Here is a 111,625-nt window from a genome sequence, read left to right as displayed (position 1 = left end):
ATAGGGCCTTGAAGACACATTAGACCCGATGGACTTATATGATATATGCAGAATATTCTACCCCAAAGCAGCAGAAATACATATTTTTCTCAAGTGCACATGGAACATTCTCCAGGATAGAGCACATGTTTGGCCACAAAACCACAAAACAAGTCTCAATAAATTCAAGGAGATTGAAATAACGCCAAGCATATTTTCCAACCACATGGTATAAAACTAGAAATCAATTACAAGAAGAAAACTGGAAAAACTACAAAAATGTGGAAATTAAATAATATGCTACCGAACAACCAATATGTCAAAAAAGAAATCAAAGGAGATATCAAAAAATACCTAGCGACAAATGAAAACAGAAATACAACATACTATAATTTATGTGATGCAGCAAGATCACTGCAATACAGGCCTGCCTCGAGAAACAAGAAAAACCCCAAATAAACAATCAGATTTTACACCTAAAAGAACTAGGAAAAGGAGAACAAATGAGGCCCAAAGTTAGTAGAAGGAAGGAAATAATGGTAAGAATGGAAATAAATGAAATAAAGACTAAAAGGACAATAGAAAAGGTCAGTGAAAGTACGGGCTGGTTTTTTGAGGATACACAAAATTAACAAACTTTTAGCTAGGCTCTCCAAGAGGAAAAGAGCGAGAGTTCAGATAAAATCAGGAATGAAAGAGAAGTAGCAGCGGATACAGCAAAAACACAAAGGATCATAAGAGGCTCTTAGGAACAGTTATATGCCAATAAATTGGACAACCTGGGAGAAATAGCTAAACTAGAAACATAAAATCTTATAAGACTGAATCATGGAGAAAAAGAAAAGCTGAGTACATGGATTACTAGCAAGGAACTTTATTGCTATCAGTAATAAAAAGCCTCCCAACAAAAGTTCAGGATCAGATGGCTTCACTGTCAATTCCAGCAAATATTCCAAGATTTAATACCTGTCCTCCTCAAACGCGTCCAAAAAATTGAAGAGGAGGGAAAACTTCCAAACTCATTTTATGAGGTAGCATTACCCTGATATCAAAACCAGATAAAGATACCACACAAAAAGAAAATTGCAACAACATGGATGAATCTCAAAAACATTATGTTGAGTGAAAGAAGCCAGGCACAAAAGAATACATACTGTATAATTCCACTTTCACAGAATTAAGGAATGCACACACGTACTGCCCTGTTTCCTAGTACTTGGTAGCAGTTGCTGATTTCAGAAATCAATAGGAAGACCTGCATTGAAGGAAGGATGAAATCTGAAGCCAAAAAAGAGGCAAGAATACTAAGATATTAACAGATGTGACAGTGAATTCATCATGTGATCAAGGGCACCCTGACAGTTCATAAAATAATAATTTATAAGTGATATTTTAGTGTCTTTGCTCATATAATGTATTTCTTATATGTTTCCCTCATTGAGAATGATGAAATAAACATGACCAGATAAAAGTACCTGCCAGCTGTCAAATGGGGTTTCCAACATCATTATTCAAATTTTATTTATGGCACATCCCCAGGTTGTGGGTTTGGAAAGGGAGGTGGGTTCTTCAGTTTTATTCTTGATCTCTCATTCGCTCTAGCGGAACCCTTCATCATGGGTCCAGCCAATCTTGTACTATGTTACACACTTCTAGAGTGGGGAATCTTGGGGGTACAAATTATGTGCACAGGTAGGAGCATGGACGGAGAACCCAGCTCGGCTTGATGGAATGCCATGCCCAGGTTCCCACCTAACCGCTCTCTACTTCAGCCCCAGGCTGGTCTTGGTCTCCCTCCCTCCCTCCTTCCTTCCTCTTTCTCTATACTTTTTTATGGTCATAAAATATGTATAACAAAACTTGCCATTTTAACCATTTAAATGTACAATTCAGTGGCATTATATTTACAATGTTACACAACCATGATCACTACTTACTTCCAAATATTTCATCACCCCGAACAGAAACTCTGTACCCATTAAGTAATAGCTCCCCATCCTCCAATGTCATCCCCTAGTAACCTCCAGTCTGTCTCTCTCTACAAATTTGCCTACTCTAAGTATTTCATTTCAGTGGAATCATACAGTATTTCTCCTTTTATGTCTGGCTATTTCACTTCGCATAATGTTTTCAGTGTTCCTGTTGTAGTATGTATTGGAACTTCGTTTCTTTTTATGGCTGAATAATATTCCATCGTCTGTATATTCCACTTTTTGTTTATCCATTCTTCTGTTGACAGACACTTGAGTGGTTTCCACCTTTTGGCTCTTGTGAGTAATACTGCTATGAACACTGACATACAGGTATCTGTTTCAGTCCCTGTTTTGAATTACTTGAAGTATATAACCTAAAAGTGGAATTTCTGGGTTACATGTTTATTTTATGTTTAACTTTTTGGGGAAATACCAAAGCGTTTTCTACAGCAGCTGCAGCATTTTGCATTACCACCAGCGATGTACGAGGGTTGTTTTCTTCACATCCTTGCCAACCAACATTTATTTCAATTTTGTTGTTTTAAATATGTCTTTATTGATTTCAGAGAGAGGAAGGGAGAGGGAGAGGGAGATAGAAACATCAGTGATGAGAGTCATTGATCGGCTGCCTCCTGCACGCCCCTGACTGGGGATCAAGTCTGCAACCCGGGCATGTGCCCTGGCTGGGAACAGAACTAGTGACCTCTTGATGCATGGTATTATGCTCAACCACTGAGCCACACTGGCCAGGGCTCTTTGATCCATTTGAGGTAACTTTTGTTTAAGGTTTTGTTTATGGTTTAAGGTAGAGTCGAACTTCATTATTTCACATTAGGATATCCAGTTTTCCCAACACCATTTGTTGGAGAGCTCATTCTTGCCCCATTCAATGGTTTTTCACCCTTGTGGAAAATCAACTGACCAAAAATGTGAGGGTTTATTTCTAGGCTCTCCATTCTATTCCATTGGTCTATATGTCTAACTTTATGCCAGTAGCACTCTGTTTTTATCATTGTAGCATTGTAGTAAGTTTTGAAATCAAGAAGTGTGAATCCCCTGACTGGTCTTCTTTTTTAGGGTTGTTTTGGCCATTCTGGGTCCCTTGAAATTCCATATGAGTTTTCAGATAGGTTTTGCCATTTCTGCAAAAAAAAGGAAAAAAAAAGAAAAGTTATTCTGATTTTGAGAGTGATTGCATTGAATTTGAATATAGCTTTGGGTAATACTGTCATCTTAATAATATTGTTTTCTAATCCATGGATATGACATGTCTTTGCATTTATTTAGGTCTTCTTTAAAATTTTCAGTAATATTTTATGTTTTCAGTGTACAAGTCTTGTGCCTCCTTGGTTTATTTTATTTCTAAGCATTTTATTTACTTTGGTGCTATTGTAAATGGAAATGTTTTCTTTGTGGCTTGTTCATTGCTGGTGTATAGAAATGCAACTGGGTTTTGTGTGTTGATTTGGTATCCTGCAATTTTGCCTCACGGTGTTTTTGAGCATTGCCTGCCAAATACCCACCCTGATCTGGCTATGAGATAGGCAAACTGGAGACAAGCACTTTGCATCAGTCCTTCAGGCAACTCCAGACAGGTCAGAACAAACAATTTGTGAATAAAGTCTACTGTGCTCCCTCCAGAACCAGGGCCCAGGGCCCCACACTAGCTGCTATCTTCAAGACTGCCACCCCACTGAGAAGGGGGGGGGCAAGGACAAGTAAAAATGCCCCAAAGCTTTCCTACTGATTTTAAGTTGTGTTTTTCATGATTGAGCATTCACTTGGTTGCTGTAAACTTTTGACTGTTTTTCAGAGTTTTGACAAAGTTATTCTGACAATTTCTGAGTGTTTTCCTGATGTTTCTGTGAAGGGATGGGCATTTGAAGCAGCCTACTCCGCCATTTTACTGACACCCCCTTTATCTTTTTAATGTAAAGTTTTAATTGCTATACAGCATGTAGAAAGGTGCACAAATCATAAGCGTACAGTTCGATGAATTTTTATGATGTGTGCAAAGCCATGAAACCAGCACTCAGAACAATAAATAGGTATAATCAGAACCCAGAAGCTCCCTTGTGCTCCCTTCCAATTGCTAATCACTGCCTTCCCATCCCAGAGAAACCATGATCTTAACTTCCAGCATCATACACCACTTTCATCTGTTTTTAAACAATATGTAAATGGAATCACGCAGTATGTTGTCCTTTGTGTCTGGTTTCTTTCAGTCAACATTATAATAGTGAGATTTACTCGTGTGTAGTTTCAGTTCATTCCTTCTCATCATTGTATGTAATTCCATTGTATGAATATGTTACAATTTACTATTTATTCTACTGTCATAAGTATTCGAGTGCTTTTTAGGTGGGGACCATCACAAACAGTACTAAGAACATTCTCATTCACATCTTTTGGTGAGCATGTGTATATTTACACATCTCTTGGATTTGTACCCAGGAGTGCAATTACAGTGCCATTGGGTGGGCACCGTCCAGCTTTCATAAACGTGGCTAGATTTCCATAGTACTTGTAGCGGTTAACACGTTACCAGCCGTGTAGGAAGGTCTCGGAGTGGAGCAACACTTGAGTATTTGTAATTTTAGAGTTTCTAATTTTATTCACTTGCCTTTGTAATTTTACTCATTCTGGTGGGAGCATAGGGTCATCTCATTGTGGTTTTACATTGCCTTTCCCTGATGGCTAGTGTGGGAGACTGTTTTTTCCCCAAAGGTGGCTGCAACAGTTTCTTTCAACACACGTGCAGCTCTGCCAGGGACCTTGCCGCTGTTCCATTAGGAAATGGAGTCTGACTTCCCTCCCCTTGGACCTGGGAGAGCATCAGACTAAAGAATACAGCAGAAGTGATGCTGCAGTACTTTTGAAGCCGGGTCATAAAAGATCGTTCCGCTTCTGCCTTATTCTCTGGAACATTTATGTTTGAAGCCCTGGGCTGCTATGTAGTAAGTCATACTGCTCTGAGGCTGCCATGCTATAGGAAGCCAGGTCACAAGGACAGGCCACATGGAGACACTCTGGACAACAATCCTTGTCTCTGAGTCATCAGGTGCTTTCAGATTCTTTCTTCAGCCTTTGAGTCTCTCTAGCTGAGGTCTCTGACATCATTGAACAGAAACAAGTCATCCCCACTGTGCCCATTCCAAATCCTTGGCTCACAGATTTGGACTCTTAATAAAATGATTGTTGTAAGTTGCTGAGTGTTTGCGCAGTTTGTTATGCAGCAATAGCAAAAGTCTAACACAAATGATTGGTTTTACTACATATGTGACTTGGGGCAATTATTCTTATTTAATAGTTGAGAACTGAGGCTCACTCAAGAGGTTATATAACTTGCCCCAAATCTCATAGCTGGTAACAAAGCCAGGACTGGAACTTATGAATGACTGTAAGGCCATGCAGCCTATGTTCTTTACTGTTGTGAACATTTGAGAGAGTGGGGTGGGGGAAAGAGAGAGATCAACTGTTGAAATGGTTTTATAACTTGTTTTGTTTCTTCTTAATGCAACATTGTGAGCATTTTAGTAAAACCCATGCTCTTATCACTATATCATGCTGTACCTTATTTCAATAAATTCCTTTGTTTCAAGATAGAGAGCCCCATTCAGGAGTCTGAGTATAACAACACCCCCAGATGCTCCCTTTTAATTGACTGGCCCTCCCCCATTAAGAAAGTAGTGGTTAGAGTATTTCATCTCATTCCCTTTGGGGAGAGACTGACATATCAGAGAACAAAGCAGTGAATTCCTGGTTGGGATAACAGTGAGCTACTACTCCCAGAGATGCTCAAGTCACTAGGGCTGGAGAGAACTGTCTGGTCTAGGCAGATATTGTGCAGGGCTTGGCAAGAGAACCTTCCTTCCATCACCCGGCCTCTGGTGGACTCCTCTCAGCTTCCCATTTCTGCGGTAGAAATGGTTGTATGACCTAGTCCTTCCCTTCTCACTTCAAATCTAATGGAAAGAGCGTTAAACTCGGTAACTGAAGCCCTGGGCTCAAAGTCTGGCTCTGCCACTTACTGTTGCTTTTACATCTCTGAATTTCATTTTCTTATCTGGAGGAGAAATAATGATTTCTAACTATTCCAGGAATCTGTGTTATTCAAATAAACCTCTGTGAGCAGGGAGTCTTTTTATAAAGAGGCAGTATATTTGTTTGCTAGGACTGCCATAACAAAAAAGGACCACAGACTGGGTGGCTTAATAAACAGGAATGTAGTTTCTCACAGTTCTGGAGGCTGGAAGTCTGCAATTAGGGTGTCAGCAGGGTTGGTTTCTTCTAAGAGCTCTCTCCTTGGCTTGTAGATGGCCCTCCTCCTCAGATGTTTTCACTTGGTCCTCTCTGTATGTGTGCTTTTGTTCAAATCTCTTTTTATAAGGATGCCAGCCATATTTGTTTAGGGCCCACTTGACTTCATTTTACTTTAATTATCTCTTTAAAGGCCATATCTCCAAATACAGTCACATTCTGAGGTACTGGGTTTAGGACTTCAACATATGAATTTTGAGGGCACACAATTCAGCCCAGAAAGAGCAGCATTTCAAACAGGATCGCACTGGCACAGGAACAGGCAGAGAAAAAATTGGAACATAATAAAGCAGAGGCTGAAAACTAGCACACACAGATTTTGTTCGGCCTGATTAATTTTTAAAAGATCTCCAGCTGTTTTCACATAAAAATCCTGATTTTTGGCTTTTCTTAAAAAAATCCAAAGTTCTAGCAACACCAACAACTGGCCAGAGTTGGGTGGTAGCTGCCCTGGGGCTGTCTAATTTACCCCAATTCCCACCACTCCTCTAATCTGGTCTCTGGCCTGGTCTGTTGCATTTCAAACTATTTTGATTTTTGACCTCTGGGACAAAGAGTACAGAAATAGGTCCAAATATATATTAGAACTGATGAAAAGATGTATATGGTATTACAAACCTCTGGGGAAGCATTGTATGGAAAAATGGGCCACACCATCTCACCACCAATCAGAGGATAATTGTTGACCTGAAAGAATTGAATGAAGGCAGGTGCCTTTCCCTGGGTATCAGAGGGTGTAGTCATTAGAGCTAGTGTAGACCTGTGACGCAGCGGGTCTCCTGCACACCCAAGAAAAGCAGAAGAGAAACTAACTGTTTTGTTCTTTAGCAAAATAATTTCTATTCACTGATTCAGTATGGGTTTAGACTGTACAGTTTTAGGGGAAGAAAAGTAATTTATCTAGGATGAAATGCTTACTTTTATAGGTCAACCAATAGAGGAACCAAACCAGCTGCCTTGTCATCTTGCTCATGGGTGCAAATATTGTCAATAAAACAGGAACTGAAGGTCCTTCTTCCCTGTCTCCCAGGTGCTGGGTGCCCACCTGTGCCACAGCTGTGGGACCACTGGCTGAACCCCAGGGTTGGATGAGGCTACCAAAGTAGGACTCAGAACCTTATCTGAAGAAGGGAACCCAGGGTCCCTGGGGAAAGAAGTGAGGCTCTCCTGAGGAAGAGAAGGTGAAGTTTGCCACTTTGAGACTTGAAGAAGAGAATGCAAGAGGGACATGAACAAATGCAGTGCTGGAGAACCCAGTTAGGAAGCTGGTGAGGTCGAAGCTACCAGCTGCCTACCCTTGTGGAGCTCAAGGTAGAAGTGAGGTTTGGCATGTTTGATTTCCTGAGTAGTAAATCCCCTCTGGAAATGTCCTAACCTCTTGCTAAAGGAACATGTGCCTTCTGGTATGTTGGTCTTGTGAAATGCTAAAGAGACAGAGTGGTATGCAGTGGCAGTGTCTGTTCTTGTCATCTCCTCCTGGCCTCTGGTGAAGGTGGAGGGTCATCCTAGGGGAGACTGTGACTCTGAATTCAAGGTGGTCATTGCAGTATCAGAGGATGATGCAGAGCCAGCTCCAGAAAGCTACTTGGCACCAAAGGAATGTACTGGAGTGAAATGGAAGGTCAGATCTGCTAAGTCCTGTAATATAATTTATTATTATTTTTTAAAATCTGCACCCTAGGATATTTTTTCCACTGCTTTTCAGAGAGAATGGAAGAGAGAGAGAGAAACATCAATGTGAGAGAGACACATTGATTGGTTGCCTCCCACACATGCCTAGACCAAGGATGGAGCCTGCAACCGAAGTACGTGCCCTTGGCTGGAATAAAACCCAGGACCCTTCAGTCCGAGGGCCAAAGCTCTAACCACTGAGCAAAACCAGCTAGAGCTAAGTCCTGTAATTTAAAGAATGCCGTTCCCAGATAGATGAGGGCACCCAGAAATCTCCCGAGCTATTATTTAATAAATGATGTTGGAATAATTAGAATATATATTAAGATTTTAGGTCACACCAAAACCAAAAATTAAGTCCACATGGATTAAATTGTTAACTGTGGGGGAAAAAATAGCATGTAAAAATGAAACTATCAAATGTAAGGTAAAATATAGGAGGTTTATTTCCTCTAATAATCTTGGGGCAATCTAAAGCAAGATATGAAACCCAGAAGTTGTAAAAGGACAAAAATGCCAGATTGAACCACACATAAATTAAGAAAAGATACCCTAAACACAGTCAAGAATAGGGGGGACACACTGTCAGGAGAAAATACTTTATCTATATACAAAGTATATATATGTAATCAAAGGTTAATCTCTCTAAATAGAAAAAGAACACCAACAAAACAATCAGAAAAGAAAAACAACCCCACAGAAAAAACTCAAATGATGTGACTAAGGACTTCACAGAGGAAAGAGAAATGGTCAATAAGCATGTTTAAAAAAACCCTAAGCCTTTATAATATTTAAAGGGATTCACATTAAGGTATCAACATGATATTTTTTCACCTACCAGTAAAAAAAAATTATATAAATATAGAACAAAGCCTGAAAGAATATACACCAAACTATGGACAGTGCTTCATTTTGAAGGAGTATAATTGGGGAAGCAGAGCAGGGGTCTTTCATTTTGTTACTTTATATAAATTTTTCAAGTGGTGGGATAATGGGTGATTTTTACTTTGGGGATTTTTTTTGTATAGTTACATTGAAAGCAGTGCAAACATAAATTTTCTACTTTGAGGAGGTTTGGAAATTTTTTGTTTATTTTAATTTTCAAAATCACAAAGTGTATGAGTTAATTAAATAATCAGTTCAGTTTTATCTACTCTCCCATCTCAACCCAAATTTTATGCACACAATTTGTCCTTGTAGTGAATTCATGGATATCTTCAATTATACATTTTCTACATCATACTTCCTTCTGGAGATCCGCCCCCCCCACCCAAAAAAAAAAGAAAGAAAGAAAAATTAAGGTGCTATATATATGTAAGGATTTTATTATTATTATTCTTTAAAAAATATGTTTTTATTGACTTGAGAGAGAGAGAGAGAGAGAGAGAGAGAGAGAGAGAGAAACATCAACCTGTTGCCTTTGGTACGAACCCTGACCAGGGACCGAACTCACCATGACCCAGAATCTAATGGAGAACCTTCAGCGCACAGGTTGATGCCCAATCAACTGAGCCACACCAGTCAGGGCAGGATTTAATGTTTTTAATACATTATTATTACTTTCACTAAAGTTCTTGACTCTAGTGAGCAAGATAATGAACAGCCAGACATCATTTTGGGAAACAAATTTTCAGAAAGTTCAAAAGAAAATGTCCTTGCTGTGTGACTTTTGGATAAGCCAGTTGACACCACAACCCCAAAAGGACACACTTGGAAAACTGCTGGATATTCTCCTGAGACCTTTCCCTGGGACTTCCCCTAAAATCTCCACCCTTAAACCCTTAAGACGGAGGACACAGCATGGTCTCCCTCCTAGGAGCACATCCTGCCTTTCCCCTCCTTCTCCCCCCCTTTACCTTCCTCACTTCTAAGCTCCAGAGGCCCTTCCTTTGCCTCTGTAACTTGTTTCTGTGAGTTTCTAAATAAATGTTCTCTTATAGTTTGAGTCTTGGCTCTGAATTCTTTCTTAGGCAGAGCTCAAGTACAGAGGTTGCTGAACTCAGGTCCCGTCTGACGCCATGGGTCTAACCCCTGGTGCTCTCCCTACTGCCCCCCAAAGTAGCAATGTTTGAACAGATAATGCCCAGAAAAGTTCCCAAACTGATGAAGACATGCAGTCACAGATTCAAGAAACTCTATGACCCCTAAGGGGTAAGTAAAAAGAAATCCACACCCAGTCATATCAGCTGTCAATCTAATTGTCCCTTTGAAGTTAATATGCCCTTTCCCCCCCTCTGGCTGCCTATAAATAATAAACTCTTCCACTGCTCTTAGAACAAGCCTCACTATTTTGCTGGTTGTGTCACTAATGGGTTGAATAATCTTTGATCCTGTGTTTATTTTATATTTGTATAAATCATGTTTTTTATTACTTTTTGAAGAGTATACTTTGAATATATATGAAACAAAGAATTCGTGAAACAATACTTTTGCTTCTTGCAATATTTTCTGTACTATTTTGTTGTTTTTCATCTTACTGAAAAATAATTCCGCTTGCACTCGCTAAGTGGTCTCAGCCTGCAGTGTGAAAAACCCGGCCTTCGCCAACTTGGGGCTGGGTTAGGGGTGAGGAGCGCCAAGGGCATTGGGCAGAATTGCATTTTAAAAGCCTATTTAAATTTGTTTGTTTGACTTTCCCCTCCAGGAATCAGATGACCTCGGACACTGGGCCGTTGCGTTTTATTTTCTCACTTCCCTCAGTGCTGGGACTCCGTGATGTGTGTGTGTGCGCGCGCGCGCGCGCGCGTGTGTGTGTGTGTGTGTAGGATGCCTTAAGAAAAGCCCGTTTAATTTCAGCAGCGGGTCCCCGGTGGCGACCCCGAAGGTGAGGCGAGGGCCGCCGCACTGGGTGGGGCCTCCCGGCCTCCGGAGCCTGCGGGACTTCCGAGAATCTTTTGCACTATTGCTGGGAGTTCGGACCAAGCGAACTTCAAGTTCTAGGAGTTCTCGGAAGTGCGATGCGGGGCGTCACGGAAGAGGCGGCCGCCGTCGGAGCTCTCCGGGTCTCCCCAAGCGCCCCTGCGCATCTTCGGCCATTGTGTTGGCCGGTCCCTTCCCCTTCGGTGCGTTCGCGGAGTCCGGTGGGAGGGAGTGGGCGCCGCGAGCGAAGGGAACGGTAAGGGGCCTGGCCGGCCTTTGCCCGGCCCTCCCCGGGAGCCCGGTGCCCTTGGACCCGCCCCTGCTGCTCCGTCTCCGGGCGGGTTCCCGGGGCTCGGCACTCGCGGCTCAAAGGCGCGGCGGCGTGGTCATGGCTCGCCTTGCTGCGGTGAGCTGCGCGAGGCTGCGGTGGGCGCTGCTGGGGACGCGGGCGGCCCGCCTCGGCCCCGGCCCACGCGGGGCCAGAGCCAAGGCCTCGCTCCCCAACGCCCTCCCCGCGGCCGAGGCTGCCGAGGCTCCGGAAACCGGGCCTGGCCACCGGAGGCTGCGGAGCCCGGAGGAGCTTTCGGGACCAGGGCAGCTGCAGTTCTTGTTCCAGCTGTTGGGGCGCGGCTACATCCTGCACCTGCACCAGCTCCAGGTGAGCGCGCGGGGCTCGCGGTGGGGACAGGGGGCGAGTGAGCGCTGCGACCGAGAGGCTGGGATGGGGAGGTGTTGGACAAAACGTGAAGAGCGTGCCAACTTGGCTGGGCACCCGGCTGGGGCTATGTAGGGTTCAGCACTGGGAACTGAACAGAGCAGGTCGAGGAGTGTTAAGAATTAGGAGGGCACCAGAAAGGAGGTGGCTCGGGAGGCTCGGTTTGAAGTGGTCAGAGCTTGAGAGAGGAGGGAACTGTCTTGGTAACAACGGCAGAAGCAACTGTTTAGGCTGCCAGATGTTATAGAACCACTATTTAATTCTGGGCTTATACTGGCTACCACAGACTTCTTCCAAAGGAAATGGCTTCAAGAGGATTATAGAGATTTAGCAATTAGCCTGGTAAATTGACCCTTAGGGGGGAAAAGGTGTCACTTCTCAGGGAGTGAAAGCAAAATCACAGACATTAAGGAAAAGGCTCCTGTTTTTGTTATTAAGAAATCAATTTCCAGCCCCAGCGGGCTTGGGTCAGTGGTTAGAGAGTGGGCCTGCAGACTGAAGGGTCCAGGGTTCGATTTCAGCCAAGAGCACCTACCTCAGTTGCAGGCTTAATCCCCACCCCACTCTGGGCATGTGCAGGAGGCAACCAATCCATGTGTCTCTCTCACATCAATGTTTCTCTCTCTCTCTCCCTTCCTTTCACTTTCACTTTCACTTTCTCTGAAAAGCAATGGAAGAAATATCCCTGGGCAAGGATGAAATAAATGAATAAATAAGTTTATTTTCAGTAAGAAGGATTATCCAATGGAGCACTGATATGAGACAGGGATGAATGGATAGCCCCCTGTCAATGGACAGAGACTGGGAAACCCAATATTGGTTAAGCTGGAGAAGTTTTTAGGAAATGAATCGAATTAATGCACGCACTCTGCTCCAGGCATTTTTCCAAGTGTTAGGATTCCATAAGATAAAGTCAACACCCTCGTGGGGTTTATATACTCCTTTGGGGGAATGGGGGTGTGTGTGTGTTACATTCCATTGACTTGGCTCCAGCTCCTGGTGACCCTATGAATGAGTGATGCCCACAATGTCCTGTCCTCAACAGCCCTGCTCTGCTCCTGTATTCTCATGCCCATGGCTTCTTTTATGGAGTCATTCCATTACATATTTGACCTTCCCCTTTTCCGGCCTTGGACTGGTTACCGTGTGGCTGTGCTGGGCAGTAGTCAAAAAAGAGGAGGAGCTGTGGGAACTGGCATAGGACAGGCCTTTGAGGAGATTAAGAGCCCTGGTTCCTCTGAATGTCCATGGTGGGCTCTTGAGCAGACATGGGGTGAAGCTGCCTTCTAAGGGATACTGTCCAGGTTATGGTGTGTCCAGTAGGGTGAATTAGACAGGAGAGGGCCTCAGGTGATGGAAACTTGGGTGTAGTAGTGTCTGAGCCATCCTCCAGAGAAAGCTGGAGTGGGAGTTGAGGATGAGGGAGAAAATAGTTCTGAGGGTTTGAAGGCCTAAACTGACTACAGTTTCTCTGCACCTGTCCAGGCTGCTGCTGCCTCCTCTGGGACCTTCCCTGTTGGGCTCATGTTTCTGAGACTTGGTGGGCTGGTCCTAAGTTACTCAGAGATGATTAAAAAATTATTCCCTTTGAGCATAGCTCTCAGGAACTAAATAATCCACGAAACCAGAGTCCTGTATACTTCCTCTGCTTGATTTTACCTCTAGAAATTTGAGAGGCCCAGTGAATGGTCCAGGATGGAGGCTAAGGATTTCATCATTTCTCAAGGGAAGATTACTGGGAGGTTTTGCTGAGGATTTTCTCTAGAACAGTAACTACTAAAGAAATTCTAGATGGCCCTGGGAGGAAGAGGAAGAAGCAGGAGAAAGCCAACTATGTGTGACCTTTTAAAGGAGAGGCCAAGCTAGGATTTAGGATAACCTTTATTCCAGCCTTTATATCCCAAAGATCTGGAGTCATATGAACCTGGGCTGTCCCATGGGAAAGATATTAGCCCTTCCTATACACTACATGTGGCCGGTGTGAGTTAATAAAGGGCAGAGTTCTGCACATCTATAAAACCCAGTTAATAATTCTATTGAGGAATAGCATGCATTCCAGCAACCCATTTTATATCAGTTCAAATTCATGTGGTTGCAACTCACACTGGCTTAAACTATAAAGCAGCTTTATTGGTTCATATAACCACAAAGTCTAATAGTTGGGTGCCCTTCAGGTATAGTTTTCTCTAGAGATTCATTAGATCACCAAAACAATAGCTTTGTTTTTCTGCAGTTCTCTTGGCTCTGCTGTCTTGCAGAAGTTAGTTGACTGGCTTGGGTTAATTGCCCATTCCTGAACACATCATAGTGGCCACAGGAATATTCTAATTAGCTTAGACTCATGCAGGCTCATCCCTAAAGCTGGGGTTGGGGTCTTTCCCTCTAAACCAGGTGTCCATTGTACAAGGAAGAGAAGTGGAATTGATATGGGAGCACCTGACCATAATGTTCCCTGCACCCTCAGCTGTCAAAAACTGAATATCCCACATAAAAGTCAAGTCAGCTTAGGGAGCATTGTAGGACTTAAGGGGGTCGTGTGGGAATTGGGACATGTGTAAATCATGTTAGTCCATAAATGCTACTTCCTTTCTCTTTCCTAACCAAAGTAATGTCAAGAGCATTGGAAAAATGAAATGTGAATATATGTTAAATTTATCTGATTTATATTAGGTTGGTGTCTTTTATAGATGCCACCCCTAAGAATGATGAAATCAGTTATCTATTCTGTAGCTCCTATGGTGGACTTCCTGGATTGTTGACCACCCCCCGCCCCTAATGCCCTGCACACATACTGATGATTTTATGTGTCATGCTTTTTTTATATAGTTACAAAATTTTTCTTGTGATGAGAACTTTTTTTTTAAATTAATCTTTATTGTTGAAAGTATTACAGGTGTCCCATTTCCCCCCCCAATTGACCCCCTCCACTTTGCTCCCACCCCTTCCCCAGGCCTTCACCCTGTTCTTGACTGTGTCCATGGGTTATGCATATAACTTCTTTGGTTATTCTCTTCCTACCCTCCACCCACCTTCCCTCTTTCCTCTGAAATATGGTCGTCTGCTGCATGCATCAATGTCTCTGGATCTATTTAGCTTGTCAGATTCTTTTGTTCATTAGCTTCTTCTTAAAGAAGACCCTTCAACATTTCCTGTAGTGCTGGTCTGGTGGTGATAAACTCCTTTAGCTTTTTCTTATCTGTGAAGCTCTTTACCTGACCTTCAATTTTAAATGATAACTTTGCTGGGTAGAGTAATCTTGGTTGTAGTTCCATGTTTTCCATCACTTTGAATATTTCTTGCCACTCCCTTCTGGCCTGCAAGGTTTCTGTTGAGAAATCAGCTGACAGTTGTATGGGTGCTCCCTTTGTAGGTAACTAACTGCTTTTCTCTTGCTGCTTTTAAGATTCTCTCTTTGTCTTTAACCTTTGGCATTTTAATTATGATGTGTCTTGCTGTGGGCCTCTTGGGGTTCCTCTTGTTTGGGACCCTCTATGCTTCCTGGACTTGTAAGTCTATTTCTTTCCCCAGGTAGAGGAAGTTTTCTGTAATTATTTTTTCAAATAGATTTTCAATTTCTTGCTCTTTCTTCCCCTTCTGGCACCCCAATAATATGAATTTTGGCCTCTTGAAGCTGTCCCAGAGGCTCCTTATACTATCTTCATATTTCTGGATTCTTTTTTCTTTTTTCTCTTCTGGTTGGGTGTTTTTTGTTTCCTCATGTTCCAAATTGCTGATTTGATTCTCAGCGTCCTCTACTCTACTGTTGATTCCATGTAAATTATTCTTCATTTCAGTTTGTGTAGTCTTCATTTCAAATTGGTACTTTATTATGTTATCGATTTTCTCAGTAATTTTTGTAATAGTATGCTTAAGCATACTTATAAACAAAATTTTGAATTCTGTATCTGTTAGCTTGCTTGGATCTACTTTATTTAGTTCCTCTTCTAGAGATTTCTTCTGTTCTTTCCTTTGTGACATGTTTCTTTGCCTCCACATTTTGGCTGCTTCCAGGTGTTTGTTTCTATGTATTTAGGTAGAGGTGCGATGTCTCCTGGAATTTGTAGAGTGGCTTTGTGTAGTAGGTGTCCTATAGGGTCCAGTGGCTCAGCCTCCCCAGTCACCTGAGCTGGGTCTTCTAGGTGCTCCCCTGTGTGGGCTGTGTGCTCTGATCTGTTGTAGTTGAGCCTTGGTTGCTGTTGGCGTCACTGGGAGGAATTGACCCTCAGGCCAGTCAGCTGTGAGGACCAGCTGAAACTACAGCCAAAGAGCTGCTGTGCTGGAGACACCTCTGTGGAGCAGGATTTACTTCAGTGGAGCTTTGGTGTTCATCGAGTGTGCCCCTTGTGTGTGTCACTCGTGGATGTGGTAGGGTTGTAATCCAGCGTGGTCGAGTCTGACCACCAGGTGCACTGTCTCTGGGGCCTCCCGGGAGGGGCAAAGTCAGCCTCTGCCAGTGCCTTGCCCAGGGCCACCCAGCATGAGCTGCACAGCAAACAGTAGTTGGCTGCTACCCAGGAGAGGCCAAGCTATGAGCCAGTGCAGGCTGCCGCTAGTTCCAGGCCTGGGGCCACTTATCAAGCCGTATGGGGCCCGCTGCTGCTTGTTTGAGAGATTTTAGGAAAGTCCTAAGCATAAGGCTCAAGAGGCCACTTGCACAGAAAAGCCACTGAAAATGGCCCGGATGAGCTGCAGGTGGGGAGGGGCGGGGCCTCCGGGAATCACGGGCGGGGCCAAAGGTGTGAGTCAGGTGCTGGTGATTCAAATATAGCGCCTGCCTGCCGGCTGTGTGGGAGGACTCACCACAGGAGCCATGGCCTCTGCCAGCCCTTCTGCCTGGGAGGAAGCTGCCCCTCCACCTCTCGCCCGGATCTCAGGCAGGTTAGTTCCTCCCCAAGTGTCCCAGGTCCTTTCTAGCTGCTTCCCCGCGATGGGCTCAGAGGGGGCGCGTCTGGGTCAGTCCGTGTGTGGGCGCATTGAGAGGAGCTGCTGGGGCTCCTGCAGCCTCCATGTCCCACAGCGACAGTCCCCGCTGTTTTTCAAACCCCGAAATTGTGGGGACTTCTCTTCCCGGCCCTGGAGCCCTGGGCTGGGGGCCTGATGTGGGCCTGGGTCCCCTCGCTCCTCCGGGAAACCTCCGCCGCTGAGATTCCCTCCCGGTTTTACCCCAAGGTGCTGGGTGTGGGCCCGGGGCCTGGTCTCCAGGATCCAGCCCCTGATTTGCCCTCGCCTCCGCCCCTCCTACCGGTCTCCGTGCTTCTTCAGGTCCTTGGTTGTGGGGCTTCTGTGCAGCTAGATTTCCGGGGGTTCTGAGTGATGGTGGTTCTGTATTTTAGTTGTCGTTTTGATGTGGTTGCGGGAGGCGGCGGGTGCAGCTGTTACCTGCGCCGCCATCTTGATTCTTCTCGCGGTGAGAACTTTTAAGCTCTATTCTCTCAGCAACTTTCAAATACATAATACAGCATCATTAATGATAGTTACCATGCTACATTACATCCACAGGCCTTATTTATTTTATAACTGGAAGGTTGTACCTTTTGACCCCCTTCACTCATTTTGCCCACCCTGCCACCCCCTGCCTCTGGCAACCACCCACCTGTTCTCTGTGTCTATGAGTTCGATTCTGTTTTGTTTTAGATACCACATGTGAGTGAGATCATTCAGTATTTGTCTTTCTCTGTGTGACTTATTTCAGTTAGCATAATGCTCTCAGGTCCATCTATGTGGTTGTAGATGGCAAGATTTTCTTCTTTTTATGGCTGAAATATTCCATTATATATATCACATTTGCTTTATCCATTCGTCCATTGATGGACACTTAAGTTGCTTTCATGTCTTGGCTATTGTAAATAATGCTGCATTGAACATAGGGGTACATATATCTTTTCAAGTCAGTGCTTTCATTTACTTTGGGTAAATACCCAGAAGTGGAATTGCTGGATCCTATGATAGTTCTATTTTTAATATATTTAAGGAACTATCATACTGTTTCCGTAGTGGCAGCACCAATTTACAGCCTCACCAGTAGTCCATAAGGATTCCTTTTTTCCACATTCTCACCAACACTTGTTATTTCTTGTCTTTTTTATGATAGCCATTCTAACAGGTGTGAGGTGATATCATTGCGGTTTTTATTTGCATTTCCCTGATGATTAGTGATGTGGAGCGCCTTTTCACGTACCCGTTGGCCATCTGTGTATTTTCTTTGGAAAAATGTTTATTCAAATCCTCTGCCTATTTTTAAATTAGATTTTTTTTTTTGCTGTTGAGTTGTATGAGTACTTTACATATTTTGGATATTAACGTTTATCAGATACATGATTTGCAAACATGTTCCCCATTCAGGAGGTTGCTTTTTCATTTTGTTGATGGTTTCTTTTGCTGAGCAGAAGCTTTTTAGTTTGATGTAGTCCCACTTGTTTATTTTTACTTTTGTTACCCTTGCTTTTGATGTCAAATCTAAAAAAAAATATTGCCAAGAATGATATCAAGGAGCTTACCACTTATGTTTTCTTCTAGAAGTTTTATGATTTCAGGTCTTATGTTCAAATCTTTAATTCACTTTGAGTTAACTTTTGTGTATGGTATATGCTAGTGGTTCAGTTTTATTTTTTTGCATGTGGTTGTCCAGTTTTCCCAACACCATGTATTGAAGAGACTGTCCTTTCCCCCTTGTCTGTTCTTGACTCCTTTATTGTAAATTGATCGATCATATATGCATGGGTTTATTTCTGGGCTCTCTATTCTGTTCCATTGATCTATGTGTCTGTTTTTATGTCATATATGGCCTTTATTATGTTGAGATAGTTTCCCTCTGTACCTACTTCATGAGAGTTTTATCATAAATGGATGTTGAACTCTGTCAAATGCTTTTTATGTGTCTATTGAGATGATCATATGATTTTTATTCTTCATTTTGTTAATGTGGTGTATAATATTTGCAAATGTTCAACTATCCTGGCATCCCTAGGATAAATCCCACGTAATCATGATGTATGGTCCTTTTAATGTATTGTTGCATTTGGTTTGCTAATATGTTGTTGAGGATTTTTGCATCTATATTTGTCAGGGATATTGGCCTGTAATTTTCTTTGCTAGTAGTGTCCTTGTCTGGTTTTAGTATCAGAAAAATGCTGGCCTTATAAAATTCATTTGGAAGTGTTCCCTCTTCTACTTTTTGGTAGAATTTAAGAGGATTGGTATTAATTTTTCTTTAAATGTTTGGTAGCATTCACCAGTGAAGCCATTTGGTCCTCAGCTTTTATTTGTTGGGAGATTTTTGATTACTGCTTATATCTTCTTACTAGTAATTGGTCTATTCAGATTTTCTGCTTCTTCATGATTCAGTCTTGGTAGTTTGTATGTTTCTAGGAATTTATCTATTTCTTCTAGGTTGCCCAGTTTGTTGGTGTGTAAATTGTTCATAGTAGTCTCCTATGATCCTTTGTATTTCTGCAGTATCAGTTATAACATCTCTTCTTTCATTTCTGATTTTATTTGTCTGAGTCCTCTTATCTTTTTTCTTGGTGAGTCTAGCCAAAGGCTTGTCTCTTTTGTTTATCTTAACCCTGCCCCCCCCCCACAAAACAGCTTTTAGTTTCACTGATCTGTTATCTTTTTAGTCTCAATTTCAGTTGTTTCTGCTGTGATCTTTGTTATTTCTTTCCTTCTACTAACTTTTGAGTTAGTTTGCTTTCCTTTTTGCTAGTTCCTTGAGGTGTAAAGTTGGGTTGTTTGTATGAGATCATTCTTGTTTCTTATTGTACCCATTTATTGCTATGATCTTCCCTCTTAGGACTGGTTTGCTGCATCCCTTAAGTTTTGGCTTTTACCACTTTTTGCATCCTTCACCTAAGCAGGGGTGGGGAGCGTCCAGCCCATGGGCAGAAATTATTTGGTCTGACACTGGCAAGGCCTCACCAAAGAGAAGCAGTTCCAGCCATCACGTTAGGGGTAAGTTAATTAAATGTTTGACCAAATATAGAAGACTAATTTTTAAGTTGATAATTTTGTATGGCCTTCGAGTGGTGTTATAAATATCCAAATGGCCCTTTGCAGAAAAAGGTTCCCCACCCCTGTCCTAAAACTTCCAATCCCACTTTCTACTGGACATCAGCATCAAAGGCCAGATGATCTGTGACCTCCCGAACCTGGCAGGCTTTGTCTGCCCAGCACAAAGGATGTTATTTTCAGCTCCAGCAGCTCCAGCAGGTCACCTTCCTTGCTTATCTGTTGCTCAGCTGGCAGCATGAACATCCCTGTCTTGACTCTGGGAAGAAATGGTGTCTGGGCTTGGTCTCCCTTGCTGCTTGATCTGCCCCTGCAATCTGCTCATGCACCTCTGCCACATCAGTGCCTGGAAGAGCATGTTGGTTATATTGCTCCTCTGCTCAGGAATCGCCACAGGTCTGGGGAATCAGCTTTAAACTCCTCACTTGGACATTTGAGGCTCCAGCCTCCTTTTCTCGAGCACCCCTCCCTTTAAGTTTTGGTATATTGTATTTCCATTTTCATTTGTCTTTAAGTATCTTTTTATGTCTCTTGATTTCTTCTTTGACACAGTGTTGTTCAGTAGCATGTTGTTTAATCTCCACATATTTGTGAATTTTCCAGTTTCATACCATTGTGGTGAGAAAAGATGCTTGATATGATTTCTTTTTTTAAATTTATCTTTATTGTTGAAAGTATTACAGATGTCTCCCTTTTTCCCCACATTGATCCCCTCCACCCCGCATCCGCCCCACCCCCAGGCCTTCCCCATATTATTGTTTGTGTCCCTGGGTTATGCATATATGCATATAAGTTCTTTGATTAATCTCTTTCCACCCACTCTCCCACCCCTGCCTTCGTTCTGAGATTCGTCAGTCTGTTACATGCTTCTATGTCTGGATGTATTTTGTTCATTAGTTTATTTTGTTCATTATAGTCCACATAAGAGTGAGATCATGTGATACTTGTCTTTCTCTGACTGGCTTATTTCAATTAGCATAATACTCTCCAGCTCCATCCATGGCTGTCCCAAAGGGTAAGAGATCCTTCTCTTTTACAGCTGCATAATATTCCATGGTGTAAATATAACATAGCTTTTTTATCCACTCATTTACTGATGGGCACTTGGACTGTTTCCAGATCTTAGCTATGGTAAATTGTTTTGCTACGAACATAGGGGTGAATAAGTTCTTTCTGATGGGTGTTTAGGGTTTTTTAGGATATAGTCCTAGAAGTGAGATCACTAGGTCAAATGGCAGTTTCATATTTAATTTTTTGAGGAAACTCCATACTGTTTTCCATAGTGGCTGCACCAGTCTGCATTCCCACCAGGAGTGTTCCAGGGCTCCCCTTTCTCCACATCCTCGCCAGCACTTGTTTGTTGGTTTGTTGATGGAGCCATTCTGACAGGTGTGAAGTGATACCTCATTGTGGTTTTAAATTGCACCTCTTTGATGATTAGCAACGTTGAACATATTTTCATATGTCTCTTGGCCATCCGTATGTCCTCTTTGGAGAAGTGTCTATTTAGGTCCTTTGCCCATTTTTTAATTGGATTGTTTGTCTTCCTTTTGTTAAGTTGTATGAGTTTCTCATGTATTTTGGATATTAACCCTTTATCAGATGTGTCATTGGCAAATACATCCTTCCATACAGTGTGCTCCCTTTTCGTTTTGTTGATGGTTTCTTTTGCTGCGCAGAAGCTTTTTATTTTGATGTAGTCCCATTTGTTTACTTCCTCCTTTGTTTCTCTTGCCCTTGATAGGAGATGTATCAGCAAACATATTGCTTCTAGAGATGTCTGAGATTTTGCTGCCTATGTTTCCTTCTAGGATTTTTATGGTTTCATGTCTTACATTTAAGTCTTTTATCCATTTCGAGTTTATTTTTGTGTATGGTGTAAGTTTGGTGGTCTAGTTTCATTTTTTCTGTCCAATTTTCCCAGTATCATTTATTGAAGAGACTGTCTTTACTCCATTGTATGCTCTTGCTTCCTTTGTCAAATATTAATTGAGTGTAATGGCTTGGGTCAATTTCCGGGGTCTTTGTTCAATTCCACTGATCTGTATGTCTGTTCTTGTGCCAGTACGAGGCTCTTTTGATTACAGTGGCTTTGTAGTATAACTTGATATCTGGTATTGTGATCCTTCCAATTTTGTTCTTCCTTCTCAATATTGCTGTGACTATTTAGAGCCTTTTTTGGTTCCATATAAATTTTTGGAGTATTTGTCCTAGATCTGGGAAATATGCCATTGGTATTTTAATAGGGATTGCATTGAATCTATAGGTTGCTTTGAGTAGTATGGACATTTTAATGATGTTAATTCTTCCAGTCTATGAATACGGTATATTCTTCCACTTGTTTATATCTTCTTCTATCTCTTTTTGCAACATCCTGTAGTTTTCCGAGTACAGTAATAAACTTACCTCCTTGGTTAAGTTTATTCCTAAGTATCTTAATTTTTTGTTGCAATGACAAATGGGATTTTTTTTTAAGTTTCTCTTTCTGAGAGTTCATTATTGCTATGTAAAAATGCCATCAATTTCTGGGGTGTGAATTTTGTATCCTGTTACCTTGCCAAATTCATTTATTAAATCTAGTAGGTTTTTTGGTGGAGTCTTTAGGATTTTCTAGGTACAATATCATGTCATCTGCAAATAATGAGTTATACTTCCTCCTTTCCATTTTGGATGCCTTTTATGTTTTCTTCTTGTCTGTTCTCTGTGGCTAGGACTTCCAGTATTATGTTGAATAAGAGTGGTGAAAGTGGACACTCCTGCCTTGTTCCTGTTCTTAGAGGAAATGCTTTTAGTTTTTGCCCATTGAGTATGATGTTGGCTATAGGTTTGTCATATATGGCCTTTATTATGTTGAGGTATGATCCCTCTAGTCCCACCTTGCTGAGAGTTTTTATCAAAAATGGGTGTTGGATTTTGTCGAATGCTTTTTCTGCATCTATTGATATGATCATGTGGTTTTTGTCTTTCAATTTGTTTGTGATGATGTATCACATTTATTGATTTGTGAATATTGTACCAGCCTTGCATCCCTGGAATAAATCCCACTTGGTCATGTTGTATGATCTTTTTGATATACTGCTGGATCTTATTTTCTAATATTTTGTTGATGATTTTAGCATCTATGTTCATCAGCGATATTGGCCTGTAATTCTCTTTCTTTGTAGTGTCTTTATCTGGTTTTGGAATTAGACTAATGCTAGCCTCGTAAAAAGAGCTTGGAAGTGTTCCTTCCTTTTGAGTTTTCTGGAATAGTTTGAGGGAGGCTAGGTGGTAGTTCTTGAATGCTTGGTAAAGCTCCCCTGTGAAGCCACTAAGGCCAGGGCTTTTGTTTGCTGGGAGTTTTTCTATTACTGCTTCAATTTCATCAGCTGTTATTGGCCCATTCAGGTTCTCTGATTCTTCCCGACTCAACTTTGGAAGATTGTATTTTCCTAGGAATTTGTCCATTTCATCCACATTGTCCAGCTTGTTGGCATATAGTTATTCATAATATTTTCTTACAATACTTTGTATTTCTGTGCTGTCAGTTGTTACTTCACCTCTTTCGTTTCTGATTTTGTTTATTTGGGTCCTCTCTCTTTGCTTCTTAATGAACCTGGCTAAAGGTTCATCAATTTTGTTTATCTTTTCAAAGAACCAACTCTTGATTTCATTGGTCTTTTGTGTTTTTAGTCTCTTTGTCATTTGTTTCTGCTCTGATCTTTATTATTTCCTTCCTTCTGCTTACTCTGGGCTTTTCTTGTTCTCTTTCTAAGTCTTTAAGTTTTAGGGTTAGAGAGTTTATCAGAAGTTTTTTTAATTTTTGTCAGGTATGCTTGTAGTGTTATGAACTTCCCCCTCAGGACTGCTTTCATCATGTCCCATAGATTTTGGGTTTTTGTATGTTCATTTTCATTTGTTTCCAGGGAGTTTTTTATTTTTTCCTTGATCTCATTGGTAACCTATTTATTATTTAATTACATGCTATTTAGCCTCCATGTGTTTAAATGTTTTTGAGTGTTTTTACTGTTGTTGATTTTTAATTTCATGCCATTGTGGTCTGAGAAGAGGCTTGATATGATTTCAGTCTTCTTGAATTTGTAGAAACTTGTTTTGTGTCCCAACATGTGGTCTATCTTTGAGAATGTCCCATGTGCACTTGAGAAGCATGAAGCTTTGGGGTAGAATGTTCTGTAAATGTCAATTAAATCCGTCTGATCTAGTGTGTCATTTAGGGCCACTGTTTCCTTGTTGATTTTTTGTCTGGAAGACCTATCCAGTGAAGTCAGTGGGGTGTTAAAGGCCCCTAGTATAAAGTCCCAACAGTATTGCTGTTGATCTCTCCCTTAAAGTCCTTCAGAAGTTTTTTTTATATATTTAGATGCTCTAATATTGGGTGCATATATGTTTATAAGGCTATATCCTCTTGTTGGATAGATCCCTTTAGTATTATGTAGTCACCTTTCTTGTCTCTTGGTATAGCCTTCATTTTGAAGTCTGTTTTGTCAGATATGAGTATTGCTACCCCAGCTTTTTTTTTCATTTCTGTTTGCATGGAAATTTTTTTCCATCCCTTCACTCTCATCCTGTGTAAGTATTTTGTTCTGAGGTGGGTCTCTTGTATACAGCATATCCTTAGGTCATGTTTTCTTACCCATTCAGCTACCCTATGTCTTTTGATTGGAGCATTTAATCCATTTAGGGCCACTGTTTCCATTTAACACATTTAAGGTTATTATTGATAGGCACTTATCTGTTGCCATTTTAATTCTTTTTTTAAAAGTATTTTTATTGATTTCAGAGAAAGGAAGGGAGAGAGAGATAGAAACTCAATGATGATAGAGTCATTGATTGTCTGTCTCCTGCACACCCCCTGCTTGGGGATCGAACCCGCAACCCAAGCATGTGCCCTAAATGGGAATTGAACTGTGATCTCCTGGATTCTAGGTTGATGCTCAACCACTGAGCCATGCTGGCCAGACGGTATTTTAATTCTTTATGCCTTTGTTTCTCTCTATATATATTTCTACTTCTTATTACAGCAGTCCCTTTAACATTTCTTGCAATGTTGGTTTGGTTGTGATAAACTCCTTTAGCCTTTTTTTTTTTTGTCTTGGAAGCTCTTTATTTCACCATCTATTTTGAATGATTGCCTTACTGGATAGAGTAGTCTTGGTTTCAGATCCTTGCTTTTCATTGCCTTGAATACTTCATGCCATTCCTTTCTGGCCTATAGAGTTTCTGATGAGAAATCACCTGACAGCTTTATGGGAGCTCCTTTTTAGGTAACAGATTGCTTTTCTCTTGCTGCCTTTAAGATTCTCTCCTTGTCTCGAATTTTTAGTATTTTAATTATGATGTGTCTGGGCTGTGCCTCTTAGGGTTCTTCTTGCTTGGTACTCTCTCTGCCTCCTGAACTTATGTGACTTTTTCCTTCACCAGGTTAGGGAAGTCTTCTGCCATTATTTCTTCAATCAGGTTCTCTAACCCTTGTTTACTTTCTAGATCTGGTTCTCCTATGATGCGAATATTGTTATGTTTCATGTTGTCCCACAGCCCCCTTAAACTGTCCTCCTGTTTTTTTAATTGTTTTTTTCTGTTTGGATTGAGTAATTTTTTCTACCCTATCTTCTAATTCACTGATCTGATCCTCAGCTTCCTCTAATCTGCTGTTTATTCCTTCCAATGTATTCTTTATTTCTGCTATGTCATTCTTGATTTCTGTCATAGTTTCCATATCTTTTCTCAGCACCCTTACAATCAGTATTCTGAACTCTATATCTGATAGATTGCTTATCTCCATTTCATTTAGCTCTTCTTCTGGAGAATTATCTTGTTCTTTCATTTTGGGCTTGTTTTTTTGTCTCTCCATTTTGGCTGCCTGTTTGGATTTGTTTCTATGTATTAGGTAGATGTGCTCGGACTCCCAGTCTTTTGGATTGTCTTTGGTGCAGGCCAATGTCAGATGCTGTTTGTGACTGGCCTTGAGTACCCTGTTTGGACGTATCCACAACCCACAGCTTGTGGTTCCCTCTGCTGGAGCTGGGTGCATTTGGACAGGACCAAGATGCACACCAAAGTCTGCTTTTCCAAGGCCCAGGTCCAGAAACAGATCAGGCAAAGACTCAAAGCACCCAGAGGTCTGCCTCTGCCTGCAGGCTAATTAATCTGATCTCTTAAAGAGCCTTAGGCTGTAGACCACAGGAAGGCATAAACTCCACAGGGTGGGTAGAGAGGTTTTTCCAATGGTTGGGGCAATTGCTTCCCCTCCAGGCAAAAGCTGCCTGGCTGGCAAAGGTCTGCCTGAGAAAAATGTCCTCTACAGTATGGGGGAATGACTCAGCATAGGAATCCAGATGGCTGCCCTGTGAGCTCTATCTCCAGAGCCCACAATCCTGGATTCTCCTCACACCGCTCTAGTCCACTCTGCCCTCTCTCTGCTGGAGCCCAAATTGAGTGGCTGCACACAAAACTTTGTGCATTGGCCCTTTAAGAGGGTGCCTGCATTTCTAGCCATCTATCCCTGGCAAACAGAAACCTCACTGCTTCTCACAGTCATATGTTATGTGGGCACCTTTCTTAGTTCTGATGCTCTGGGCTGGGGAGCTCAGCTTGGGGTTTAGACCCCAGAGTTCTCAGTGGGAACCCCCCACAGCTGAGATGTCCCTCTGGGACTTTAGCTGTTGCCAGTGGGAGCCCAGCTAGCCCTCTTGCTCCTTAGCACTTCCTACCAGTCTCTACTTTAGGTCCTTCGTTATAAGGGTGCTCTCCAGCTAGTCTTTAGTTGATTATTCAGGATGGTTTTTCTATATTTTAGTTGTAATTTTAGTTTTCTCCTGGAAGAGTGTCAGTATAGCTTCCACTTAATCCTCTGCCATCTTGGAATCCTCAATATGATTTCAGTCTTCTTAAATTTATTTATGATCTGTTCTGGAGAATGTTCCATGTGTGCTTGAAAAGAATGTGTATTCTGTTAATTTTTTTTAGTAAAGAAAGGTTTATTGATCAAGAAGGCCCCAACCGAGAAGATGGGAGACCTAATAGTGCCTCAAATCCATTTTGCTTGTTGGAGTAAGTTAAGGGTTTCTAAGGGGTTTGGGGGAACAGGTATGCAGAAGTGCTGGTGAAGCAAATTTTAATTGGCGGACCTTGGAACTTGTCTGTTTATGGTAAATGGGCATCAACACTGGATCTTTCTGGACAAGAAAGGGTTCTTCTGAAAGGGTTCTGGTGTTCAAGTTCTAGTTATGTCTTAGTTCTTTGGTTCTATGTATGTGTGTGTCCCAAAACATAGTGTCTTAAAACAACATTTTGTTATACCTATGATTTGTGGGTCAAGAATTTGGGCTGTGCACATCAGAAATGGCTCATCTCTACTTCACAGTGGAGTGGGACTTCAGTTTGAATAGCTGAAGATCACTAGGATAGCTTATTTGGGGCCATATGTCTGAACCTTGGGTCTTGGTTTTGGCTGGCTTCCTCAGTTTTTCTCCGTGTAACATCTGCCAGGGTTGGAATTTCCAAGATGGCTTTTTAAATTGCATGTTTGGTGCCTGGGATGGTTTTGCCAGAACAGCTGAGCATTTCTCTCTCTCTCTCCATGTAGCTAGCTTGGGCTTCCTCACAGTGTGGTGGTCTCTGGATAGTGAGACTTCTTCCATAGTGCTGACTTTCCCCAAAGTGAATGTCCCAAGAGATAAAAGTAGAAGTTGCCATTTTCTTAAGGGCCTGGAAACTGGCACAGAATAATTTCCACTATATTCTGCCCATCAAAGCTGTTACAGAGCCCATCCAGACTCTGGAGAAGATATAGACCTCGCTTCTTAATGGGAGGGATGTCAAAGAAACTGTGGCTATCTTTAACCCACCATATCCTCTTCCTAGGATCCAGGTACCTGGGGAGAGAAATTAGTAGTTACCTTAGTGGACTGCTGGTGTGCAGGGACCCCAGAATTAAAGGAATATATTTGTATGGAAGGAAATTTCAGCTAGGCCTTGGAGAAACCTGAATATGCTTCCCTGGTGTCTGTCCATTACATTAAGTATCTGTCTCTTGAGAGATGAATGCTGCCAAATTCTTGCTATTTGGCTCCCCTCTTCTGGGTTTTGTAATGGCCACTCTTATTCTGTTAACACATTCTTTCTTCAGTTTGGCTAATACCATTGATTAAATGGATTTTCTTCCTCAGAACTCACATTACTCTCAAGCCTTCCAGAGATTAGCCTCCAGTTACCCTGACTTGGCTTAAGTGTTTTTCAGTCTCATCTGGCAGACATTTACAGGTGCCCTTGAGGCTATAGCAGAATTAGGTGTACTGCCTTTAAGTTCGGGGATGGGAAATTTGAAACTAGGTGTTAAGGCCAAAAACATGAATCATACCAACTTATCAACTGCAATGCCAGAATTTTTATCTTACACATAAAGGAATATTCCAGCATATTCAAGGTAGCAATATTTCTGATTGGGAAAGATTAGAATGACTTCCATGTTCCAGTAGGGGGCTAATTAAATAAGTTATAATACATTCATATGATGAAATTTTATGCAACCATTAAAAAGAATAGGGGAGATCTATGGGTATTAACAGGAATTGCTTGCTAAGAGATGGAAAGAAAGTAAGGTGAAAAACTATGTAATTGCCATCGTATGTGAATTTTAAAAAGTGAGGTATATATGCATTTATATATTTGTATGTACATAAAGTATCTCTGGGAAGACACACGAGAAATTGGTAGTGACAATTGCCTCTGTGCAGGGGTCTTGGAGTCTTGAGGTGAGAACTAGAAGAAAGACTTAATTTTTATTGCAGGACTGCTATGGACCTCCACCAGAAGTTCTTCTGGCTTCACCCTGCACGGGCATAGTTCAACAGCAAAAGAATGGAGAGAAGATAAACAGGTGTCTGACCAAGTGCTTCCTTGTCCAACATGTTTTGAGGTCTTCTGATGGCCCTTTCTGTTGTACTTATGTCTAGTTTTGGGTCCTTACTTTCAATGTCCACCTCTGTGTCGACATTATCTCTTCAGTTCTGCATCTGTTGCTGATCATCTATTGCTTGTTCTTGAAATACTTTCATTGCTTCACTCCAGCCCAGCCCAGCTTTTAGGCAAAGGTGTGATCAGCATACTGAGGTTTGCTTCTGGGTGTGTGAGGGCTGCAGGTGGTGGGTGGACAGTGCTTCTTCTTTCCTGACAGCCTCTCTGAGGTCATCCAAGGCAATGCCTTTTCTTGGATCTTCCTCTACCTTCAGCCTATTGTTTCTCTAAATTTCAAAATCAGAAGGAAATTCTTATTGTCCAACTGCCTGGTAACTTATGACAGTTCTGCCTTCTTGCACAGGAACATATTTTTGGTTATTGAAGTAATGGCTGCACACATGCACAAAATTTTTTTTTGCAGCTTTGTTTGTAAAATAAAAAATTGAGAAACATGTTAAATGACCATCCATAGGATAAATAAATTGCAGTATTCATACAATGGAACACTATACAACAGTCAGAATGAATGCACAAGATTTTTATGTATCAATATAGAACTCAAACAAAGTTGAGTATAGAATGATATGTACAGTAGAATAGTGTTTCTATAAAATAAAAACCACACAAAAATATTATAAGCCATCATTGGTTATGTATATGCAGTAAAATTATAGAAACATTGACAGGAAGGCTATGCTTCAAATTCAGGATAGTAATCGCTTTGTGGCGGGAAGGAAAGGGAAGGATAAGAAGGGGAATTTGTATCTGAAATGTTTTCATTTTTAAAAAGATGTGAGGCAAATATGACAAATATAAACAGTTCTTAATTCTGGAGAGTGGGTACGTGGGTGTTTATGTTATTTTCTTTAATTATCCACATTAAAATATTCATAATAAAAAATACAAGTGGTTTTGCTCATCATGAGTCCAAATGGTGCCATTGGCTTGGTCTGATCTTGGAGGAGATCATTCAAGTCAAAATTTGGAGCAAGGGGAACCTGAGTATGCTGTTAATTATTTAGCACCTTCTGTCACTTTGATATGTGAATTTCACTTGTGTGAGGGGGTTGGGGCTAAACCCCTGACAACACTTTGACACCACTGTCCCTGCTGGACTCCTTTTCACCTTTGACCCTGAATGAGCCTTCTTTCTGGCATCAAAAGAGAGGCCTGTGCCTGAAGTTGCATCTGCCTGTTTATCCAACTGATGGCTGCCAGCTTTAGGGTCAGGCTTGTTGACACTGGCAGAACAGTACTTGGTATTTGTGAGCTCACTTTTGTCCTCAGGGCTGTTTACTTGCTGTGTTAGTGTTGTTTTGCTGTGCTGACACTCTCCCTAAGAAGCCCACTATCAGTGCACTAAATAGTTCACCAAGTAGGAGAACAGAACATCGAAATGCAGTATCAGGTTTTTTAGGGGGAAATTTTTAGATGATTTTAATGTTCTTTTTTTTTTTTTTTGTAACAACTTTACTGAGATATAGTTACATACCATACAATTCACCCATTTAACAATTAAATGGTTTTTAGTATATTGACAGAGGTGTGCAACCATCACATCAATTTTAGAATATTTTTATCACCTCGGAAAGAAACCTCTCTCCGTATGTAATGCCTACATTCCCCATGCAGCTGACCTCCCTCATCAGCCCCTGGCGACCACCAATCTGCTTTCTGTCTCTGGCTTTGCCTATTATGAACATTTCACATAAATGGATTCATTCAATATGTGGTCTGTTATGAAAGGCTTCTTTCACTTAGCATGAATTTTCAAGGTTCATCCATGTTGTAGCAAGTATCAAGTATCACTACTTTCTTCCTTTTTATGGCTGAATAATACTCCATTGTAGGGATATACTACAGTTTGTTCCTTCATCTGTTGATGGATATTTGGGTTGTTTCCACTTTTTGGCTTAAGTAGTACTTTTTGAGTTTTCAAAGTACATGCAACTGTCAAAGGTATTAGTTAAAGTGGTGAAAAATTGACTTTATTCAGAAACTACTGACAACAGGAGAAAGAGATGAACTCCATTCTGATGGAACAGAGGGTGTTTTAAAGGGAACATAAAGGAGTGAGGAGGAGGACAGTGGGGACTTGAGGAAAGCCAGGGATGTGAAACATTACAAAAGCAGGAAGGGAGGCTTGGTTCCTGTGAAACTCATCTGGGTTTGCCAAATAGTGCTTATCTTATGAAGTTAAATTCCTATCATCCCACAGAGACTGGGAGGCTGTGGCCCAATCTTCAGGTGTTGGCTGGAACAAACAGCAAATTCTTTTGGCAGCCTTGAGTTTCCTCAGGCAGGCACTTGAAGGGAGTCTTCATCCTAGGAGTGGGCCCTGGAGTTGTTAGAAACTATGGTAGAGTGAGAAAAGTTAATAATGTAGCTTGGGTCTCTTCCAGCCTATCTCGGCCTCTTCCCACCTCCCCAAATTATAATGAAAAATTCTGTTTAAATGCGAGGTACCCTTTTGGTGAACCACCACATTAAAGTCCAAACTTCCTTAAGTGTGTGCTCCACTGGGAGCTGAGTCTTGGTTATCCAGTTATCTTTCAGTTTTTCCTTTAAGAGTCCATTCCATCTTTCAATGGCACCTGCTGCCTGGGGATCACCTAGGGGCATGGAAGGTCCAGCTAATGCCTCAGAGAGCTGCCCACTGCTGGGTACTTTTTACTACAGAGGTGGCACCATTGTCTGATTGGATGCTCTTGGAGTATCTGGATATGTAGCATGTAGCACAGTTCACTTAAGGAAGGGTCTTGGAATAGTGTGCCCCCCCATCAGATAACAATGCTTCCAATGGAATACATTCAGCAGTATCCATTACAACCACTTGAGTATGTATTGGCTCAAAAAGGCTCATCCACTGTGAACCTTTATATATCAACTTGGCTCGGCTATGATCTTGTGAAGGTAGACTTTGAGTAAAGCAGTTTGCCTTTCGTAATGTGGGTGAGCCTCATCCAATCAGTTGAACGCCTTTAAGTGAAAAGACTAAAGTCCCCAGAAGAGGAAGGAATTCTGCCTTTAGGCTGTCTTCAGACTCAAGACAGCAACTATGACTCTTGCTGGAATTTCCAGTCTTCTGGCTTACCCTGCAAATTTCAGACTTGCCAGCCTCCACAATTGCACGAGCCAATTTTTAAATCTCTCTCTATATATATACATATTCAGTAAGTTCCCACTTAACATGTCACTAGGTTCTGCAACTTTAAGCAAAACAACATATAAGGAAACCACTTTTAACCATGGGCTAATTGATACAAACAAGAGTAAAGTTCCTATGGCATCTCATCCTTCTGGATGCCTGTATTCCTGCATTCGGCCCCCGTGTTAGTTTGCCAGGGCTGCCATAACACAGTACCACAAACTGAGTGGCTTAAACACCAGAAATGTATTGTGTCACAGTTTTGGAGGGGTCTCACTGTCTATTTTCCAAAAGGATTTTATGACCTTATCAGCTTTGGGGAGGAAGGGGTTAAAAACCCCATGAAGAGCCCAGGATTGCAACTTTTATTTCAGGAACACTCTGCTTTTCAGTTGGTAAAAGACAGCAGTTTTTCTTTGTCTGCCAGAGGGAGGGATTCAGTGTTGTCATTCCACCAACATTGTTTCCAGAAAACCACTTGACCAGCCCACTCTGAACTTTGTTGGGGACCTTCAGCTGGCCAATCAACAAGACATTATACAGTGAAAACTTTGGAGAGGAATTTTCCTAACACTTTGGGAACACTCACAATTAAACATTTGTTACTGGTTTCACATTTTTGCAACCGTCTGTAGGAGGAGATGGGCTCACAGGCTTCTCACTCACAGAATCACTTTCTTTTGTTCTCTTTCCTGCAATCCTTGCCCCAAACTATTAGTTGCTTTTTTATAGAAACAGAGACTAAAGATTTCACACAGGCACTCCAGGAATCATGCAGTGGCTGGAGCTCAGGAAATCGGGGATGGGGAGGGGAGTGGGGGGGTGTTCTAACGGAAAGCGCAGTTTTACACTTTCAGTTTTCAGTGGCCACTTATTGACAAAATAGACAGGCCTGTGGGGAGACCCTACTCCTCTGCACTGCTAGTCTTATCTGTCCTAACCTGAACTGCAGGTCCCCTAGTGGGAATATCCTCCCCTGGCCACACCCTCTTCCCACACACATACACTTAGCCAGACCATGTGCTACTAGATAGCAGAAATCGGTTTATCTCCTCCTTGGCCAGGTCTTAAAAGAGCATTGTAACTTTACTAGCCCCGTGTTGGACACCAAACGTGTCAAGTGCACGCACTAGACAAGGTAAGGCCAAGGCCTAACAGATTGTTCTGGGAAAGATACAATGGAGCATGTTTAGATTTAGACAGTTTATTGCTTACATAGAGAGTGAAAAGAAAAAGCCAAACGTCCCAGTTCCCCAAGATCATTGTCCCACACATGCAAAAGGACAACCCGGAAACACAAGGGGCCAGATGACTACAATGCAAGTTATGGGGTACCCTTTTGTTGAGGAGCCCCCTTTTGTGAGGGATGTAAGGCAGAAAACCCATACCCCATCAGAACCCACAGAGCATGAGAAACTGTCTCATGACAGCCTCCTAGGGGACATAGGGAGTTAAGTGCCAGGTGGCCTCCAGTCAGCTCCTTGCAGGCATCCAGGCCTCTGGCATTCCTGGAGGATGGCAGGGCTTTTCAGCCTGAAAATTCAGAGAAGGCTGGGTCCAAGCCTTTGTGTATATGGACACAAGGGTGCCATGGCGGAGCTATTACCCAACAAAGTAACAAAGGTTGTTAGTGTTGGGGCTGGAGCTAGAACAAAATCTACTGCCAAGTAGTCCCTGACTCCCCAACGCCTACTGCCAGCTGTGGCTGACTGAGCTGAGATGAAAACACATGACCATGAGACCGGAACTTTTTTTTCCTATAAAAATTACCCTTGGTTTTTAAAAATCACATAAATATGAATTACATACGAATTATTTGTGATTTCATACCACATTTAAGAGAGTGTCGTTTTCACTTAGTTGAAATTATTTGCAGAAATTGAGGAACCAGGAAATACAAAGACACAAAAAGAAGAAAATCCAAATCTTCCATAATCCTAACATCCTGCACATGCCAGAGTGCCTTGTACACATAGGAGCTTAATAAGCATTTGTGAAATGAATCCATAAATACACACATGATCCCGGGGTAAATAAGAATTGTCCCTGCTTATCAGTAAGCATTTTTGTTTTAATGAATGAATTCAGCACTCTCCTTCTTTGGAATGTCCCCTGGCAGAGACCAGCCCTGCCATTCACCCTGGAGAGGATCCCTCAGGAGGTTCTGTTCTGCTAAGTGGTACTTAGACAGGACCTATCTGAGAACCTGGGTTTTTCTAACTGGCTCAGGTTACAGTCCAATGGTTGGCACACAGACACAGCACACATCTCTCAGCAAGTATTCTGGTGTCTTTCTAAAATAAGTTCTTATATAAATAGATCCTCATTAAGTTCCACTGAATAAACTAACTGAGAAGAAGATGAAGGACGGGGGAGGAAAGCAGGGCCTGGCAAGGAGGAAATGTCCCAGAAACCTCCAAACTGATAGCTGGGAAGTGATTGTCAGGGTCTTTAGATTCCAGGGAAGAAGCTGATACCCAAGTAAATGGTAATTGGTCTAGTCTTTTAAAATATGACATATTCCCCCCTGATGCCAAGAGCATGGTAGAAATTTTGAAAAACGAATCAGGGTATAAAGAAGAAAGTAAACTACCTAAAAACTGTGACTCGGAGATAACCTCTGTTTGCATTTTCATAAAAATGTGACATGTAATTTGATTTGAACTTAACAGAAGGAAAAGAAACCAAACTTCAGATAAATATTTCTTCACAATGAGATGTATTTCTTGAAAAGAATCCTCTAAAATTAAATAATTAAGAGACATATTAAGGGGTTGGGGTTATGGCAGAGGTTCTCAACCTGGGTGATTTTACCCCTTTGGGGACATTTTGGCAATGTCTAGACATTTTTGGTTATAACCTGGGAGGGTGCTAGTGGGTAAAGACCGGGGATGCTGCTAAACATCCTACAATGCACAAGACAGTCCCCACAACAAAGAATTATCCAGCCCCAGATGTTACCAATGCTGTGAGAAACCCTGGGTTATTGCATAGTAAATAGCACATCATTTTAAAGGGCTCAAGTTTGTTTCTAGTTAGTAAGACAGTTTTCTCAGGGATCAGCAGAGTAAGTGGTTGAGAGCACTGCCTCCAGTCAGGCCGTTGAGCTTGAACTCTGACTCACCAGTAAAGTGACCTTGAGTAACCTCTTTGGGCCTTAGTTTTCTCATCTACAAAGCTGTGGTCATGTTAAACCTATACCATACAGCTGTAGCGAGGACTGACTGAGCTAATATAATTAAAATGCTTGGGACAGCCCAGCCGGGGGTGGCTCAGCAGTTGAGCATCGACCTAGGATCCAGGAGATAGGGGTTCGATTCCCAGTCAGGGCACATGCCCTGGTTGTGGGCTAGGCAGCCGATCAATGACTCTCTTATCATTGATGTTTCTATCTCTCTCTCCCTCTTTTCCTCTCTCTGAAATCAATAAAGATATGTTTAAAAAAAAAAAATGCTTGGGACAGCGTCTGGTTTATGCTAAGCTCCATGGAAATATTTGCTATTATTATTACTACTACTAATATTAAGTGGTTAATATCTTAAATAAACCAAACAGAAAACACAAATTAAGCTTACTTTTAGGATAATTCTCCTATGGAATTTAGTAGACAAAATAGATATATAAGTAAAGTATTTTTTTAATGGAAACTTTGAAAAAAGTAAACAATATGAATATCTAGGGCCCACTTCTAAATGTAAGGAGTGTGTACATGAATTCAGGGCCCAGCAAGGCTTTCCTGTTTTCTTGAATTACCTGATCAGTGGTGGGTGACTTACTGTTTCAAGAAACACTTTCTTTTTTTCCCACCTTTAGATCTAAAAAATATGAATGTGTCCTCATAGTTCAAAACTCAAAACCATAAAACAAGATTTACATCTCAGTCTTACTCCCACTGCTGTCCCTTCTACCCTCCCACAGGTAATCACTTTAATTAGTTTGTGATGTATTAATCCAGTGTTTCTCTACAAAAACAAATGCAAATGCTGTGTACTCTTATTTAGTCCCTCTTTCTTAGACAAAATAGATCATACTTTTCCATTTAACAATCTGTCTCGGTTATCTGTCTTTCCATATTAGTGCACAAGGAGCTGCTTTATTCTCTTTTAAAGTGATATAGTATTCAATTATGTAGATGTCCCATACTTCATTTATAAATGTGTTTGTAATTTTTAGAGATATTAACAAATTGTCCTCCATGTAGGGTTGTGTCATTTTAGACTCCCACTGGTAACTTATAAATATGCTGTTTCTCTCCAAGAATCACTAGTTTACAATCAACTGTTCAAAATCATACCACACTGGCAGGCATTACTGGGAGACAGAAATGGAAACAGACTAAATGGATGTTAGGGGTTTGTTGAAGCTGCCATCCTAGGACCTGGCAGAATGGACTGTTAGTTTGGGGTGAATTCTGGGCAATTGGATAATATATTGAGGGGAATTGTGTTGCCTTGGTCCTAAGAAAATCCAATTTTTAATGACAGTAGTAAGACCCAATAAGACTGGTGTTTTTCTAGACTATGAGTTAGGTGAAGTTCCTTCTATAATTTGAATGATAGATCTTTATAATTTTGATATATCTTTTACAGAATCCCTTTGGCCTAATTTCTATACTGGAAAAGATTCTGATTCTCTTAAAATCTCTTTAGTAACAGATTGTGAAAGATGAAGTACTTGGGAAACCACAAGGTTTCATTTGCTTTCAGTTTGTAAGTGTAAATTAATCAGTAAATTTAGTCTCAATATTTGTGAATTCTTTTAAAATTTTACCCACCCCCAAACCAAAGTATATATATTTTTTCTCCCTCATTTTTCAGCAGGTATAAAGACATCATAGAAATGTCAATTTCATGGATGCTATGGGTACTGTCAAGTGCTTTAGAAATTCTAAGATAAAATATTTGAGAATTACATTACTTAACACAACTAATAATTATTTTATCAAAAAAACTTCACACCACATAGTTTACTTCATATTTGAATTCTTTCTCGTTCAGCTTCTTGTTTTTCCTGGAGTTTCTAATTGTGTTTCTTTTTTCTTGTTGATTACATGAGATATTTATCTTCACTTCTTTGACAATAAGCTGCAGTAGATTTAAATGCTTCTATGGAAGAACCATAGAAGGGCTCAGTTTCTCTAAAACCCTGGACCCCAAATATCTATACCTCAGCACACCTCAGTTTGCCACATATCCCATTTTCCTCAAATCTTGTTCCTCCAAGGACCTCAACTCCCCCAGTTCTCAATATTCTAACTCCTGTGTGCCCATTTTTTTTTCAGTGTTCTCCTTTTGGAACTACAGGCCATCGCAGTGCCTATCTCCTACATAATGTGATTTTGCCCAGGCCACATGCTGTGGTGTGGTCATCAGACATGCCCCATCCATCTTCTCTCCATAAAGTGCCTGCCTGGTTGGGCATGGTTATTTAGCTTTGGTTGAACCCCACAGGTGCTGAACAAGGCCAAATATGGCCCAATATGGATAAACCGTGTAGGACCTCAGACACATGTGAACCTGGCCAGCGCCCCACTCCTGGAGCAAGTGATGCGGCAAGAGGGCAAGTACCCAGTACGGAACGACATGGCTCTATGGAAGGAGCACCGGGACCTGCAGGGCCTGGCGTATGGGCCCTTTACCACGTGAGCTGGGGCCTGAAGGGACTGGAATAGGGCCCCAGAGGGCCAGGGCCAAGGACAGTGGCACTGGGCAACCAGTAGATAAAGGGCAGGGTAGGCTCTCCCTGCATCCTCTGAACCTGATGCTCAGTCTAAAAAGCAGTGGCTGGGATGGACTAAAGCCCAGGGACCACTCATTGACTTTTCCACTAGTATATTGTGACTGTGGACAAATGAATACTTTTCCCTTCCTTGGCCTTACGTTTCTCATATGTAAAATAAGATGTTTGGACCAGAGTATCTCCAAGGTAACTCTAGGACCTTTCCAGATCCATTATTCTACATTATGGTTGAAAATACACCAACTCAAATCATAACGGGACATATCTGTTTATAGTTGAAAAAACATAATTCCCACATTAGTTGGGAGGGCTCAATTTAATTTTTAAAATATTTCCAAAATTATGTATTGTATGCTTGTTGTTATATATCAATTTCATGGATCTCTCCATACACAGAGACAGATATAGGTTTCAGTCTTGAAGTTATACCGAGAAAAGTTCAGATTATTATGGCAGTGACAAATTGAAGGATGGGCTGAGTATGTTATATACCCATATGCCAACTGAAGCAAATTGAGAATCACTGGTGATAAACCATTCCCAGTGCCGCAGGTTGTTCTTGGATATATTACAGGCTTTTTTAATTTGCTATGGTGTTAACAGAGCTCCAAAAACAATGAATGGCTTTTAAAAATTTTTATGAATGGCTTTTTTATTTTCCCTAGTTGCTTGGTGTGCATGTTTTAGTCATTTCTTAAGGGATTAAAGTCAATCCTGGTGGTGGTAGTAGTAGCAGCAACAATGACAGTAAGTAACTGTGTTTATGACATGCCAGGTATCAGGCTAGTCTCTTTACATTTATTATTCCTCACAACATGCCCAGTAAGGAGATTTTTATTCCCATTTTATAGATGAGAAAACTGAGGCCTAGAGAGGTTTTTGTATCACTTGCCAGAGATGACACAACTAGCGAGTGGTAGAGCAGATCTCTGCTTCTGGAACTCAGGAACTTACTGCCTTGGCACTTTGGGAAAGGAAACCAGCTGGTTGGAGGGTTCATTTCCTGTGTTTGAGGCCTACATACTCATTCTCGCATTGCGTGGTTTTCTTTATTTTTCCTGGTTCCTTCACAGGTGGATAATTTCAGAACTTAACAACTCCTGGGCCCTTTATTCAAAGTTCTGGGAAGAGAATAGAAAATGACTGTTTTTCAAGAGCTCTTTCTTTACCTTGATGTCTGACCCTAAGGGCAAGATCTGGGTCTCAGGCTCTCACCAAGTCAGGCACCTCTGGACTTTAAGGCTCAGATTTAAAATGGAAACTGAACATTATGTACACCCTTTTGTCATTGATTTATACTTTTTTACCCTAAGGCCAGTTTCCTATATATATTATACCATATATATGTATTTAAAGGCTATTTTGCTAGCCTATGATATATTTTTAAATCTCATTTTATGAAGCATTGTTTCCCCAAGAAATATTTTATTGATCACAAAAATGCTCTCATTTAAGCTCTGCAAACCTGATTCCTGCTGTTGCAGAGTTTTACTCTCGGAGAAGCGCCTACTACCTAAAGTTTTAATAAGTGGGTCTATTCCAGTTTTCATTTCTTTCTCAGCAATACTTTTTGTTTATATTTTTCAGGTTTTCCCAATATAATAAAGGAAACTCTTGGGGGTTGAGGTTCCTTTAAATAAATACATTTTAAAAATAAAAAATCTGATTCTTAAGACTTTTAATGTTTTTCTTTTTAAAATACCTTATTGGTACCCAGCTGGCGTAGCTCAGCGGTTGAGCACTGACCTAGGATCCAAGAGATAGTGATTTGATTCCTGGTCAGGGCACATGCCCGGGTTGCGGGCTCGATCCCCAGCAGGGGGTGTGCAAGAGGCAGCTGATCAATGACTCTCTCATCATTGATGTTTCTCTCTCTCCCTCTCCCTCTTCCTTCTACTCTCTGAAATCAATAAAGACATATTTTTAAAAAAGTAAAAAAAGAATACCTTATTGGTTTTTAAAATTTTAAAGTATTTCTTATTGTAAAAATTCCAGTAATAAAATATTATCTTTCTATCTCTCACTCCCAACCCATCTTCCTAAGTAATCCTGACAGTCTGGTGTGTATTCTTCCTACTTTGTGTAGAATGTGCAAATATACATGTGGATATGCAGGGTTTCCTCTTAAAATTGGACCATATTGTACTTACTGTTCTGCAACTGGCTTGTAAAAAAATGGACTCGTCCCAGCTTGCTTAGGAAAGGTAATAGGTTTGGGGGATATATGAGTGTGGAGGCAGCCCCTGAACATTAAACGCCCCCATGGGAAGCATTCACCCAACGACGTGAGCATCCCTGCCTAACCAGAGTGGGGACCAAACCACCTACTGGATGGCAGTGGCAAGAGGGTTTGGGCAGCAGCCTAGTGGGGCTGCCTGTCCCCTTGGCCTATTGAGCCAAGAAAAGCATGAAGGTCCAGGACCTGAGCCCCCCCCCCCCGGAACCCTAATTGTCTCCTTTATTCCTCACCCTCCACACAGAGGGACTGAACCACTGCAGGGGCTCTGCATTTCATGTACAGAAGGTTCTGGAGTCGTATAATTCTAAAGTAATCATAATCAACAACCAGTAAGCATTTGCCATTTGCCAGGCACTGATCTAAGCATATTATTGATCTGAACAACCTTGCTATTATAGACACTCTTATTCCCATTTTACAGAAAGGGAAACTGAGGCACAGAGGAGTTCAGTTCAGCCAGTAGTCATTATACCTGGGATTTGCCCCTACCTAGGCAATCTGGTTCTAGATGCCCACCTTAACCACTTCCACACTACTGTAGTGAGATTCTAAAGTTTGTGATTCCAAGATTCCATCACTTGAAAGTTTGGCGATTCTATCATTTTCAATCTCAAAATGAGATTTTCCTAGATTCCATAGGGGTCTCAGGGTGGGAAGATGCCCTTTAACCCCTATTAGAGAGTTAATTTGTGCTGCTCCTCTATTCCTCGCAGGCAAGGACATCACTGGTACCAGCTGCGCCAGGTTCTGAACCAGAGGATGCTGAAGCCAGGTGAGGCTGCGCTCTACACAGATGCTCTGAATGAGGTGATTGACAGCTTCATGGCTCGACTGAACCAGCTTCGGGCAGAGAGCACCTCTGGGGATCAGGTGTCCGACATAGCTCACCTTTTCTACTACTTTGCCTTGGAAGGTACCTTTGTTGGGAGAGGGACTGGGTGGGCATGGGTCAGGGGTAGGGTGTGCTTACCCTCCTCAAAGCCCCTTGGGTCCTGTGTGCCATGGCCCTGCCTCCCATGATGGCCTCTGTGCACAGCTATTTGCTACATCCTGTTTGAGAAACGTATTGGCTGCCTGGAGCGCACCATCCCCCAGGACACTGCAGCCTTCGTCAGATCTGTCGGGCTCATGTTCCAGAACTCACTCTATGCCACCTTCCTCCCCAAGTGGACCCGTCCCCTTTTGCCCTTCTGGAAGCGATACCTGGATGGCTGGGACACCATCTTCTCTTTTGGTGAGGAACCCAGGAAATGAAGTTGGGGGGGGGCATCCAGGGACTATTCATTAGCAGTCTCTCCCATGACCTTTCTCCCTCATGCTACCAGCTGTTGGAGTGGCTCTTGGTCCATGGAGATCATGACTTCTGATCTTGTCCTCCACTGTTGTCCATTGTCCCTGTAGGGAAGAAGCTGATTGATCAGAAACTCAAGGAGATAGAGACCCAGCTGCAGACACGAGGACCAGATGGGGTCCAGATATCAGGCTACCTGCACTTCCTGCTGACCAGCGGACAGCTCAGTCCTCATGAGGCCATGGGCAGCCTCCCTGAGCTGCTCATGGCTGGAGTAGACACGGTGCGTGAGGGGGGCAGCGAGGAGATCAGGGGCTCCCATCCTGATCCGATTTCCCATTATCCCCCACCTGAACCTGACCTTCATCCCTCCAGGCACCTGCTTCTCTTTCTGTAACATGGATGTAGAGCTAGAAGGAAAGTGGGAGTGGGAGTCATTCAGCCCAGCAGAAGAGGGCATGGAATTTTCCTTTTGTAAGAGGGCTTCCATCCTCTCTGGAGCCTTGCTGACAGCTGCGAAGTTTCATTTCGCATCTAATTCAACTCTCTTGTGCTATAATTTAAGTGGAGAGTTGAAGAGCTTGTCCACAAGCAACTTCTTTGTAGGACCTCTTTTTGGTCCTTTTGTCATGTTGGGGTTCTCTACGTTACAGCCTCCTCTGTTGTTAGAGTGTGATCCTCCATCATCGGCCCTCATCCCCCTGTGGAGTCAAGTTTAGCTTGGAGGGTCCAATGAGGCCCCATCTCATTCTGCCACACTTATGGCAAATTAGATTTTCTCCCGCATTTTGCATGCACCCACCCACATACCCTCCTACCACCTTACTGGCTTCTTTCCTAGAAATCCCTCCTTACTTCATCTCTCACTCAATTTCTCAGACATCCAACACGCTGACGTGGGCCTTGTACCATCTTTCAAAGAGCCCAGAGATCCAGGCCGCCTTGCATGAGGAAGTGGTGGCTGTGGTGCCAGCTGGGCAAGTGCCCAAGCACAAGGACTTTGCCCACATGCCCCTACTCAAAGCTGTGCTTAAGGAGACCCTGCGGTAAGCTGCTGTTTCCGGGAGCATAAGGCCTGTGTGTGGAGGTTGACTCAGAGACAGTAGTGGGAAGTGGGGACTGGTGGGCTGAGGTTAGGGCCAGGGGTGAGATGGAGGGAAGGGCCTGGGGGACCAGAGAGGTGGGGTTGAAGAGGTGGGCACTCTTTCCCTCCTTGGATCCAGAGGCAGGCCTGCATTTTCTTTTCCCTGCAGTCTCTACCCTGTGGTCCCCATAAATTCCCGGGTAATCGTGGAAAAAGAAATTGAAGTTGGTGGTTTCCTCTTCCCCAAGAATGTGAGTGGGGTTAGAGAGCTGGGGTCCCCAGGGGTGCCCCACACCCTAAGCTAATGTGCTGCCCATTCTTCCTCTGAAGACCCAGTTTGTGCTCTGCCACTATGTGGTGTCCCGGGACCCTAGCATCTTCCCTGAGCCAGAAAGCTTCCAGCCTCGTCGCTGGCTGAAGAAGAGTCAGCCTGATACCCTTGGGGTCCAACACCCATTTGGCTCTGTGCCCTTTGGCTATGGGGTCCGGGGTTGCCTGGGCCGCAGGATTGCAGAGTTGGAGATGCAGCTGCTGCTGGCAAGGGTGAGTGGGGTGAGGCAGGAGGTGTGTGGGCCAGGGAGGGGTAAAGGAGGCCTTGGGGAGGAGAGTGGGAGCATGCAGAGGAGGGCAGCAGGTGAAGATCATGGACTTTAACCACCTCATATGCACTGTACCTTCCAGCTGATCCAGCAGTATGAGGTGGTCCTGGCCCCTGAGACGGGGGAGGTGAAGAGTGTGGCACGAATTGTCCTGGTTCCTCATAAGAACGTGGGCCTGCGTTTCCTGCAGAGAATGTGCTGAGCTGGTACCCTGCCATCCTGAGGCTTGTCCTAGAGGCCCCGGCCCTCACACAGTGATTCCTGGCCCACTGCTATGTCTCAGATAAGGAGGAGAAAAGGGGGGCTGCTAGATGCCAAAGGTTGGAGAAACTCAGTGCACTTCCCATGAGCTTTTGCTGTTTTTATCATTTTGCTCATCTCCCTCTTAGATAAAAGGCCAAATCCTTGACATATTGCTATCTTTGGGGAAATATAGAATAAAGGGGCATTTATTGATAATTGGAGACCTTGGTCATTCTTTTGATGATCCAGCATCTGAACCCTCTCCCCACTTAGGAATCTTGGTGGGAGGCAAAGCCGCCTCCCTCCATGGAAATGAGAACATCATATGCATTCCCAGATCTCACAGAGAGGCCTTGGCTTTACCTGGAATTGTATGAGGTCCTGCCTGAACAAGAGCTGCAGAGATACTTCCAGGCACTGAGAATAATACCCTCTTTTGAACAGAAAGTGCTTAGATATAGGAACTACAAGTTGCTACACAAATTTTTAAGACATCACCAGGGCACTGACCAGCCTGGGGAGCACCACATTCGCCACACTCAGGAGAATGAGAGCTGGGAAGCTCTCACTACAGCTATTGGCCCTAGAGCTATTCCATGTCTCCCAGGTCTATACTGGAAAAAGAAAAAGATTCCCTCCCTCCCCACTCCTGCCTCTTAATACTCATGAAACCAGTAGTCCCTGGACTTGAACCTCTCTACTAATGCCTCCAGAAAGATCAGGAGCAGCAGAAGCATGGCCTCTGCCTCACAACAACCTTACAGATCTCTCTCACATACATCTGAGAGTCACACTTAGAACTCTAGTTGCAAGAGAGTCTGGGGATTATAGTTTTTAGCTTTCAAAACTCTTTAGTAGAGAAAGTCAACTAGAAAGAAAGTGGGTTTGCATTGAGATCCAATGTACCACATCACAAGCCTGAGAAGTCAGTGAGTCCCAACTTCATAGAGTCCCAGTCCCAGTTGTTCTGCTGAGTCATAGAAAACAAACGTTGAGTTTCTTACATCTGTGGGGATTTGAGTTTGAGCCCATTAAAAAAGCTTGTAATTGTCCTGACTAAAATCCTTAGCACTCAGGCAAATTTCAAGGTCCTAACTGGGGCTTAGAAGACTCATGTTCTGGTATCTTACCCTCCATACTCCCAACTCCTCCTCCCCATTCAGATACTCTTTCCACAGCTGAGCCCAAATTCCTTGTATTTCCCTGAGCATATTATGCTCTTTCTGGCCTCAATACTTCGTACTTAATGTCCCCTCTCCTTGGAACATTGTCTTCACAAAGTGTCATGTAATCCCAGAGAACTTACTTTTCCTTAGGACTCACCTCATGTCACTGCCTCTGCAAAGCCTTCCCTCACCTCTCTGGGTGAGTGTGAGCACTTCCTTTTGTGCTTTTCCCTGTCTTCTTCCTCTTACAGAGCTGAGCACTCAGTTTGTTCACCTTGTTGTAGACATGACTGTCACCGCAACCAGCTGTGAACCCCATGGAGGGCACAAATCAAGCTCCTTTCAGTTTGTTTCCCAGTGTCTAACTCTGTGTCTAGCACTTAGGAGGTGATTAATATATGTTTGTTGCATGAGAAGAGACCAGAACTGGAGGAAGGAAAGGGAAGGACAGGGATGGATATGAACTTTCCATATTGAGAAGAGAAACCTGGAGATAATTGGAAGGAATTCCTGATTATAAAGGCATGGATCTTAACCCTACCTGTGTAGGGGTTTCCCTGTGAGAGCTCCTTGTAAATGCAGAGGATTGGGGCTGGAGTCAGAGGGTGCCAGGATCCCTGTCACAATGTCAACCAAAGCAGACTTCTGCCTTTCCCAGTGTGTTGCTCTTTCAGACCACCAAAGGTGAGCTGCCCAAGTCACATGAACCCCTCAGTGTGGCACTTGGGTGGGGGAATGTTGTTGTGATGTGGCTTGGAATTGGGGTTTTTGTAGCATCTATCCAAGAGTGTCAACATTCATGATCTACAGCTCAGTTAATGAATATATAGGATAATTTCCCATTAAAATCTATGAAGATCTTGTATATCCATGGGTAGAATATTATTCAGTCATAAAAAAAGGAATGAAGTACTGATTCATGCTACATTATGGACGAACCTTGAGAATATTATGCTAATGAAAAAAACAGACACAAAAGACCACATCTTTTAATTAAATTTACTGGGGTGACATTGGTTAATAAGATTATATAGGTTTCAAGTGTAGATGTCTATAACACATAATCTGTATATTGCATTGTGTGCCCACCACCTGAAGTCAAATCATCTGTCACCATACATTTGGAAAAGGCTACATCTTGTATGATTCTTTTTACATGAAATGTACAGAATAGGCAAATCCATAGGGTAAAAAAGTAAATTAATAGTTGCCAGAAGCCTGGGGGAAGGGAGAATGAGGAGTGATTGTTAATGAATATGGAGTTTCTTTTGGATGATGACTATGGTCTGAAAGTAGATAAAGATAACAGTTGCACAACTTTGTGAATGTATTAAATACCACTAAATTGTACACTCTGAAAGAATGAATTTAATGTGAATTATACCTCAATTGGAAGAAATCTATGAAGATGAGTTTGTAGAAATAGCTGCCAATGGAAGCAATTCCTCTAGAGGCACCCCGGGAAATTTCGAGGTGGCTCTGTTCTGTTGGGCATAACCTATAGGGCCTAAAATCCAGTCTTCAATCGGAAATCTGAAACGCAGAGCCAAAACAAGAGCTAAGCAGGCTGGTGAAGTAGTAATGTCCTTGTGAGGATTAATTAAAGAGTAGGCGAGGTGTAGGCACAGCTTCAGAGGCACCCCCCCAAAGCCTTGCCATCAGTGACAAGTGAGCATTATGTCCTACAAGATGTAAGAGCCAAAGAGCTATTAACTCAGCTATGAAACCTTGCCCACGGACATGGCTCTAAGAAGAAGACAGTCAAAGACTTCTACCCCAACAGAGGAAAACAAAATACAACATGGCCAAAGAGGTTTTCTCTTTATACTAGAGGTTCTTTTTTTAATTTAACTTTTACAAGATTTTTATTGAAATATAATATGCCTGCAGAACAGTGCATATACACCATATGTGTGCATGAAGTTCATTTGCTTATCCTGGGGGTTGGAAATGGCCTCTGCCAGTTTATATTCCAGCATGATGCCTGGATGAGACTGTCTGATGTAAGTGAAATAATTACTTTCTTTGACAGGATGGATGTGATGTAATAGTGTGGGCTCTTTCCTTTGCACCTTTCTCTCTGGAGGGTGAAAAACACCAGCTCTGGTTTGAGGTTTGGCACAAAGCCCATCAGTGGCCAGTACGAGGCACACGTCCAACACTTTATGGTTTTGTTATAAATAAAAGATGAAAAAGACATTTCAGTGGAATAACACTGTGCACAAAAGAAAAGCCACTTGCAGTGTTTGCCAATCACAGGTTTTCCTTCAAGTCTTTGAACTCAGAAAGTGCAGGGATCTTGCCACAAGTTCAGGTCAAATAACTAGCATTTTCTGAGTGAAACTTTTAAAACCTAAGTTCATGGGCTGTCCTTTTCTTTTTGTTTCCTCTATCGTTCATCCTTAGTGGCCTGAACACAGGGCCATCACTGGGGACTGAGAGCACTGTTTGCAGGTGAGAGCTGAGGACAGAATGGAGGGAGGCCCCGTTCTAACAGGCAGCTCTGCAAATAACTGCTGCTCCCTGGTGCCCCCAGCAGCCCTGAAGTGACAATGCAGGGGGAGTAGGAGGGCAGTGGCAACATTGTGGGAACCACTAACGTGGTTCCCATCCAGAAGAACAGCTGGGGCTCCCAGGAGCTCGGAAGAATCCAGAGCCCCTGACTAAACCCATGGGCTGAGGGCTCGCAGCCCCACTGGGGCCAGTCACAACCCAGGTGGGGGAAGGTCATGTGGGAGGACATGGAGCCGGGGGCCTTAGGGCAATCCCGGTGCCTCTGGTTCAGGGACCTCTAGGCTTGACTCAGCTGTTCTCCTTAATTTCATCATTCCATAGTGCACTGGGCATTCCTGAGAGCTTCTGGGAGCATAGGCAGGGCAAGGGCATTTAGGGAGGGCTGGAGAGGCCTGTGAGGAAAAAAGAAGGGAAGCCAATAACTAAATGACCTCGGAGGGGAGGCAGTGTTTCCAGCAGGGGAACCTCAGTCTTGCCATTCATTGCCAAGCAGGTGAAATTTGCGCCCCACCCTCTGCCAAACACTCCCAGGAAAAAGTCTGAGATCACATCAGATCTTCTGAGATGAGTATTTAGAAGCTCCCTCCTTTTAGTTCTTACTGAGCAGGGAAATTTAATTCAACAAAGGTTTATTAACTTGCTTCCTTCTAGTAGTGGAATTCTGAGCAGGTGGGAACTGAATTGTGAGAGGGCAGGTTAATCTCCCCAGAGCACCTGAAGTCATGTCACACCTCCCTTGCCTTTCCCCTGGCCTCTTGTACCCTTCTTCTGATGGCTCTAGGACATCAACTGAGAATGGTGGTGGCCCCATGGTGAGTCCTGACACTTGTAGTTTTCATGGTGCTGCTCAGCTATGAGCTGGGCTACTCGCATACTCAGGGTGCCCCAGTCTGAGATCTGGGAGCCCAGAAAGATGGAAGGGCTGGTGCTGAGGCCAATGGCCCAGGGCAGAGCCTACCTGAACCAGAGTCGAACCAGCTAATGGGGGTGGGGGAAGATGAAGGCCGATGCCCGCTCCCTTCATTGGCTTTGGGTGTGGAGGGTGGCCTGGGAGTAGGACTCGGAAATTCTCAGGCACTGAGGGCCTCAATGCCAGCAGGGCTGAGCACCAGGGCCTGAAGGATGTCGGAGAGGGACACCACGCCCAGGAGATGCTGGCTCTCATCCACTAGCACCAACCGGTGTACCTGTGGGCCCACAGAAGTTCAGTCAGGGGACAGGGCCATGTGGCTATGGCAGCCAGTGGGGTTGGCATCAAGAATCAGGGGCAACAACTGGACATAACTGGGGGAGCAAGAGAGTGTCCCTTAGAAACCAATTGAGGTTCTGACCTCTCTGGGGTGATGAGCTGGCTGTGGCCCATAGCCTGAGGGCCCCATGAACAGGACCAGTTGCAGACCAGTGTGGACACCAAGAGGTTGGCCGTGAAATAGGACAGGGCAGGTGTGTCCTATGTATAGGAAGAGCTGGAGTAGTTCATGGGAAGCATTGAACCATATGTGATGGGAGCATGTATGAAGGGCGTAGGGTACCTGCTCCCGGACAATCCGGTCGATGACTTCCCCCAAGTTCTCTTTGGGCTGGCAGGAAAGGACTCCCTCCAGGCACAGCGTCCTCTGCCTCAGTGCTTCTCCCACACTCATGTCTAGGTGGTTGTAGGTATGCTGGGCAGCCAGGTGCTGGGCAGGGAGGGAAGTATTGCTCTTAGTCGCCCCTTCAGCCAGGCTATAGTCCAGTGGATATGGCCCCCTACACACTTGAAAAGGCTCCCCTGGTCCACAGATGCCTCTGATTCTCACACCCACAGCCTCCCTGCAGTACCCTCAGCTCCCTTCCCCACAAACACTTACAATCACGTCAAAGCGGGAGTAGAGGCCCACGACCTGACCTACAGGGGTGGCAGGTGGGGTGACAGAAAGACAAGGAAGAGGTTCAGATCAGAACCAGGATGCCATGCAAAGGCTGGACATTCCCTACCCCCACCCACCCTCAGACTACTGGCTTTATAATGAAGCATCAGGTGGTCACTATATGAACCCACAGACCAACAGCATCATGGAGAGAGAGACAACCTGACATCATGCCTCCTGATGTGACACAATATGAGCACATCGAGTCACCTATGAAATAGGCCAGCCTGAATCTGATAGAGCCTTAAATCTAATTTACAGGAAACAGGAACAGAGGAACAGGTAAAGGCCACCTGTAGAAAGCAAACAGGCAGACCTGGAGGTGGGTGGGACATTCTATAGGACAACTGACCCAGGTTCTTCATCCCCAATGTCAGAAAAATTAAATGGAGAGGGAGCTGTTTTAGATTAAAAGAGATTTAAAGGACAAAAGAAGCAGGTGCAAAGTATAGCCCTTAATCCTGGTCTGAACAAATCAACTGTAAAACAATATATATATTCTTGGGGAAAGTGGGGAAGTGAGAATGAGAATTGGATATTAGATAATATTAATAAATTATTTATAGTTTTTTAAGGTGATATAGGAAATATTTTAAGGGATGCAGACTGAAATGTTTAGGTGTGAAATGATATGATGTCTATAATCTATTTTAAATTACTTCAGCAAAAGAAAAGGAAAGAAAAATAACTGATTATGGCAATATGTTAACAGTAGTTTTCCAGACAATGGATATGTGGGGCTCATTATACAGTTTCTCTACCATTTTCATACATTTGAAATTTTTCATAATAAAAAATAAATTACAATGCTTCTTGATATCTAGCTTCATTATTGCAAATTTAACTTTGAAATCATTACAACCATGGTTTACCAAAGCAGTGGTCTTGTAATTCCTCTGACCCTTTCTCAGAGCAAGAAATTGATGTCTGACGGGGTCAGTCCCATGACCCATTTTAGGATGAATTAAAATGAAAAACCTCATCTACGTTTCCCTCATTATGATCATTAGATTGCACATAATCCTTTAAAATCATCCTGTGAAATCAGAGGGCGAGTATTGCTAAGATGCCCACTCTACACATGAGGAAATAGGCACAGGGAGGCTAAGTAACTGGTCCAAGGCTCAAAGCCAGCAGAGACTTCTATTCCAGGCTCCCCCCTGGGCCCTGAGCTGATGCTACGCAGACCTCTGCCCCTCCCTGCCACCCGCCCCCTTGAGCCCTGTCCTGGGTGGGTACCATTTTCGTTGATCACAGGCAGCGCAGACACGCGCCGGTCCACGAAGATGTCCAGGGCGGTGAGGATGGGTGCCGTTTCAAGCACCACGGCCAAGTCTCGGAATGTGCCGATGCCCAAATCTTGGATGGTTCGGGAGAGGAATGAGGGCCGGGGCAGCAGAGTGCCCTGGGTGGGTTGGGGACAGATGGTGCCATCAGAATGAGCAGCCTCCAGGGCTCCCAGCTGCCCCCTTCCTAACGATCCTGGTCCCCCCTAGGCTCACAAAGATGTGCAGGAACTTGAGTAGCCGCTTGTGTGTGATGATGTGGAGCACGTCGCCTGAGACCGGGTCCAGGACGGGCAGGCGGTGGATCCGGTTCTTGATGAGGGTATAGACGGCTTCGAACAGGCTAGGGGTGGAAACAGCCTGAGGCAGCCTGGGGAGAGACACCCTTCATCCCAGCCCCTAGATGGGAGAATGGGGTGCTGAGGCTGCCTTGTGGGCCCCCAAGATGCGCAGTTGAGTTTAGAACTGAGGGGTGAGGAAGGGGACTGTGTAGAGCAAGGAGGCTCAGGTGGGTGGTTGGGGATGCTTACCTGTCATTGGGAGAGATGGAGACCAGAGGCTTGATGCAGCCTTGAAGGTAGATCTCTGCAGAAAAAGCCAGAGTGGCCAAGGGAACTGGCTACCCTGCCTTACCGCACAGCCCACCAGAGGGCATCCCCTCCCTTGGGCCCCCTGGGCTTCCTGTCACCCTTCCTCTGCTTCCTCCAGGAAATCCCACTGCCTGTCCTCTCCCTCAGGCCTTTGGCCCATGCTCACCCACACACCCTCAGCCCGTTTCCAGGTCCCCTCTGTCTGCTCACCCCTCCAGGTCTCAATCTTATGTTCTTCAATCTCATAGATCTGGACCTAGAGACATAGACAGGGCTGCAGAAGTCAGGCATGGGGCCCCCAAGCACCAGGCTCCCTGAACTCCCCAGGTGGGTGCCCACAGGACTCCCAGCCCGTTCCTCACCAGGGGGGACCTGTAATAGCGATGCAGCACCAAGATGAAGTCTGTGATGGTCAGCATCCCTGCGGGGTTGGGGGGTACAGGGGCGTCAGCCTGGGGCCTTGTGGTGGGAGGCAGGTTGAGGGGTCAGACTCCCCTTCTAGGCCCTCCAGAGTCTTAGTACTGAGCCAACAGTGGGAATCGTGGGAAGAGGGGAGCAGAGCAGCCCCTCCTGTGCCTGAGAAATGGGATTCTTCCTTTTCCCTCCAATTTCCTCCCCCTCCCCCCTTTTCTAGTCTCCTAATTTCTTCCTTTCCCTTTTCTCTTTTCCTACCTGGCATCCGGGACCTGGAACCCTGAGCAGTAGAGCTAGAGGGGTCAGCTGGTTCCAAATCCTCCACAGATGGGAAAATTGAATGCAGAACCACCTCACCAGTCCCTCCTCCGAGGGACCCTCCCCCACCACCTCTGGTCCCCAGCCCTCCTCACCCACAAAGCTCTGCTTCTTGCTGTCCCATAGAGGTGCTGCCCGGACACCGTTGGCCACCAGGGCGAAGAAGGCCTTCTTGATCTGAAGACCAGGGAGAACAGTTGAGAGTGAGTCTCTCACTGCCCCTTGGTGACACCCTGTCCCAACCAGGGTCCGCTTCTATGGGGCCTTCTCACAGGTCCTGCTCCGCAGGAGCTAGCCAGCCTTTCTCATGTCAGCGCACACCAGACTTAATCCCTGTCGGGAACATTTGCTACAGAGATAAGGCTGCTGGTGGCCAGAAGCACCAAGGTGACCCCTCATCAGGCACACCAGGGTGTACAAAATGAACTGTGTTTCCACTCAGAAATCCTGTGTGTACAGACACACAGTATAATTTTGTGAATGTAAGTACTAGAGGTAGAATTATTTACATAGCATTTACAAAATATTTTTATGTAAATAAATTTTACATTGACTCATTTTGGCCTCAGCCTAAGCAATGCTATCTAAACGTGCTGGTTGTATTTCTAATACATATATTAAAATAAATATAAAACTACTAATACAAATATATTCATTCACATGTCACTAGAATCAAATCGTGCACTGTGGACGACACATATTCTGTGTTTTGGGAAACGCTGCTTTACTGTACGTGATAAGAACGGAATGATAGGCATTTCGCAGCTCAGCCTAATGGAAGAACAGGGACCAGAGCTCATCCTAGTTATCTGTACCCAGAATCCCCTGCTCTGGTCCTAAGCCATTCTGCAATATCTTCCACATAGTTCAGGGTTTGCAAAGTGCTCCTACCTATCCTGCATTGTTTCAGGAGTCCTTTGAAACTTGTAGGGCAAAGCAGGCATTCCTACCCCCATTTTAGAGATGAGAGAGGTAATGTGGCAGACCCAAGATCCTACAGATCCTAAGTGGCAAAGCTGTGATGACACTTAGGGGTTGCTCACAGAGAGCAGCGGTCCTCCCCATCCTGGTATCCATGGTGCTAAGAAGGAGCTTGGAAGGGGACACACAGGGAGGCCTGGCCTGGCTAGTGTCCTGGAGGGTGTGAGTGGTGGCGCGACCCCGTGAGGATGAAGGTGGGCAGAGCTGTGGCCTCACCTCCAGCGTGGTGTCGAAGATGACCAGCTTGGAACTGGTTGCCATGGCATCGTAGCAGGTGTGTTTCTGCATGAAGTGCATGTAGACCTGGGACCCCGGCTTCTGCAGCTCATCATCCAAGCCCTGCTTGGGTAACGGGGCCTGGAGGGATGGGCACGGGGCAGGCCTCTCTTCCACCAGGCTGAGCTCGGACCTGCAGGCTGCTGCGGCTGGGAACTCTTTGCCCAGCTCCAGATCGCCTGTGCTGGAGCCAGTGGCCGAGGCTGCACACTCGGAGGGGAGGATGTCTGAGGGAGCAGCCTGGGCCAAGGGTGTGGCCTTGGGGAATGTGGCCTCCAGCCCAATGGACTCAGCAGCTGCCCTGGACTGGGGACCTGTTTAGTGGGGAGAAGACAGTAATTCCATCATCCAACATACTTTATTATCTGCTGTCTCAGTTTATCCTCACAGCAGCCTTGGGAAGCCTGGATGTTGTGGGCCCCATTTTGCAGATGAGAAAGCTGAGTCTCAGGGAGTCACACAAAATAGTGGCTCTGTCCTGAGTAACCCATATTGGGTCCCTGGCTCTACAATGTGGTGGTCCCCTTCCATGTAGCGAGACTGAGGCTACAAGGTGAGGGTTGGGTCCAAGTCTGTGTTATGGAAAAATCAAGGGCAGAGCCCAGGCCCCAGGCTCTGGGACTTCCCACCGTGTCTCCCCACCCCCGTCCCCCTTAGAGCTGGCCTTGGCCTCACCTTCCCCCAGAACTGGCAGGTCCTCTTCCTCCACAGCCTCCTGCCTTGTCCATCTTGAGGCCTTGGCCCCCCGTTTCCCATGCCTTCTTTCTGAGCTGGTGGTCATGGCGGGTGATGGCCATGAAGTGCCATCTCCTTGCTCTAGGAAGCTCATCTCTGGAAGGGGGCCCGTTTGGTTAATAGGGAGTAACATAACAGAATCAATGAAAATGTTAAGAGTAACTTCGAATATTCGCAAGCTTTCAAAGGGCTTTTCCCCAACATTTTCTCATTCAAACCTCATAACAATCTTCTAAGGGAGGCATTACTACCATTCCTGGTTTACTAACAACCAGAGATTAGAGAGGTTAAACAGTTTGCCACAAATCACACGGCTAATAAGTGGTAAAGTCAGAACCAGGGTCTAAGTCTTCAGACTATAGATCCACCTTCTCTTTCTATGCCAGAGGAAGGAGCAGGTGAGGAAAAGGAGGAAGAGACACAGAGAAATAAAAAGGGAAATGGGAGGAAGACAAAGCCAGGCTAGTGGAGTGGAGGAGCCTGGGGGCCCCGGAAAAAGAGGCCAGGCCGCCAGGAGGAACCGGCCCACCTACCTTGACACTCAGGTCCCAGGAGGCTGCTCCAGGATGGGGTCTGTGGGGAGGAGAGTGTCCGAAGGAGTGGGGAGCACCCTGTGTTCCGGAACGCAGGCCTCCCTTCCCACAGTGCGCAAGTGAGCGCACACACGCCTCACAAACACATATACACATGGACATTCACCCCACAAACACACGCACCCACACACGAATACTTACACACACTCAGAGACACACAAACTCAACCATTCCCAGGCACAGAATCACGTAAACTCACTTACACAAAGAAAATATACACACAGACACCCACATGCTCGCATACACAGAGAAAATCCAGGTCAAAGACACACACGCACGTACACACACATTCATACGGTGTGCTGTGTCCCCCCTCACGGCCTCCCTGGCAGGAACCTCCGTACAGCGCGGGCCATCCAGACCTTCTGAGAGCAAGTGCTAGACACTGCGGCTGGGCAGCACTATTCTGGGCCTGGCCCCTGGCACCCCGCCCTCCCCGATCAGTTTCTCTCTGGGTGTCAGGCAGCGGGGAGGGAGAGGTCTACCGGCTCAGCTGCTCCAGCCCAGCAGCCTGGGGGCAGGGTGGGGAGGAAAGGGGCAACTTGGAATCTTGATGTCTGGTCCTGGGCCACCTCCTGGATCTCAGAGAACAAGCAGGAAGGACCCTGCTGTGGGGGAGGTGGCTTGGGCAATGTGGGGGCCCTGGGGCTAGGAGGTGGGCTCTGTGTCCTGGGTTCCTCCTTTGAGGGTCTCTCTCATTTTTGTCAGGCACCAAATGAGTGAAAATGGAGGTGAGTTGAGCTTAACTTTCTTCCTTGTACGAACTTCAGTCGTGGGTGGTGCTGGACTTAGAAAGAGAGGTTGGGGATACGGGGTTTGTGGGTGGTATCCAGAGAGTGGCCAATATTTGTCCAGATATCCCCATTTGAGTCCCGGGAGCCCGTTCCTCCCTCTCTGGTGGAGGATTGGGATGGTTCCGGCAGGTGGGAGCCTGTGATGATTGGCAATGGGCTTGGTGTGCAATGGGCTTGAGGGCTTGGGACCTACACTTGTCCACAGGGTGAGAGTCACCTGTTTCTACCTGTGGTTTGGAGGTAAGTCCAGGTGTGCAGCAGCCCCAGTCCCCTCATCCTGCTGTGTTTCCTGTCTCTACATCTTCTGATGCCAACAGGATCCCAGCCTGGCTCTGGTGGCTGCCCACCCCCCTTCCCCAACATTCTTGGGGCCTGAGTCAAGGTCCAAATTAGGAAAGCTGACCCAGCGGCTCTAGCTCCTCTGTCTCTGCCCCTCCCTTCCTCTTTTTCTTTCAGCCTCTTTCATCTCACCTCTGGCCCTGGAGTGGACACTTGGTAATGGATTACTGGATGTCTTGCTGAATTCGTTGAATATATATTTTCCATCATCCTTCAAAGCCCCTGTCCTGCCTGGGGAGGCAGGGGTGGAGAACACAGCAGGGAGGGACTTTGCCCATCCGTGTGTGTCTTGGACAGTGCAGGGGTAAATGCAGCTCTCCTTCCACAGGATCCCTGTCTGGTCTCAGATGATGGAACTTCTAAGGCACAGCTAATAGAACACCACAAAAAGTAGAAAGATCAAGTGGACCGTCCCTGGAGATGTGTGATGCATTGGACCTGGAAAACCCCCACCCCCTCATGCTCCCCAGGCCACCCTCACAGACAAGCCAGATACACACCAGCTCCCACCATTGCCTTCCCCTGCAATACTCCATTGTCAGACATGGTCCACCTACAGGGCCAGTAGCAGGGGCTCCTTTTAAGAAAGTCTTCCGTGATTGCATCACCCTCGCTGCACTGGTTTGATAGTGAGTGTTCTGTGGACATATCTCTGTGTGCACTGGTCTGGCATTTACGTAATGAATCACATGCAAATATCTTTTATTTCTTAAGTAAACAGTGGGCCCCTTGATGACCAAATTTGCTGACTGGATGTGATGGAAAGCCTGTTTAGGGGTCAGATGGACCTGATTAAAATTTATGCTCTGCTGTTGGCTGGCCATATTCCCTTGGCAAGCATTGCTCACTTTCTCCAAGCTTGTTTCCACAAATGTAAAATGAGGCTAAAACATTAGGTGGCAGAGACTGCCAGTTGCCTCCCAATATCTATTTTCCTCTTCTTCCTTTAGTAATAGAATCACTTGAATTTTAGCTGGAATGGCTGGCTATCATAAACACAACTTCTCAATCACCCTTTAAACTAAATATGGCCTTGTGACTAAATTTGGCCAAGGCAACGTGAGTGGAGGTGATGTGAGCAACTTCTAGATTAGGCCTTAAAAGAAAGAAATATGAGTTCCTCTCTTCCTTTTCTCCTTCTGCTGACTGGAATGCTAATGTGATGGCAGGAGCTAGAGCAGCTATCTTGTACCCAAGATGAAAGATGTTTATTAAGGGTTTCAGAGTCACCTTACCATGTTTGGACTATCTATAGACTATTATAAGAAAGAAATAGAAACTGTCTTGTTTAAGTCATTTAAATTGGGTCTTCATTACAACAGCCAAACTTGTATACTAACTAATGCAGACTTTGGTATCTGGAAGGGGTACTGCTTTAAAGGGCTAAAACAAGTGTCATTGGTGTAGAGACTGGATCAGATAGCAAAGAAAAATATTGTATGCTGGTAAGATGGTGACCATTGTTAGGTTACAGCAAAACATATGGCACGTATGTCATCTATGATCCCCTGAAAGGTAAAGCATATGCTAACACTCATGGAAACTGGACAGAAACACTGAGATTGTTGGTGTGTATGGGCTGCTGCTTGCTGCTACAAGCAAAGTCCTACAAGATAGATGCACTCAGGCTAGTTCTAAGAGGTATTTGGAAGGAGGCAGGCTTATCAAGGGCTGTACCTGTGGTCCCAAATCTTTCTCAAGCACACCCTGTTCAGCAAACAGTGCAAGCTGGCTCAGTGGGCAGAATAAGGGAGTTTCCTTCACAGTCAAGCATATTTGTTTCAGATGCCTCTAGACAGCTACCAGCAGTGAGAAAAAGACTAGGAAGTACACTAAATCCAGAGTATTCAAGCACAAAAGTTATGTCTATATGAGACCATTGGCTGTGGTTACTCAAATAAGGAATCTTACCAGAAGACTGGTAAGATTTTGAGGGTGTTGTATTCACAAAGAAACCACAAACCTGGTCAGAACACCCTGGTTTGGCACCTCCACCCCCAGTTATTCCCACTTCCCCCAAATCTGCACCGGCAGGAAGAGGGCTGTGCAAGTTGTTAAGGTCTGCAAGAAGGCACACATATTCTTCAGTGCAGCTGCAGAGGATACTGGGTAAGGAAAAGCTTCCCAGGAGGTAACGCCAGAGGCCACAGGGGAGGGAAGACAGGGGAGATTCTCCCACACAGCAGAAGCAGGAGCAGGCAGATGAGCTGCCCGACTTACTCCACAGCTAGGAAGTGGCTTTGTAGTTCCTGCCCAAATGGATTTAGTAACTGGTAAGACCCAGTGACAGCCAGGTATTTGCAATTTTTTCTTGTTGAGTGGATTTTGTTTTTTAATTTTAAATTTTTTTTTCAATTACAATTTACATTCAATATTAGTTTCAGGTGTACAGCATAGTGGTTAAACAGTCATATACTTTACAAAGTATCCCCCCTAATATTTCCAGTACCCCTGGCCCCATACATGGTTTTTACAATATTATTGACTATATTCCCTGTGCTGTACTTTATATCCATGTGACTGTTCTGTAACAGCCAATCTGCACTTCTCAATCCCTTCACCTTTTTCATCTGTCCCCCACCCTCCTCCCCTCTGGAAACCCTCAGTCTGTTCTCTGTATCTATGATTCTGTTTTGTTTGTTCATTTATATTGTTCTTTAGACTCCGCATAAGTGAAATCATATGGTACTTGTCTTTCTCTGACTGACTTATTTCATTTAGTGTGATACCCTCTAGGTCCCTCCATGCTGTTTGTTGCAAATGGTAAGATTTTGTTCTTTTTCATGGGTGAGTAATATTCTATTGTATATATGTACCACAGCTTTTTTATCCTTGAGTGGGTGTCTTAGTTGAGTTTATCCCTTTCCTCCTCCACTGTTGTCTGTGGGGAAAGGCAGGAATGATATTGCCTGCCTTTTCGTTTACAAGGCACTAGACCATGAGGCTCTCATCCACACCTGGTCTCCCAGAGATCCTGGGCTCTGAGCTGGTCCTGTGGATGGAATCCAGCCTTCCCTCCTTTTGAGGGGCGCTAAATGTGCTCTTTGTAAGAGTTGGATAGATGTTGGACTCTAGCAGAGTAATTAATATCCATTTTCCTTTTCTTCTTCCTCTACTAGTAAATCCCCACAATTTTAGCTGGGAGTAAGATTTTATTTCCCAGCTTCCTTTGCAGATAGGATGGTCATGTGACTAAGTTTGGCCAATGAGATCTGAGCAGCAATGTTATATGCAACCTTTAAGGGTGCCCTTAGAAGGAAGGGGTTGATGTCCCCCTTCCTACTGACTGGAAAGTGCAGGTTGAACATGATGGAACCTCCCACTCCTGTGCTGGCCTGCTCACCTCTGGGGTGTTATGTTATAAAGAGAAATAAACTTCTATCTTGTTTAAACCACAGACAAATGGAACCTTTTGCTCCTCTCTAACTAACGGCCTTACTCGGCAGGATCAGGGCAGGGTTAGAGATTAGAAGTGTATAGAACGATGCTTCACGTTTATGCAGTGCTTAATATCTACCAGACACCGCAAAACATGTTGTGTGCAGAATCCCATGTAATCCCTCACAATCCTATGTGGTAAATACTTTTATTATTATAATTTTACAGATAAAAAAATCAGGTCCCAAAGAGATTAAGTAACTTGATTGAAATATCAAAGCTGGTGAGATGGAGCCAACTCAAACCCAGTGTTGCTGGACTTTAGTGTCATACTTTAACCACTAAGCTTCATGTAAATAAAGCACAAGCCTGGCATGTAGTATGTGCTCAATAAATAGCTTCTAAAATGATTGCCTTGCCATCTGCTTCTAGTCCTCTTAGACCTCCAGCTATGAGGCTCCAAAGGTGGGCAGGCGCAAGGAGGGGGCTCTTTACTAGTCATCTCATGGTGGCATCAAAGGTGGGACAGCTCCAGCTGGGGACAGACACCAGCATTGCTCAACACTAAAATTATAGCAATTTTCTAGTTGTAAAGAAGGAGCTCTCTGCCTCACCCTAGCCCTTTACCTCTCAGAGCTCCCACACCTGCTCTTGCTGCCATCCCAGCCCACCCATCCTCTTTGACAGGGCAAATCAGCAGAAAGTACTGGCTTTGGTTGGGAAACAAATACTCCTTAGGTGTTTGGTTTGAGTTTCTGGTCATGGTATCTTATTTCTTGAAACCTTATTTCTTGGCTTGCTCTCAAAACAAGATGTGATAAGAACATGGTGCCCTGACACGAGGGTGAGTTTGGCTGCCATCTCTGGATAGTTTATTTGTCTGGGGTCGGGATCCTCTTTAAATGTTATTTTTATATTAGAGAAAGAAAAACAGCTTGAGGAGGCCGAGAGAGTAACCTGGATGAGACCCCTTACTGATAGGTCGTCATAAATGGTGTCCCCTGTGCCAGAGTGGTTGGGAGACTGTGAAAGCAGCTGTTATGTCATTTACCCAGACACTCCAAGCCCCATCCTGTGTGTGGCTGACACCAAGCAGCATCTATGCCAGTGTCCCAAGGACCTAGACAGACATTACTGAGCCCTTTTCTGTGGGCTGTTGGAGATTGAAGTGGACAGATGGTGCTTTTATCTATCCAGTATCCATTTTACCCTCTCTTGGCAGCCCCCCAAGTGTTCTTTCAGGGAACTACAGTTCCTCCAATCTCAGAGTACATGGTTTTCCAAGAAGTTTAAATATGGGTTCCAGGAAATATACCTCTGATTCAGACTTATTCCATCAGCATAGCATATTCCCCTGGCCACACGGGTGGGGGTGGGGGTCTGAGGGGGGTGGGGGTGGCATTGATCTAATTAGTCCCAAAGGGGTGAATCCTGGACTTTTGTTGGAGCTAATGAGAGCTTTCCCCCCTGGATTTGGACCTGTGAGATGTAAGTGTGGAGATCCTGCTACCTTGCAGGGTGGAGCTGTCTAGAATGAAGACAAAACAGAGGGCAAAAGACCACAATATGATGAGAAAGACCAGGTCCCCATGACATTCACTGAACCCCAGATCAAACTGTACCTGAAGACCTACCACCCCTGGGTTTTTCAGTTACATTAACCAATAGAATCTTTTCTGTTTAATGCAGCTTGAAATGAATCTTCTGGCACCTACAGTTGAAAGAGTTCTGACATCAGAGCTAAAGAAACAAGACCTAACACCTTCAAAGGCTTCTGGGGGTGGTGTTCAGTCCCCGCACTTTCCCCAGAAAAAGCGCAGGAAAAGGTGGTCTCTAGGTATTGTTGGGCATCAATAAGGGGCTCAGAACTGCTGCTGCTACCTTAGTACTTGAAGTTGGCACTGGAGGAGATCTGAACTAAGAATCAAAGTAAAATATATCAGAACCCCTGGAGTAAATCAACTGGAACCAGCCCAGCCTGCCCCTGGATGCCCTGTTCAGTGAACCAATAAATCTCCATCTTCTTTAAACCAATTTGAATTGAGTTTTCTATTACTTGTGCCTGAAATCATCCTGACTGATACAGCCTACACTCTGAGAAATTTAATCTCAGTTAGTTCAGGATCTCCTCAGTTCTCCTGGGGTTGTGTCTAAGTTCCTGAGTACTTATATAAGTCTAAGATTTGGGGAGTGAGAGTAGGTACTTGGTCCTGATGTCTTTTCTTCTGTCTCTTACTTACGATTCCTAGTGTATCTAGTTATTTTCAACTATATGCTGGATATTGTTAGAATAGTTTGTGACTTTAGAAGCGGTAATTTCCCCAGAGAACATGTATGTTTGCTTCAGCTGGGCACCTATGGTCATTAATGATTTGGGACCACCTTAAGTCAAGTTCAAGGTCTGATACTCCCTGAGCCATTCAAATGAGGAAAATCTTGACTGCAAATCAATCTGGGTAGCATGCAAACTCAAGTGGACATCTGTCCCAAGAAGTCCTAATTCACCTAGTGGCCACAGAGAACCTTTGAGAAGAGTCTAGGGCTCAACAGAGCTCCTGCTCTGCTCAGCTAAGAGACATTCCCTCACTAGCTGAGTGACATTCAACAAAGCATTTGTTTTCTCTGAGACTTGATTTCCACATCCCTAAAATGGCTAAAAGAGTGCTGAGAGGAAAATTTATAGCACTAAATACATTAGAAAAGGGGGAAAGAGGAAGGTAGGAAAGATATTTTATAGTGATACAGAAAGATATTCAGGATACATTGTTAAATAGAAAAAGCAAAATGCAGAGCAGTGGACATAGAATGCCACCTTTTGTATAAAAAAAGGGGACTAGAATATGCATTTGTATGTCTCTATTCTGCACAAAGAAACACTGGCAGGGTACATGAAGCAATAGAAGTGGTTATCCTGAGGATTTATAATGGAGTGAACTGCTTGGCCTCTCTCACTGCATCTTGTTCAAGCCTGCTTTCTTCCCATTACCTTTAGGCTAATAGCTTCTACTTAATCTTGCATATAGACATGCTAGTCATTTGAGGAATTCTGCTTGCAGCTTAAGGAGATAAGGGAAGTATATATTGTTCATCAAAGATTGGCAGGAATCTAAGACTGGAGTCACATGACTAGCACAATATTTCTCGGACCCCTGCTGACACCCAGATGTCTGTGGTTGTCAATCATCTCTTGCCCCTCCCATTTCCCCTTCCCTTGACATAAAAGAAGCCTGAACTCTGTACTTTCTTAAGATGGATTCGAGGCACCAGGAAGTCTCCCACCTTCTCAGTTGGCGCCTTCTCAATCAATAAACCTTTGTTTACTCCAAACACTGACGTTTTGAGTTTTGATCTTTCAACGCATCAGACACATGGACTTCAGACCAGTAACAGATTGGCAGAAGATGGCCTGGGGGATGGGGAGGTAAGAGAGTGAGGTAGATGAGAAGAAGGTGAGAGTATGATTTATTATATTGCCCTGATTTTTTGGACCTTAAAATGTGCAACCCATTCAAAATAACAAAACATTTTTTAAAATATAAAGTATAAAAATAAAAACAAAAATGATGCATAATCTTCCTACCAGATAATCCCTGTTGACATCTTAAAATAATAATACACACACATTGTTACAAAATTCCAAAGCAGTATACAGAGGAGCAAAACTGAAAAGTGAGCCTCCCTTTCCCATTGTCCTTAAGGTAGCCCCCTCCTAACAGTTTCTTGTGTTTCTTCCAGAAATTTACCTTTTACAGTATTTATCCTGGTGCACTGTTCTAATTTTCTTCATGAACAGTATGTCTTGACCCCTATCAGTGTATGTAGAGAGTTTATATTTTATGGTAGTTGCTATAATGTAGATAATTTTTTCCCTATTGATGGACATTTGGGTTGTTTTGGGGTTTAATTTTTTTTTTTTTTTACTATTATCAGTAATGTGCTGATGGGCCATCTTGTTTAAACATCTTGAAATAATGAATTCACTTTGAACTTTTAGATGAGGTAAAAAAGGCATTCTGTAGAAAACAATAGTCTCCCATGATGCTACATTTCTTTTCCCCAAATATTTTTAAATATATAAATATATTTTGCAAAGAGGGAGAGAGAGAATATGAATGAATCTAATCTTCAACTCCCACCCAATAGTGGAGGCCCCAAGAGAAGGTGGTGCTGGAATGAAATGTTGCCTTAGAGACCAGCCAGTTGGTCTCTAATTGCTATTAGCCCAGAGAGATAAAGCGCCTTGCCCCTAGCCAGGCTGGGACGCAGCTCGCCCTGTGCCCACACAGAGCTCTTTCTCCTGAGCAGCCCCCCAGTCCTTCCATCTGTCGGTAGAATTACCCCATCTCTGAAGCCGTCACTTCTCAGGTCTCGCTGTGGCTCCTTCTGGATGGTCTGAAGGCTGCTTTGAATCTGCTCCTTAGGGTCTGCTGCCCTCTTCTGGCCATAAGGATTCACCACAATTGTTACAGGACTGCCTCATCCATTCCCCTCTACTGTCACATGGGGAAACTGAGGCAGCAAGTGAGGAAGTGACTTGCTTAAGAACACAAAGCAAATCAGCTCCTCAAACCAGAACATAGGCCTTCCGACCTTCCTTCTAGCACTGCTCCCAGCATACCTGGGAGTGGAGGGAGTTGGAGGGAGTGAAGAAGACATAGGACATGTCAGATTGGACTCCCAGGCTGGGGAATCCGCCTTCCACACATACCCCAGGAACTCTCTGGAGCAGGTGACCCCTGGATTGAAAGGAACAAATGAGGGCTGAACGCTGCTGTGCTTTGGGCAGTGGGCCTGTCATCTTCTCTGGGCCTCTTCAATTCCCCCCTTAGAGCATGGGTGGGTCTAATAATGACCTCGGCATAGGCCATGCTTCCCCAAAATCCATCATTTGCAGGCCCCTTTGTGGACTTTGCTATATTCACGCACCACCCGGACTATAATTTACCGAATACTTTTCTTTAGGTTGTCTCATTTTAAATGTAAAGATCCCAGGAAATGCATCGCCTTCCCCTGGGTGACACTGTGTGGATGCACCTGGCTGCCTAGGAATTGCCCTGGAGTCCTGTTTCTTCATCTAGTGCAAGAAGACTTGATCCTCACTCTGAGTTCTTGCTTAAAAAAACAAGCACCCCTAGGAAATGAGAACCGGTAACCTTCAGGTCCTCACCTTGCTGTGTGTCTTCATGATGCTACTCAGTCCTCGTTACAGTTCTAGGGGGTGGGTGTTATCTGGATGGGAAATCAAGGCACGGACAGGCTAGCTACTTGCTCAAGGTCCCCCAGCTGCTAAGGGGTTGAGCTGAATTTGGCCCCACCCTATTTCCAACGCCAGTGCATGTAATCTTGCTTGTCCTTTGAAATTAAAAGTAAATGATGCAAAGCTATAGTTACGAGACAAGGACGGGGGCAGCATCTGTGCTGTGGAGGGATTTTTTGTGCAGGAGGAAGACAGACAGTAGACATATGAGTAGGTGGGGTAGGTCATGTTTGGCCTATGGGAATATAGGAAGATCAGAGGACAGGTGCCCATGAAGGCCATAAGTCTGGGGGAGTAGGGACAGAGAGGAGATGGAGTGGGTAGAGGGCCTTCCAGGGCCTGCCTTTTTGATGCCCTGGGGAATGTCACTGACCCTGCTGGGTACCCTGTGGCCTCTTCTGATCACTTACATGCTATCTGGTAACATTTGCTCCATGGGAGCCTCCTTGATGGGGTGGCTCTGCCTGGGGCCTTCTCCTGGGGTAGAACTGGGCCACTGGGGGACAGGCAGAGGGAGATGGGGATAAGGGTTCCAGCAGAAGTACAAGCTAGACTCCTAGCTCTACCACTCGATGCCTCTGATCTTGGCTTCAGTTTCCTCACTTGCCAAATGTCCCATGGTAAACACGGAGATGCACAGCCCAGGTTGCCCTTCATGGAAGCACTTACTGCCCAGCTACAGGGAGTAGAGACAGCAAATCGTCTCCAGCTGTCAGCTCCTTCTGTGACAGTTTCAGAGAAACACTCTGCCCTTCTTGGGGCTGCCCACATATCTGGTGACCAAGTGAGGTAGGAGTGTAAAGGCCCAGTCGTTTCAATCCAGCGAGGGACACTGTGGCAGGTAAAACTCCCTCCAGTGCTATTGAGAGAAGTACGGCAGGGAGGAAGACGGCCGATATTTCAGGCAGGTAATCATTTTCACTTAGTGACTCCACAGACATTTCTTGAACACGTTATGTGCATGGCCTTGTGCTAGGAGTTGGCAAGTTTTGGAGAAAAGCATCCGGGGAAGGTCTCTGACCTTGATTGCCCTTACGGGAGATTCCTCAGCCCCAGGAGCTTCGGACCTTTTCCTCATTGGTTCCTTCCTTATTTGATTTCTTTCCACTGAATAGTTGAAGCCTTAATAATAAAAACAAGCTTCAACCAAAGAGTAAATAAATAGGCAAAAGGCTTCTTCAGTATTGAGGATTAGCTACTTCTAAGATTATTAACCCTCTTCTGATCCTTATTGCTACATGCACTGTTTCTATTTCAGAGTTTTTACCATAAAACCATGTTGGGTCCTCTTCTTGTCACTTGGAATTATTTTGTAGAGCTCGTTCCTCGCTTCAAATCATACCTGCTGTTGGCTAGGCATTACATAAGCTTCTAGCTCGTCACTAAGATAGAAAATATATTTATAATTACATTTGCATGCATTGAGTGGGTTCTTTTGTTTCTCTTAAGTAACTTACACTAGGTATCACCCCAGAAGTAAAGTCATGCAAAGTATATGATCAGTTTTGCCAACATGCCCTCCAGGAAGCGTGGTTGAATTTATAGCGCCACCAGCAAGAACGCAAAAGTTTCTCCCCACCTCTCCCAGTTTTGTTTTACACCTTCTAAAATTTTGTTGTTAATTTAACAGGCTGATGTTCATGGTTCTCATTTTAAATTCTATTTCTGTTTTGGTCACCTCTCTTAAGGAACAGTGCCCCATCTTGGCAGGAGATGGCGCTGTGATTCTGTGCTTAGGCTACCTGAGAAGAAGCCATGCTGCTAGGGTGGGTTGTGTGTATGTACCCTGAGAGGGGATGTTAAGAAATCTCCTGGTTTCCCCTGAAGCCCCAGTTTCCAACCTGAGTTCAGAAGACTTGGTTTTGGTGAGGAGGTGACACCACACCTGCTGAGGTGGCCTCGCCCTTCCCAGGCAGCATATCTTTCACTCTCTCAAAGTTCCATGGAACCCAAGTTTATGAAGTGTCTGTTGCAGGCCTGACATAGTTCACACCTTCCAAAACACTCATAAGCAAGTGGAGAAAAATATACAAACAAAATCAACTTTAAAGGCTGTACTTCCTATAAAACGGGTTCAAAGTGTCACGAGTTATTGGGAATTGGAGTGATTGCTTCCTACTCTAGGTATGTGGGGTCTTGGAGGATGTGAGGGCTGAGCTGGGCCTGCTGGGGAGTGGAGTCTGGCCAAGAGAGTGGGGGGGAGTGGGAGCAGGGTTTGGAGGCCTGACCAAGAGCCACTGTGAGCCTGGAGCTCAGGGGGAGACAAAAAGGAAGGAGAGGCTGGGATGACAAAGAGACAAACTGGTGGGGCCTGAGTGCCAAGCTAAGAAGCACAAATTGGACTTTGTGAGTGAAGGTATGCTGATGGGAGTTCTACAGCAAGAAAATGGTGGGGTCATATTTGTGCTTTGGCAAAATTAGCCTGAGGTTTAACTGATTCAGTGGTTTTCCCCGTGAGTTCTGTAGATACCGTTTCCTACCCATCTCAGAAGTGGTCCACATGATTTTCCAGCGCTCCCTTCTCCAGGTGCTGTCTTTCCTTGGCCCCTGTGGCCACAGTGCTCTTTTCCCCCTCCTGCCCCTGGAGCCCCTCCTTAGCCCCCGCTGCAGCCTCTTCTCCATGCAGCCGTTAAACACTGCACTTCATCAAGGCTCCTCTCACTCTTCGCTCTCCCCTGGGTCATCTCAGCTCCGCTTTCTCAGCTTAATTACACCTTACATCAAGATGACTCGCCCAGGGCTCCTTTCTGCGCTCCACACCATATATCCAACTGCTTACTCGACAGCTCTTGTTAATGTTTCGGAAGCATCTTTAATTCATGTCCCAACCCCCCCACCCGACCTCCCCTGTGCTCCGTAGCTGAGCAGACACACGGCCATTCACCCTGCTAGGCCAGGTAACAACAGCAAAGGCATGCTTGCCACCTCTCTCTTCCTCACCCCCATTCCCAACCTCTCCCCAAGTCCACTCAACCCTGTTTCCCCAGTACCAGTCAGAACTGTCTGCTTCTTTCCATCTCTTCCACCCCTGACCCAGGCCAAAGCCACCAGGGCTTTTCAGTGGGGCCACTGAGGAACGTCCTAATTGCTCCTCCTGCTTCCACTCCGGCTCCTCTCCAAGCCACTCTTCACACTGTGGCCAGAGCCACCTTTTCAAAATCAAGAACTGGCCATGTCACTCACTGTCTCAATGAAATCTCCACAGTGGCTCCCTTTGCTTTTTGTACCCTTTGATTAAGCTAATACAGAAAAGAGCACAAATCAAAGGTAAAATTGAAGAGATTTGAAACCAACTGCCATGAAAGGAGACAGAACCTTGCCAGCCATACCCCTCAAAATAGAATTGCCTCCTTCCCTCACCCCCAGAGCAAGTACTATTCTGACCTTTATGACAGCTTATTTTTGTATCCAAGCAAGTGTCTCTAAATATTATAGTTCACCTTTGTTTGGGTTTTTACACATTTATATATCTGCTAGCTCTCTTTCAAACTAGAGGTCCCCCTCCACCTCTTTGCCTTCCCTCTTGCAATGTATTTGTCTTGTAGAATTCACATTGCTTTCAAAATAAGAAAAAAATTTCCTTCCATGCCTGTAAGGCTTTATTTGGTCAGATCATCCAAATGAAACCTTCAGCCTCATCTCCCACCAGGCTGCTTTTCAGCCTCTTTTCCACCCCATGCCCACCTTGATTCGGTGCCCATGGCAACACTTTCTCCATATCTCCGCAGGGCTTTTACAAAGGCCATTCCCTCTGCCTGAAATGTTCTTCCCTCCCTTGTGTCTCCCAGTTAACCCTAGCTTATTTTTGTATCTCAGTTGGAGCATTCCCTTCTCAGAAAAGCCTTCTCCACCTTCCTTGACTTGGTCAGCCCCCTGCCAGAGGCTCTCACAGGCCCCTCCTTTCTCCTTCACCACAGAGGTCAAGGGCATGGGTTTCCACTTATTTGTGAGATGATATAGGTAATGGCCATCCTCCTCCTGAGGGTAGGGGTTAGGTCTGCTTTTGCTCATCATTGTTTCTCCACTATCTAGTTGGGTGCTTGGCACATAGTAGGTGGTCAATTAAAAATTTGCTGACTGCTGCCCAGGGAGAGAGAGCCAGCAGACACCAACACAATTAGGAGAGAGTCTGGGTCTGAAGACCTGGGTTGAGGAGCCCCGGTTTCCTCAGAGGTAAGAGCTGACACTGTGGGGGTAGCTGGTGTTGCCTGGCAAAGAATGGAGCAGTGAGAAAAGGGTAGGGGCTCCCCCCAGAATACCCAGGGTCCTTCTGCCCACCCCACCCACCATCCATAGAGTAGGAGCTGGGCCTGGGCTGGGGTGGCTGGCAAAGCACCTGAGTCCTACCACTCCCACTCTACTTGGGGCCACTGGGCCAAGCTAAGTGGAAACAAATATTCCCTGGTTTTCCCGGCCCAGTCCTGGTGGGCCAGCAGCCCCTCCCTGTCAGCCCCTGCTCCCCCCACCCCGTTTTTTCTCCCTTTGACTAATGGGGTGATAGGAAGGTTGGGGACATGGCTAGGGTTGAGCAATGTGGAAGATGGGAGGCACCTGGGCTCTCTGGGGAACCGGGGCCTGGGGTGGGGGTTCCCTTGGACAAAGGCCCAGAGGGAGTCTCAGAGGAAACTTGGCCTGCAATTCAGGGACTAGCCTGGCTAAAGCTTGGATGTTTGAGTTCCCACCCTCTCAGTGGGGAAGGTGCATTCTCTCGACTTCAGGTGGGCTGGGAAAAGCTGGAGTGGAAGGATCTGGGGTACAGAGGGGAGAGGAAAGTAATTATTTTATCTATCTTTTTCCTTCCTTCTATCTCTCTAGAGAGTTGGCCTTGCCTCTGTTCTCCTGGGACCCAGAGACGCAGGGCCCTTAGGAATTCTTAAGTCCTGTCACCATCCTAAAGGAATGAGAATTAGGTCCCATGGCTGGGAAAGGAGGAAGGGAGGGTAGTGGGGAGGGAAGAGAGAGAGGTTATTGGGAGGGGAAGGGTCACAGGCCCAAATTCCTGGGCTCCTGCAGCTTCAGTCATTCTGAGAAACAAAGAAACAGAGAAAGTGATTTAGAGACAGACACAAATAGAGGCCGAACTATGGAGATGGGAGAGACGTGAAGACACTGAAAGAGAAAGAGAGAATCCGACAGAGACAGAGGGCTCTGCTTGTGCCTGCAGCAATTCTGATGTTATCTCTCTCCAGGTGCCTCTCTCCCCCTCCGCAGTCCCCAACTCTGCCCCCCCTTCCTCTCCAACCCCACAGCCAGACACCCATGTCTCTCCTTTCCCTCTCTCTTTTGCACCAGGGCCTAGATGTGGAGTTATCAGGTTCGTGGGACTTAAGGCAGAGCAGTGTGTGTGTGTGTGTGTGTGGGGGGGGCAGTGCCCAGAGGACAGAGAAAGGGGGATTAGAGTGGCACCACTCCATTCAAGCTGCTCATGTCTGGTTGCTGTGTTCCCATTCCAATCTCTTGTGACCGTTCCTCTACTTGCATGTCTGTGCAGAGGTTGTGTGTGTGTGTGTGATCTCCAGGTAGGCAGGCATGAGTCTCATCCTGAGCCAGCCCATTTGTGTGTCCACCCATATGTGTGGGTAATCCAGCATTGTCTGGGGGAGATGAGGCTGTCCTGTGGTTTCTGTAGTTATATGAAAGTCTGTGCCAAGCTGTGTGTGTGTGTGTGTGGGGGGTGCTTGTGAGTGCATGCATCTTGATCTGTCTTTGTGTGCCCTGTCTCTATCTCCTGGTCCCCCAGTCCTTCTCTGTGGAAAGTCTTCTAAGGTGACAGTGATGACTTGAAGTCTCAATAACTTCTGAACTCACCTATCTGAAGGTTTGGAGGGCATAAGGGCAGAAGTCATTGCTCTGGCTCTGCCAACTCCTAGATGAGGGTGCAGAGAAGGCAAAAGGGAGTGAGCAGAGGCAAGTTTCCCTTGGAACCTAGGCTCTGGTAACTGGGGCTTCCGGAGGCCTGTCCATCACAGCCCACAGCCCACACCTCCACTTTCCCAGGGCTTCTGCAGGCGCCACTGAGCCAACTGATTCTGGAATGGGACTCTGGGGTGGGAGGAGAGGACAAGGAATTGGGGAGTCCAGGGATGGGCAAATAGTCTGCAAGATCTGACCAGAGAGAGTACTGCAGGAGAGGTGGGGCAATCTGTGTGTGTTTGTAGGAAAGGTGGGGGGCGGGGGCAGAAAGGCCTCCTGCGGGGGAGAAGGCTTCTTGGCAAACACCCCAGTTTCCTGAGCTGATCCCTGCTCCCTGCCACTGCTCCCAATTCTGTTGTTTCAATAACATCATTTTTATCCACCCCACAGAGAGACTGTGTCTTAGAAGGGGGAGGCGAGGGGCAGGGCTAGGGCATGAGGGGGTGGTAGTGGAGAGAGGATGGGGTCTGGAGGCAGCTGGGACCAGATTTGGGGCGCTCCCTCCTCAGGCAGAGGCAGGGCGGTCCCAGAGCCCTGGTCCCCTGATGACAAAGACAAATACATTAAAATTCTTGCCTCGGAGAAGAATGCAGGATAGGGAGAGCATTTCATAATCTGCAATAACAGTAGCAGGGTGGGGGCAGGGGGTTCAGAACCCAGGCAGTGGATGGGGGGGCTGGTCATTGGCCACCTGCAGCCTCCAGGGACCCCCACAGAGCCACCAACAGTCTGTTCAGCACCATCTGGCCTGAGTGTGTACCTAACCTGGGCACGTCTTTGACTGTGCAGTGCCCAGAGTTGGCATTGCCTTGCAGAAACAGCAAATGCGCACAAAATTAATAGGTGCAGGGGCTGTGCATGGCATCTGGACGCTATGAAGGGCTAAAATGGGAAAGGCAGCACTTGGACCACGGCCTCCTCACTAACTCCCTCAGCCACCAGCTCCTCCCCCAGAGCCCCCTCCCGTTCTCCAGAGGGTCCCAACCCCTCACCAGAACTCTCTGTACCCAGAAATTAGACCAACACAGCCCAGACCAACCAGGGCCCTGGGACGGGGCTTCCAGCAAACCCACAAACTCCCTATGTGCCTAGGCTAACATTTCTCCATTTCTTTCCCCCACTTCTCACCCTTCCTTTCCTTTCCCAGATCTGCCTCCTACTGTGGGGTAGGCACCTACGGTCTTTTGTCACATCCTCTTGCTCCCCAGTCTCATCTTGACCCACTTGCCTCCAGTCTCTGGGGTGCTCAGAATCTTGCCTTCTCTCTGCTCACCAGGGGTGTTTTTCTTGGAAGTGGCTTCCCTGTCCAAGCTCAGGGGCTCCCCCACTCAAAGCACCAGGAGTTTTGCTCTGGGAGCCTGAGGTGTCTGCACCTAGATCTGTTCTCCCCACCGCAGTACTTTCCTAAAAATTGATGGCCACTCTAGATAGATGATGGTGGTTCGAGACTGGCCCTTGCTGTGGAATGTCTCGCACCACCTGTCCTTCAGCACCCCGGGGGCATGTGGGGCCGGAGGGGAGGAGCACAGACTGCAGGCGTTGCCAGCCCAGGGCCGTGATGAATGGAGCTGTCCCTCCTTCCCACGGAGCCTTTGATCTCCCCACGTGGGGAGGGGGCCAGGGGCATCAAAGACATTTTTGTGGCATTAGAGAATCGAATAAATGCCATCTCACCTGCAGCTGGCTCTCCCGCCCCTCCTGGCCCCACCAAGTTGGGGAAGCAGCGTGAGGCAGGAACCCGCGGATACGTGAGGCCCGGCTGCGGCGAGTTCTGAGCCCGCACTCTCTCGCAAGTCTGCAGCCTCTTCTCTATCGCTCGCTGGAGTGTGAGCGCTTGAGCGGAGGCCATCAGGAGGTTCCTCGTGCTGTCTAGTCTCCCCTCCCCACACCCCTCCCCTGAACACGGGTTTGAAGAGGCGGGGTGGGGGGGCTGGGGAGCAAGAGTGGAGGCCTAGGGCTCCCTCCTTTTCTCGAGGAGAGGCTGGGAAAGGGGCGCGAGGCACGGAGGCGGGGACGGGTAAGAGATGACCCCCTCCAGAGTCCTCCCGTCCGGACCCTCGAGCTCGACAGACACCCCTCCCCGGAGCACCCAGAGCCCCAGGCGGACTTCATCTCCTGGCCCCCGCTCCAGCATCGCCCTCCGCACCGCCCTCCCCCCCACCCACCCAAACTCCCTCATTCCTGGGAAGTTTTCTCTCTTTACAGTCAACAAACCTGTCAAACGTCTCCTTTCCAGCCCGTCCCCCATTCCTCAGCTCCTCTTCTTCCCCCCCAGCCCTCACCCCGCTCCACCCTACTTCCCCGCCCCTCCTTGCCCCCGACTCCGCGCGACGGCTGGGGGCTCCCATTCCGCGAGAGGGGAGGTGAGGGGGTGAGGCAGGCGGGTCCCGCAGCCACGAGCGCGCTCGGGCCCCGCCCCGGACCCTCGCTCCCGCCCTTCGCGTCGCTCCGCGTCTGCCGCCCCGGGGCTCTAGGCTCCCTCCCGAGAGTCCCGCCGCCTGACTGTCGCAACTGCCACCCCGACAGCCTCCCTGGCCCCCGCCCCTGCCCGGGCCCCGCTCCCCTCCCACCCCCGCCCCCGGCTCTGATTTCTTCTCTCGAGCGAGCTCCGCAGGAGACACAGGCGCTGGCGGCCCCGTCCGCTCTCCGCCTCCGCCGCGCCCTCCTCGCCCGGGATGGGCCCCCCCGCCGCCGCCGGAGCCATCGCCGCCCGGCCGCCGCCGCCGGAGCCGCACTCGCGCTGAAGCCCGGGCCTCCGCGCGCACCGGCCGGCCCCGCAGCCTCGCCCCCTGCCCGCACCGGCGGGCGGTAGAGCGGTCACGATGCTGCCGCCCGCGCCCTCCCGCCTCGGGCTGCTGCTGCTGCTGCTCCTGTGTCCCGCGCACGTCGGCGGACTGTGGTGGTGAGTGCTGCATCGGGCGGTCCCGGTGCGGCTCCCGGCGCTCGAGGGTGGGGACCTCGTGACGGATTGCTCCGAACCGCGGTCCCGCAGCCTCCCGGCTCTACCTGCGCCCCGGGGCAGTGCGGGGGAGGTGCGTACCGCTCTCCTGCCGGCCTCCACGGGCTCTTCTGAACCACCCCTTAGGCGGCTCCAACCTACTCCAACCCCGCACCTTCTATTGTATTCCCTCCTCCCGTGTCCTGCGCCCCACCTCCCGCCCGGGGTGAGCGCTCAATCCAGGTCACCAAGGAACGGGGGGGTGGGGGGCCGGATAGCAGAGAGCTACCGGGGAAACGGGGATCTGTAGTTAGAGGTCCGAAGAAGCGTGCGAGGAGGGCTCTGGATTTAGGGGAGGCAGCCTGGATTTGGGGAAAGAGAGGAACTAGGTCGGAAGTCACAGGCAGGTAGAGTCAGACGGCTGCCTCTTCCCCGCCCCACTTTGCCCGCAAATCTACCCACTTCTCTCTGGGCTCCTTCAGCGTGGGCCGTAGCGGCAGGAAAGGGACGGAAAGGGGAAACTGAGTCAAGACCTTGGCTTTCTCCCCCCCCCCCCCCCCCCGAGTTAAGAAGAGGAGGAAAGGCAGGAAAGGGACCCAGGCGCGGGGAACTTGCTGATGGGGGGTCAAAGATAAAGTAAAAGTGCAGCTCAGGAGGTGCGGGGAACCGGGAAGGGTCCGGTGGGCGGGAGGGAGGCTTGGCCTACGAAGGGGTGAGCACGTCTTTCCAAAAGTGGCCCTAGCCAGAGCAGACACCTCGGCAGCGAAGGCTGCAGGAACTTCGGGTTTGGGGTGCCGGAGCAGGGGCTAGGAAGGCGGGTGCCGAGTCGGGACCGTTCGGGTATCTGGATCCCGCCGACTTTTTTTCCTGCTGAGTCTCCAGAGCAGCAAAAACCATCCCGGAATAGCCTTGGCGTTCGGAGAGGCGGGACTTGGACAGTATCGCTGATGCGTCAGCCAATCCTAAGAAGGCAGGGTCTTGTCTATTTGCATATCGCCGCGTTATTGGCTGGATTCTCTCCATTCCGCTCCTCCCCCATCCCGGGATTTGGACGGGGGGGGGGGGGGCGAGCAGGCGGATCCGTCTCCTCTGGGAGATGGAGAGAAGGGTGCCCACACGGGGAGCTGCTGGCCGAGGTCTCTCCTCCGTGGTGCGGGAGAGCGTCCCTCGGGGGTGTCAGTGAGCGGGCAGGTCGAGGACGACCCAGGTCCCGGCTAGGCAACACGCGTCCTTTGATCCTGTTCTAGCAGAATGCAGTAGCAGCTTTGAAAAAGACCTGAGATCTAATCTCCATTCGTTAAGTCTGTGACCTTGGGCAAGTCACTTTTTTTCTGACGTCCCCCAACGTCTCAACCATAACACGGGGAAGCAATCCCCCTATCTGGCAGGCTTGGTAGTAGCATTAGGTGGGATGATCTGCAAAATGATCTGGCATTGGGAGGCACCCCTTAAATGTAAGTTCCCTCCTCCATACCCCAGGTTCTCCTGGCAGAGACCTCATGGGTGCAAAGGGGGATTCGTTTAAGCTTAAAATCCAGGGTCCCACGCAAAGCTTTGTAAAGGGATCTTTTGCTCTCCAAGCACTTTTCTTAACTTTTCCCTTTCTCAGGGTATGGAGACAGGGGTTTCTCCCTGACACTTGTTGCCTTCCCTCCCCTCCCTCTCCATTTGTCCACATTGTTCTTGTCCTTCCAGTTAAAACGACACTTCCTCCATGAAGCTGTCCCTCTGTCTTCCCTCCCTTGCCTCCTCTGTGCTCCCAATACATCCCAAGCATTGGGCAACCACTGCATTTCGACAACCGTCGCCTCTTGTGTCTCTCTTCCCTGGTCCTAGAAGGCAGAGCCTTGCCTTTGGGGCCCTGGAGGCTAAAAGCGCTGGGGACAATTTTATGGAGTGTTGCTGATTGGTTGATTCACCTTTCTGGGATTTGTATCTGTGGGGGTTCCTTTGTTCAGGAGGGGCTGCTGGGTGAGGGCCAAACCAGAAGGAGGGAGACCGGGTCCCTTGGAGACTGACCCTGAAGCTGGGAAGCGAGGAGTGGGGGAGGAGGTGAGGAGGGCAGGTGTGGGAGAACACAGAAGCCTTCATGGCCACAGCTGCAGGGCGAGCAGGGTGAAGAGTGAGGGGCTGGGGTGATAAGGTGTCCAGAGACTGCCTCACTCAGATGCTTCTCAGATAGAACCTGCCTCTCCGCCTGCCTTGGCCCCTTCACCCTGCTCTGTCTGTTTCTGATACTTCATTCCTTTGGTCTGAACCCAGATTCCCTTTCTCAGGATCTTTGACTCTGCTCGCTTACACTCCTGTTCCCACCACACCCATCATTGCCCTCCAAGATCAGGATTAGGCTGGTGGGCCAAACCCAGAATGCCAGGTGGCCTGAGGCCCCTCTTTATTCCACTCCCTACCCCCTGCCCCCCACCCCCAGCTTCATTTTGGCTAGGAGCTTTTTCAGGCCAGGAACTTCCAGGCTGTTCTCTGATGTCTAGGACCTACTTGCTGGCCCTCTTCTCTCTACTTCTCAGAGAATACTGGCCAGGTCAGGGCGCTAGTGGTGGGCCAGAAAGCAGCTAGACCTGCAACAGGCCACTGCAGCCCACTCTGACATTCTGGCAGCAGCCAGACTGGGAACAGAGAGGACCCCAGGATCTCTGAATGACAGGACTGTCCTGATTAGGAAAGGACGGTTCTGGAGGGGAGTGGCCCTGGCCCTGGAATAGGCTCAGGGACCTGGCTCCAGGTTCCAGAGGTTTCTCTCTCACTCCTTTCCCTCTCCCCCTTCTTCCCCTGATGCAATTTATGCTTTCTAAACTCTGCCCCAGCCTCTCTGCCTGTCTCTCACATCTGTAACCCTATCTTTGTGATCTCAGAATCGCAGATTCCAGGACACTGACCAGGCTGTCCTGAGGCCATGTTGACCAGCACATGCTCTGGCTCTGACAGATCCCATCTTGAGAATGAGGCAGAGAGAGAGAGGCTATAGCTTCTTAGTCACCAGCTCCCTTCCACCTGTTCCCTGACCTGCCCTCCCCCCAAGTTCTTCTTAATGCCTGACCCATCTTTACACCTTCAATTGGTGTATGTTGAAAAGAGCTCACTTTCAAAGAGCAGCCAAATCACTTTCCCTTTTTCTCTCTTCCTCTTTCCTCTTTCTTTTTTATGTTTTCCATGAAAGAAACTAACCCTCCGGTTGTTCCACTGGGAAAAACACCACCCAATCTCACGCTGTTCCCCCACCTCACCTTGCCTTTCACCCCCCTCCCTTATAGAAACCGGAGCCACAGGCCTAAGATAGCCTCATATCTGGCCCCATACGAAGGCAAGGAAAAGATGAGGCTTCTTCCCGAAACCCAGGCTTTCCAGCTGTGACCCCCACCCCAGACTGAGCCTGGCCTCCCTTTGCCATCCCATCTTTATCTGGGGCCCCTCACCCTTTGTGGGCAGTCCTGTTGCTGGTCCCAGCCAAGCTCAGGGTGCGGTGGGGATGGGGGTGGGGTGGTCACCCAGCCCCACCCTCCAGGCCTCCCGCCTTGGCAGCTTCCCCCAGGAAGACAATGGGGCTGTGAGCAGAAAAGGGCAGGGGCCAAAGGAGGCTGGCTCAATCTGGGCCAGAGCATGCCCTGAGCCCACCAGAGTCCTGGCACTGTGACACTTCCTGGGGGGTGCAGCCCCCTCCAGGCCCATTCTCATCAGGAGCCAGGAGTTGGTGGGGGGAGGTCAGTGAGAGGCTTGATCACCAGGGCTCAGCGAGGGGGATTCGAATGTGTACTTTGATGAAGAAATGCAGCTGTGGAGGGGACGAGGCCAGGGCGGGGCAGGCAGCCAGGCCGTGGTGAGACTGGCAGCAGGGCACCCAGCCAGCCAGAGCAGGAGGCATTCAGGGAACACAGAATCCTGTTCCTGGGGCTGGGGGAAGAGTCTTCTAGCTTGCACCCTCTTTCCTGCCTGCAGTGGGATGGGAGGAGACCTTAGGTGCTTCCCCTGCACTGCCTGAGAGGGAGCTGAGGGAGGGAAAGTTTGCTGGGAGGGTTCTTCCATTTTCCACCTGGCCTCTTTGACTGGTTCCTCCAGCTCTGAGCTCTCCATTTAATTCAGAAATTAGACCAAGAAAGAACTTGGAGGTCATCTGGTCCCATCTTCTCACAGTAAGAAGTCCAGCAAACCCCAGGGATAAGAGGTGGCCCAAGGCCACACAGAATGCATGAGTCCACCTCCTGTTGAGAATCTAACCCCGGGTACCACGGGGGGGGGGTGGGAGTCAGGAAAGGGGTACTGGGCCTTCCACAGGCTCCTTCTTCTCCCCCACCCCCACCTCCACATGGGTGCTCCCCACCTCAGTATGGGAGAGCAGAAGGCACAGATTGTCCTCAGGGGATCCAGTAGGAGGTTCAATGTGTCTACTCTTTGGCCTCCCACAGCCCTGATCAATAGGAAGCCCTCTTGTGTGGTGAAGTCCATCAGGGAAAGGAAAGCCCCTGCCCCTCCCAAAAGGAATGGGACGGAGAGCAGTGGGAGGAGGTAGGAGGGGCAGTGTCCAGGACAGGGCAGAGGGAACCAAATTGGGGTAGGGCAGGGGAGTAGAATAGGGTGGCTGGTGGGTGGTGGGGAGGCAGGGGTTAATGGAGCTGGGGCATCACTGGCTTTGATGTGGTGGTTGGGGTGGGAGTAGGGACTGGGGGAGGGGGAGCAGTAATTAGGGAGTTAGACAGAGCAGGACAGGACAGGCGGGCGGGCACAGGCCCGGGCCCAGCCGCCTCCGCAGCAGTCAGGCAACATTTTTCTGCCCCTTCTCCACCACCCACCTCCCCCACCCCCGAGCAGCCCCCACCCACAGCCCCAGGGTTCAGGGCTCCCTCTGCTGGCTCCTGCAGGTGAGGGTCAGATGAGGGACCCTGAGGGGGCGGGGTATGTGGGAAAAGTAGAGAAGCTGGCTGTGAGACCTTTCAGAAGAGGCTGGGCATCAGAATGGTCTGCGATCCCCTTGGCCTCAATAATCCACCCAGAAGTGCTCACTGGGGAAGGAGGGTAGGAGTCCTGGAGAGTCCTCTGGCCCATGGGCAGGGTTGGTAGAAGAGGAGACACGTGGACCCAGCCTGAGATGTGCAAGTTGGAGAAAAGAGAGTTCTCAGGAGTCCACAAATATCGCCTGCACTTCTACTGTTTGCCCTGCTCTGTGTGGGCCAAGAGATGAAAAAGGGTGTGAATGGCAAAACAAAAGTCATTTGTGGAAGCCTACTCTCTGGACGGGCTCTTTTCATATGCCACCTTGGAAGTAGGCAGGTGTTATTATTTGCTTCCATTTCACAGTTGCAGAAACAGGCTCAGAAGGTTAAGTCTCATCAGTTATTCAGCAAACACTAAATGCCAGCTTCACATGCTAAGGATTTGCTCTGCGTTGTAGAACAAGCCAGCGGCAGAGCCCAGATCCAAATCCATGTCTGCTGGGTCCCTAGAGTCCTGAGTGTGCTCTGCTACTGACATGATGCTTCCTCATGAGATCTTTGCCTTCAATGACTTTCCAGTCTAATTGGAGAGATAGACAAGAAAACATGACAAAACAATTATGCCACTGGCAGGATAACAAGCACCGCCCCCCCCCCCCCCATGAGTGACAGGTAGAATGGTGTAGAGGGAGAAGGTCAGTGGGGCCTGGGGCCCAGAGGCAGCACCATAAGGCAAGGGGGAATCTAAGGCAAGCTTGGAGAGGTGCTGGGTAAGATTTTGATGACTTAGAGTGTAGAGAGGATCTGGCTCTGAGTCCAGCAATTTAGCGGGATAACCTGGGATGACTGCAGAGTTAGCCAACCCTGCCAGGAGTAAGGGCTGTGTGGAAGATGGCAGGTGAGGCCACCTAATGTCTTCTGATACCTCTGGTGACCATTTTCATCTGGCCTTTTGGTGTTTAAAATAGCTAAGTTTCTTGTGATGGGACCCCTCCACTGAGTGGCCAGCATTGGTCACCTCCCTTCTCAGATTGTTCATCTGTACAAGGGGGGTCAGGTTGGTGGAGCTGGACTGCATGATTCCTGGTGTTCTCTTAGGCCCTGTGACTCTGGAAAAGGAAAGGTAGGTTGGGCCAGAACCTGGGCCCTCCAGGGCAGGATCTACAGATGTTGCCCTGGGAGGAAGATCTTGATGCAGGCCAAGCCAGTTAGAATGGCTAACCCTAACCCTAGGCTTGTCCCTTCTTGTCTGCATACTGATTTCTTTTAAAACTAGCTTCATTGTTTTTATGCCCAGGAATGTCTTCTTGATTAGGATCTCAGACCCTACATATTCTATATTACATATTTCTTACCACCATTGTGCTCCAGTGCCCAAAGCATGCAGATGTTCCCAAAAGGGTACAGCTTCTGTGGGCTGATCCCAGGACAGTGCTGACTCAGAGGCACCAACAGCAGAGTTCATTCCCTAAGGAAGCAGAAGGGAAGGAAGGAGGGTGAAGGAAGAGGAGAGATGGGGGAGTTATTTTTTGATGTGGAGTCAAGTGTTAAGGTTAGAGGGGGTATGCAAGCCTTTCATGCTAACTCCTCATGTTTCTGAAACCCAGAGAGGGAACTGATTTGCCCAGAGTGGCTCAGCTCACCCAGAGCTGACAAAGACCAGGGTACTGAAGTGAGGCTCAGTGTTTTGCCCAATGCCCCCCTGCCACTCATTTTCTGGAGTCCCCTTTCCTGAGACTTGAGAATGAGAGTGAGGACAGGAGGGCAGGGAGCAAACTGGTCCCTTGGGATTCTGGCTGCTACTACTGCCCATCCCTTCCCCTGACCAGCTTGTAAACAAGTCTAGTTCCCAGGCAGCCAGGAATCCTTCTGAGTCCTCTATCTCTAGCCCCTGGGAAACAGATAAAGTCAAGAGATTTTTGCTTTGCTCCCCTGCATACCCCCTCCCTGTCCTGGGGCAGAAGGAGGGAGAGGATAGGGATGGGGCAGAGCAACCTTGGGAAGATAAGGCCAGTCGACCTTGGGAAAGTAGGGAGTTAGCAGAAGGCAGGGTTGGGGAGGGGACTGGGGAACTTAATAACATGGGGGGGGTGTTGATTGTGCAGAACCCCAGACTCCTAGGTGGAGTCCTGGACATGTGGGTAGCAGGAGAGGACCTGGACAGCCTAGGGAGGCCTGCTTCCCTGCCTCTGAATCCAGTGGGAGAAATAAAATGTTTATGGAAAGTAAACAGGAGTCGTGAAATGACATGTGGACAGGGGCTGGGCTCAAGTGAGGATCTTCTCCTTAGATGACTCATTTGTTCATTCAAAAACATGTATTATAATGGTATTCATTGTAGTATCATAGTAATTGTTCATAATATGCAAAATTTTCATAAAAATTGAAGGGAAATATGAATTAAGCACCTAAAAACCTGCCTAGCAGACAAAAGAAAATGAAGGTCCTCGCTCTCAGCTTGCCTATAGTCTTATCTACTGACCCCATGTAACCAGGCCAGAAGCTGCCTCATATTATTTTTGTAATGAGGTGAAATATATGGGTAGAGGTGGGGATAGATAGATAGATAGATAGATAGATAGATAGATAGATAGATACCAACTCTTGAAGGTCACAGGGCCACTGGGAGGCAGCTTGGCTGACCTATGCTTGGCCTACTCCCCACTGCTCCATCCTCACTTCTCCGGGCTGGGGAAGGGTTGGGGCTGGGCCCTCCCAGGCTACAGTTGGAATGCAGTGATGGCAGGTCCTAAGCATGGAGGAGGGAAGGTCTGGACCAGCGATTTTAACCTTTTTCATCTCGTGGCACATAAACTAACTACTAAAATTCTGCAGCACACCAAAAATTTGCCAATCCAAAGAAAGGAAAAAAAAAAAGTCTAATTCTGATTCAATCACACCGGATGGCTATTGTTGGGTTGGCTGGTGTCATTTTTTGTTTGACAATCTAAGGAAAAACAGGTCAGTGCCCCTGGCTCAATAGTCAGGTATTGCATACTTTAAAGATTCTTGCAGCACACGGCTGAAAATCGCTGGTCTGCTTGGACAGGGGTGATAACTATGACCTGTAGGATGGTGGAGGTGGTGGTGGTGGTGGTGGTGGTGGTGGTGGTGGTGGTGGTGTGAGTGTGTGGTAGGAGACCTTAAAGGGCTGAGCTTATACATCTTCCTGCAGCACCTCTTCAAGCATCTCACTCCTCAGCCTTAAGTTCTACCTTAAGACCTACATTCCCCTTGCTGCTATTTAAGCCCATTACATTTCATTGTTGTTGGGCCAGAACATGCCTGCGAAGCCTGTACTTGTGGAGCAAACGGGGACAGTGGGGGTGGATGTGCACTAAAGCTAAACTGGAAAGAGGCCACCTTAACCTTTGGCACCGATCTACCACCATTTTCCTCCACATTTTCTATCTCCTGGTGCCACTTCTCTCTCCCCGCCCAGAGGCTTTTTCTGCCCTCTGCTGAAGGGTTTCTGAGTGGTCTCAAATTACCCTCAGCTCCAAGTGCTCAACTCACTCATTCCCACAAGGCAGGGATGCCAGTTAAGCATTCAAATAAGAGCAATCTGATGAAAGCCCTTCCACCCAGGTGTGAACACCCAGCCAAATTAACCTTCACGGGCCTGGTATGGGAACCAAATGGTAGCTCTCTTGTCAGAATGAAGGCTGGGAATGGAGGGATTTCTGAAATTGTATGGAACTTCCCATGAGGTCTTTAGCCACCCTCTCAGTGTTCCCCTTCTCCAATCAGTTATGTCACCCCAATGAACAGGGCTTGGCTTGCTGCCATCCTGCTCTGGAAAGGCCACAGTTCCTAGAGCAGGAAAAGGGTCACTGTTATCTGCTTTGCAGTGCTTCAGAGCCTCAGTCTCCAGCTCCTTCTCCTGCTCTCCAGTTCAGTGAAACAGAATCTCAGGGTAGGAGGGCCCACCTTAGAGATCAAAGCCCATCTTCCCATTTTACAGAAGGAGAAACTTGGGCTAGAGAGGGAGTGTGACTTTCCTCAGAGGCTCCATTCCCCAGACATTCTAACATCTAATGGCTTTCTATATCCCTTGGAATTGCCCAGGCTTTTCTAGCATCAGGGCTATTCAGCTGACACATAGCCAGCTTGTGGTCCATTAAGACCAGATCTTTTTCTAAAGATCTTTAGTATCTATACATAATTTCTTTTCTTTGATGACCTTCTTGATGTTCCTTCTGTTAATTTCTTCCCTGTCTCCCTTTGGGCTAGGCCTGTTGAATTTCAGTCTTGGCCTACCTGGTGCCAGCTGCCTTCACCTTGAGCCAAAATCATATAACGATTTATTAATAAAGATGTGCATGGAGGGATAATTCTTACTCTATAGTGATTTCAGTCTAGGCTCTAGTTAAAAGGGAAAGCAGACATGGATGAAATGGTAAGAGAACCAGAGAGAAGGATCTCAGTCTTAGTTGGTGATGGTGGGAGGCACATCTGAGCTTCTGGCTGTGGGCTGAGCGGGGTGGGGGACGGGTTTCCCTCTCTGCCATCCCCAACCCTTGGAGTTACACCCCTGACCTGCTGTGTTTTGCTTCCCAGGGCAGTGGGCAGCCCCTTGGTCATGGACCCTACGAGCATCTGCAGGAAGGCCCGGAGGCTGGCAGGGCGGCAGGCTGAGCTGTGCCAGGAGGAGCCGGAAGTGGTGGCTGAGTTAGCACGGGGTGCCCGGCTTGGGGTCCGAGAGTGCCAGTTCCAGTTCCGCTTCCGCCGCTGGAACTGCTCCAGCCACAGCAAGGCCTTTGGGCGCATCCTGCAGCAGGGTCAGTGCGGGGAGGGGACCTGGGGCTCAGGGGAGAGGGTGGAGGTTTGGGGAGGCTGCCTGGGCCCCACCTCTCCCACGGATCTTTGGGCACTCTGCCCTGACCCTGTCTTCCAGCCCCACCCAGCCCCAGGCCTCACTGGCCCGCCCACCGCAGTCCCCCGGGACTCAGCCTCGGTGCTGCGCTGACTGCCCCTCCCTGTCCCCACAGACATCCGGGAGACGGCCTTCGTCTTTGCCATCACGGCTGCGGGCGCCAGCCACGCAGTCACGCAGGCCTGCTCCATGGGCGAGCTGCTGCAGTGTGGCTGCCAGGCGCCCCGCAGGCGGGCCCCCCCGCGACCCCCCGCCCTGCCAGGCACCCTGGGGCCCCCTGGCTTTGTGGGCTCCCCGGAGGGCAGCGCAGTCTGGGAGTGGGGGGGCTGCGGGGACGATGTGGACTTCGGGGATGAGAAGTCCCGGCTGTTCATGGACGCGCGGCACAAGCGGGGGAGCGGAGACATCCGAGCGCTGGTGCAACTTCACAACAACGAGGCCGGCCGGCTGGTGAGTGCGCAGGGAGTGGAAGGGCGTGTGTGCACCAGCGTGGAGATGCGCGTTTGTCAGTGGGTGCGGGAGAGGTGAGTGCGAGTGTGGGCGGGTGGATGTAGGAGCACATTGTGGAAGTGTGTGAGGAAGTGAGGGTGGAGGAGGCTGTTAATGTGCGGGAGCCAGTATGGCCTGGGGGCCAGCGGGGAAGGTTGGCTGGGGGCCTGGATGGGCATGTGGAGGTGAGGTTGCAGGCCTGGAAGATGGACTCACTTGGGAGGCCTGAGGGCCTGGGGCAGGGTAAGGAGAGGTCGCCCAGGGGAGAGGACTCATTCACGGCTTTTAGGGACCCCAGGCAGAGAGAGCATACTTCTGAAACAGGACAGGTGGGTAAAGACTGGGGTGGGTAGAGCTGTGGCTTCAAGGGCAGGGACAAGAGGATGGAGACAAAGGTCAGGGATGAAAGGAAGGACAGAAGCTGGGGCAAAGATATGGGGTCCCGAGGTGGGGGGGCCAGGAGATGTGAGGGAGGCCTGGAAAGGAGCTGGACCAAGGGGCAATGGGCTAGATCCTGATGGAGGCGGGAGAGGGCTCAGGTAGAAACCAGGAAAGCTGTGACTGAGTCTGGGCTCTTGTCAACTGGCTGCCCAGCAACCCTAGAGCAGGCCCTGCCCAGGCCCTGGCAGCTTCTCCCATTCCCTCTGCAATGAGGAGGCCCCAGGAGCTCCTGTTTAGGGACAAGAGAGCTGTCTGGATCAGATGTTTCCAGGGGGAAGGAGAGAACCTGAGAGGGGGGGCTGGACACAAATGTCTGTGGATCAGATTGGCTGCTGGACACTGAGCTTCCAGAGATGATCGTCCTAGGTCATTTGACCCCATACATCTCTAGTGGGGTTTTGACTCTTAGACACAAATAGCAAATAAAGGGCAGACTCCTGGGTTCCAGCTCTCAGGAGTGCATCCACAGTGGGCCCTAAGCCTCAGACCTAGGGTGCTCTAGGGGCGTCCCCACACACATTCTGTGTCCTCTGCAGTTTGGGCCTGAGGCATTGGGCAGGGGGTAAGAGGGAGCCCAGAGAGGAATGTCCCGACAGGTCCACATACCTGTCAGAGAGGGCTGGGGAAGGATGGTGGAGACAGACGCCCGAGGAGCGGGCTGTGCACCTCCACTCAGCCCTACCTGGGGCCTTGAGGGTTGGCAGGAGGGAGAAGGTGCGACAGCCACCACCGACGCCTCCCCTGCTCCAGGGAGAATCTCAGCCCTGCTGTCCATTCTACTTTCTCCCATCCCCTGGCTTTGGACCCCGGAGCCTCTGTGCCACATTCTGTCCCCCACTCCCCACTTCTAATTCTCTGTCCTTGTCACTCTTACCCTCCTGGGCTGTCGCTTCCTTGATTTCCTCCTCCCCACTTTGCCCTCTCCTTTGGTGGTGGTGGGGGGGGTTTGTCTTTCCTCTCTGCCGTCCACTACCCCCGCCCTCATTTTCCGTCTGTCGGTCCTCTGGGCCTTTCCGCGCTCCGCGCTCCTGGTCGGTCTCCATCGGCCTGCTCCTCTGCTCCCTGCAGGCCGTGCGGAGCCACACGCGCACCGAGTGCAAGTGCCACGGACTGTCGGGCTCCTGCGCTCTGCGCACCTGCTGGCAGAAGCTGCCCCCGTTCCGCGAGGTGGGCGCGGAGCTGCTCGAGCGCTTCCACGGCGCCTCGCGTGTCATGGGCACCAACGATGGCAAGGCTCTGCTGCCCGCCGTCCGCAGTCTCAAGCCGCCCAGCCGCGCTGACCTACTCTACGTCGCCGACTCGCCCGACTTCTGCGCCCCCAACCGGCGCACAGGCTCTCCCGGGACGCGCGGCCGCGCCTGCAACAGCAGTGCCCTGGACCTCAGCGGCTGCGACCTGCTGTGCTGTGGCCGCGGGCACCGCCAGGAGAGCGTGCAGCTCGAAGAGAACTGCCTGTGCCGTTTCCACTGGTGCTGCGTAGTGCAGTGCCACCAGTGCCTCGTGCGCAAGGAGCTCAGCCTCTGCCTCTGACCCGCCGCGCGGCTCTCCGAACTGCGCGCAGAACCACCTCTCTGTACCTGCGACCTCTGGGCTCCAGCAGGGGGCGCTGCCCTGGCCCAGCTTACCCTTGCAAAAGTCCATCTCCCAGGCCTCTGGAAACAGGCAGTGAGGCTGGAGATAGACGCACGTCCAGGAAGGCGCAGGGCATCGGAGTGCCCCCCCCGAGGTGCTTTAGGGGGTTCTGGGGGAGACTAGACACTCCAGGGAGTCCTCTAGTTCTCTCTCCTTGGCCCCTAGATGGAAACCAAAGAGCCCTTCTCTAGATCTCTGGATGCGGGGCTCCTCAGAACTGCTGGCCGTGTGTTGGGTGGGTACGTTTAGTATCAATAAAGGTATTTAAACCAATAGGACTGGGCCCACAGTTTGGGAGGGGGGCTGGTCTCCTGCGAGTTGTCATGGGGCCAGACTCTGGAAGGAATGTCTAAAGGGAGATGGTTTGATAGAACTAGCAATTCAGAGCTCCTCAGTCTGGGTCCCTATCTTCCCTCCTATGGGGCTGAGCTCTCGCAACCATGGTGAAGAGTGCCAAGTCTCCTTGGCATTCTTCTTGCTCACTCTTGTCACACACCTAGGGCCTGGATCTCCAAGCTGGGAAGAGTAGCAATCCCTCTTTAAAGAAGCAGGCTCCTGAGAGGGTCTGGGGGAAGCGGACCGGAAGCCTCTGTTGGTGTACTCAGCTCATTCAGCTCTCATCAAAATTCTAGGGCTGTGGGACACCTTCATCTGCCCTTCTGTTTCTGTGATCCCTGGGGGATTTGTGGGTAGACTTATAGGGCCACCCAAGCCCATAGGATTAAAGCACTTTATGAACTGTAGAATGTGATGAAATATGTTATTAGTAACATCACACTTAACATTGAAACTAACTTCACCCCCATTAACACTGAAAAGACTGCTCAGAACAGCATTTCTAATTACACTTGGAGGGAGGCAAACAAAAGTTGTTCCAAGGTTTCTCCTGGCACACAACTACATTTCCTTCCTTCTGGTTCTTTCTCAGGAAGCTGATGGTGAGTGTGGAGGGAAGAGAGGAAGAGTTTGGGGATCTGGGTTCTCCAGAGCTGAATCTCATGCTCCCCTCTTCCTCCAGGAAGAGCAGGGGAGGGAATAGCCAAAAGGCTGGGATTCACAGCCCCCAATTTTCTCATAGTCCCCATCGAGGTATGTGGGGCAAAGCAAGACCTTTGGGTCTGAAGCTGGTGCTGCTGCTGCTTAGAAGTTTATAGTATAGATCATGTGAGTTTCAGTTTCTTTACCTATATAATGGGAATATCATCCCGTTTCAGTTTCCATTGCTGCATAACAAACAGCCCCACCATAACTACTTCTCATGATCCTTTAGGTGAGGAATTTGTCAAAATTTAGCTTGGTGGTTCTACTCCTTACAGCAGAACTATTGGCTGTGGTCATTCACTTGACTGTACTCCACTGGTGGCTGGGCCAGGCTGGACACTCCAAGAGCCTTCTCTCATATACGTCTAGTGCCTCAGAGCTTCTCCAGTGGCCTCCTTCTTTCCAAGTGCCTAGCTTGAGCTTCCTCACAGCATGGTGGCCTCAGTGTAGTGGGGCTTCTTACACAAGGCTGGCTTTTGAAATAGATTGTGCCAAACTGGGAGGCAGAAGCTGCCAGTCTCTTCAGTTCCAGCCTTGGAAGATGCACAGCATCACTGTCACTCTCTCTTGGTTGACACAAGTCACAGAACCAGCCAAAATTCAAGGGAAGGAGAAATAGATTCCACCTCTCAATGGGAGAGTGGCAAAGGATTTGCAGCCATCGTAATCTACCCCACATTCACATAGAATTGTGGGGAAGATATATTTAAACTATGAAAAGTACTCAGCACAGCATCTGATACAATAATTTATATCAAATTTATGCTTAATAAGTGTTAGTTACTATGAGAATGGGGATAGAAAGCTGATGTTTTTTGGGGGTGTTTTTTTGTGTGTGCAGGTATCAGGCAGGCCCTGATTGCAAATAAAGATACACAGCTCAAATTAGCTTGGTCCAAAGAAAATTAATTAATGGGTCTTATACCTGGGAAGCCCAGGGGTAAAACTGAATTCAGGCACAAACTGAACCCAGGGCCCCAAAAGATGCCATAAGTCTATTTCCATCCCCACCCCACAGCTATTGTTTCTGCTTATCTCTGCCTCTCTTTTCCTGTTATCTTAATTCTCTCCTGCTGCAGAGATACTTTCTCTAATGGCAGCTCTATGCCTACATTCTTAGAGCTAGTCATCCAAAAAAGAATGGCCTTCCCAGCAGAAGCCCCAAGGAAGAGCCTGATTGGGTCAGCTTGGGTTGCTTGCCTATTTATGAACCAATAACAGTGTCCAGGGAGATGTCCTGCTATGACTGGGATTGACAACCCCACCAATACCACAGGGAGGACAGCAGAGTTCTTCAAATGAAACAGAAGAGGAACTCATCCTGAATGTGACAGACCCTAGCCAAGGCTCCCAGTGCATCTGTCCTACCCCCACAATGCCCCTCCATCCAACATCTATGCCCTAGCCGGGTTCAACTCTCAAGGATCAGGTTGGGGCCCCACATGTAGCATGTGTGGAGAGGAGATATAGGCTGCTGTGGGAAGGAAGGGGCATCTGGGTGTTCCTTCCTACGTCTCCTGGCTCCCTCAGGTCAAATGTCTGGGTTTCAGGGAAGTGTCATGGAAAATTTGGACTCAGAACTTCTCAACCCAAGCGGGTTTGGATAACTTACCAAGGGCAAGAGTAGAACTGGAATTGTGGGACACACGGAGGCAAAATGAAGCTCCCTACAGATAGGGTTTATGTTCACATATCTTTCTTCCCCAGAGCTCTGCCATGGGTACAATTCTTTAAAAATAATCTCCTGGCCCTAGCCAGTTTGGCTCAGTGGTTAGAGTGTCTACCTGCAGACTGAGGGGTCACGGGTTGGATTCTGGTCAAGGGCACGTACTCAGTTGCAGGCTCCATCCCTGATTGTGGTCAGGAGGCAACTAATTGATGTGAGACACATCCACACATAGATGTTTCCGCCTCTGTGTCTCTCGCCCTCCCTTCTGCTCTCTAAAAAATCAATGAAAACATTACCCTCCGGTGACAATTAACAAAAAAATCACCTGTACTTTTCTCAGAGACCACCAGAGGGTGCACAGAGCCCAGTTTCCCTATTAAAAGGGATCAACAGACAACCTGCAGGACATTTGGGGAACTCAAGAGTGGTGGGCAGGAGAGGGTAGGATAAAAGGAAGCAAGGTGACCCACAGACAGCTTGGGTCAAGCTGCTAGGGTTCCAGACTGTCTGGGATGCCTGCCTCTTGTCTTTACTTCCAGGTCCGGGGGTAGGGGTGGTGGTGAGGGTGGAGAGTGTATGGGGTGAGTGATATTGGACATTCTTTTCCATGACGCCAGAGAGGGAAACTGAGGCAATGGCATGAACTGATACCAACCCAGGCAGGTTAAAAGAAACTCAGAGGAAGTAGCATGATACAGTGAAAAAAAAAGGCCTAGTTTGCTAGCTCGACCTTGATCAAGTCAGTTGATCTCTCTGAGCCTCAGTTTTCCCATCATGAAATGGGGGTGCCTGGTAGCTTGTTAATACATTGCAGGAGTACACTGCACTCTTTAAAGTGCTAGTCACTTGTTAGTGGTCCATCTTCTGTGACCAAGTCCAGCAGGAGCCTGGGAACTGCCATCTGTGAAGGGTGAGAGCAATGGCCAGAGAGGCAGCATTTTGTATCCTGGTCCTCTGTAAGCTCAGAGATGGCTCTGTGCTCTCGCACTGCTGCCTGGGAAGGGGGCTGGAAGCAGGGCTCAGAAATGCCCCATCACACCACCCCCTCTTGCTGACCCAGTTGCTCAGCCCCAGGCACAATCTGAGTCATCAAGGTTTCCTGCTGGTTGAGTGATGGAGGACATGTGGACTCAAGGAGATGCGGGATGATCACAAAGGTGCCCCAGATGTGTGTGTGACCATATCAGGAGCAGTGTGAATACAAGATGGGTGGAGAGGCCGGCTGGAAGGTCCAGGATCAGCCAGAGGCTGAGAGCTCCAGCAACATTTTCCCTTCCCTTCAATGACCAAACAAATTAGTTGTTTGGGAGACTGAAGCAGCAAGTTATGCTCCCTTACCTTGCTGTGACCCAGACAATAGGACAGAGTGCTCCCTATCAGCCTGGGACTCCTTCCCTCTCTTCTTCCCCAAGACAAACTTCTCTAGCAGAGCATCAGGACTGAGGGTCCCACCTGTTCTCACCCTGGTGCCTCCCCAGCTCTCCCTTCCCTGCAACCTCCTCCAGAGCCACCACAGCTGGAACCATTCTCAGAGCTGCCTTTCAGCCCTGGTGCTCTCCCACCCCCAGTGGCCCCTGTAATTGTGGTCTCAGGCTGTGGCTGTGGGGGCTGGACCTGGGCTGAGGGCCAGAGCCCAGGGCAGGACCAGGGGGGGCCTAGGGGCTGCCCATGGTGTGTGGGTCATATGGGGCTGGGGCAGACACTCTTTCTGGGCTTCATCTGCACATGGGCCAAGGCCCTGTGCCCACATATGCCCTTTCCTCCCTGAACTGTGGAGAGGTGCTCCAGGCTTGGGTGCTTCTAAACCCTCATGACATCAGGCCAGAACCACACCCCAGTGCAAACAAGATTTGGGTGTCATTATTTGCCCCCTGGGATTTTCAAAGAAAGGGTCTTTTCCCTCTCCTGTACATGTCTGTGGTTCATGAATAGTAGAGGGTGGAGAGCAAAGAGACCCTCCCTCATTAGAGGGAGGCTGAAAGAAAAAAAATCAGCCATTCAAGCAGATCAGCAGTGTTTCTCAAATGTGGTCCTCACAAAAATCACTTTAGGATACTGGTTAGAAATGTAGACACCCAGGCCTTGTCCCTGGAAAGGATGATTGGGCTGCTTGGGGCTGGAAGCAGTATTTCCCACAATGGCCCACCCCAGGGGATACATATGATGCTTGGATAGTGGGAAATGCTAGTGCGAGCACTAGACAGGGAGTAGGGAGGATTAGGAACCCATTCAGGGGGTCACATTCCTAATTGAGTGTGTTCCTAATCCTTTTTGGGCCTCAGTTTCCCCAACAGCCAATGGGAGCCTGCCTCCCTAGCCTGGCTTGCCCCAGCTGGTGCCCTCCCCCTCCCTGGGTTCATGCCTCCTTCCTGTGTTGAGTCTGGTCCTGCCCTATCCCTCCCCATACCTTCCCAAACTCTAGTCCCAAACTCTGTGCCTGCAGCTTGGTGGGAGAGAGAAGGGAAGGCAGAGGGCAGCTGGGGTCAAACAAGGCTCTGGCTGATGCAGACTGCTTCCTGCCCCCGGCTGTTTTCCTGCTGTCCAGCCAGTCTTCTCCCCCCACCCCCCCAGCCCTCCCCCCCACCCCCAGCAGCCTCAAGCCCTTAATTCCTGACAGCTGCCGTGGCTGCCGGCAGAGATGGGGGAATGAAGGGGGAGTATGCAGTCAGCCTGCTGCTGCTCAGGCTGTCTCCACCACCTGACAGTCTGGGAACAGAGAAGGCCTCACCCCTCTCCTCCAATTCCCCAGGGATGGCCAATTCCAGGAAAGGGCCCCTTTTGTCTCCGAGCCCAGTGGTTTGGGTAGTTTGTCCTTAAGCCAGTAGGGGCTCTCTTCTGAGAGAGAGGGTAGTGAGGTTGGGAGGGAGGTGTGTAGAGTGGGAGGCTTGTGCCCATTCTGTAGAGGGGGTTACTAAGGCCACAGTGGGACTAGGATTCACCATCAGGGCACAGATTAGAACCAGAACCAGAAGCTGAAGCCTCTGTCCCAACCCTTTGGCTCTCAGGCCCTTGCCTGGGTCCAGTGCACTCACCCCATGTTGAGGTGAGCCCAGTGTTCAGCTACAGAGGGAGGACAGGAAGGGACCCAGAGAGGAGTGGGCCTGAGCCAGGAAGCTGGTGTTGGGGAGCTCCCAGAGGACTGAGTATACACGTGGCAAGGCCAGGGCAAGACCTGGAGCACTGACAGGCAGGGTCTTGGAAAGCAGTACTCAGTGCTGGGGCAGTTGCTGCTGTGCTGAGGATCAAGCGAACTGGGTTTGGTTCCAGCTGTTCCACCTGCTTGCTGTGTGACCTTGAGTAAGTCACCACCCTCTCTGAGCCTCAATATTTTCTAGTGAAATAAAAGAGGGTGAAAGTGACCTCAAAGCACACTTTTAGGATTAAAAGGCTAATCCCTCCTCCCAGGGCGTGCCACCTCTGGGTGCTCTGCTCCCAGACAAGCATTTACTACTGGAGACCTGGCAATTTTACCTGCATTGGCTAGATGAGGAAACTAGATGAGGTGGGCCTCAATGACCTCATTTCACAAAGGAGCAGAGGGTGGCTCAGTGAGCACCAGGCACCTGTTTAAGGTCACACAGCGAAGGAGAGCAAGATCCAGAAGCTGCCAAACCCCTCTTTGCAGGATCCGACACCTGCCTCGGCAGCCAAGCCCGGGAAGTCCCTCCTGAGCTGGGGGAGGCGAGCAGAGGGGCCAGCCCCTCCCCTCCAGCCCTTGCAGGTGTGTATTTGGGGGGGGGGACCGCTCCCCAGCAGCTGCGTCTCAGCCAGGCACCCACACCTCCCAGTAACACACACCTTCGGACACAAACCAGCACGTCCCGCGCACTGGCACCTCCCTGTGCCCGCGCGCACAGGCCCCAGCACCTCCCCTTCCCCTACCTCCCGCGTGTCCGCTCCCACCCGGAGTCCTGAGCGGACTCAGTGGCCTCCAGACGCGTACACGCCTCCACTGCCCCCCCGCGTCATGACGTCACGTGGGGTAGAGCCGGGAGACACTCTACTGGGGGGTGGGGAGGCGGCGGAGCTCCCTGAGCCAGGACAGTCACTCACTCTCGGGGCGGTGGGGCCGGGCACAGACAGCGCCGCCCCCCCTCACCTCCCCTCCCGGCCCGCCCCACGCGCCCTCGGAAGCGCAGGCTCTCGGCGCAGCGCTGGGGGGTCCCCGGCACCCCAGCCTCTCGTCCCCAGCCCGCGGCACCTCCGGGCCCCCCTTACCCTCGAGAGGCACCGGGAGTTGTCGCAGGGGGGCCTCGGGAAATTCCCTGGACCCCTGTGCCAGGAGGTGCCCGGTGCGCCCGCCCGCTCCCCCCCCCGGGGGCGGTGCCCGGGGGCGCTGCCCCATGGAGCGGGGAGGCGGGCGCCGTCTGCTCTTGGAGCCGTGACCCAAGTCGGAGCTGTGTGTCGCAGCCGCCCCGACCCCCGCGGATCATGCGCCGTCGCCCCTGGCTCGCCGGTCCCGCCGGGCTGTGAGCCCCCCACTCCCCGCCCGTCACGGCCCGCGCGCCATGGGCAGCACCCACCCTTGCCCCTGGCTGCGGCTTCTCCGACCTGGGCCCCAGCCGCGGCCCGCGCTCTGCGCGCTCCTGTTCTTCCTACTGCTGCTGGCCGCCGCCCTGCCCAGGTGAGCCCTCACCTTATGCTCCGCCCTCCTAGAGTGCTGGGACCCCCAGCCACGGGGGCCTCTGTCGCTCCTGCTGGGGCAGGGGACCCTGTAAGGAAGGAGGGACAGTGTCGCAGGAGAGTCCTGGTGCCCAATGACAGTGTCCTCATAGGAGGGCGTTGAACTGGTGACAGAACATGGGCAGTCCAGAGAGACAGGGCAGTGCTCAGGAGAGTGGCTACTAGAAGGGAAGGTGTGAGTGTGGGGAGCAAGGACCAAGTTGGAGTCCTTGCGGTGCTGGGGGAATGCACCCCCACCCCAGGAGGAAGCTCAAACTGCCTTGCTCCACCCTGGGATGGCTCACAGGCAGGGACAGGGGTTGGGGGCTAGAAGGGTGCAGCCCAGGTGGGGTCAGTGAGAGACTGCAGATGGAAGGGTTCTGTGTGTGTGTGTGTGTGTGTGTGTGTGTGTGTGTGTGTGTGTGTTTGGGTGAGCCCAGCAAACTGTGTTGTGTAAATAGCAGTCTGTGTGTACACATGTGTGTGAATGTGAGAGCTCCTGGATTAATGTATGTTAAATTGAACACATATGTGTACTTGTGTGTGTGTGTGTGTGTGTGTGTGTGTGTGTGTGTAACTGTCGGATGAGGCGTGCATGTGTATAAGTGTTCCTGGGTCTGGTCTGGGTGTTCACCTCAATGTGCAGAAGTGTGTCTGAGAATGTGACTGCCTGAAACATGTCTTTAAGAGTGGTCTTCTGAGGACGCTGTATACGTGAACATCTATGCCTGGGGATGTACTTATAAAATACTGTGTGTGCAGGCATTCCAGATGTGTGCATTTGCACATATTTACCTGTGTGGGTGTGCAGCTGGGTGGGTTTTGCTGGAGGTGATGCTGGTGAGAAGGTCAAGGAAAGGAGAATGCTTTAGGGGTATGCTGATGGGCCCAAACTTCAAAGGCAAGGGTTGAAACAGAGGGATTATGACCTTTGGGACAGATTGTGTATTATTCGATGGGGTCCTCCTAGCTCCCCAAACACTCACCCACCCCACCCCACATGCCTGCAGGTCTGCACCCAACGACATTCTGGGCCTCCGCCTTCCCCCGGAGCCTGTGCTCAACGCCAACACCGTGTGCCTGACATTGCCGGGCCTGAGCAAGCGGCAGATGGAGGTGTGTGTGCGCCACCCTGATGTGGCTGCCTCAGCCATCCAGGGCATCCAGATTGCCATCCACGAATGTCAGCACCAGTTCCGGGACCAGCGCTGGAACTGCTCTAGTCTTGAGACTCGAAATAAGATCCCCTACGAGAGTCCCATCTTCAGCAGAGGTAGCTTCCCTTCATCTTGCCCCTCTGCCCTCCCCATCCAGCACCTCCACCCCAGAACCTATCTGCCAGCCATCCCCAACCCACTCCTTCAAACTGGTAACCTTCCCAGGTGCCCATCTGCCAGCCATGCTACTCTTCTTCCTCTATCTGGTCTCAGAAAGCACACCCCCCCCCCCGTGGGGAGTGGGGGGCAGGCAGACAAATGGGGAAGATGTAACTCCAGGCTGGGCTGTGCGGGCTGAGGGTGGCAGGCTGCATGTCTGAGAACTGGAATCCTGGGTTATCCTGCCCTGTCACTGACACTGCATTATCTCAGGCCCAGGAAACATCTATATCTATGACCTGCCTCACTTACCCTCTACCTAGCAAACAGCATTGAGGCTGGAGAGCCTGTGATAAAGTACCCAGAAAGCATGAAGGGGGGTCGGGTACTTTTGCCAATTGGAGTAGGTGAGGGAAGCCTGGACAGGTAACAGGTCTGTACTTCAGAAGAAGCTCTTCCCGGCAGGGTACACCACCAGCCTCTGTATCAGCCTCACCACGCTGGAAAGCGCTCTCTGAATCAGAGTACTGGGTGTGTGTGCCTCCAGCCCAGCAGGCCTGGCCGCCCTGCCAATTTTCTTTTCCCCTCACAACTCAGAGAAACTGAAGCTGACTCCTGTCCTCCCTCCCCGCTGCTGGGTGACCCAGGTCTCACCTGGGCAACCCCTAGAATGGCTTTGGCTGGAGATTGAGGAAGGTTTTATCACTCATTTCTGCTCACACCCACCTCCTGTATTGGTATCTTAGGCCTTGACTCAGGTGTTCTGGGAAAGATGGGAGTCCTGCATCCTGGCTGGGCCTGGCTGGATCTCTCTCTCTTCTCCTCTCAGCTGGGTGGGACAGAGTGGGAACCCCATGTGGGACAGTGTGGGGACCTGGCTCTTTAGGACTTGTCCAATTCTCAGTTGACAGTGAAGGAGGAAGGAGGGATACCCCTATACACTTTGGCCTTGGGGCCTGAGGCTTCTGGGAGAATCAGACTCCAATGGACCCCAAGTAAAGAGAGAAATTAGAAAGCCAGGGCCTTTCCCTTTTCACGAGGACCCCTCCCAGGACCCCTGGAGCATTCCCAGCCTCCCCCAGCCCAGCCGCAGGCCGCCCGCCCCGCCCCCGCGCGCTCCCTCCCGCCTCCCCCGCGAGCCCGGGGCGCTGTTTCTCCCTGGCTGAGCCCAGCCCGACGCGTGTGGCGGCATGCAGCCGCGAACTAATCCCCGCGGGCCGCGGCAGACGGCTCCCGGGCCCGGCCGCGCCGCTCTCAAGGAGGGCGCCCCCCGCCCGGCCTCGCGCTCCCGCCCCGCCCGCCCCGCCGCTCTCCAGCCTCTCCAGCCGCGCTGGGGCGCGGGGCCCGGACACCCGCTGGCCGGCCCGCCGGGCGCCCCGCCCCGCCGCCCGCGCTGGCGGACGCGAAGCGACAGGACGGGCCTCTGCATCTTTCATGTCGCGGCCGGGCCCAGCAGGCTCTCGCCGCCGCGCGCCCGCTCCCCCTCCGGGTTTCTAGGTCACCCGCGTTCCCCGAAGCCACGATCTCCCTCCGGCGCTCGGGCGACCGCGTTGAGGACGCGGGAGCCCTCGCTTCAGCTCCGCTCCCCGGGGACTCAGGCGGGCCCTGAGCCCCTCACCCCTGCCGCTTACCAAGGGGCGAGGCAAATCTAGCCCTTTACCCCTCCCGGGCCTCGGGGTCCCCTCTTGCCCTCTGGTCCTCCAGTCACCTCTAGACTAAGTGAAGCCAGGCGTCCTGATGGCTGCGCCCGGGGAGGCCCGTGCGTCCTGGCGGAGCACGTGGGGTCTTGGACACTGGGGGCGAGTTCCCAGCGGTGGAACCGAGCGGGGTTGGCGCGGCGCCAGGCGCTCCCGGGTTCACCTGCAGTTTAATAAGCGGGAGGTGAGCTGGGGGAACGAGTGGGGGGAGAGGTTAGGGGTGGAGGGGGAGACTTGCCGGGGCTAGCCGGGCGGGGCGGCGCCCAAAGCGGGGAGGGGGCGGGACAGCGGCTCCTGGGCTTGGCAGGGGTGCTGGGCTCCCTCCTTTGGCCTCAGAACACCGTCGTGCGTCTCCCGCCATTGCGACACCTCATTTGTACCTCTCCCTCGAGGGGACGACTCTGGCTTCTGGGAAGAAATTGCCACTCCCCCCTCAGAGGACCTCTCTCATGCCACGTCTCAGTTCACCCTCATCGGGGTCATTTCCTGACGGACTAGCTAAATTTAAATCCCATGGGACCACTTTGGGTGGCAGCCAACCCCTGGTCTAGGCCCTTCCCACAGTTTCACTTCTTTTTAAGCTATGGATTGTGCATTGTGGGGGCAGGTGACCTCAGTTTCCCCCAAGCGGAATATCAGGCTGCGGAGCCCTCTTCCGGCCCAGGCTGCCAGGAGGGTTTCTTAAGGGTGCATTCTGCCATGTTTAAAATACAGAAACTGCTAGGAAGAGGTGATCGGTCGCTTGGGCTTTCCATCTTAATGCTGCTACTGTTACCTAATTGTCCTGACACCTTTTCTGAGAGGGATTGGGCTGAAGGGGTGGGGTCTCTAATGTAGGAGAGAGAAGGAAAGGAGGTTGAGCACCTGGAGTGGGTGTTGGGGAAGGCAGGGCTTATAATAAGGCTTTACCCGGCCAAGGAGAGGGGATGGGAGTGGTGCTGAAGGCTGGGGTTGGGGGACAAGAAGAGGGGCCTCTAGGGGACTAGAGTCAGAAAAAAGCTGTGAGAGGGCTCTCTGTCCACGCTGGCTGCTTTACCCAGCACAGGGGCAGGTGTGACCTAAGTGCCAAGGGCACTAGTATTCCCAGCTTTTCGTTCTAGGACTCAGAGGCTTGGTGCCTGGGTGTGGGGAGTGCTGGGCAGAATATCAGCTAGAGGGGAGCTCTTCATTGAGAGGACTAGAGAACCAATCCACCTCTCACTCAGGATCCAGGGACCCAAGGGAGATTGGGGGGCGGGGGCTGCTTCAGGCTGACTTGGGCCCTGCAGTGAGAGATGATGAGAGGACAGGGAGAGGCTTGATAGAGGGGAATGTAGTAGATTCACACAGCAGGTCCTGGAGCTCCCACACAGTTTAGGTACTGCTCTCCCTAAGGCCCAGATCCATGGAAAACAGATAGAAAGAAGGTAAGTGAGGCCCAGCAAGCTAGGCTCCCAGCAAAGGGGAAGCCAGCAAATTAGAGTCCAGCCTCTGTTCTCCAAGGCCCTGGCTTGCTCTCCTCCTACCTCCCTTTTACATTCATCCTCAGGGAGTCTTGGTTTTTATGTCCAGGTCTCCAGGCTTGATGTATGCAGTAGAACTGAGATGGGGACACAGAGTAACAAGCAATCATATCCCAAGGTGACCTAAGGTGCCATTATTCTAATGGCACCCAATAAATCAGCCAACACATACTAAGTACTTGCTGTGTGCCAGGCACTCTTCTAAAGCACTTTATCTGTTTTAGAATCCTCAAACAATCCCCATTTGGTAGGTCAATCCTCATTTTACAAATGAAGCTAAGAGAGGTTAGGTAACTTGCCATTAGTTACACAGCTTGTAAGTGAGCTGTAGGACCAGGACTCAAATGCAGGCCAGCTGACTTTAGAGATTCCACTCAACTCCTGCCATACTGCCCCCCAAGCTAAAAGGCCACCATGATCTCTGTGTGCTCAGAGGTGAGCTGTGCAATGCAAGATAGTCCAGGAAATGAAACTGACATGCGTGCACACACACACACACACACACACACACACACACACACACACACTCCTACCCATGTTTGTGCAAACATGTAGCCACATTCAGTGTCATCCCTAAGTGTTCCCATATGCACACAACTCTCTCCCTCTCCCTCATGAGCACACACAGGCACATGAGCACACAGAGATTATTTGCACAGAGGGAATGGAGACCAGACCTTTCCCCTTCCCTGTCTCTTTGATTCAAATGGGCAGGACTCAAGCTTCTCTACCCCCTCATGATTCCCACTGGCTCCTGAATCCTCTCTCCTCCACACTCCCCTAGCCTCCAAACCTCCTCCCCCAGCCCCTTCCTGGCCGTTGGCTTCAGCCTGTAGCAGCAGCTGACTCCACTTAGATGCTGGCAGTCCCTGTCCCAGATCAAAGGCAGGGCGGCTAATTGTGTGTCTTAACGAGCCCCCCCTCAATGCTCCGGGCAGCCCAGCTGGCCATGGCCCCACCCCTCTCCCCCTCCAGCTGGCCAGATGGCACAGTGCCTGCGTCTGCCCCAGACAGTCGGGGCCAGGACCGAAACTGGGGCCTTGAATGGGAGCTGGGGCAGACCCAGTGGGCTGGACTTCTCTGAGGCTTGGATGCTTAGAACAGAGGGTGGCCACACAAACTCCGCCTGGTCACACCTATGTGTGGCTGTGACAGCTAGTAGAGGCCATCGGATGGTTTCTTTAGCTGCCTGTGGTAGGTAAGGGTGTTCTCTGCAGGCTGTGGGCTGCATTTCTCCAGATTCCTCCAGCCTGCCCTTGGATGTAACAGAACCTGGAAGATGATGGTGAGACCAGCGCATCCCCCTCGACCAGCCTCTTGCTCTTTCCTAGTGTCATACATAGACAGGGCCATGGGAACTAGGAACTGGGCTACCTGGTTTCTTACTCAGCAGCAGGTTGTCCCTAGAGTCAAAAGTCTTTCAGCAGAAAGTTGTCAGGCCTGGGAGCTGGGAGAGCTGGGGCTGGATCCAGCTCCATAACCCCTGTGACCTTGGGTATCTCCCTTTTGCAGTGTGTGTGTGTGTGCACGCATGTGTTTTGGAGGATGGATTTCTGAGGCCTGGACTTCCTCTGGAGGTCTGAATATTGCTATTTGTCTTAGGAGCAGGCTGATAACTCCCTCAGCAATAAGTGAAGTGCTTCAGAGTTCTACAGACAAAAGGCAATAGATAAACACAGGGTGTGCTTCTGAGCTTGGGTCTGCCCTCCTTTCTTTTGGCCCCACCTCCCAGAGCAGCGCCTACTCCTCTGCAGCTCCCACCAATTCCCAGCATCCTCTTTGTAGGCTCTAGCCCATCCCCATCCCTTCTTGTCTGCTAATAGCTGGGCTTCTTATGGTAAAGTCCCAAGATACTATGAACTGGAAAGAGAAACTAGAAGACAGTCTGCTTTATGGGCTTCTGGTGGCCCAGGTGATTTATTCTAGAGTGGGTCATGAGCTACTGGGCTCTGTCCCTAATCAGGGAAACAAAAAGCAATGGCCTGAAACTATAGAAATAGTGAGTGAGGTCAGACAGCAGGAAGACCTCAATAACAGCTAATGTTTATATAGTACTTACTATGAGTAAGGTATTATTCTAAGTACTTTAAATTTACCAACTCATTAGTTCTTGGAACAGCAATGAGGCAGATAATAACCCCGTTGTACAGATGAGAAAACTGAGGCACAGAGAAATCAAGTCACATGGCCAAGGTCACATAACTATTGACATCAAGTAAGTGGAAGAACCTAGACTTGAACCCAGGCAATCTGGCTTTAAGTTCATATTCTTAACTACGACTATACATCTTGGGGTATTTTGTTGTTGTTTTTTAATCCTCTCCAAGGACATTTTTTCATTGCTTTTCAGAGAGTGGAAGGGGGGGGGGGGAGAGAGAGAGAGAGAGAGAGAGAGAGAGAGAGAGAGAGAGAGAGAGAGAGAATGAATCATCAATGTGAGAAAGACACATCAATTGGTTGCCTCCAGCTCTTGACCTGGCTGGGGCAGAGCCTGCAACTGAGGGATGTGCCCTTGGCTGGAATCAAACCTGGGACTCTTCAGTCCCTGGGCTGACACTGTAACCACTGAACCAAACCTGCTAGGGCTCTTGGGGTGTTTTGTTTGTTTGGTTTTTGTTTTGTTTTGTTTGGCTAGGCAGGAAAGGCAGGAAGAGAACAGGGGCCTGTGATGCGCATGGAGAGCACTAGGGGTAGGATTGGGCTAGGTCTCTGTCCAGTCCTGGTTGGCTCTCTGGATCTGTGAGTCCTCTGAGAGCATGTCCTCCCAGTCTTTGATGCTGGGATGGAAGGACCCAGAGTTCTTCCTCTGAACCTCTGGCCTCCCCCAAGGCCATCAGCCTCTGGCCAGTTTGGGGCTTTCTCAGCAAAGGCCCATGGCACAAGTAGATTCCCTTTGTATGAGGACTGTTGATACTCTTGGCTTCTCCCATCACCTACACAGGTGCAGAGGCTGGTCAGAAACTTGTACCAGCACCTGCTCCTAGCTAGTCCTCTCTCAGATGCAGAGTAAGTAAGAAGCAGCCTGTGGGATGGGAGCCAGACAGTCCTCTGCAAATAGGCCTTCCCCTGCCATAGGCCCAGACCTACCAGGGCTATCCCAGAGAGTAGCTCAGGCTGGGAACACCAAGGAGGAAAGCAATATAGACAAGTCCCTGGGCAGGCTGGCTCCTGAGAGTGGCTCCTCAGGGAGTCTTTGTCCCCCCTGAGCATCTCAGGGAAAGTGTCTGCCTTAGCTCTTCCTTCCCTATCAGTTTTCAATACTACTATGTGCTTGACCCTATGCAGGGTGCAGGGCTCCCCTGAAACAAATGTCAGCTGACCTAGACTCACCACCAGTAGCTGGGTGGTGCCCTTTTCTGAACAGACTTTCACAGATGTCCTGTGGACAGAAAGAGGGGAAACTCTGCTGGTCGATTTCTCTGCCTCTCAACTCTGGCCCTCAGAGAGGGTTCTTTGCTGGACCTGAGGGGGAGGCACCAGGCAGGCAATCTTGGGGCCAGGAGCTTCAGGAGGACACCAGCTCTTCTGATTTACCCTCTCCCTATTAACATTTCCTGCAGCTTGGGATTCCATCACTGGTAATTTATTCTTAAGGTTACATTTGCCTTCTTTCTGCAGACTTATTGTTAAAATGCAAACATTACATTTGAGGTAATAAATTAAGTCCCTGATTTTTAAAAGAATGTTTATCAGATCCTTTCTGTCCAACAGGAGCGATGTAGACACGAATTCTGAGCTTGCTAAGGGCGATGTTAATGAACAGAGAAAGGCATGCCAAAAAGGAGGGTTATGAGGAAGACTTCCGCCCCCCCCCCCCCATCCCCTGTGCAGAACTTCTGGTGTGATTTCTGACCCCCTTTGACTTTGTGCCCTGTAACACCCTTCCCCCAACACTGGGCTTCCGTTTCCCTTCTGTATGGTGGGAAGATTGCGTAGGGAAGGCAGAAGGATGGACTGTCAAGGCCGCTCAGAGCCTAAGTCTCCTGGATCTCTACCTGCAGGTTTCCGAGAGAGTGCCTTCGCCTACGCCATCGCCGCAGCCGGCGTAGTGCACGCGGTTTCCAATGCGTGCGCCCTGGGCAAGCTGCGGGCATGCGGCTGTGACGCGTCCCGGCGCGGGGATGAAGAGGCCTTCCGTCGGAAGCTGCATCGCCTGCAGCTGGACGCGCTGCAGCGCGGTAAGGGCCTTAGCCACGGGGTTCCCGAGCACCCAGCCCTGCCCCCTGCCAGCCCTGGCCTGCAGGACTCCTGGGAGTGGGGCGGCTGTAGCCCCGACGTGGGCTTTGGAGAGCGCTTCTCTAAGGACTTTCTGGACTCCCGGGAGCCTCACAGAGACATCCACGCGCGCATGAGGCTCCACAACAACCGAGTAGGAAGGCAGGTGAGAGCCAACCTCCCCACCCCCTTCCTTTGCTCCAAATCCCTCCGCCAAGGGCCTCCCCCCCCTTGCCTCTCCTCTGGGGCAATGCCTCCCCCTAACTCATCACCTTTCTCATTGCTCCCTCCTAATTCAGTCAACAAACATGCATTGACTACCTACTGTGTGCCAGGCAATTGATTAGACCTGGGGATGGAGGGTAGAAACAACCTCTGCCCCCATTAGCTGACCCTCTGCAGAGCAGCCTGCTCTGCCCATTTCCTCCCGGACGACGTTGAGAGACAGGGTTGCAGTCATACTTCAGGGGTCCTGGCTCAGCCACCGCCTACCCTCCCCTATAAAGTGAGACATTTGAACTGAGTCATCCATAAGGCCATCGGCTCTAGTGCTCCATGATTCTGTGGTTCCTCTGCCGTGACCCCCCCTCCTCTCCCAACCTTTCTGTGCAGAATGGGGAATTCCTCAAAGTGAGGTTCCTAGGAACCTCTGTGGAACTGTGTCCCAGTCTCCCCTACCCTTAAATGTTCATACTACCTCACTCAAAGGTTTCATTCATTTGAAAGAGAGACAGAATGAAAGTAATAATAAACTGAATTTATTGAGTGCTTACTATATGTTAGGTACTTTTATGTTTGGAGCACGTTACTACGTATTAGTCTATTTAATCCATACAACTACCTATTGAGGGTACTATAATGAACCTCAGGTTAAGATATGGAAACTGAGGCACAGAGAGACTACCGGCCCAAGGTGATGTAGCTAGTGAGAAAGTGGTAGAGTCAGGATTCATCCCTGCGCAGATGACTCTGAGGCCCTGCCCTTTCGCTTACAGTGTAATCTACCCTATGTGCATGTCTACACTAAGGTGCCTCCTTAGCCCTCAAGGTAGCTCAGCACCCTCCTTTCCTGGCTATTTGGCCCCCACCCCACCCCTTCTCTTGCCCTGCCAGGTCTGCTTAGGCCTTGGTTTTGGCTTCCCCTCACTCTGGCTTGCACCTTCTCCACCTCACTCCCCTTTCTCCTGGCCTCTCAGCCAGGCTGGTTCCACAAAAACACCAAGCTGATTTAGCTCTTCCATTCTGCATTAGGGGTGAAGTAAACTGAGGCATATCCACCCTCAGGTCAAGTGTAGCTCCCACCCAGCCCTGCCCCATCCATGCAGCTCTTTTCCCAAGCTTCAATACTATCCCAGCCCATACCAACAGTGCCTCCTCCTCATCGTTAAACTGGTTAATTAATGGCTGCTGCCTGTGGGAAGCAGATGTTCTGGAGCTGTTGGCCAGGGGAGGCTTTGGGCTGGTTCCCACGTGGTGCTGACACCGCAGGCTCCACATACAGGCTGCCGAGCCCTTTAAAACTTGGAGGAGCAGGGTCTCTCTCTTATGGCTCTCCTGCCCAGGTTGGAGGGCCCCAGATCATCGCTCCCCAGTCGGAGGGAGTGTTTTTGAAGTGGAACGGGGGAGCGAAGGATGTAGTCAACTCCCTCTGGGTCCTCTGGCGACAATAAAGCCAACGGCTCCTTTGGGAGGAGACTCCAGAGACAGGCAGGGCGTGGGTAGGTTCTGTTCCCCAACTACCTCCTTTGGAGGTCTGGGAACCTCTCTCCAGTTGCACTGGGTTGGAGGGTCTGGCTCTTTGTGTTCTGTTCCCATCCTGTACTCAGGTAAAGCCTTTGGGCCCTGCTGGTGTTCACTGTTTCCTAGGAGGAACTGTGGTGCTCCACAGTGGGCACAAAAAGCCCCAGACAGTATACGGGGAGGGGTGTCTCTCCCCCACCCCTCCCCCCTCCTTAGGCTCCCAGCAAATGGTTTCAGGGTCCAGAGGGGGAAAGGGGCTTTCTCAGACTCCCCAAAGCCCCCACTCACAGCCTGGACCAAGGCCAGAGGCTTTGGGGCTGGGATGTAGTAGGGCCAGCAAACCCCTGCACTTGGCCCCCACCGAGGGCTGGAAGGAGAGGGAATTTCCCTGAGGATCTGGGATCCCCCCTCAGGAAGCAAGAGCCTCCAGCCCCAAGGGGCCCCTGCAGGTGCTGGGAAAGGCGGGCAGGAGAGGAGGGGAGCAGGAAGGAGGGAATTCCCCCAGGGCCTGGTGGGAGGTGGATGTGAGAGCAGAAAAGCAGGCCCACTTCTTCTCTGGACGGCATGGCTCAGGAGCTGTGCCACCCTCGCCCTCCAACTGTCTCGGGCCTCGGCTTTTGCCTCTGTTCAATTCCCATTTTCCATTTTAGTTTCGAAAGCCTCTGGCCCTCTCAGGGCAGGCCAGTGTCTCGTGTTGGAAGGAGGGCAGTGGGGCTGCCGCGGGTCACCTCTCACCGTGCCTCCCTCTGCAGGCCGTGATGGAGAACATGCGGCGGAAGTGCAAGTGCCACGGCACGTCAGGCAGCTGCCAGCTGAAGACGTGCTGGCAGGTGACGCCGGAGTTCCGCGCGGTGGGGGCGCTGCTGCGCAACCGCTTCCACCGCGCCACGCTCATCAGGCCGCACAACCGCAACAGCGGCCAGCTGGAGCCCGGCCCGGCGGGGGCGCCCTCTCCGGCCCCGGGCGTTCCGGGGCCACGCCGCCGGGCCAACCCTGCAGACCTGGTCTATTTCGAAAAGTCGCCCGACTTCTGCGAGCGCGAGCCGCGCCTGGACTCGGCTGGCACCGTGGGCCGCCTGTGCAACAAGAGCAGCGCAGGCCCCGACGGCTGCGGCAGCATGTGCTGTGGTCGCGGCCACAACATCCTGCGCCAGACGCGCAGCGAGCGCTGCCACTGCCGCTTCCACTGGTGCTGCTTCGTGGTCTGCGAGGAGTGCCGCATCACTGAGTGGGTCAGCGTCTGCAAGTAGCGGAGGGCTCCCCTTCCTGACACCGGCCCTTTCTCTGCTGCTTGCCATCTTGACAGAGTCGCCCTGGCTCCTGAGAGAGGAGGTTGAACCACATGATCTTATAGGAACCTCCCGGTTCTAAGGGTCGTCAAGTTTGTAATCCTGGGAAGGTCTAGACCTCATCACTCACGTCTGTGGGCTCCAGGACTGACTTGCCTCCCCATCCCTGTCCCAAGCTCAGACTGCTCAGACATGGCTTCTGCCTGGAAAGTGTCAGCCAGGCAGCCCCAAACCTGTCTCCTTTCATTCCTTCACCCTTTCCCCTGGAGTGCGAGGGAATGAATCAGCTGATGGGCAAGGGGAAGGGGATTACAAAGAAGAAATGGACATAACTGAGCTGCAGTGATTCTAGAGAGGCCCCAGGCACCCTCCCCGACAGGCCTCGGCCCCTCGCCATTCAATTAACAAGTATTTATTTTGCACTCTTTGTGGCCCGGTACTCTTCAGGGGATGAGGGGTGCTGGGATGTGAATAAGAGAGACGGCACCTGCCCTCTTGGAGTTTACATTCTGGCTGGGGCGACGGACAATAAATAAGTAAATGCGCAAACAAGTTCATTTCAGACAATGTGTGTCATGCAGAAAATAAAGCAGAGTGCTGGATGTAGAGTGATTTGGGGGAGTGGGGCTCTTTTAGATAAAGCCATTGATTGTTCCAGAGAGGCCTCTGGGAGTTGTGATACTCTTGAGAGCCACATGGTGAGGAGAGGCATGCACAGATTGGGGGTGAGGGCTTTCCAGGTAGAAGCCATGTGAATACAAGAGCTCTGATGAGGAATGGCAGAGGCCAGTGTGATTGGGGTGAAGAAAGCAAGGGGCAGATTAGCAGGAGAGGAACTGGGTGCAGGGCAAGAGTCACATCATGTGTCCTAGGCCAGGGTAAGGAGGCGGGATTTTATATTTAAGAGGAATGGAAACCTTCACAGGGTTTTAAGCAGGCAAGTGTCATGGCCTGATTCCTACCTGGATTACTGTATGGGGAACTGGCCGAAGGGGGACAAGTTGACAGCGGGGGAGCCAGTTAGGAGACTATAGCTATCTTCCAAACCAGAGATGGGGCCTGGGCTGGATAGAGTGGAGGCAGGGGATGTTGACAAGGGGCTGGATCAAGAGCCCTTGATGCCAGAGCTCTAGCAGTCCACCTTGTGTCTGAACCCTCTGCCACAAGCCAGGACGAGTGGCGGTGCCCAGCAGCACCCGTCAGCAGAGACAGAAGGCACTCTGAGAGGAGTAATCCTGGGCAAGACCCAGCTCAACCCAGCCCAGTGCCCCAGGGAGCAGGTGGGGCTAGGAGGTGCGGCTGGGAGAAGGGTGGCGGGGGAGGGCCAGGAGACTCACTGTCTGGATTCTGGTCTCTCTGAGTCCAAGAAGGGGAAGTGGGGTATATAAGGCTGGGGTGGGGGAGGGGGGCATCTTTCGTGGGCCTCTTATACCCCCAGATCCCCAACTCAGGGTGCCCTTGGCAGGTCAGCATGCACATCCCCACCCTCATGCCCCCATGAAAACACTGCTGAACTGGTTCAGTGTCACACTTTCCTTGGTGCTCAGATCTGATGTTTTTCTGGAACAGACCCTCAAGAAGGAGGAGGGTGGTGGAGAGCAAGGTGAGATCAGGATCCTGGGGAAAGAACACTTCACCTACTTCATCCAGGCCTCCTGCTGCTCACAGTTGGGGATCCTGCTATCTGCCTCAGTTCGCCCCAGAATGGCCCCTTTCTTGATCAACCAGGCGAGGGTGGAGTTTTATTCCTCTCCCCAGTTGCCAGCCTACAAAAATCCCTCATATTCCCCTAGCCTATCTCATGTCCCCCTAACCCTGGGAAGGGATAAGAAGGAAAGGATGCATCCCTGAAGGCTCACCAGCTGGGAGATATGACCCCACTAGCTTGTCTTCAGCTCCCTCCCCTCCAACGCCTGTGTCCCAGCAGCTCCCAGACATGCTTAATGCAGCATGGCCTTCTTCCACATGCTCAGCTCTTCTGCCTCTGTGGAACACAGGGTTTCTCTCCCCATCCCCCAAAAGACAGCCCCACAGGCAGGCAGGCAGGCAGGTAAGAGTCCCCAGGGAGGAGGGGTAGGCAGGAGCAGCCAGACACACCTGCCTCATTCCTTTCCTCTTGTTCACCCAGGAGAGGGCTGTGGGGGCTGGGTTCCCTGCCATCCCAAGGAGGAGGAGGGAAGGGGAAGAATTGTGGCCTTGGGGGCACTTCCACCCCCAGCAGTGTCCACTACAGCATAAGCTTTGGCCTCACCCTCCTCTGACTTCCATGCTTAAGGAAGGCAGCTGGGGGAGGAGAGACTGCAGATGGGGGATATGGGATCAGGGCTGGGATCAGGAGGCAGGAGCTGTCACACTGCCAAGCATGCTGCCTCTAGAAGGAGGGGTGGGCGGTGGGGTGCGGCAGGGGGCTGGACACCAGTCCAGTCAAGTCATGGTGATCTGACATAGGCTAATCTGACCTAAAGGAAAAGAAAAAAGTTGGGGATGGAACAAATAGCCTGTTGCCCGCCCCCATCCTCTCTGGGCCAGAAGCTGGACCCCATAATTGAACAGGCAGGGCTGTGTGGAATTTGGTAAGGGCCCCAAAGGGAGATGTGGAGGTGATGGAGGGCGGGAAAATGGGGCCCAAGAGGCACTGGGCTTATGCATAGGGGCTGAAGGGCGAGGCAGGAATCAATGTGCTGACTGCAAACAGGGAAATGGGCTGAAATGAAGTGGGACAGTGGAGCCAGATGGGAGGAAGAACTTTCCGACAGCTCAGAGAGGACCAGGGCTGAGATTTGGAAATGAGAACAGAAGGTGGACCAGAGAACATTCAGAAGAGAAGGGGACCATCTCCGCTCCCAACACCTTTCACCTTGATGGACACTGAGTCTTCTTGCAGGAGGAAAAATAATATGGTCTAATGGAGCCTGGATAGCCCCAACGGGAGGAAGGGAGGGAACCAATAGAGAATGAGGCTGGTGGACAGATCAGCAGGCAGTGGTGGGTTTAGGGTCAGGGAGGAGCAGCCAGATTGGTGTGGGGCTCAGAACCCAGTCATCCTGCTTTACAGTCGCCCAAGGTCCCAGGGCTGGAAAACAGAGAAGGGGAGAGGCAAAGATAGAGACTTTGGCAGCTGTAGGAGGGCCCCGGTGGGTGAGAAGCAAGGTCAGGGGTATCCTCGCCCTCCCCCTCCTTCCCCTGAATTAAGGTGCCCGCAGCTAGCCCCCGGCAGGGGGCCTTCCACGTTGGAATTTGGCCAGGCCCTAGTCGCGGTCCCCCTCCTCCCCTCCCACTCCCACTTCTCATGTGGTTGCCGGCAGCTGCCTGCGGTCGCCCCAACCCCTGCGCTCAAGGCACGGGGACTTTCCAACAGGGGAAAAAATGACTTAATGAGAGTGGGAGCCGGGGGCGGGAGGGACAGGTCCCTGTAATCACCGCTCCGCTGTTGGGCCTGCGCGCCTCCGGGCCCTACCCCAGCTTCCTGCTGCCAGCGCCCCCCTCGGGCCCTGCTGGGAGAGGAGGACTGGCTGGCGACAGGGGGGTCCCTTCCCTTTTCTGGTTCCAGGCTCCCTGAGGCTCTCCGGCTGCTTTTGCTCCCTAGGCTTGCAGTCCGTGGGAGCCGTAACACCCCGTGATCCCTCTCTGGACTCTGTCCTTGAAGTTGGGGGAGGGCAGTCTCCCGCAGGAACCAGGGTCCTCTGCTGGCGGATCAGAGGGGTGAGGGATCTTGAGCAGAGCACAGCCCTTCGCCACTTCGCGGCTGCGCACTTGGAAACGCCCCCGGTTGCTGTGGCAACCAGGGCAGTCGAGGTGTGTCCGCGGGGCTGGGAGGCTCCCCCCCACTTTTCTTGCAGCCCTTGGGGCCAGGCCTGGCCGCTGCGGTGCGCGGGGGTGGGGGTGTGCCGTTACCATGGCAAGGGTGCGCTAGTAGGGCACATTCTTCCCCAGGGTGGGAGCGCCCTAGGGATACGAGAAGGGGGGTGACGGGGGTGGCAGAAAGAGGTGTGGGGGGGTCAGGACGAGGGAGGAGACTCGGACAAGACTAACCAGGACTTCTGAGGTTGGGGTGGGGAGTTTGGAATCTGCCCCCCCCCCCCAGCTCTCCGAGGACGTTCAGCTCCTCCTCTCCCACTGTCGCTGGGGTTCAAGTCCCCCAACCCCCAGTTTCCGGGGAAGGCGTCCCTACTACCGACCCGAAGGTCTTTTGGCTACCTCCGCAGATGGGCTCTCCGAGCTAAGTGTCCGTTCCCTTCCCCCCAGCGGAGCTTCGGCCCAGACTGCGACCCGAAAGCCCTGCAGTTAAGCCCCTCGGCTGCCCCTGCGCCGCCCGCTGGTCCTCTGCTAGCAAGGCCTGCACCGCCAGTTACCACAGCGCGCAGCAGCTGATTGCTCCGGAGTCCGGGGAGCTGCCGGGGGTGGGGACAGCAGGCTGGTCAAGAGGGCGGGTTCCTTGGGGTTGTCCCCTGCCCAGGGTCCGTAATTGGAGCTTCAGGCTGAGGCCTTCTTAGCCCAATTTCTCCGCTTCAAACAATATGCAGAGGACGGCTCTACTAACTGTTCAGTCCTGCTGTGCCTCAGTTTCTCTCTCCTGGAGTGCACTCCGCACCCAGGAGAGGATCTCTGTGTGTGTGGACGTTGGAGCGTCTGAAGTCGAGGGCTGGGTATTCGAGAGGCTCAAAGCCCTCAAGGCCGGCTCTCTTTCCCTCCGCAGACGGTCGCGGGGTCTCTCCTGGCCCGGGCCCGCCCCGTGAACCGAACCCGGCTCTGTCTTGCTCAGCCCCAGGGCCCCTGACAGCCCATTCCGCACTTTTGTGGGAATCAGAAAACGGCGCCCCCTCTGGGCGGGAGGCTCCCCCTTTCTGATCCACAAGTGAAGGCAACTAGAGTGGGGCTCCTACTCTAGTAGGAGCTCCTACAGTGGGGTACTCTGCCACTACCCTTACCCCTGCCATCCCTTCTTCTCTCTCGCCCCGCCTGCGGGTCTGCGCAGCTGGGGTAGAGCTCAGTTCTCCCGCGGTCCAGCTGTCCACATCTGGCGGGCAGCTGGGACCCGCCCACTGCGAACTGCTGCGGACCTAGCGCCCTCTGTTGGTGAGGATCGGCGGCGCACCAGCTTTTGAGCCTGGACTGCCAGCCGCGGCAGCCGGCCTGGGGTGGGTTTCGGGTTCCACCATTCCGTGCCCTTTGCGCTTGGGTACAACCCGTCCTCTGCCGCGCGTTGCTCCCGAATCGATTCCTTTAGGCCCGTTGCATTCCGCCGGCAGCAGCCTCACTGACCTTCTTTTCTCCTTCTCTGCCTGCTTAAAACTTTGTCCGGTGACTTAACCATTTCCCAATCTCCCATCTTCTCTAGTCCCCCTGGTTTCGAGGGTAAGTGCTGCGGCGCGATCTCTTGGAGCCCAAGATAAAAGTCTGCAAATAGAAGCATGATTACATAAATCACCTCCCATCTGCTCAATGGAATTCCTCACAGCTTCCTTAAAAATAAGGTGGTTGAAGTATATTTAGTGACTGAGACAGTGTTTGCTCTATTTGGGGTGAGGGTGCAAGATATAAAATAGCACAGGGCAGGATCCCTCCTTTATTGCAACAAAAAATTATAGATGTGTCTTGCATTTAAAAAGTCTAAAATAGGCGGCAAAATGCTAACAGAAATTATTTTTGGATGATGGGATTATAGGTGGTTAAAATTTTGTCTCTTCTTAAATCTACGTTATTAATTTGCCCATAATGAACATAGAGTACTTGGGTACACTAATAATTCCACATCCAGGATATTCTTGCCCAAAATGTGAGCATCCAATTATATCATTAGAACATACTAAATTTAAGAAAGAACCCTTTACAACTAGGCAGTAGAGAGACCTGACCTCCTGGCAAGAGCTAATATGATTATGTCACTGGGATCTTCTTCTTCTTAAAAATATGTCTTTATTGATTTCAGAGAGAGGAAGGGAGAGGGAGAGAGAGAGAAAGAAACATCAATGATGAGAGAGTCGTCACTGGTTATTGATTGGCTGCCCCCTGCAGGCCCTGATTGGGGATCGAGCCCACAGCCTAGGCATGTGTCCTGACAGGGAAACGAACCATGATCTCCTGGATCCTAGGTCTATGCTCAACCGCTGAGCCATGCCCAGCCGGGCCGAGATTTTCTTCTTAAAATCATGACTGTAGTGAAAGCAAATTTCCAACCTTTGAAAGCAGGCCCAGGAAACCCAAGAAGTTGTTAGAAGGGTCTGCAAATCCATATATATCAGTATTGTTGTGAATGGAACAGCTGATTTATTTTCCATTGTACAGCATATGTATAAAGATGCTGCCATAATCACCAATATAGAAAAAAATTTAAGCCCCAGCTGGTTTTCTCAGTGGTTAGAGCATCAGCCTTCAGACTGAAAGTTCAATTCTGGCCAGAGAACCAGTTGCAGGCTCTACCCCTGTCCCTGTTGGGGTGAGTGTGGTAGGCAACCAATTGATGTGTCTCTCACAACAATGTTTCTCTCTCTCCCTCTCCCTTCCACTCTCTCTGAAAAGCAAAGGAACAAATATCCTTAGGTGAGGATTTAAAAAGAAAAAAATTTAAGTTTAATGTCCTATTCTACGTCTTGATCCTCTTTGATGTCTTTGCAACACTACACATTAACTGTCCTCTCCTTAGACACATTCAGCCCTTTAGTGCACATATTTGATGTTACACTGCCTGGCCCTTCTCTCATTCTCTACTGCCTCAAGGGTTTCATTCACTGTTTCTTTGTCTTTTTTTCTTTTTTTTCTTTTATTGAAACAGAAAGTTACAATAATACAAAGAAGTTCCCCCTCCCTGAAACCACTTGATAGTAAGTTGCCTACCTGATGCCCCATCACTCCTAATACTATAGTGTATATTTCTTACTAATAATGACATCCTCTTACATAACCTAATACAGTGCTCACAATCAGGAACTTAACATTGATACATTAATACTATCTAATCCCCAGACCTTATTGGACTTTCATCAGTTGGCCTAATGATGACAGGATCCAGTCCAGAATTATTCACTGCTTCAGAGTTTCCAAGGCTTCCTTTACTTTTATGATCAAGACAGTTTAGAAGACTACAGACCTATTACAAGTAGAATGTCTCTCAAGTTTGGTTTATCTGCTGTTTCCTCACAATTAGATTTAGGTTATGTATCTTTGGCAACAATACTACAGACGTGAGCGGTTTGCTCATTGTCTCATTATTTATTTTCATGCTCAAAATTCCACAGATTTGGCCAGCTGCCAAGCTGGCTCCTGTCACCCTAATTCTTTGAGTACTTCCTTACTTTCTGGCACAAGATGTTCTGAGCTCATCTTATACTTTCTCTGCTCCAGCCCCGCAATCAGCCATTTCTCCAAGGGACCTTTGTTTCTTTTAATGGAGAATAATATTTAGAAGCCAAGATCTGGGTATACTAAGTGTGTTCATTGTTCTTGGAGTGTCACTACTTCCAGGCCTCTCAGTGGACAGTATTAGGAAGTAAATGTATGATTGATCACACACACATTTATATCTGTCTACCTACCTACCTACCTACCTACCTACCTACCTACCTACCTACCTAAGTATCATCTATCAACTTCTCTATGTAGAACCTCATGAGTTCACATGAACATCTTCAGTTCCAATCCAACACCACAGGATTCATTCTAATTTTCTCCCTTTCTATTTGTGTAATTTTCTTCTCCCTTCTTGTTGGATTAATCCCTTTGTAAGCAACCTATTCCCCACCACTACTGCTACCCCCCTTCAATCCCCTTGCAGACTTTGTCTTCTCCCATCACGACTTGGCTTTGATAACCTATGCCAGCCAGTGATCCCTCTGCCCCCACGTGTGTGCTTTACTTTGCTTGTCCCATGTCATGGCATTTGAGCTAAG

General features: G+C 48.8%; 4 protein-coding genes across 4 annotated transcripts; 3 read left to right on the top strand and 1 right to left on the bottom strand.

Annotated features, from left to right (window-relative positions):
- The first annotated feature begins 11,190 nt into the window (after nucleotides 1-11,190).
- Nucleotides 11,191-44,657, top strand: CYP27A1 (cytochrome P450 family 27 subfamily A member 1). The gene is made up of 9 exons (XM_016196874.2): nucleotides 11,191-11,460; nucleotides 37,081-37,271; nucleotides 40,322-40,521; nucleotides 40,645-40,842; nucleotides 41,010-41,182; nucleotides 41,779-41,945; nucleotides 42,153-42,234; nucleotides 42,314-42,526; nucleotides 42,665-44,657. Exons 1-9 carry the CDS (start codon nucleotides 11,191-11,193, stop codon nucleotides 42,782-42,784), a joined length of 1,614 nt encoding a protein of 537 aa, XP_016052360.2. The 3' UTR covers nucleotides 42,785-44,657.
- A 2,918-nt stretch (nucleotides 44,658-47,575) lies between these two features.
- Nucleotides 47,576-53,109, bottom strand: PRKAG3 (protein kinase AMP-activated non-catalytic subunit gamma 3). Its single transcript, XM_016196905.2, has 11 exons — nucleotides 52,956-53,109; nucleotides 52,221-52,594; nucleotides 51,119-51,200; nucleotides 50,654-50,712; nucleotides 50,502-50,547; nucleotides 50,232-50,286; nucleotides 49,918-50,044; nucleotides 49,655-49,820; nucleotides 48,356-48,393; nucleotides 48,038-48,184; nucleotides 47,576-47,692 (listed from the first exon to the last, which is right to left on the bottom strand). Exons 1-11 carry the CDS (start codon nucleotides 53,107-53,109, stop codon nucleotides 47,576-47,578), a joined length of 1,365 nt encoding a protein of 454 aa, XP_016052391.1.
- Nucleotides 53,110-72,047: 18,938 nt separating this feature from the next.
- Nucleotides 72,048-85,354, top strand: WNT6 (Wnt family member 6). Its single transcript, XM_016196820.2, has 4 exons — nucleotides 72,048-72,191; nucleotides 81,731-81,951; nucleotides 82,162-82,496; nucleotides 84,045-85,354. Exons 1-4 carry the CDS (start codon nucleotides 72,112-72,114, stop codon nucleotides 84,504-84,506), a joined length of 1,098 nt encoding a protein of 365 aa, XP_016052306.1. The 5' UTR covers nucleotides 72,048-72,111; the 3' UTR covers nucleotides 84,507-85,354.
- Nucleotides 85,355-91,706: 6,352 nt separating this feature from the next.
- Nucleotides 91,707-104,226, top strand: WNT10A (Wnt family member 10A). Its single transcript, XM_016196875.2, has 4 exons — nucleotides 91,707-91,942; nucleotides 92,991-93,253; nucleotides 100,497-100,876; nucleotides 103,203-104,226. Exons 1-4 carry the CDS (start codon nucleotides 91,827-91,829, stop codon nucleotides 103,698-103,700), a joined length of 1,257 nt encoding a protein of 418 aa, XP_016052361.2. The 5' UTR covers nucleotides 91,707-91,826; the 3' UTR covers nucleotides 103,701-104,226.
- Nucleotides 104,227-111,625: the final 7,399 nt, after the last annotated feature.

Source organism: Miniopterus natalensis, chromosome 8 (assembly GCF_054644295.1).
Source record: "Miniopterus natalensis isolate mMinNat1 chromosome 8, mMinNat1.hap1, whole genome shotgun sequence".
Lineage (NCBI taxonomy): Eukaryota > Metazoa > Chordata > Mammalia > Chiroptera > Miniopteridae > Miniopterus > Miniopterus natalensis.
This window is presented reverse-complemented; position numbering and strand designations above follow the sequence as displayed.

What these genes read in the sequence shown, in the direction of transcription:
- PRKAG3 (XM_016196905.2), bottom strand. Translation starts at nt 53,109, where the DNA reads ATGAGCTTCCTAGAGCAAGGAGATGGCACTTCATGGCCATCACCCGCC. An exon ending in TAAGATTGAGACCTGGAGGG is followed by an intron (nt 50,287 to 50,501) that starts GTGAGCAGACAG and finishes CTTTTTCTGCAG; the next exon opens with AGATCTACCTTCAAGGCTGC. An exon ending in ACTCCCGCTTTGACGTGATT is followed by an intron (nt 48,185 to 48,355) that starts GTAAGTGTTTGT and finishes CTCCCTGCCCAG; the next exon opens with CACCTGGCTGCCCAGCATAC.
- WNT6 (XM_016196820.2), top strand. Translation starts at nt 72,112, where the DNA reads ATGCTGCCGCCCGCGCCCTCCCGCCTCGGGCTGCTGCTGCTGCTGCTC. An exon ending in CACGTCGGCGGACTGTGGTG is followed by an intron (nt 72,192 to 81,730) that starts GTGAGTGCTGCA and finishes TTTGCTTCCCAG; the next exon opens with GGCAGTGGGCAGCCCCTTGG. An exon ending in ACAACGAGGCCGGCCGGCTG is followed by an intron (nt 82,497 to 84,044) that starts GTGAGTGCGCAG and finishes TGCTCCCTGCAG; the next exon opens with GCCGTGCGGAGCCACACGCG.
- WNT10A (XM_016196875.2), top strand. Translation starts at nt 91,827, where the DNA reads ATGGGCAGCACCCACCCTTGCCCCTGGCTGCGGCTTCTCCGACCTGGG. An exon ending in CTGGCCGCCGCCCTGCCCAG is followed by an intron (nt 91,943 to 92,990) that starts GTGAGCCCTCAC and finishes ACATGCCTGCAG; the next exon opens with GTCTGCACCCAACGACATTC. An exon ending in ACAACCGAGTAGGAAGGCAG is followed by an intron (nt 100,877 to 103,202) that starts GTGAGAGCCAAC and finishes CTCCCTCTGCAG; the next exon opens with GCCGTGATGGAGAACATGCG.
- CYP27A1 (XM_016196874.2), top strand. Translation starts at nt 11,191, where the DNA reads ATGGCTCGCCTTGCTGCGGTGAGCTGCGCGAGGCTGCGGTGGGCGCTG. An exon ending in TCATGGCTGGAGTAGACACG is followed by an intron (nt 41,183 to 41,778) that starts GTGCGTGAGGGG and finishes TCAATTTCTCAG; the next exon opens with ACATCCAACACGCTGACGTG. An exon ending in GTTTCCTCTTCCCCAAGAAT is followed by an intron (nt 42,235 to 42,313) that starts GTGAGTGGGGTT and finishes CTTCCTCTGAAG; the next exon opens with ACCCAGTTTGTGCTCTGCCA.